The 144,179-nt window shown below is 34.0% G+C and overlaps 7 protein-coding genes across 17 annotated transcripts in view; 6 read left to right on the plus strand and 1 right to left on the minus strand.

Annotated features, from left to right (window-relative positions):
• The window catches only part of LOC18442102 (O-fucosyltransferase family protein), a 17,825-nt gene extending 7,089 nt beyond the window's left edge, over window positions 1-10,736 (minus strand). The window contains exons 1-6 of the mRNA XM_006852325.4: window positions 10,439-10,736; window positions 6,141-6,191; window positions 5,903-5,993; window positions 3,582-3,658; window positions 1,965-2,053; window positions 388-507 (exon numbers count right to left, since the gene is read on the minus strand). Of these exons, the coding sequence (XP_006852387.1) occupies window positions 388-507; window positions 1,965-2,053; window positions 3,582-3,658; window positions 5,903-5,993; window positions 6,141-6,191; window positions 10,439-10,702 (692 nt within the window). The 5' untranslated portion in view covers window positions 10,703-10,736. The remainder of the gene's footprint in view (window positions 1-387; window positions 508-1,964; window positions 2,054-3,581; window positions 3,659-5,902; window positions 5,994-6,140; window positions 6,192-10,438) is intronic.
• Window positions 10,737-30,235: 19,499 nt separating this feature from the next.
• LOC18442101 (GDSL esterase/lipase At3g27950) lies at window positions 30,236-43,139 on the plus strand. 3 transcript variants are annotated; one of them, XM_020671963.2, is made up of 6 exons: window positions 30,244-30,749; window positions 31,509-31,721; window positions 33,953-34,021; window positions 39,861-40,027; window positions 41,887-42,157; window positions 42,776-43,139. In XM_020671963.2, the coding sequence occupies exons 1-6, from the start codon at window positions 30,509-30,511 to the stop codon at window positions 43,015-43,017; spliced, it is 1,203 nt and encodes a 400-aa protein (XP_020527622.1). In that variant the 5' UTR covers window positions 30,244-30,508; the 3' UTR covers window positions 43,018-43,139. The 3 variants fall into 3 exon arrangements, with proteins under 3 accessions (XP_020527623.1, XP_020527622.1, XP_088724774.1); XM_020671964.2 differs by lacking the exon at window positions 33,953-34,021 and having other exon boundaries at window positions 30,236-30,749; XM_088868648.1 differs by lacking the exons at window positions 33,953-34,021; window positions 39,861-40,027; window positions 41,887-42,157; window positions 42,776-43,139 and adding an exon at window positions 38,014-38,436.
• A 2,139-nt stretch (window positions 43,140-45,278) lies between these two features.
• LOC110007898 (GDSL esterase/lipase At5g14450) lies at window positions 45,279-58,642 on the plus strand. Of its 6 annotated transcripts, none has more exons than XR_016056820.1 (6): window positions 45,279-45,707; window positions 47,915-48,124; window positions 51,448-51,674; window positions 52,015-52,131; window positions 56,867-57,137; window positions 58,235-58,642. XR_016056820.1 is itself a non-coding variant. In XM_020671965.2 (5 exons), exons 1-5 carry the CDS (start codon window positions 45,464-45,466, stop codon window positions 58,480-58,482), a joined length of 1,200 nt encoding a protein of 399 aa, XP_020527624.1. In that variant the 5' UTR covers window positions 45,279-45,463; the 3' UTR covers window positions 58,483-58,642. The 6 variants fall into 6 exon arrangements, 4 of the variants coding, with proteins under 4 accessions (XP_020527624.1, XP_020527625.1, XP_088724775.1 ...); XR_016056821.1 differs by having other exon boundaries at window positions 51,517-51,674; XM_020671965.2 differs by lacking the exon at window positions 52,015-52,131.
• A 7,110-nt stretch (window positions 58,643-65,752) lies between these two features.
• LOC18442098 (GDSL esterase/lipase At5g14450) lies at window positions 65,753-72,031 on the plus strand. Its single transcript, XM_020672056.2, has 5 exons — window positions 65,753-66,019; window positions 67,295-67,504; window positions 68,380-68,546; window positions 70,269-70,539; window positions 71,665-72,031. Exons 1-5 carry the CDS (start codon window positions 65,779-65,781, stop codon window positions 71,913-71,915), a joined length of 1,140 nt encoding a protein of 379 aa, XP_020527715.1. The 5' UTR covers window positions 65,753-65,778; the 3' UTR covers window positions 71,916-72,031.
• A 7,548-nt stretch (window positions 72,032-79,579) lies between these two features.
• LOC18442097 (GDSL esterase/lipase At5g14450) lies at window positions 79,580-100,000 on the plus strand. The gene is made up of 5 exons (XM_011627947.3): window positions 79,580-79,888; window positions 83,521-83,730; window positions 85,453-85,619; window positions 88,516-88,786; window positions 99,416-100,000. Exons 1-5 carry the CDS (start codon window positions 79,648-79,650, stop codon window positions 99,661-99,663), a joined length of 1,137 nt encoding a protein of 378 aa, XP_011626249.3. The 5' UTR covers window positions 79,580-79,647; the 3' UTR covers window positions 99,664-100,000.
• Window positions 100,001-112,193: 12,193 nt separating this feature from the next.
• LOC18442096 (uncharacterized) lies at window positions 112,194-126,763 on the plus strand. 3 transcript variants are annotated; one of them, XM_006852319.4, is made up of 9 exons: window positions 112,194-112,669; window positions 117,804-118,363; window positions 118,525-118,715; window positions 122,070-122,150; window positions 122,691-122,777; window positions 122,930-123,062; window positions 123,175-123,246; window positions 124,484-124,651; window positions 126,300-126,763. In XM_006852319.4, the coding sequence occupies exons 1-9, from the start codon at window positions 112,215-112,217 to the stop codon at window positions 126,389-126,391; spliced, it is 1,839 nt and encodes a 612-aa protein (XP_006852381.3). In that variant the 5' UTR covers window positions 112,194-112,214; the 3' UTR covers window positions 126,392-126,763. The 3 variants fall into 3 exon arrangements, 2 of the variants coding, with proteins under 2 accessions (XP_006852381.3, XP_088724778.1); XR_016056822.1 differs by having other exon boundaries at window positions 112,198-112,669; window positions 122,949-123,062; XM_088868652.1 differs by lacking the exon at window positions 112,194-112,669 and adding an exon at window positions 117,031-117,219.
• A 12,861-nt stretch (window positions 126,764-139,624) lies between these two features.
• Window positions 139,625-144,179, plus strand: part of LOC18442095 (GDSL esterase/lipase At3g26430) — a 5,643-nt gene continuing 1,088 nt past the window's right edge. Inside the window, exons 1-4 of one of the 2 annotated variants that reach the window (XM_006852318.4) lie at window positions 139,625-140,279; window positions 142,958-143,167; window positions 143,258-143,427; window positions 143,870-144,140. In XM_006852318.4, coding sequence (XP_006852380.2) covers window positions 139,814-140,279; window positions 142,958-143,167; window positions 143,258-143,427; window positions 143,870-144,140 — 1,117 coding nt within the window. In that variant the 5' untranslated portion in view covers window positions 139,625-139,813. Of the gene's footprint in view, window positions 140,280-142,957; window positions 143,428-143,869; window positions 144,141-144,179 lie in introns of both variants that reach the window. The other variant, XM_088868653.1, reaches the window with a different exon arrangement.

Below are 144,179 nucleotides of genomic sequence, written 5' to 3' on the forward strand. Positions count from 1 at the left end.
ATGTTATATTGATCTTTTATGAGGAAACAAGTCTTCAATGCATCCATTAAATAAACAATAAAAGTAATTATGTAGCAAATTCATGTTCTATTTATTACTCAAAAAGAAAATAGATGTTTCTTTATGACGGTCTTGGACCTTTATAATTTATCATTGGATCCCAAAAAGTAGGGATCCAATTCCCAAACATGTGGGAATCGAGATCCATAAATTTCAGGGCATAGAGACAGCAATCCATAGGGAGCTCCTAGCCTATCACAATCCCAAGCTCCCAACTCCACAGCTGCTCCCAATCCCAACAACTATGGTGCAGAGGAACTCTGAAGCTATTATATTCTACAGGCATTTTTGAAGATAAACTGTAAAGAGTTGAAGATCAGAACGCACCTTATACTCGTAAATAATTCTGGTTTCTCAGGAAACCACTCAGGGATATCACGTACAATGTGCACATCATCCTTCAGATAATCAATGAAATGATTTACATCAAATACATCTTCGAATTTCCTGCTCAAGAGTAAAGCCACAATTAATAAATAGAATAAAAATAGCAAGAAAACTTTTAGTAAATACACTGAGTTGATTTTGGCAATCACACAACAGAAACAAATGAAGGAATTGATTTTGGCAATCACACAACCGAAACAAATGAAGGAACAATACCAAAAGACTATCAAATACAAGACAATGTATATTTTTTTTATTGGATAAGTTAAGATACTGTAAACCTTCTAAAAGTGCAAACGTTCTAAAGAAACCTATCATCTTTATTCCTGGACTCGTAAGAGTGGAGACTAAAGCCATTATGCTGTGGTTGAGACAAAAAGCTCCATACAGCTAACACAGCAGGTCAACAATGTCATGTTCAAGAAGATGACAAAACCATCAACTACAGAACTCACCATTTTCTTTTTGAACAAACATATTAACAAGTAACATATATCACATATGATCATGGAAGGTGATTCAAATCTCACTTTTATTTGGCATAATTTTCGGCCAGGTTTTAAAAACTCTCCAGGGAACTTGGGACTCACCCAATTTCCTCGACTCAAGTAGGTCCTGAGTTTAAACCATAGCAAACTGTTTTTGATGGACTTGGGTTTGTCCACTATAAGTTTGTGTGAGCCTAACATAGGTCTGAGGCAAGTCCCCAGTCTCAGCTGAGCCTCACTTTTTGCTGGCATAAAATCAGGGAAATTCTATGGAACTCTCTTCAGCAATTTTCATTTCACATCGCCATTTGACACCATGGCCAATTGACCCTGAAACTTCTGAATTTTCAGATATATCTTTTCAAGCTTTTCTCCAGAAAGAAAATTACAAAACCTAGATCATGGAGTTTAAATTCATTTCTCGGAGAAATTTAGGCAAGGGACTCAGCAAGCATTTGACCCTCATCTGTGCATGTTTCAAGATGAAAACACACCTGATCTACAGCTTCGTAAATCAACCACTGTTTGAAACCAGTATGCATTTTTGTCCTATTTTGAAGATACTTTCTCACAATATATAGATCAAAATCCTCAACTAAGTGCCATGATCCAAAAAATCTGATATTGAGTGTCCCCAAAAGGTAACTGGCGAAGTAAACACTCATGCCACATTCAGCCTAAGTACTCAGTCAATGGACATGCTTGAGAAGTACTTGTGAGTAATGGTGCCAGAAGGTAGACATTTTTTTAATTTCTTAATATTTACTAAGGGATCACGCTCTAGGACAAGGAACATCACCAAAATTACATGTACCTGTAACTGAGCCCAAGACTCGAATCTGCTGATCATTAGATTGCACTAAAACTTCGCATATGCAAATAAGTGCCATGTAAATTCCCATTAGAACGCATTAAATCATAATAACAAATTATATATGCTAAAAGAACAAAGATATTCATTTCAAGTTTGCAATAAATTACACTGCAAAAAGGAATATGAAAATAGAAGATTAAAAAGCCACATCTCACGTTTGATCTTTCCAAATCTGGTCTTGCTTTAGAATGGGTAGGATTAGTGTAGCATTAATTATTTTAGCAACAGCCACCGCATTAATAATCTGTAAAAGAAAACCCAAGATGTTAGCATGGGATGTATATATAGTCAGGTATCAAAGGTTGCAAGATGTTTGATTGACATTGTGCTATAAATACTTGTAATACTGAAGATATGCCCCAGAAATCCAAATGAACAATATGGTTCACGCAATGGAAATGTGCAAGCCTCTTTTTACTAATAATCACATGAAATACTATATGTACTATATATATATATATATATATATATATATATATATATATATATATATATATATATATGGGAATGGATGCTGTCAGCACATGGGCTGACCTCTACAGTATCAGCCAATGGCCCAGATTGAATATGGGCCGATCTGACGGCCATAACCTTATTTCATATTTGAATTTTCATTTTCTTTCTACAAATCCAAATCACTTGAAAATTTAGACATAGATTCTACTAATCAATGCGCACCTAATAAAAATATTAAAAAAATAATTTGAAAAATAGAAAATGATCAAAATACCCCGAGAAAGTTTTTCAGAATAAATGCTCACAATTATTTTTCGAATTATTTTCGAAGTGAAAAGATCAATTTATATTTTTTGAATTATTATTTTTATATCTTTATTAGATTATAATATTTTTTAAGAATAGACGCTCAAAATTTCAAGTGATTTGGATTTGTATAAAAAAAATGAAAATTTAAATATGAAATGAGATTGTGACCATTGGATTGGGCCTAGATTCAATCTGGGTCATTGGCTGACACTGTAGCTATCAGCCAGTGGGCTGACAGGATCTTTTCCAATATATATATATATATATATATATATATATATATATGGGAATGGATTCTGTCAGCCCACGCGCTAATAGCTACAGTGTTAACCAACAATCTAGGCCGATCTAACGGTGACGACCTCATTTTGTATTTGAATTTTTATTTCTTTTCTACAAGCACAAATCACTTGAAATTTTAAGCGTTCATTCTTCTCATCAAGGCGCACCTAATAAAAATATTTAAAAAATAATTCACAAAATATAAATTGACCAAAATACTCCTGAAATGTTTTGGGGCTATTTTGGTCAATTTATTTTTGTATATTATTTTTTTTATATTTTTATTAGATTCTCCTATTTCTAAAGAATAGACGCTCAAAATTTCAAATGATTTGGATTTTTAGAAAAAAATGAAAATTCAAATACGAATTAAGGTCGTGACTATTGGATCGGGCCCAAATTCAATCTGAGTATATATATATATATACATATATATATATATATATATATATATGACCTCACAGAACTAAAAATTTTGCATGATACAAACTAAACAAAAGGAAAGTTTCCAGTTATTATGCAGACACAGTTTTGTAAATGCAGTATGTACTAGTAGAACAACTTTTTGGATTAATAAAAACATTGGTACCATTCAAAACAAAAAGTTTGGCAGTTATAAGGATAACCAGTGTTGCATCATACAATTTTCATGCATAGGAAAAGGAAGAAGAGAACCAGGCATACAGTATCACAATCAAGTTAAGAACAAACAGTCATAATCATACAGATATGCGCTGTTGATTTAATCCGCCCTCAGCATGGATGAGTATATAACCATTTGTTTCATTCTCTGGAAGAAGATCTGCCACAGGAACCAGAAAGCTTCATTAGAATTAGAACTAAAAGGATGCAACTTATGACTTGCATAAAAATATCACCTCAAGCAAGCAATGGAGTCCCTCAGGTGGTGTAAGAGATAAAATTCAATTGAAGATCCAATAGGTGCAGAAAATACACCAGAAAAGTTCCTCTAATAAAAACAAATAGATAACCTCCCAATGAGCATGCCAACTAAAGCTAATAATCAACTACTAAGAGTCCAACATACAGAGTTAATGTCAATTTGTGATGAGCAATACGGGAAACAATACTGATACGAAGTCAAAAGCTGAAGATCTTAAGGTGAAACTGGAAAGTACGAAAGGTTTCCTATGTATCAGATATGGAGGATCACATATCGCAGAAACTTTAAAGTGTTGGTTCCGAAAGGTTTAATCTCGATGACTTGTCCACTAGTCTGCTGCATCATTTTTTTCATTTATGAAATATTTTAGATGTTTTCTGTTACAATACATGGGTGGCATAATTAGGAAATAGTTACTTGCGTCATTGCAAAAATAATGGGTAAGACATGGGCAGCAAGCTAGAAACTTTAAAGTGTTGGTTCCGAATCAAAGGTTTAATCTCGATGACTCGTCTACTAGTCTGCTGCTTTTTTTTTCCATTTATGAAATGTTTTAGATGGGTAGCATAATTAGGAAACAGTTATTTGTGTCATTGAAAACTAATAAGTAAGACATGCGCAGCAAGATAAGAAGTCGGTTATACGTCAGATAGGCATATATCCAAATGGAAGTCTAGAAGACGTAGATCACATGGTTACAAGATCAGGTAAGCAAAATAGGTAAGCAAAAATAAGCTAGGGGTCAAGTTGCCCAAAAGGGATACTTCCAAAGAACATCTCCCACGGACCATGTACAAGTGTGAATGAAAACCAAAAACTACAATGCTGTTGCCAGTTTTGCCACCAATGACATTGCACCTTCCAAAGCATCCTCACAACTCGATCTTTTCACTTCATTGTCACGAAAAATTTTCTTTTTCTTTGAGAGTTCCATCAACTAACAGTAATAGTCTTAAATTTTCAACAAATAATTAACTTTTCTTAGTTAGATATCTGTACTACCTTTTGCCTATGTTGTGTATCTATATATTCTAGAGGTTTGGATTCAAAAATTTTATAGGTCACCCATAGTTAGCATCCGCGTTAAAAAATTTGTACCATTCACAAGATAATTTTAATTTGGTGATGGTTCATTTCACCATGTAAAATTGAAGATAAACACGCATGCTTGGTCACACAGATGAAAGTAGTATAATAAATGTGTACCAGAAATTATGTTGCCCATATATATATATATATATATATATATATATATGGAAGATACTACAAAATGCCTATAGGTGAAAATAAACCGTGATTTCGCCTTCCCTTATCACCATCTAAACTTCATCGCAAGGTCACAGTTGTCCGGTAGTGTTTCAATTTTCATTTTGTTTTTACTAATCGGAATGATCTGAAATTTGGAGCATATGTACATCTTAGTGTGGCGCACCTCATAAAAATATGAAAAAAATAATTCGCAAAATATAAATTGACCAAAATATTTCGAGGGTATTTTGGTCAATTTATATTTTGCGAATTATTTTTTTCATATTTTTATTAGATGTACCTCACTAAAATGTACACACGCTCCAAATTTCAAGTAATTTGGATTTGTAGAAAAAATAAATAAAAATTGAAACATTACCAAACAACTGTAACCGTATGATAAAGTTTAGATGGTGATGAGGGTAGGCAAAATCACTGTTCATTTTCGCCTATAGGCGTTTTATATATATATATATATATATATATATATATATATATATATATATATATATATATATATATATATATATATATATATATATATATATATATATATATATATAAACTCATAAACCTTCAGATGGATACACTGTCAAAGAAAACACCAAACCGCACTATCGACAGCTCAGTTCAGATGAATTTGGTGTAAATGGGAAAGAATAATCTCAAGTTCACCAGTTACTTCATAGGCTAAATAACTCAGCCAAACATTCAGGAAGGCATTCCACTGGCACTCAGCATTTAACGTCATATTAATTTATAGGATGATAAAAAAATAATGCTGCCTCAACTTTATTTATATAGATCATAACAACAAAAAAATTGTATTATCTATAGCATGCTAAAAACCACAGTAAAGGGCTGCAAAACTTTATTTGAGAAAAAAGAGTTTACATGATATTTCATCCTTTCTCCTCTCGGCGCAGGGTTTCCACGAGGTGGTAGCAGAGTACGGGTTCTCCCACAGTGAAGGTGGCTCTTTGACCTACATAAAAACTCAAAAAGTCACACAATTACTCCCAAGACTCGTCCCACTGAATTAGCATATTAGTAAAGAACATCAGGAAAAACACTTGAGCCAGAAGATCAAAAGAAATATTGTCATAAAAATGAGAATCCAAAAGGAACATACACGTGGGCACTGAAGAGTGATACCAACTTTTCTGCATAAGTATGGAGCATTCTGTGGAAGGAGATACTTGTAAGTTAGCTTGTTAACCAAGATAAACTGATTTACCGAGAACCAGTATACACAACATTCCCATTTCATTGTTTTCAAAAAGGGTGTGCATGTTTCATATCCGATCATATAAAAGTCATTGTGAAGTAAAGGGTCAAAAGACTTAATAAAGACTCAAGTAGGAGTTTCAAGAATTGAACAGACTAATTGGAAACAATCATGAAACTCATGTTGGAAAGAATATGAAATTTATCATCATAAAAATATGATCTTCTAGATAAAACATGAATTATATCAAGAACTAGTTCTTAAGAAACCATAGCAAATAAACATAGATAATATGAACTGACAAAAAAGCTACCGACTTTACCAAAATTAGACACCAAAAGTAATCTTCTTCCACTAACGCAAAAATTAAAAAGATGAACCAATTGGTTGTAGGCTTAAAAAACTGGAAATCCATGAGAGGCACCTAAATGAGGAAAGTAGCATAACAATATTTACAAGCACATATTGATCCACTCAAAGCATGAGGAAGAACATTATTCCAGCTGTGCCAAGGACCCATGCTCGGTTCCTGGAAGTTTGAAATAGTGCTTAGCCAATAATTCTTTTTGATGCTATGTATCAAAGCATTTCCAAGGAAATACTCAGAATATGTTGGTTGACTTATAGAGGTTGGTTATCTTCCCCATCCCAAGAAATATGCCAAAGTATTTCCATAAGTAATTCTTACCACATGTGGCTTGACGCACACAAGAGACTTCCCTAGGAGCTCAGGTAGATCGTGAAACAACTCAAATAGTTCCCAATTAAAACTAAAGCAAAACCCAAGCATGCCAAACAAATAGATCGAAACAAATTCTCGTTTCTCTGCCAAGCAAGCGAAGGGTTTCACCAGGTATCCACCAGTTGTATTAATATGATAAATATGTACAAGGGGTAATTACAATGAGGAACACACAATGAGCTCCTGAGAGCTCTCTATGTACATTTATATTCACTACATACAATCAATGGACTCAATGTGTGGGCACCAACTTCCATTTCTTGTAGATAATACTTGTCACTCTCATTCTGTTGAGGTGCTATCAAGGTACTCCCATGTACTCTCCCTTATTACAGCTTGAATGAATTGATTGTGTTTCTCTTTCGCCCTTCAATTTCTTTCTAGCCAAGTCACCGAAAACAAGTTCTCAAGAGTATCATTTATGGTATTTTATATAAATAGCCAGTTTCGTTGAAGAGAACATGAAATGTACAATCATAATGCAAAGATCATGGAATGGTTTAGACACTTCGCAGCCAACAACTTTCTTCAAAAATGGCAGGCCATTTTAGAACTTCCCCGAACCACAATCTTCAATCTTCATTATGGCGCCCCCCAGAACCTAGCTCCATCAAACTCAACTTCGACGGTGACTCACATGCTTGATCAGGCAGGTTTTGGTGGCCTTTTTGGAGGTCACAGAGGCAACAGTTAACTGCCCTATTCTGGATTCATTGGTATCACAGATTCCACTACTGCTGAGGCTATAGCCCTCATAGGGGGGGAGGACTGGTTTGGTTGTTTGGTGGCAGAAGGGAGTACAAAAACGTCATATCCTGGCTAATAGAGACTCCTCATGTCCTTGATGGCAAAACTACATTTTCAACAAACTTTTCGATCTTTGCAGGCATTTGAATATCTGTTATCGACATACTTGATGTGAGGCGAACCACATCACAGAGAGTCTCACTAAAGCTGGTACATGTTCAGGGCCAGCAGTAAATACTCCCACCAGCAGTACCTCCATGGCAACATTTCGAGCTTTGGCACCATATTTTGTATCTTGACCGCTTGGTCAGCAACATCCTTTCTGTATACTGTGATTTACAGGGTTTATGACCCATTTTTTATATAGGTTTACTTAGATATACATTTTCTCGAAGCTGTAATGAACACCTATCCTGTGGGCTGCCTGATGCTTTTTGCAAGTCTTTTACTTTCAATACAACAAGTTAACCTTTTCAACACAAAAATAAAAATATAAATAAATAAAAACAAATAAGAAAAACATTGTGATGAGCTCGCATTTCGGTCATTGACTTGTGACTCATAAACACATGACAAAAGAAAACATTCCAATAAGCCCACATATCAAATATCTCCAATGATAACTAACAGTATCAAGGGAATTTGTCTTTACTTCAGTACCCACTTGATCACATTTTGGCAATTTCCTTAAAATAAAATACCCATTGGACAAACTCGTGCACATGTAATAAGTGCATTAGCTTCTCCCATGGAGGAGTCACAAAACCCAATAAGCCCCAAGAATGATAGAAACATCAAGGTCTCCACAACTCTAAGGATACTTCCCAGCCCACGGGCCCAGGGCTACAAAGCAAGCATCCATCAAAATTGAAGTTTAGATATCCATGGTGCAGAAAAGACTAGTTGGAGAATGGCCTAGCATCCATATGATGTTAGAAAACCACCTCCTCGAATTAAAGACAAAATCCCTAGTACTGTCGCCTTGAAACTCCCAAGTAATGGTTCGCCACCGATGCGATCCCAAACAACCTCCTTACTTGTCCTTGTGCCCCTAAACATCCCATTATTTCACTCCATCCATAGGCCCGCCCCAATAGAACGAAAGCATGCGGAAGTGCCCAAGTAGACTCCACTAAGCTTTTAGCTCTGAAAAATTTAGCCCATGTCTTGTAGAACAATTTCTTAATAGATTAAGCATTTAAAGTATCGTATTTTTTTGCGGTGGAGGGTATGTTTGGGGCATAATGCCGATAGACCACCCAATCCACCGCATGAAAGAACTAAACAAAATTAAATATCTAAGACATTTTTCCTATGAAGTGCTAAAAGAATGAAAACCAGAATTAATCTTAACATCTACGACAGTATCAGAGTTTAATCGAATGCATACTCTGAAATCTAAACCAACCCAGGTTGAAGGTCGAAGAAATCAAGCACAAGACCTAAACTGGCTTCTCAAAATTTCACCAATGAAATCGGAACAAGGAAAATGCCCCCTTATATCATTAGAAAAGACTGACAACTTGTAACATTATGTTTTATATAGGGCAACATGCAAGAGATGGTTCAAATAACACTTGATTAAATAACTGCATAGCCAGAGGAACTTGATGTAGGACAATAATGGATAAAATACAAGAACTAAAGTGATAACCAATAAGCACAATGTATTTGATATCTTCATTCCTAAATAACTGCATAGCCAGAGGAACTTGATGTAGGACAATAATGTATAAAATACAAGAACCAAAGTGATAACCAATAAGCACGATATATTTGATATATTCATTCTTCTTTTAGTAGCTTATAAGAGAGGAGAGAAGGGCTCCCAATATGAAACTCCAATTTACATATACCAAAAGCATCTCATGCATCCTCTCACTTCTAACAAATAGAAACGGATTGGGTTTGATCGTGTTCAAAAAAATGGCTCCTAACAAAACCAATGGAGTTGCCTTGTCAAACTGCCACCAATCAATAAGAGGTTCTTAAGATCCATGTGCATGACATTGTGCGCAATCCAATCTTTACTACGTTGTATATTAATAGCAATGTTACAAAGTACAAACATATGCTTACACAGCCAAGACTAACTCATTTTGATAATTGATGGCAACACTTTATACAATTTATGATCCCATATGTCGACCATATATTCCATAACATTTTGGTTGTGATGGAGAAACATAGTTCTAACACTTTCACCAAAACAACAAGACTGAGAATCTGAGAAATTAAACAAGAAATTACTGTAATCTAATCAGTAACAAAAAGGAATCCACATTTCAGTGTACATGTACAATTATATGTGCCATTTATGCAAATATCTCAAAATCTTTAAATAAAGAATAAAATAACAATAAGGCCATTCGATCCAATAGGAAGCCAAAAAAATGCCAAGTCGTCTTCAGCCCAAAAATCAAAGATCATTCCTCCTTATAACCCTTAAAAAGAAAAGCAAGGAAACAAATTATCAATAGACGAAAACCCTTTTCCCAATCATCCCTATTCCCTGGAAAAGAGCAAAAAAATTGCAAGGCTTAATTACTCAGTTCTTGAAATGCAACCCACTTCCCAACCCATCACTCGCCTCTTTAAATTTACCAGAACAACATCAAAAAGCTAACCAGAAAATCCAAAATTTTCTAAGATTAAAAAACACAAATCACAAATTACAATGAGTAACTCTGATGGATGGATGGCCAGAATATACCAAGCTGTTCCACACAGGAGGTAGGGACACAAAGGCAGCAACCAGAAGAAGGAAGAGAGAAATCAAGGCAATCTTGTGAGCTAAAACCTTATCTTCTCTGAAAGGCCACAGACTTCGAAAGAAGCTAACTCCCCTCTCTCTCGAATGGTGAATGATCTCCTCCTCCGCTTCCTCCTCTGCTTTCAATGGCGAAGTTACATGATCCCTTTTAACAGGAGAATTCGAAGCCCTAACACTCGAACCAGAGTGCCTTAGCTCCGCCATCGATGTAGCTGCTGCTGCTTCTTCACTGTTAAATGAACATAAAAAAAGCCGAAATTTCAGTTATAAATTCGTCTTCAATCTTAACTCCAACACTTGAGCTTATTATATATTATTTACAGAGGAGTAAAATGTTAAACCCTTAAAACGTGTATTGATTCCTTTTTTGCACCAAATCGAGGAAGGACTGGTGCATGGAGTTGTAAAATAGGGATAGTACTATGAATCGGTTCAATTTATGAATCCTCCATTATAACTTTTTGTTTGCATTTTAGGAAGGTTAATTAAGGGAGATGTCGGTTCACTTGAGGGATGGAAATTTCTGTTTTTTTTTTCTTCTTACTTTTTACTTTTTTTTGGGATATTGACCATTGAATGATATTTGCATTTTAGGAAAATATGTTATGATGAGATGTATTAAAGCCTAGTGTGATTTCACTTAAGAGAATTGAGATCTAGTTAGTCTTTTGTTCAGTGTTTTCGTCTCACATTCGTCTATTCAGTGTTTTCATTTTAAGAAGGTTAGTTTGGGTTGTTTTAAAAGCCGGAATCAGGATCCGGATTGGTCGGTCTATGGATTCAGATTAGCTGAAATAGTGAAACTTTGGTTTAGAATTAATAAAAGAGTAAAATCGGGTGGATTAGGGGTGTGGGCCCTCATATTGGTTAGGCACCGAACCCAATTTGGATAGGCAATTTCCAATCTGAATCCCCAAATTTTTATAACCCTTGATTTAGGTGATATGAGACTGAGTGAATGACTAGAGGGCAAGCTTTTTATGCTTCTCCTACAACATAGAAGTTCTATCATGTAGGCGTGAATGCTTTTAATCTCTGTATCGTTTTTGGGAGTTGTTTTGCTATACATTTCCAACTGTCATTGTAAATTTTGCCGGATTTCCTCATTGAAGATTAGTTGTGTTCAAAGTGAACCTCTTGGTTTAGGTTCACTCTTAAATGCATCCCTATCCTTGATCCAACTCATTTGTGGACAAAAGTTTTGCCGACTTAAGTTTTGATGGATTCTGGGCTTCAACATTGCTGGGCACCTTGAATTTAAACATTTGACCTTTTTGTGTGCAAAAGAGGAACTTATCACATAAATTCTCGATGCCTTAATCTTCTCAGTTTCTAAGTCATGCAAAGTGCATATAAGAATTCTCTATAGTTGAATCAAGGAAAATTGTTTGGTGCGTCCAAACCCCCACTTTTTACTATGCGGGTTTGGAGATCTACACCGTCCATCAAAATTGGGTCCCCTAAATAATAGGTTTTTAAAGAAAAATAAAATCAACAGTTCAACTATTTGCTCAAAAAAATATCATTTTTAGTTTTTAAAATTTATTTGTTTTTATAGATTAGTAATTCCCATATTAAAGATTATATATTCCCTAAAAATTAGGATTAAATTCTATTTCAAAAAAATATATATTAAGAGGACCGCATTTCTGCATGTGAGTCCCTGGACTCATAGAAACAGTGTGCAATGGCCAAGTGACACAATAATTTTTCCAAATTTGCTACATCATTTATGCAATATAATTGTTTGAATATTTGCCCTTTATGATTAATAAATTTTTGAGTTACAATCTTATTTTCCATCCACTTCTAAAGTAAAAGAATTCTACAACTAGATACTATACTAGGAACATGGAAATGGCACTCCTGGTGGACTCCTCAAAACTAAACTTGCTTGCAACCCACTCATCGAACTGTACGCAAAAGTCATTTCCTCAACCCCACATGATCCATTAAAACTTTAGGGGGGAGTTTGATAAAAAAAAAATTTTTTTTTTTTTTTTGGACAAGAATACTTTATATTATTAGATCATAACAAACTCAAAACAAAGATTGAGAAATGACTAAAGAATGAGAGGCAGCTCTTTTTTAGCTAAATCATAAGCACTGGTATTAGCCTCTCTCTCGATAGACATAGCAAAAACTCACAATGCCATCCGACGATAGCTCTAAAACTTGCAACCAAAGGGACCTAAGGTACCATGGAGTTCTTAACTCCCGCGGCAGTTGATGACATTTGTGTAGTAACCTTCTAAAATTAAAGAATTCCCCAATCTCTTGTTCTTCCAAATAATTAACCCTTGCCACTTCAACATGATTAGTAGCAGCCGCACCATAACAAAAGAAGGCAATGCTCCCATCATCACGACACATGCCCCAATCCCAGTCCTACCGGGGTTTCCTAAAGATGAACTATCAAAATTGAGTTTGAAGCACCCGCTAACTGGCGGAACCCACATACATCTTGGTCTAACTTTAAAACATTTTAAAGTAACCAAATGCCCCAAATTATGGTGAATATCCCCTATAAAAAGACTTAACCCTTCCTTTGTGATACCAAACCAACTCCAAACTCTAAAAAGAATTCTATTTTTCAAATCGTGCAATTCCATCGCCACCTCATCAAAAGTTCGTCTATTTCTTTCAAGCCAAAGCTCCCATAATATCGCAGCATGATAAATATCCCAAACAATACAACCTGCCTTCGGAGTACCAATAAGTTTTATACGAGGCACGGGATAGAAGATAGATGATGGGAGGATAAAGGAAACACCTACTTTCTGCATTGCTCAACGCCACAAAGTGTATGCATATGGGTATTACAAAAAAAGGTGATCATCATTTTCCTTATTATTCTTACAAAAAATACAAACATTTACAATGATCTTCTCCTTTTTACTGAGGGGTGATTGTCTACAGTAACACTTTCCCTTGTGCTAAGTTACAAATAAAAGCTTGAACTTTGTGAGGTATCTTCCATTTCCATATATCTTTTAAAACTAGCATATTCCACCTAACTCGATAATGAAAAAGAATATGGTAAGCAGATTGAACCAAGAAAATTTCATTAAATTCCAAATCCCATGCCACTTCATCACTTGCCCGGTTTGAGAGATAAGCGTGTTCTAACATATTTAATAACTTGATATATTGATCAGCTGCACAATGAGGTAAATACTTGCACAAACAGTTTATATGCCAAGCCGGGGACTAACCCTTTATCACTCTATCTTCACTCACCTAGATCAATGGCTGAACACTTCTTAAGAACAAATCAGGAAAAGAGAAATTTAAAAGGAGCATCAGCAAGTTACTTAGAATGCCAAAAAATAATATTATCCGATTATTTCTTAGTCCATCTAGAATGACTAAGAACAAAAGTTCTCATGGACACAATAGATTTTCACACATAAGACTGTTGAGCTCCACTCTATCCCCTAGCAGCCGTAAGGTTAATGGTGTCAAACTCATCTTTAGAAATCAATACTTTTTTCCACGGTTCGTCATCATTTTGCATTACCCTCCACCATCACTTAGCAATTAAGGCCTGGTTGACAAATTTTAGCTTGTGAATGCTTAGACCGCTTTCTCTTTTTGGCATATATACTCTATCCCAACTTATCAAGTGCTAGTTCATGACCTCCTTATCAGATCCTTATCAAAAATCCATCACAAGTCTTTCCAATTTCTTAATAATATCAGTTGGCATAGGAAGTAAAGACATTTGATAAATTAAGAGATTAGACAAAAAAGATTTAATCAAAGTGATTCTACCCTCCAAAAATAGATGTTTAGCCTTACAAATATCTTGCTTTACATTTGCCCTCTTCACCATTAGTTCTCACAAAGGTATTCTCACGTACTTGATAGGGAACTTTTTCATTTTACAATTCATAACCCCAGCTAAATATCTAACTACACTATTCTAACAATGAACTCTAATAGCTGAGGTTTTAGCAAAATTAACTTTAAGACTTAAAGTCATCTCAAAACATCTCAAAAATCGTCTAATAACCAACACTTGATCAATGTTAGCCCCACAAAATAATAAAATATCATCAACACACTGAAGATGCGAGATACAAAGTCTTGACAAATTTACAAGAAAACCATTAAAACCTTGACTTCTCGCAACATTATTAATCATTAAGTTGAAATGCTCTCCCACTAAAGCAAAAACTGGTGGCTTAGAAGCTGATAATCCTTCTTCATAGACTCTTTGGATTCTCTAATGCCGGTAATTTTTCCAAGGTTTTAAAATTCGGCGATCTAAATCAGAATCTTCTGATCTGGATCAGGAATCGTCAACGCCATTCTTGATCCAACAATATATCAGGATTCGGTTGGGTCTCCCTCGAACCAGCTCATACCGATTCTGACATCACGAAAGCGGTTTTAATGTCATCGAACCTCTTTGAAACGTCACATTTTTCTTTTAATTTTTGAAACACGTTTTTTTTTATATATTTTGAGATGTCTAAAAAGTTTTTTAATAAACATGCCCCATAAGCAAATAATTGACAACAACTGCACGCTAAGCATGCGTCTTATGGGCCTTGAGCCCTTTATAGAGCTTCACGCTCATTAAATTAGTCGATACGAGACAATTCTTCTGCTCATTACTTTGTACACATAAAGAGAGAGAGAGAGAGTTTAAGCAATTACCCATCAAAATAAATTTACGATAGTTTAAGCACTTTGAGCACTAAAAAATTGTAATCAAAGAGAGAGATATGCTAGCAATAGTTTAAGCAATTTGAGCCCTACAACAAATCATTGATTATCAAAATAAAGTCACAAACTATTAATTTTCCAGCAAATAAAATAACAAAAGAAAAAGAAAAATAAACAAAGATTGAATTTTATCCCCTTGAAAAAATAAAAAACATTCATCCAATGGTTTAAAAAACGGATCGGTGACCCCGATCGGGCTTCCAAAAAACCGATCCGGATCGGCGAATCGGCGATCCTGATCGGGAATCGGGTGAATCGGTTAGGATAAAGCTTAAAAAAAATCCGAAAAAATTATTAAAATTCATTATAAATATTGTTTTTTAGGAATTCAATAATAAATGAGGGTACTCCATTAAGAATTTTCATGTTTTTGAATGAATATGCGAATATTGATATGTTCTTTCCTTGCATGAATCGCCATTCAGCATTTAATTTACATCACACAAAAGGATAAACATATAATTATCATGGAATAAGTATATCAACATACATGGACTACAATAAAGCATAAAATTAGTAACATATGATCTAAAAATAAAATGATAGACGACATTATTGTTCTTCTTGGTCCCACTGGTGCCATTGATTGAATTTGTTTAACAATTCATTGATTCGATCTAAAAGCGAATCATCGATATTAACAGGCGTCTGACTATTCCCAAATCCTTGAGTGTTAGTGTTTTGTTTTGTTCCCAATCTAAAATCCCCGAAGATTGTCCATCCTTCATGCTCACCTGCACTGTCGTGCTCATCCCTACACTGTTGCTGTTGGGACTCGATATGTGAATTATATGGCTGGGATAGGGTGGCCTCAGAATCATCATCTCTCTCATTTTCTCTTTGAATAATATGGATGAAAAAAAAAAAAAAACAAATTTTCAAAAAAATCGATCATGGATTAAAAAAAAAATCACAAATTTTCAAAAAATTCTATCATGGATTACAAAAAAAAATTCGATCATGGATTAAAAAAAAAAAATCACAAATTTTCCAAAAATTCTATCATGGATTACAAAAAAAAATTCGATCATGGATTAAAAAAAAAAATCACAAATTTTCAAAAAATTCAATCATGGATTACAAAAAATTCGATCATGGATTACATAAAATTCGATCATGGATTACATAAAATTCGATCATGGATTACATAAAATTCGATCATGGATTACAAAAAAAAACAAAAAATTCAATCATGGATTACAAAAAAAGAAAAAAACAATTCGATCATGGATTACAAAAAATTCAATCATGAATTACAAAAAACTCTATCATGGGTTACAAAAAAAGCAAAAAACAAAAAATTCAATCATGGATTACAAAGAAAAAAACAAACATTTCGATCATGGATTACAAAAAAAAAACAAACATTTCGATCATGTATTACAAAACATTCGATCATGGATTACAATAAATTCTATCGCGGGTTACAAAAAAAAAACAAAAAACAAAAAATTCGATCATGGATTACAAGAAAAAAAAACAAACATTTCGATCATGGATTACAAAAAATTCGATCATGGATTACAAAAAATTCTATCATGGGTTACAAAAAAACAAAAAATTCGATCATGGATTACAAAAAAAACAAAAACAATTCGATCATGGATTACAAAAAAATCGATCAAGTATTACAAAAAAATCTATCATGGATTACACAAAAAAAAAAAAAAAAAAAAAAAAAAAAAAAAAAAAAAGAAGAAGAAGAAGTTCCGTTCCGGACTCGCCGATTCCGTACAGTGAATCGGCGAGTCACTTTACAGAATTGTCCGGTTCTCTTTAGAACCGGACGATTTCCGATTTTTTAGCCGATACGATCCACTTTTTACGATTTTCGAGTCGAACCGGGCGAGTCCAGTTCGACTCGGCGTTTTTTAAAACACTGCATTCATCTATAGTAGAACTACACATGACTTTAGAATAATTGAAAATTCCATTTTTATTTTCTTTAAAGTAACTTATCTCGTGATTCTAAAGGGGTCACACTATTTTAGAATGAGGAAAGTTTTCTTAGTAGGTCTTTTGGATAAGAGAGTAAGTGTACATTGTGCTCCCAAAGAAGTATGTTATACATGATCATTTGGTTTCCAAACATTTAGGAAACATCTTAAGACCATTTCGAAAGAATTTTGAAAATTGTGTGTGTGAACATGTGATCCTCTACTGTCTTTACTACTGGGTAGGGCTACTAAAGGGCCAGGCTAGTCCTGGACCCAACTTGGGCCGAAATGGTGTATGGTAGGCTCCGCCCAAAATATGTAATTTTACGCTTGGCCAGGCCCCTGTCTGAACTCATAATAAAACGGACCTAGCAAAGCATGAACCGAAAAAAATTTAGGCTGGACCCTGTAGACCTGGCTCAGAAAAGATTTCAAGTCTACCAAGCTCGAGTAGCAGGCTTTAAGATGCGGCTCGGGCCCTTAACACCCCTCGTCCTAGGATAGTAGGACTATGACCCATTTGAAATAAAGAATACTCTATAATAATTTAATAAAAAGTTTAGATATCCTATCTAGTTTAGGTAATCTGTTTAATTAATTTAATAAACATAAATTTTAAGTTTAAAACCTCTTGGACTGCTTATAGAAAAGCTTTAGTCTAAATCTTAAATTAACTTATCCAAAGAACTGCACAAAACTAATCTAAATGAGGAGATCAAGAGCATAAACACTTTGGATATGAAAAGAGGCTGGTTTGTCAATTCGGTGGGCAACTGGAGGAGCAACATTCAAACAACTTACTTCGAAGGACAAAACTAGTGTTTTAGAACTCAGATCGGTCGGATGAATGGGCCGTATGGAAATTCAACTGAAATGTTCGGATCGGCGAATTGCTTAGCCATATCGGTGAACTAGACTAATTCTCTAGATTGAGAATCAGTCCAAAATGTTACAAAAAACTTAAAAAATAAAGCACAAAATACCAAGAGAACCGGACTGATTCCTTGGCAAACTTGGGTAAGTTTGGTTTGCCTAATACCTTGGCAAACTCGTCCAATTCCTTACAGAATTGGGCGATTCCGAGAGAACCAGACTGATTCTTAGTTTTAACAAGTATCCGGATCGATCAAAACTAATTCCCAATCTCAATCGGCGATTACAGATTCATATCGCTGGTTTTTTTAGAACTAGACTAAGCCATTGTCCTCCAAGATATGGAATTGGTATGCGATTCAATGTTATGTGCAAGATATGATACCATAACTTTACTTTGGTTTCAAATGCCATCCACTTAGATATTGGAATATATATGTACATTAAAAAGAGGAAAATATGCATGATTGAGATTTTAGCAAACTAGGAAAAGAAGATGCTAGTTAGTTTGTGTGGAACTTTGAATTTTAAAGTAAAAGACTCGGAATGCATATAGCCAGCTAGGGGAGCACATTGTATATTTATTCCATCATTCCCTCGGACAAAATACATGCATAGGAGTATTTACTCCATTTGGAGTTTGAGATCCACTTTAAAATCATCAGTTCAATATTTTGGGAAAAAAAAAGAAAATAAAAATAATGAGCTCCTCATCCATTTAACTTTCAGTGCAAAAATTGGATGGTACTTTTGTCACCAAGTCAATAACGTTAACCTAAAATTACTCCTACACATATTTTCCTGTTCTCACATACTTTCCTGTTCTCTTTGATGAAAACAAAACAGGTCGTTATTCCCAACAACCACTGATGGAGGAAAGTATTAACTATTTATGGACCCGGTTTCTATGCGGCCAAGCCGTAGAAATGCAGGCCTCTTAATAAATTTTTTTTGAAATGGATATTAAGACTTCATTTTTAAGAACATGTAATCTCTAACATGGAGATCATGAATGTAAAAAATACATAAATTTTAAAAATTAACAATAATAATTTCAGTAAATAAACATTTGAACTGTTAGTTTCAATTGTTTTTAGATGGAACACATTTAAGATGGATCCTTTACACTTTCTCGACCAATGTGGTCCAGCCCGCATGAACCAATTTTCCTTTTTTTCCATATGATTATGGTTACTACAGTAACTAGAGCAATGACAAAGGGTTAAGATGGTCAAGGAGAGTGGGTCCCATGACGCAAGTCAGTCATCCAGAATTTCACGTCTGCTCTCCTCCTAACACATTAATCGGGCGGTGATGACCGCCATGACCACATTGGTACCATGAACTTGTGGATCATTGTATAAGTTCCTGCAAGACAAATTCAACGGGACCTCTTCCATCTTTTCGTCTTCTTTTCTGAAAAGTTATGCACACACACAAGAACGAGCGGGAAAGCTAAAAAGGGTCTGTATTTTTTTCAAATATTATGCGCAAGGTCGGTACCTTTTGCATTTATTTTTATTTTTATTTTCTTAGTTTGGCCCTTGGTCCGGTGTTACCAACATCAGATTAATTTTTTTAATTTTAAATTTTTTTTTTTTCTCAATCTTAAGATTGTGATTTAAAATTTAGGTCAATTCTAGACCAGTCCAATAGCACCCTCAATGTGGCCTAAAGCCATAGAACTAGCAGTTCAATATCCTTAACCCTGGACTGCTCTATCTGTAGCCTAAAGCCACATACTAGTAGTCTGAGGTCCCTAATCCTGGTTCGTGAACTCTATGGCCTAAAGCTATCCATGCCAAAAGCTAGAGTAGTAGCGGTATGAGGTCCCTAACCTCAAACTAGCCCAAAAGCAACATAAATCTTATGTTACAACCCTACATTTGAAAAAAAAAAAAAAAAAAAAAAGGGAAAAAGAATTCTGACATTTGATATAATCGAACTGTGCGCGTAATATTTGGGAAATATGGACCTTTTAGAGAAACGTTTTTATAGAGCCGAGGCTCTAAACAATCAAATTGGAGCCTATCACAAACATTTCACTAGAAGAGGTTGTTTTGATGCTCAAATATCCTCAAATTGATCATCTCGACATCAAGATGTATGGACATGAGAAAAAAAATGAATTTCAAGTTTTGGAAATAGTGTATTTTGGAATGTATTTTTGGACCGTCAATTTTCAAAATTTTCAAGTTTTTATAGATATGTTGATCTACATTATTTTTGAAGCTTGAAAATTTATAAATAATAACAAAAATATATTTTAAAGCTATTACAAAGATTTTCAATATTGAAACCACATTTCTCGATACTATTTGAAGATAGGCTCTAATTTGATTGTTTAGAGCCTAGGCTCTATACATACCATACCCTTATGTATTTTCCCATTGAGAAAAGATGGGGTTTATTTGCCCAAAATGTCTCTCTCTCTCACACACAGTAGTAAGTAATTATAGAAAAGACGGCAGGATCTTTTGTCGTTTGGTAAAATACAAGAGTAGCTGCCCAGTGTGTTCGTTGGTCACGGCCTCACGGGTTAAAAATCAGGCCTTTTATTTCAGAAACTCATTTCATTTTGGAAGTTTATATAGAGCCCAAGCTCTAAACAATCAAATTAGAGCCTACTTTAAAATTTTACTAGAAGAGATTGTTTTGATGCTCAAATATCCTCAAATTGATCATCTCAACATCAATATGTATAGACATAAAAAAAAATGGATTTCAAGTTTTGGAACTAATGTACTTTGTAATACATTTTGGGACAGTCAATTATCAATATTTTCAAATTTTCATAGATCTCTCGGTCTACACTAATTTTGAAATTTTAAACTTTATACATAACAATGAAAATATATTTTAAGGCTATCACAAAGATTTTCAGTATTGAAACATTTCTCGACACTACTGAAAAATAGGCTCTAATTTGATTGTTTAGAACCTAGGCTCTATACAAACCGCACCCTTTCATTTTATCCCAAGCGCACCTACTCATAAAACTACGTTCAGAACCTACTTTAATTGGGATTGTTTACCTTTGCCCCTTATTAAGGCACAAGGACCACAAACACCACACGTATCTAGAAAACAAGTACCAGTGGACCACATAACTAACCACTTATCTGGATGAGGTCTCTCCCTGTGGACCAGTGCACCACAAAACTAACCACTTTTCTACATTAGTGGACCACAATACCACCCATGGCACAAAACTCTCTCATGCAAATTACACGTGGAGATCCAGTATTTCTGGTTTGGTATTTCCATTTCCAAAACGAAGAAATCATTGTCTTTGAAAAACGGAATCTCCACCACATCCCATTGCCGTAGCGGCAACTTGTTTCTAAGAAAATGTATCCTCTTTTATAGAGAAAAAGTGTATAAATAAACCATTTTATGAAAAGGAATAGTGCGAAAATGCGGGCCACGAAGAAACTATAAGGGTTCCAGTATATAAAGAGAGAGGGGAAAAATAATTTTAGAGAGAGAGAGAGAGAGAATGGTTATGATATGGTGGGTATTGATTATGGGTTTGGGTTGGAATGGAGAGGAAGTGTTGCAATTGGGGTTTGCTGCATAGTGTGAATTCCCTGCAATTTTCAACTTGGGAGATTCAAATCCAGATACAGGCGCAATCTCAGCTGCTTATGAGGCGGTGGCGTTTCCTAATGGGGAGACCTTCTTTATGTTGAAATTTTATAACCATGTCTTCTTTTTTTTTTCGCATCAAGGCTAATACCACTTTTGGTGTCTTTTGGACAGATGAGTGGGTGTTTTATTTAACAAGGAAGTACACAATATTTTTTTTAGAATTATAACTATAAAGTTACAAGGTTTATCATCGATATTTTATTTCCCAGGTTACATTCACAGTTACAATTATCCCATTACATGGTGCTTAAATATAAGTGTTTACAACAGTTTTGAAACTATCTAGAAACTTACGTGATTAGAATTTTCCACAAACCTATGTGATTAGATAACTCCCAATAAAATAACTACCTACTAACACGCACCAACATAAAGAGAAATAGCCATAACTCATAACTGCATTAGACACAGACCACACGTCTTAAATTTTTGCATCATTTTCAACATTCCCTCTTCTAGTGAATGCAAAATTTAGGACGCGTGGTCCATGTGGTCCATGTCTAATGTAGCTATGAGTTATGTGTATTTCTCTTTTTACGTTAGTGTGTGTTAGTGGGTAATTGTTTTGTGGGCAGATATCTAATCACGTAGATTTGTGGATAGTTTGAGTAATGGCTAGTTTCAAAATTGTTGTAAACAAACTTTATATATAAACATCATGTAATAGGATAATTGTAACATGTGGATGTAAACTGTGAAATGAGTTTGTGATTATCTGCCAACTTTTTTGTTAAAGTAACCAAATACTGTACAAGCACCTGCACATCTTTTCAAAAGACACCAGTATCAGCCCTAAAATCCAACAAGGTACTAGAGCATATGTAAAATTTCAACACTTTGGAGCGGCAGCATGCAGGCTATGTGACGGTCGTGGATTTCATACGTTAAAATAAAGTAACTCTGACTGAGTGTGCTGGGACTCAGCCGCAGGCGACTTGGTCTCCCACAAACATAGCCCATAGGGTGAGGTGAGTTCCTGGTGAGTTACGTAAACAACACTCTAGGCCCAAATAAATATTTAAAAATGCAATTTTTTTAAATATAAAAACAAGAAAACACTGGGATAAGTTGGAAATACCTTTTTTAGAAGACTTTGTTAGTTTTTAAAGTTGTTTGGGAACGTTCATATTTTTTCTCTTTTTTTTTAATTTTTTTTTGAAATATTTAAGGTATAAATGCACTATTTTATAATTTATATTTTATTGTCTTTTTTATCTTATTTAGGCCATTATGATTTTATTAATCATTTTAACTTTTTCTCCATTTTAAAGACTCTTATGATTTTTTCATCGATTTTAACTTTTTTACCATTTTTAAGGTTTGTTTTTTTCACTTTTTTGGTGGTGTTCCTAACTTGGCTTTGTCCCGGCTCAGCGTGTCTAGGGCTGGGTATCTTGGCTAGGTCGATTTTTTATCTCGTAGTAAGCTCTTTGTAACTCTTTTGTCCCTCAACTAACTTTTAAACCATCAAATCAATATTTCTTCCATTTGTTAAACTAAGTAAGTTTTCGCTAGATTAAGAGAGAGATTAGACTCCTAATGCTTTCTATTGGCTAAATCAAAGAGTGAGAGAGAGAGAGAGGACCAATAAATTGTTAATTTTTAAAAAAGAGAAAGAAAGAGGAATGAATTGGTTGAGTACAGCGGAGAAGTTGAAGCTATCCTAGGTGAATGTATATCTGGACTGTGTTGGTAGTGCATTCAAGCATCCAATTCAAGTCCAGGTCCAATAGGCTCTACTACCATGCTAAGTAAACTCGTTTAACTCTTAAGGCTAAACCCCCCAATTTGATCATCCTCGACATGTATGGACAATATTGTAAATAGTGCATCTTGTAATCTATTATTTAGACCGTCAATTTTTCAAGATTTTTAAATGTTCATAGATCTGCTCGATCTATATTATTTTTTAATATTTAAATTTTATAAGTAGAGATGAACATAAAGTTTAATATCATCATAAAGATTTTTAATACTGAAACAATCACTTTTTGAAGGTGCGCCATACCTCGATTGGCTAGGGCCTCAGCATTATACAAACCACACCCAATTGAGAATGTCCTTTTAAAAATGAAAGTTATTTTTTTCTTTTTGATATTTTAACAGAGTGGAACCCTGTGTTGAGACATCAAGGCCTCTAGATGCCCCAATTTCGTTCCAAAAATACAAATTTACCAAGTGGACTTTGGTGATGACGCAATTTCGTTCCAAAAATACAAATTTACCAAGCGGACTTTGGCGATGACTCAATTTACCAAGTGGACTTTCGTCGCAATCTTTTTCTTTTTTTGTTTGGATCAATATCATTTCAATCGTCTCAATTTTTCACAGGAAAATGTTTGGATAGTCTGCAGCCATATTAAAATAAGAAAAAACTCAGCTTGAAATTCACCAAAAATTGTAGTTTTAGTGTTGGAAATCCTATAAATTAATCATCTCGGCCTTTACCATTGTAGTTGTAAAAAGAATTAAGATTTTAAGCCCTAAATTTATAGAGTTAACAAGGGATGCACAACGATCTAGAATGTGTTTCAAGTCTTAAATCCCTCGAAAACTAGGGTGGTGAGTCAACAAACTCAACAAAACTTTTCATTTATCCCATGCCCAGTTTAGAATCTTGATCTCGGCAATCGAGTTAATTAATATTTATAATTAAAAAACAAATATATATATATATATATTGAATCTGGACCGATCCAATGATCACAATTGTATTTCGTAATTTAATTTTAAATTTTTTATTACAAATCCAAATTACTTAAAATTTGGAGTATATATATAACCAAAACTAAGACATTTTTAGATTTTTTTAAAAAAATCGCCAACTTGACAATCCCGGTTTAACTGAGGTTTGATATTTTGATTGTGCATTATAACTCAGGGAATCCTCTCAGAATGCACTTTCCTGGACTAGATGATTTCTCTAGGGTTATATACACCTTTGAATCAGAGAATTTGAAGCCCTAATACTCGAACCAGAGTGCCTTAGCTCCGCCATTGATGAACCTGTTGCTGCTTCTTCACTGTTAAAAGGACATAAAAAAAACAGACGAAATTTCAAAGTTATAAATTGGCCTTAAATCTTAAACTCCTACACTTGATAATATTCTATATTATTTTCAGAGAAGGGCAAAATGTTAAACCCTTAAAACGTGTACTGATTCGTTTCGTGCACAAAATCAAGGGAGGAGGGGTGTATGTAGTTGTATAATAGGGATAATACTATGAATCGGATCAATTTGTGAATCCTCAATTACAACTTTTTATTTGCATTTTAGGAAGGTTAATTAAGGGAGATGTCGGTTCACGAGGGATGGAAATTTCTGTTTTTCTTTTTTTTTTGGGTACTTTTTTGGGATATTGACCATTGAATCGTACTTGTATTTTGTATTTTTTTCTCTTAGCTGCTTCTTGGGCTAATACATCAAGGGAAAATTTTATATAGAGCCGAGGCTCTAAACAATCAAATTTGAGCCTACATCAAAAATTTCGTTAGAAGAGGAGGGAAAAGTTTATATAGAGCCAAGGCTCTAAACAGTCAAATTTGAGGCCACATCAAAAATTTCACTAGAAGAGGTTGTTTTGATGCTCAAATATCTTCAAATCGATCATCTCAACATCAATATGTATGGACATGAGAAAAAATGGACTTCAAGTTTTGGAAATAATGTATTTTATAACACATTTTTAGACCGTCAATTTTCAAGATTTTCAAGTTTTCATAGATCTGTCGATCTATACTATTTTTTAAGCTTTAAACTTTATAAATAAATATGAATATATATTTTAAGACTATCACAAAGATTTCCAATATTAAAACCATATTTCTCGATACTATTTAAAGGTATGCTCTAATTTGATTGTTTCGAGCCTAGGCTCTATACAAACCGCACCCATACACCAATGGCCAAGTGATTCAACAATTTTTGCAAAGCTGCTACATCATTTATACAATATAATTGTTTGAACGTTTGCCCTTTATGATTAATAAATTTTTGAGTTACAATCTTATTTTCCATCCACTTCTAAAGTAAAAGAAATATACAACTAGATACTGTACTAGCGGCATGGAAATGGCACTCCTGGTAGACTCCTCTAAACTAAAATCGCTTATGACCCGCCCTTCGAACTCTACACAAAAGTTTTATAAATTTATTGTAGTAACCTAAAAAATTGAAAACTGACTGTTTTAAAATTGTGGGGGGGGGGGGGGGGGGGGGGGGGGGGGGGCTTTTGGGGGACTGCATTTCTACATTTGCGGTCCCCGAAGTATAAAAGCATCCATTTTTAAGATAGATTGAAATAGGCGGTCCACTTAAAAAGAATTGAGTATCACGGTACAAATGTTTTCTTAATAGAATTATTATTTTTAATCTTCAATGTTTATTTATTTAGTCATCCATGATCTCTATGTTAGACATTACATGTTCTTAAAAATTAGGTCCAAGAATCCATCTCAAAAATAGATTTTTAAAACTTGAAATGTATCTTTCTAGATAAGATATTGACTTTATAAATCATTGATGATATTACTTGCTATAGATGGCAGTAGATCGTCAAATATTGTTCCAATTCTTCTCTTTCTCTCTAAATAGTCTTTATGCTGGTTTTATTTCTCTCAATAATCGCTTTGGTGGTTTTATTCAGACGTTCTTTCTTGTAGAAATCATAATTGGAGCAAAAATGAGGATAACAAATATCGATCTTGAATAATATCATCACAAAGTGGATCTATCAAATGCACCCAAGAGTTAGATGACAAGAGAGAGAGGTGTAGGCTCTAGGGGAGAGAGAGGTAGGACGATGGGGGCTGAGAAAGAGAGATTAGCCCTGGTGTAGCTAGGTTTTTATTTTTTTATTTTATTATATTTTAAGAGATTGAAGTTAGGTTTGGGATTATTTGTGTTTTTAGTTTTTTTTAGGCCATTTGTTTCTTTTTTTTCATTGTAGAGAATTGAGGGATTGGAATTAAAATTTTAATTTTAAAAGATAAAAGGTTAGGATTTTTAAAAGATGAACAGTTAATAAATAAATTAGATTTTAGGATTTTTCATTTATGAATACGTAGCTCTTAGAAAAATAATTGATCTAAGGTCATGTGAAAAGATATCCTAGTGTAGAATCTCCCTAGAGCCCTTTCATACTTTTATATTTTTCTGTTATAGTTTTATGTTCTTTTCCCCTTCTCCATGCAATTGGTACATAGCCTTGAAATCCATGCACCAAGATGACATAAAAAAACATCTACCAATCCAGTTTTGGAGTGGAAGAATCAAATAAAGCTCCAAAAAGATTTCAAAAACGTTTTGGCAAAATAATACAAGAAGTATTATAAGATTTACCTCGTAGATTGCAATACAAGGAAATAAAATATGACAAGACAGAAATATGAAATCGACCTCCAATAAAGGCATTAGCCATACACCACGATACATTCAAGAAGTTGATTTGGTTGTATGGCATGAAAATAAGTCCAACAATAATCAAGAAAAGGATGAAAATATCTAGTTAGAACAAAGTGAAAAAAAAACAAATATTTGAAGCTTGTGGGCGAGCTTCTACCAACCCTGAGAGAATGATGTAGTTATTTTTTAGTTTTTTTATTTTGTTTTCTTTTTACGAGATTGGAAATAGCTCGAGGTTATTCGGGTTCTTCGTTTTCTTTTAAGGCATTTGTATCTTCGTTTGCTTTATAGAATAAGAATGTTAATTTTTTAAAAGACAAATGGTTAGGATTTAATTTTTTAATATGTTTCTTGCTCCGAGGAAGTTAAATTTTAGGCTTTTTTTTTTTTTTTTCCTTTTTAATATGTAAATGCTAAAATAGAATAAAGTAGAGAAAAAATTCGATTTTGGGTCTTTTGATAAATAAAAAAAAAATGCGGGGAACTGGGCATATTGGGTAAGTTTGGGTACAAACTTGTCCAATCTCTAAGTCTAAACAGAACTGGGTGATTCCAAGAGAACCGGACTGATTCCTAGTTTTATCAAGAAGATGCCAGTTATTTTATGTGGAACTTTGAATTTTAAAATAAAAGAATCGGAGTGCATAGAGCGTGTTGCTAGGGGAGCATATTGTATATTTATTCCATCATTCCCTAGGACAAAATACATGCATAGGAGTATTTACTCCATTTGAAGTTTTGAGATCCACTTTAGATTCATCATTTGGGGGAACAAAAAAAAAAACCAAAAAGCAAAAATAATGAGCTCCTCACCGATTTTACTTTCGGTGCAAAAATTGGATGGTACCTTTCCCATCTTAGGATTTTTATTTTTCTCAGGCCCAATACCATACATGAGATTTTTTTCCCTTTGGTCACTATGTAAATGAAGTTACAATTACAAAAATTCGAGGTCCATAAATTACTCCTACCCAAAGTTATGCCAATAGAGGAAGGACATGCTCCAGCGGGAGCACATATTTTCGTGTTCTCTTTCTTGAAAACAAAACCGCTCGTTATTCCCAACAACAATTGACAAGAGGCATTTTGTGCATTTCGTATAGAGCCGACATTCTAAAAATATCAAAAGTAAACCGCAATAGTGTCCAAGAAATGTGGTTTAAATACTAGAAAATCTTTATAATAGCCTTAAAATATATTTTTATATTTAATTATAAAATTTAAAGCTTAAAAAATAGTATAGAACGATCATATCTATGAAAACTTGAAAATCTTGAAAGTCGATGGTCCAAAAATACGTTATAACTTGAAATCAACATTTTTTTTTCTAATGTTTATGCATGTTGATGTCGAGATGATCAATTTGAGGATATTTGAACATCAAAACAGCCTCTTCTAGCAAACTTTTTGAGGTAGTACCTAATTTGACTGTTTAAAGCCTCAGCTCTATATAAACTTTTCCCTTTTCCCATCTGATTGTGATTTCTAGAGGACAAACAAGATGGTCAAGGAGGGTGGCTCTCGTGACGAATGTCAATCATACAGAATTTTCACGTCTACTTCATGACCACATTAGTACCATGAACCTGTGGATCATCGTATAAGTTTCTGTAAGATAAATTCAAGTGACCCCTCTTCCACCTTTTCATTTTCTTTCATGAAAGATTATGTACAGTCAAAAAAATTAATGGGGAAATAAAAAAGGTCTATATTTTGCCAAACATTAAGTGTAAGGTCGGTTCTTATTGGTTTTTTGTTTTTTTGGTTTGCCCCTTGGTCCAGTATTTACTGACATCAGACCAGTTTTAATTTTCTTTTTTATTTTCTCAATCTGAGACTTAAAATTTAGGTCACTTTTAGACCGGTTCGAGATCAAGGCCCTCGATCTCAATGTGGCCTAAAGCCACAAAACTATCACTCCGATATCCTTAACCTTGGACCCCACAAACCAGTAGTCTAAGTACACTAATAATGAATCGCTCTCTCTATGGCCTAAGCTATAATACTATCTCTCCATCTATGTCCAAAAGCCAGAGCAGTAGCGGTCTGAGGTCCCTAACCTCAAACTAGTCCAAAAGCAACTTAAATTTTATATGTCACAACCCTACATTCGAAAAAAAAAAAAAAATTGGTCTGGTATTGATAGAATTGAACTGAGGGGCAAACCATAAATAATTAAAAATAATAATAATAAATAAATAAAAACCGACATTGCGAACAATATTTGTGAAAAGGATGGGGGTTTATTTGCACTCGGATAATCCTTAACCTTGGACCCCCCAGACCAGTAGTCTAAGTACCCTAATCTTGAATCTCTCTCTATGGCATAAGCTACAATACTAGCTCTCCATCCATGTCCAAAAGCCAGAGCAGAAGCGGTCCGAGGTCCCTAACCTCAAACTAGTCCAAAAGCGACCTAAATTTTATATGTCACAACCCTACATTCGAAAAATAAAAAATGGTCTGACATCGATAGAATCGAACAGAGGGGCAAACTATGAATAATTAAAAAATAAAAAATAAAAGAAACCCACATTGCGCACAATATTTGAGACAAAGATGGGGGTTTATTTGCCCAAAATCTCTCTCTCTCTCTCTCTGTAGGCAATATAGAAAAGACAGAGGACCTCTTGTCGTTTGGTAAAATACAACAGTAGGGGCACAGCTATTGGTCACGGGGTTAAAAACTTGAAATCAGGCCTTTGATTTTGACGCATGTCAAAACCCCAAAGTCCCAAAAACCTGCTCCCAAGCCCACTTACTCATAAAAGCAGGTTCACAACGTACTATTATTCGGATTGTTTACCTTTGCCCCAGCGTTTTAAAAAACGCCGAGTCGAACCGGACTCGTTCGATTCGATTCGAAAATCGTAAAAAGGGATCGGATTGCCCAAAAAATCGGAAATCGTTCGGTTCTAGAGAGAACCGGACGATTCTGTACAGTGAATCGCCGATTCACTGTACGAAATCGGCGAGTCCGAACAGTGAATCGGCGATTCCGTACGGTTTTTTTTTTTTTTTTTTTTTTTTTTTTTTTTTTTTTTTTTTTTTTTTTTTTTTAAACCATTGCTTTGCCCCTTAAGCCACAAGGACCACAAACACCACACATATCTAAAAACGTCTCTCACATTCAAATTACACGTGAAACTCCACTATTTCTATTTGGTATTTCCAATTCGAAAACGAAGAAATCGTTTTCTTTGAAAGACGGAATCTCCACCGCATCCCATTTGCTAGCAACTTGTTTCTAAGAAAATGTATTCTCTTTTATGGAGGAAAACCATACAAAGAGACCATCTATAAAGAGGAATTAGTGCGAAAATGCTTGCCAGGAAGAAACTGTAAATGGTTCCAGTATATATTAAGAAAGAGAGAAAGGGGAAAAAGAATTTTCGAGAGAGAGAGAGAGAATGATTCTGATATGGTGGGTATTGATTATGGGTTTGGGTTGGAATGGAGAGGGAAGAATGGTGATTATGGGGTTGGCTGCAAAGTGTGAATTCCCTGCCATTTTCAACTTTGGAGATTCAAATTCAGACACAGGCGCCATCTCAGCTGCTTTTCAAGAGGTACAGTTTCCTAATGGCGAGACCTTCTTTGGAGAGGCAGCAGGCAGGCTATGTGACGGTCGTCTCATTGTCGATTTCATAGGTAAAAAATAAAGTAACTCTCACCGAGTGTGCTGGGATTCGCCGAGGCCGAGTAACTTGGCCTTAACCATAGGGCAAGATGAGTTCCTGGCGAGTTAGGTATACAACTTGTTAGGCCCAAATGAATACTTAAAAATGTAAAAAAAATATAAAAACAAGAAAACACTGGTAAGTTCTTTGTCAATTTTTAAAATTATTTAGGATTGTTGATATTTTTTCCCTTTTTTAAAATTTACTCAAATATTTAAGGTATAAATCCACTTTTTTTAATAATTTATCTTTTATAGTTTCTTTCATCTTAATTAGTGATTTAAGTAATCATTTTAACTTCTTCTCGTTTTGAAACATTTTTTTTTTTGGAGATTTTTCACCATATTTAAAAAAATTATTATTATTATTATTTAATTTATTTTTTTTGTGTTGTATCTAACTTGTCTTTGTCCACTCAAACTCCGACTTCCCCGAGTTACTCGGGGATCGCTAAGGCTGAGTATTTTGGCCGGGTCAATTTTTGGTACACTGCTCTCACTCCTAATAAAATCTTCATAACTCTCTCTGTCTCTCTACTGGCTTCTATTAACTTTTAAACCAGCAAATCACGATTTCTTTCATTTGTTAAACCAGGCAAGTTTTTGCTAGATTAAGAGAAGGATTAGACTCCTAATGCTTTATTGTGGCTAAATCAGAGAGAGAGAATGAATGAATTGTTAATTCTAGAGAGATAGATAGGAATGAATTGATTAGTGATGGGTGAATACAGCGGAGAAGTTGAAGGTAGCCTACGTGAATGCATACTTGGACAGTGTTGGGAGTAGATTCAAGCATGGAGCAAACTTTGCGACGAGTGCATCAACCATTCACACTTATAATAATACATCGTTTCCTAGGGGAGGATTTAGCCCCTTCTCATTGGGCATACAGCTCAACCAATTCACCCAATTCAAGTCCAGGTCCAATAGGCTCTACCACCATGGTAACTAAACTCACTCAACTCTTAATGCTATACCACCAATTTTATCATCTTAAAGATGTTTGGACAAGATTGGATGTAGTGCATATTATTTAGATCATCAATTTTTTAGATTTTCAAGTGTTTATAGATCTGTTCTATTTTTAAATTTTATAATTAGAGATGAAAATAAATTTTCATTTCATTACAAATATTTCTGATACTGAAACAATAAATTCAGTACTTTTTCAAAGTGCGATTTGCTTTGATTAGTTAGGGCCTAAGCCTTGTACAACCACACCTGCTAAGTCAACAACGTTGTAAAAAGTTTGCAAGGATTATGTAGTGCAGAATTTTTTTCCATAAAAATCACATTTTAAATATCAAAAATTTTATTTTATTTTCATGTTCATGATCATCTTAATCTAGATTATAAATCCCTAAAATTTTAGACTAAGAAATCGTTTCGAAGATGGTTAAAGAGGGAGCCTGACGTATGATGAGTTGGCTGACTCATATAAACCCCATCCTTATTATCATCAATTCGACCTTGTAATTGGCTTAATGTGTTCAATGGTTGTGGCATGAGACAGTTTCGGCCCTTGCTATACTTACAGTTTTTCACTGGAGAATGTTTGGATAGGCTACAACCACATCAAAATAAGAAAAACCACAGCTTAAAATTCATCGAAAATTGTATTTCTGTTGTCAAAAAACCTTCAAATGGATCATCTCGGCCTTGACCATTATATTTGAGAAAAGAATTAGAATTTTAAGCCCTTAACTTATAGAGGTCAAAATGGATGTACAACGATCTAGAATGTGTTTGGGATCTCAAATCCCTCAAAAACTAGGGCGGTGAGTCAACTAACTCCACAAAACTGTTGGGTTAGGTGATAACCGAATCACTATACCTATATTTTCTTCTAAAGATTAAGTATATTGGGAAAAAGAGAAGGGGTTTTGTAGAATTTGCAATATGCGAAATAGAGAGGAGAAGAGAGAAAATAGATCAACACAATATATACGTGGCTCGGCAATGGTGCCTACATCCATGGAGGGTAAATTAGTATTTCATTCATAGGGATTACTCTGATTTACCAGAGATTTATAGAGTTACAACTCTTGCCTTTTAGGAAACAAATTTCATTACAATAGTAATCCCCACAAAAATAACTGAATATATAAAACTCAATATTTGGCTACTGAATTGAATATAGGAAACTCAATATATGATTTCTATAATTGTCAACACTCCCCCTATAGATCAATGGAGCCAAACTTGAACAATATCTGATGGAACTTTGTCTGTGCAATAGCTTTAGTAAACATGTTTGTTAGTTGGTCTTCACTTCGAACATAAGGAGTACTAATAATTTTTTACTAAACTTTTTCTCTCACAAAGTGACAATCAACTTCTATGTGCTTGGTTCTTTCATAAAAAACTGGATTGGAGGCTATATTCATAGCTGCTTGAATATAATAGAACATCTCTACTGGCTTGACAGTTGGGAATCCCATATCTCGAAGTAGATATTTTAGCCACATCAATTCACTTGTAGTTGAAGCCATAGCTCTATATTCGTCATTTGCACTGGATCGAACAACTACATTTTGTTTCTTGCTTTTCCAAGCGACTAAGTTTCCTCTGACCAATGTACAATAGCCGATTGTGGACCTCCTGTCAATTGGACTACCTGCCTAGTCAACATCATAATAACTAATAATATTAGTATGGCCATTTGGTTTCAACCAAACACCTTTACTGGGTGACGACTTAAGATATCTGAGAATCCAATCGACAGCCTTCATATAACATGATCTAGGAGTATGCATAAATTGGCTCATCAAACTAACTGTATACATTATATCTAGTCTTGTCACAGTTAAATAAATCAATCTTCCCACAAGCATTTAAAAGCAACTCATATCTCCAAAACGTTTTTCATTTGTTGAATTAAGCTTGTAATTACTATCAACAGGAGTGTCAATGGGTTTGACTCCCAGTTTCCCAGTTTCTTTCAACATATCTAATATATATTTTCTTTGATAAATGAAGAGTCTTTTTTTTTAATGCGCTACTTCAATGTTGAGAAAATACTTTAGTTGACTAAGATCCTTGATGATATATTTTTTGTGAAGATAATTTCTAAGCTTCATGATGATTTCTTTATCATTGCTTATAATGATAATATCGTCAACATAAATGAATACAACTGTTGTACCTGAAGTTTCGCTTTTTGTGAACATCGAAGAATCAGTTGAACTTCTAAGAAACCCGATACTCGTCAAGGCTGAGTTGAGTTTGACATACCATGCGCAAGGTGATTGTTTAAATCTACAAAGCCTTCTTTAATTTGCATACAAAATCTTTCTCATTTTCTTTAGAGTGACCTGGAGGAAGACTCATATAGACATCTTCTTGAAGGTCACCATGTAAGAATGCATTTCTAACATCCATTTGATGCAGAGACAATCCACAATTAACTACGATAGACAAAAGAATACGAACATTAATCCTCTTGACAACTGGTGTAAAAGTTTCTTTATAATCGACTCAATAAGTTTAGGCAAATCCTTTACCTACCAACTTAGGCTTATATCTCTCAACAGACCCATCACTATTATATTTAATTTTGAAAACTCATCTACATCCAACTGTTTTTTTCTCTTTAGGTAGCTAGACAATGTCTCAAGTATGGTTCTTGTCAAGTGCTTGAAATTCATCTTTCACAACATTCCTCCACACAGGTTGAGAAATGACATCTTGAAAATTAGTTGGCTCTGAATTATGAGTGATAGAACTCACAAAAGCAAAAAAGCTAGGAGAGATATTTTCATAGAAAATATGATTTTGCATAGGATAAAAAACAACATGGTAAGTATAAAAATCTTGAAATCTAGATGAAGGTTGAATGATACGAGAAAACCTGCGCAAGGGGGGATCAGGTGGGGCCACAACGAAGTCTTCTTCTTCTAAACAAGCTTGGTGAGGTTTAAAGGTATCTTCAATTTCAGCTTAATCATCATGACTTTCTTCAACTTTGGATTGATCATTATGACTTTCTTCAACTTCGGATTGATCATCATGACTTGTTTCGGGTGTGTTGGACACATCACTAGTACTAATATTAGGCAAGGGCAAATGACTTCTTGAACACTCCCCCTGAGTTCTATTTTCCAAACTACTATCCAATGTGTCATGAAAATATGACTCTATTTCAACAAATGGAACATCTCTGAAAATAAGTATTTTTCTAGTGAAAGAAGTATTGGTCTTCAAAGCTAGAGTTGCAGATTGATGGTATAAATTTTAAAAAAAAAAATTTAATCAACTAGATGCAAATTTCAGTTGTCCTTCTGGAAAATCATTGTGTAAATGAAATACTGTTTATAGCAAATCATTTTGTAAAGTAAATCATTGTGTAAAGAAATCATAAACAAGCAGATTGTTGTGATTATTTGTGATACTTGTTTTTATGAAAATACTGTTAATGGCATAAATTAAAGCTCAAAGCATAATTTTTTACTGATGAATGAGAAGCAGAGAGTGTGACTACAAGACCAAGTAATCAATAATTTGTTTTGATTGTGTAAACTGTAAACTTACAAGAGCAAGTAATTGTATATATAGGATTAGTTCTCCAAACTTAATCCTTCAGTCTGTTTCCTAAAGAAAATGAAAAGCCCTCTTCAAACTATCCCAAATCAGAGAGAAAAGCACTCTTTAAACTATCCCAAATCAGCATACCATCTTCCCTTTCTCTCTCTAAAAATCAGTTAGGGCCTCTTTGATTAGGGTTCTTCCTTCTCTCGCTCTAAAAATCAGTTAGGGCCCCTTCCATTAGGGTTTGTGAAAACCATTTTCTTCTTCCTTCTCTCTCTATAAACCTTAATGGCTATGAGCCAAGCGTTATTTTCTTCTCTTCCTTCTTCCTGCTTATCTCTTCCCTCTTCTCTCTTCTTCTCTTCTTCTCTCTCTACACGGTAAACACAAATGTAAAACCCAATTTTCTACGAACTTCTTTGAAACTAAAGAAATTTATAAAACTTTAACCATAGTTATGGAGTGACCATAGTTAAATAATTGTATGAGAAAACAAAAACAGTGTAGTTATTTTTTGGTATTTGCTAAGTAGGAGTTATGTTTAAGTATTTAATGAATAAATTTATAATATATTTGTCACTATATCATATTTAAAGAATTTTAATGAATAAAATTATATAGTATATTTGTTTTTGTATGTAATAAGTAGGTGGGATGTTTCTTAAAGTATTTAATGGGTAGATTTATATGGTACTTTTTTTGGTATATACTAATTAATTATATGTTTAATATTGGATGATTGGATGAGAGTCAATAAACATCTAAATTAATTGACTTCATTATATTAGTCTAGTAAAGTTTTTATAGATGAATTAGTAATTGATGGCTTTGACATAATTTTCATTTTTTAGAATTTCAAAATTTCTAATATTATAAATTTGTCCAATTTTTTTACTCCGAATTTTTTAGCCTAATCAGATATATTAGCGATATCTTTATATGAAGTATTTTTGCCATACCATATTTTTTATCCAATATTTTAAAATAAAAATGATTTATTTCCGATTTTATGGTGAGCCGCTTTATTGATAGTTCCTGACTTGCTAACTATGCATAAGACACGTATCCAAATACATGAAAAATGGGACAAATCAAATTTTCTATTTTTCCAAATTTCAAGGGGAGATCTATCATTAATAATTTAACTTGGAAGTTTGTTAATAAATAGCAAGCAGTTAAACAACTTCAGACCAATAAATTTTTGGAATATGCATCTGAAACATCAAAGACCACGTCTCTTCCAAAAGGTGTCTATTTTTCCTTTCAGCAACTCCATTCTGCTGAGGTGTTCCAACATAAGATGTTTGGTGTATAATACCAAGATTACATAAATGCTTAGAAAAATCTTTGCTCACATACTCTGTGTCATTATCTATTCGCAGAATTCTAATCTTGTCATTATATTAAGTGGAAATCAGTTTGGAAAACTCTTTGAACAAAGGAAAAACTTTTGTTTTTTATTTCAATAAATATACCCAAGGAGCACGAGAATAATCGTCAATAAAAGTAACAAAATATTTAAAGCTAGCATAAGAATCAACTGGGGTTGGTCCCTATATATTGAAGTGTATCAAATAAAATGGTTCCTTTGAAACCAACATAGAAGATTGAAAAGGAAGTCTTGTCTATTTAGAGAATTTGCAACTTCACAAGAATGAGAGTTCAAAGATAGAGAGGGTATTAATATTTTCAAAACTTTATCCAAATCTCCAATGCCACAATTTGTTAATATCAAAATTATCTTGATTGAATAAATATAGCTCACAAGACAATCTTCCTTCACCAATATTCCTTCCCATTGCCTGATCTTGAAAAATCACAGAGTTGGGAGAAAAAATAACATTGCAATTTATACTCTAAGCAATTTTACTAACAGACATCAAGTTAGAAAAAAATGATGGGATAAAAAGAACTTCAAAGTTTTGTGATTTGGAGAAAAAATTGGTCATACCAACACTATGGACAATAATCACGAAACCATTAGCAATAGGCACAAGGTTCATATTTTCATTATTTTTTAGGTCAAATAGACATTGCAAGTTATTAGTCATAGGATTTGTGCCCCTGAGTCTATTATCCAAGAAAAATGTTACAAGAAGTCATGAGAGCATCCCTTCCCCCATCACCATAATTGTTAGGGTCTTTACTACCACCACTATTTTGAGGCTTTGTTGTCATATTTTTCACTATTAGCAACTATGGAAAATTTCTCAAGACTTTCTTTCGAAGTTTTGAAATCATGATTCATGATTTTCTTCTTAATTATGTATCCAAGTTTAGCTTTTCTAAAGAGAGAACGAGAAACAACTTTCGACCAAACATAATAATTAAGTCCATTCAAAAGAACAATAGTAAGTTTCATGCTAGAGTGGTTTTCTGAATCAGCCATTACGAACAAATAAAGGGAACCAGAAAACTAATTTGATTAGCAGCAAAAAGCAACTTGCATAGAAAACCAAGAAGCCCTGAAGACAGGCGTAGTTATCTGCAAACTTACGAATGTGGTCCACGGAGGGTAAACTAATATCTCATTCATATGGATTACCTTGGTTTGCCAGAGATTTATAGAATTACAACTCTTATCTTTTAGGAAATAAATTCCATTACAATACTAATCCCTATAAAAATAGCTGAATATAAGAAACTCAATATTTGGTTACTAAACTGAAAATAGGAAACTTAATATATGGTTTCTATAATTGTCAATAGGCTTCTTGGGGAGGAAGAAAGAAGATCAAATGATCTATATAAGAGTGGATCAAGGATTGCATAATACTCATCCTTTGAGAGTCACTCCTTTGAGGGTTATGAGAATGAATCTTTCAAGAGGAGATGATTCTCCAAGAGAGAGAGCATGACGTCTTAGCTAGAGGTGGTATTCTTATGGATTCTAGGTCGATTAAATTTTCACTTTTAGATAGAGAAATTCTCTCTGTTGCTCTCGAGGTTATCTTTCCGATAACGGTATTGCGATGGGAAAGAAGAAGTTGATCGACAGTGTTGCTCAGTCGGGAAAGCGAGTTTAGAAGGGAATATCGGTGATGATCTTTTACCAATGCTTAGAGAGAGATATATCTCTTGTAACAAAAAACTGTAATATTCATTGTGATAGTGGATTTCTATTTGCTTAAACCGTCGATGTAGCCCTACAGGGTGAATCACGTAAATCGTGTGTTGGTGTGATGTGCCTTTCATGTTTGCATTATTTCTTGCACTAAATTAATAGTTGTATTCATCTACTTCGTATTTAGCCAATCATATACACGATCTTGGGTGGGATCCCGGTATTTGGGATTCCCGGTTCCACAAGCTAGGGGTTCTTGAGAACCCTACAATTGCTATTAGCATAAGGCTTACATTAAGAAAAAAATGAATGGTGGAGTTTGATGGATAAGTAGTTTGAGGTGAAGAAATATGGAGGTAAAGTGTTTGTGAGAATTTCACAATGGAGGGAAGTGAGAAGAAATCAAGAAATCTATTAAATGAAAATTGCCAAGGCAATTATGGTGATTTTGTTATCACTGTGGAGATTGTTGGGTTTGGTGATAGCTAAATCACTATACCTATATTTTCTTCTAAAGATTAAGGGTATTATGTTTAAAGGAAAAGGGATTTTCTTAGGAAGCAAGAAAGTGAATCTATAAGAGAGTGAATGATGATATATTATGCCCATACTTTTGAGGGTCACCCCTTTGAAGCTTATGGACAAGGATCTGCAAGATGGAGATAGATCTGCTAGAGAAGGAGAGATATGGCCTCTGAGAGTGGCGGTATTCCCATGGAGCTTTGTGTTGATTTGTTACTACTTTTAAAGTGAGAAAATATTTCGGTTGCTCTCGAGGTTATCTTTTCGATAGTAGTATTGCAGTTGGAAAGAAGATAGAGATCGACAGTGTTGCTCGGTCGGGAGAGCGGGTTTAGAAGGAAAGATGGGTGATGATTTTTTACCAATGCTTAGAGATAGGTAGTGTCTCTTGTAACCCAAAAATGTAATCTTTATTGTGATCGTAAATTTTGGCTTGTCGAGGCTGTGGATGTAGGCCAATGGGGTGAACCACATAAATCATGTGTTGTGATGGTATACCTTTTATATTTACTTTATTTCTTGCACTCAATTTATAGTTGTATTCATTTACTTCGTATTAGCCAATCATGTACATGATTTTGAGTAGGATCCCAATATTTGGGATTCCCGATTTCGTAAGCTAGAGGTTCCCGATAATCCTACTTAAACTTCCCATTTATCCTATGCCATGTTTAGAATCTCGATCTCGATAATCGATTTAGTTAATGCCAAGAATGAATTCTCTGGGAGTCAAATGGCTAACGAAAATAATCTTATATGCCATATACTGAAGTACCAAATGACGTAGCTATCAATCTTAAAATGCTTGAAGAATGTAAAAAAAAAAGAAGAAAGATTGAAAGAAAGAAGGGAAGACTCTATATAACCAAAACTAGGAAATTTCTCGGATTTTTTCGATTTACAAAATTCACCAACTTGACAATCCATGTTTCAATGAGTTTTGATATTCTGGTTATGCATTGTAACTCAGAGAATCCTCTTAGAATGCACTTTCCGGGACCGGATGATTTCTCTAGGGCTCTATACACCTTTGATATTGGCCAAAATGATCTCAACGTCGCATTCGCAATTAAGTCAGATGACCAAGCAAAAGCATTCATTTCCGGCATCATCGGGGAGTTTACACAAGCCATACAAGTAAGCCTCTCGTACTTTATTATCATCAGCATCATTATCGCTATTAGTAATTATAGTTCTAAACTTCTAACTAATGTTTTTGGAAAATGTTAGATTAGCCCACTAGTTTATATGAGCATATGAGTCCAACAGCTCAAATTGAATCTAAGTCGATTTGACGATCACGACTTTATTTTGTATTTAATTTTATTTATTTTTCTACGAATTCAAATAACTTGAAATTTTAGGTATGTGTTCTTCAAAAATAGGACAATATCAAAAAAATAATTTGTAAGAAATAAATTGATCAAAATACCCTTGAAATGTTTTGGGGGTATTTTGATCAATTTATTTTTTACGAATTATGTTTTAAATATTTTTATTAGGTGTGCTTTGATGAGAAGAATGGATGTCTAAAATTTCAAGTTATTTGGATTTTTATAAAAAAACATTAAAATTCAAATACGAAATGATGTCGTGATCGTCAGATCGGCTCAGATTCAATCCTGACCGTTGGGCTCATATGTTCATATGAACTAGTGGGCTAATCTCAGTATTTTCCAATGTTTTCTAACTTGAACAAGTTTAGAAAAAGGGTTGGGTCGTGTTGGTAGCACCCCCATACCCTAGTTATTACTTTGTGATTTTCAATTCTGTTGACACCACACAATAACACCTTAAATTTTTTTCTTAAAAAATAACTCCTTAATATGAAAAAAAGTAGGGACATGCCTTCCCTATTGAAATACCCAAAAAAAAAAAAAAAAAAACTGAACAAGTCACCTCAAACTCGCTCGTATCACTCAAGCTTGGTAGGTGGTTGAGCCGGGAACACATCGAACTTAGTGGGTATTTATAATTGATCAAACATTTGATTAAATCAATTATAATTTATTAATGATTAATTTTGTATATGATATTTTGCTTACATGATTGCTAACAATATTTTTTGATTTTTTCTAATTTTCTCTTTTTTGAGAAAATGACCTACAACCAATTTTCAATTGTCTATTTTTCTTAAATTTTATATACGTTCTCATGTAGTTTGCCATGTTTTTAATTTTCTTAAATTTTTTTTAAGGATTTTTCAATTTTTGGATTCTTTTGGCTCTGTAGGCAACGGCTCATCATAGACTCCGATGAGTTGACTTGGACTCGCCTATGTCCATTGCACTGCATACGACTTCAGTTAGTTTTTTTTTTTTCGTGAGGGGGAAATTTAGTGAGGAAGACGAGCTCCTACCCATTTTTTGAAATCATTAATAGTTTTTTAATGTGTTAGATGAGAATGAAGCCTAGACCTTAGCTGGGGCACAGGTGGTGATACCACTACCGCCCAAACCTCATTGTCAGTTACGGGGCCTTAACCGCATTTTGGAACACTAGTCCTACTAATATTACTATATTCTACCGCTTATTTGGTTTGAATATCCCCAAAAACCAAAATAAAGTATCAAAATTTAATCCTAATCATTTTATACCAATTAAACATGCATGAATGAAAAACCACTCCCATGCTTTCAGCAATTAATTTTCTTGGAATTCAACCACATTTGGTCCCACTCTGACTTAGGTGTAGACTAAAATCATAGAGACGGGACTAAAATTTGGTGATCGTACACCACTCCGATTGGGTCGTGGTGGTAGCACCCCCATACCTAGTTATCACATCGTAGATTCCAATCCACTGAAACCTTCATAAAAGCTGACGTCCTAATTTATATAAAAAACAAGTAGGGTCCGTCTTTCCCATTGAATTACTAAAAATAAAAAAAAGTTAGGACTCAAATAGGAATAAAAGCTTCTATGTCTATTCTTTAATGTTTTTTTTTTTTCCCCTTTGAAGTGCATCTATCTCAATGTAATTCATGTTATTGCAGTATCTATATGAGCAAGGGGCAAGAGCATTTTGGATTCATAACACAGGGCCAGCAGGATGCCTACCATCTTCAGTTATAAATTATCCTTTGAAGCCCCACAATTTAGATAAGTATGGTTGTGTGCAACCCAAAAACGAGGTGGCTCATGAGTTCAATAGCCAACTTAAACGAGCCGTATCTCAGATAAGGAAACAACTCCCATTGGCTGCACTCACATATGTGGACGTATACTCTGCAAAATATACTCTTATCACCCAAGCAAAGGAGCTCGGTAAGGCATTTATAATTCCTTGAATTAAGACTAAATATTCAAATCTAAAAAGTTAAATAAATCACTTGCATGCTCTAAGCAAAGATTAATCATAAATAGATCATGATAAACCAATTTAGTTGTCTTACTTTGGTTTTCATTTATAATTTGATACAAGGAAAGAGTATCTCTCTCTTTGTCTCACAAGTACACACACATACACATACACAAAAACACACACATACCATTAACTGGTTTCTATTTCTATCCCTCTTATAACTAACATAAATTGACCAATATTTTTCCGAAGGACATAGTTTCTATGAGTCCACATAGAAATGAGTCACCTCTTAAAAATCTATTTTTGAGATGGATTTTTGGACTTGATTTTCAAGGACATGTAATCTCTAACATGGAGATCATGAATATGAAAAAATAAATAAATTTTAAAAATTAAAAATAAATCTTTTATTAAGAAAACAATTGGACTGTTAGCTTCAATTGTTTTTAGATAGACCACTTATTCGCATCTATCTTTAAGATGGATGTTTTATACATTAGGATGTTTTTGAACCTCGATAAGCTGCATAAAATTACAAACATATTTAGTTTTCCCAATGTGCCCTTTTGTTGTGGCAGGGTTTGTTGATCCGTTTGTGTTTTGCTGTGGGCTCGCGGGAAACATTAACATTGGATGTGGGAGAAAGGCCATTATCAATGGGACCCAGGTTATTGGTGGTTCGTGTGCGGACCCTTTGTCGCACGTGAGCTGGGATGGGGTTCACTACACTCACGCTGCCAACCGTTGGATATCAAATCACATCCTGAATGGCCACTATTCTGACCCTCCGATTCCTATCACGGAGGCCTGTTATAACTAATAAATACAATCAAGTTCCTAGGAACCCATGAAACAATAACAGAAAAGACCACGACTTGTGAATTTCCTCTTAACAAACCCCTTATATAGGAAATTATAATTTTTGTTTTTCTTTTTGAAAAACCCTCCGCCTTCTCTCTCATAAGAAAAACCGAATTCATAGCATCATTATTATCATTTTTGCCTTTTCTCAATTAATTGGGATCGGCTAATTTATAACATACCAAAATAAATCAAGAGAAGAAAAATCCCATGCATATTAAACTATAAAGCTCAATCTATGATTCTATATAAGAAAAAGGCCCAAAACCCAATTTATTGGAAAAGTATAGAACGAGACCATTTACCTTTAATACGAAGTGGTCACATTAATCATGACCATTGGATGTGCAATTGAGTGGCTATAATTATTTCATTGATCAATTTCAAACTTCAAAAGAAATTTTTTCGAACTTTGTCACACATCCAAGCTATCAAATTTCATATCAAATGATTGTAAAGAATTATAACCACCTTGTATCAAAACTAAATGGTCTCATCGTATACAATCCTCAATTCATATATATCGCACTAATACTTAATTCATAAATTGACGGTATCAAAAACCCCATGACCTTGACTCCAGGGTAATCTATACATCGGGCGTGGCTCAAAATTTATGCTTTATATTGCACATTAACTCTAACCCTTGGGACTTGGTATTTGGACGAAATAATGTTTTACATTTCCATTGTTTGGAGTTGTAAAACCTGACTTTTAATAGGATCACTTTCCAAGTTTCTAGTTTTATTTTTTTGACACTCTTTTTATATCATTTAATTGATTTTAAAGTTCTAAGGTAATTCTTATTTTCTGTTTACTCTCTTATTTATTTTTGAAAAAAATTATAAATGCCTCCAAAATGAATCCTGTTGACTTCCACCCTTCAACATACCTTAAATCTAAAAACTATTTTTTTTATATTTACTTTTAATATAAAAATAAAAAAATTAAAACTAAAATGCCTTTCTTATCTCTCACTCTCTCTATCTACCCTCTGTCTCTCTCTTTACCCAAGACGCATGTTTCTTGAGAAATAAACCTTTGGGATACCACTAAGCCATATCTGATAATATGCTCAAAGTAGCTTCATAAGAGGACAACATTAATGGGAAACGCAAAGGACAATGTTCAACTCCTTAATAGGGTATTTTAATGCGCACAAATTGAAAGCATCTAAGAGCCACAATTGCTCTGTCTTGGGCAAAGTTTTGAAAGCAAGAGCTAGGGCTGAAAACTTCGAGGTTCCCGATCCCAAGAAGGATTCTTATTGTGCTTGGCCTCCATATGAGTCAGATTTGCAGGGTCAGTCATCCATTGTTAAAAGGGGTCGAGCCCATGCCAACAAACGATAAGAAGGGACGGCATAATACTGGATATGTTGTTGAGGTTATAAATAAGAAAGGACAGCATGAGGGGCTAATACTGGATAAGTTTTTGAGGTTTTAAATGGCCATCTTTATTTTTCTGGGAATACGCGTCTTCTTTATTCCCCAAATAATGCTCACTAACATTCGTTCGCTTTCATTAGAGTGCCTCCCAAGTTTAATTCTCGCTCTCCCTCCCACTCTCGTTAATATATTTTATGACTATAATATTACTTTTTTGTCAATAATATTATTGTTGTTGTCAATATTGTAACAATATGAACATTTAATTTATGTTTAAAGGTAAATGCTTACCATCATATACTTTATGATTATGAATACGAGTCAGTTACATATCGGATCTAACTGAAACCGTGAAGACCAAAATTTGAATCCATACCCAAACCCAAAATTGGGTGTACCTCCCATGTCTTAATTCTCAACGGGTCCATTACCACCCCTATGTGCGTCCCCAAGTTTAACTCCCTTTTCAATCTGTCCCTCATGTTTGAATGCTTTCTATGTTTAATCTCCTTCTCTATGTGTAAACTTTTACCACCCGTAGTTATAACTCTAAAGTCTACACTCTTAAAAGTTGCCAGCTGTCCTTCATTTTGTTCGATTCATGAATCGATATAAATGACAAAAGCATGTCCGGATTAATAGTAAGAAACAGAGAAGTAAAGCAACCACCTGGCAGCTTTATCCTCACATATTTTTCCGCTTCACCCATATAAAAACACTACCGAATCGAATACGGCAAAACCCAAGTGTCTCACAGCTCACAATTGATGTTGTGAGCCCTCACATGCCCAACATTGATATTATATATCTCTCTCTCATTCACTCTCTCTCTCTCTCAATAAACGCAACCCATTTCCCAGAGAGAGAGAGAGAGAGAGAGAGTGGTGTAGCCGGCGCAAGTGCCCGGGTTCGAGTCCTGAGAGCGATCATTTTGTGTCTCAGCCCTCTCTGGATCGCAGGACTAGCACCGGGTAACGGCCCTTTTAGAGAGATAGTGGTCTTTGAAGTAGAGAGAGAATGGGTATGTTATGGTGGGTTTTGCTCTTGGGTTTTAGTTGGAATGGAGGAGAGAGAAGAATGGTGATGGGAAATAGTAATAACAAGTGTGAATTCCCTGCAATTTTCAACTTTGGTGATTCAAATTCAGATACCGGCGCCATCTCTGCCTCCTTTTCCCAGGTTGCTCCACCTAATGGTGAGACCTTCTTTGGCAAGCCCATGGGGAGGGTTTGTGACGGCCGTCTGATCGTTGATTTCATTGGTATGTAGCCTCTAATTTATGGTCCTGATTTTTGTTTTACTTATCTTTAGCGTGGAATTGTTATGATTTGTTTACAATCTATGTGCTCATGTATCCTCAGTGAAGGTTTGTGAACCGACCTTTCTTCTTCTTTGATGGAGAAATAGTACATCTAGGCCGTCCGATGGTCGAGATTGACGGTGGACGATGCATGAAGGCCATGCTACATTTAACATTATATAGTTTTCCTTTTTCACTGCTTTGCTCGGTCAAAGATATGGTCGAGATTCGAAGCTGGTTCGTTTCTCGTACGGTCTAATATACTCTTGTAATTTTTATTTTGAAGTCTATTTATTTTGTCCAGGAAAAAGTTTACATAAGGGTCTAATTTTATATGTAAGGTGCACTTAAAATATCTAGTAGAGTATCATGAAGTTGAAAACATTTGAAATGATCATTGCGAGTTCCACATGTATGGTATGCAGAAAAAGAACACTGTCAAGTCTTAAAAATGGTTTATCTTTTCACACGTTATATGAACCGTTTATTTTTGTGATTTTGAGTGTTTATAAATTTGTTCGATAAGCACTAGTTTTAGAATTTTAAATTTTATAAATTGGGTTAACCTTGAATTTTAAAATTATCATAAGATTTTTGATATCTGCCGTTTAGAGATGCGCCTTACTTATAAAGTATAAGGTAGAACCGTTATACAAACCTCACCAGCTTGTGTGAACCTAGGGCATTTGGTTCCGGTTAGATATAGCACACAAATTCTTTTTGGCTCGATGATGAAGCATGTAAGAAAAAGATTTATCAAATGCACATAAGGTATGAACTCGTTATTTAATTACAAATATCCCGTTGAAATCCAATGATTATGACTTGGGATAGTTCAAAAAGCATAAAATGTTTAATAGTTAGTCAGACTCAGTTCAATCTTGGTAAGTTTCCCTTTAAAAAACTCAGAAAAATTGTTTGTTTGGACTAGATAAGCTCATACCGTTCATTTCAGTGGCTCTAGATTTAGGGGTGCCAATCAGGTCGGATCGACTTGACGACCCAGGGGGCTAACCCGATCTGGGTACAACTCTAAAACCTTGGACCTGAGTTGGATCCTATTCAGATGGATCCTACCCACCCGACCATACCCTATATATATATATATATATATAAATGAAAAAGTCTTCCCAGCGATAACAGGAAAAAATGAGCGGTGATTTTACCTACTTTCATCCCCGTTCAAAGTTTATCGCATGGTCACAATTATTTGGTCGTGTTTTATTTTTCATTTATTTTTTACAAATCAGTATAACTTAAAATTTGGAGTGTGTATACATCTTAGTACGGCACACCTAATAAATAAAAAAAATCGCAAAAAGCATATTGATCAAAATACCTTTTAAATTTTTCAAAGGTATGTTGGTCAATATTTTTCATGTAAAAATATTTTTTTGATATTTTTTATAGATTCGCTTATTTTTTATGAACATGCGCTTCAGATTTTAGGTCTGATTTGTAAAAAATAAATTAAAAATGAAACACTATCTGACAATCGTGACCGTATGATGAACTTTAGAAGGGTATTCATCTTCGCCTATAGGCGTTTTGTAATATATAAATATTTTTTTTTTTAATTATAAAATTTAAAGCTTCAAAAATAGTGTAGATCAAGCAAATTTATGAAAACTTAAAAATGTTAAAAATTGACTGTCCAAAAATGCATTTCAAAATGCAATATTTTCAAAACTTGAAATCTATTTTTTTCTCATATCCAAGCATTTTCATGTTGAGATGATCAATTTGAGTATATTTGGGCATCAAAAGAATATCTTCTAGTGAAATTTTTGATGTGGGTTCTAATTTGATTATTTAGAGCCTTGGCTCTATATAAACTTCTTCCTTTTTTAAATATGTAATATTTTGGTAAATTTGCGTATATTTGAAATATATTTTTTGAATATTTTCTCATTTTTTTTTTTACTAGGTTCTACAGCTGGACTCAAATTGGGTCGGTTTTGAGCGGAAGTTTTAGACCTGATGGGTCTAGCGTGGGTCCAAAACCCTGGACCCGAATTGGATCCAGGTCAAGTCTAGGTCCAAGTCAACCCGTACCAACCCGATTCATTGCCACTCCTGTGGAGATTTGGCCGTATATTTCATGCGTAATAGCCCTAAATTATTATTTCATAGTTTTTTATTCTTTTTTATTTTTCACTGTTTTACAGCTGAGACCTTGGGTTTGCCTTACTTGACCGCATACTTGGACTCATTGGGGAATGGATTTAGTCATGGTGCGAATTTCGCAACAGCTGGATCAACAGTTCGACCTCAAAATGTGACTTTGTTCCAAGGAGGGGTGAGCCCCTTCTCCTTAAACTATCAAGTGTTGCAATTCACACAATTTAAGTCTAGATCAAGCTTCCTTTACATCAAAGGTACCATCATTTTACCATTCTTTTACTGGTTTGTATTATTCACATGGAATTGTTGGTCTTGCGGTTGTTGCTGTGGTATATTTATAATGGAAAGTTATACGTGTGAATCTAATTGCACCTAAATTCTCAGTCATAATGGAAAGCTATACGTGTGAATCTAATTGCACCTAAATTCTCAGTCATTCGATCTTAATTGACAACTAGGATTGCTCAAGTCGAAATGTTATTGTTAAAGCATTGCTTAATTTTAATTTTTTATTTGTAAAAAAGCTTTTTAGTTGAAATTTAGGGTGTCCCATCTTCTTCTTAGGGTGCACCTAGCAAAAAAATAAAAAAAATATTTCTCATAACAATAAATAACCAAAATACTTTTATACATTTCAGGGGTATTATCTTTTTTTTTCATCACAGAAAATATTATTATTATTATTATTATTATCTGTGTTTCCCTATTAGATGTGTGTATGCCCCAAATTTCACTGCAAAATGATATATATATTAAATATAAAAAATAATATTCGAGTTGTCAGATTAAGATCTAACGTGCGAGGGCCAACTTGGACGATTGTGACTCAAGTCATATCAGACATCCATTCAGATCTGACAAGTAAGATCAGATATTACATATACCATACATGTGGGTGGGGTCATATGGAAAGCTCTCCCATACTTATTTTGGGACATGTGCCCCTTTCAAAAACTATAAAAAGGAATTACATGGATCATTTTTTTTTTTTGGGAAGAATATCCTATTATCTCCTATTATTAACTTCTATATCTCGTTAGATTTAAAAATTGAAAATATTAGTTGTAAGCAAAATGACTCCATCTTTTCTATCTTCCAACCCCCTAAACTCTTTTGATAATGTATTATTGATCTCAACAACTTATGAAATGATTTTATCTCTCTCTATCTAAAACTCCATCTCTCTCTCTCATATCGTCTTTCTCTCTCTCTCAAAACTCCATCTCTCTCGAAAACCCAAACTCCATCTCTCTCACACATCGTCGTCTCTCTCTCTCTCTCCAACTCAAACTCCATCTCTCCTTAAAACTCTATCTCTATATCTCTCTAAAACTCAAACTCCTCTCTTTTTAGAATTCCATCTTTCTCTCACACATAAGAATGTGTGCTCGTACTTGAGTTCAAGTTAAATCCCTTGGCTGGTAATCTCACCGAGAAACGAAGAGAGAGAGATGGAGTTTGAATAGGGTGTCATTTTAGGGTTTGTTTGGGTCAAAAGTTTATGATCAAAGGGGTCCAAGGGGTTATATGGTAAAAAAGATAGGGACTTATAAGTAATATTTTCAATTTTTGGGTCTCATAAGATATGAAAGATAAAAATAAAGGATAAAGAGATATTTTTCCCTTTTTTTCTTTTCTACAAAAACGTCACAAACTTTTCAAAAAAAAGTTTGTGGTGGTACCATTTATTCCCATGTGACTAATAATTGCTCCATTATTTTGCTATATCCGTACAAACAAGTGCTTATATGGAAAAGACATTGACTTAGTTTTAAAGGGGGAGATGGAAAACCTAGGGTGAAATAGCAACCCAAATCTTACTGAAATAAGAAACTGTAAAACCATATTTTTCCCTCATACATAGAAAACTTTCCAAAAATTTTGTTCACATAGAATATCCCATGGACAAGATCGAACCTTAACATTTTCCTTGTGTAGCCAAAAAAAAAAAAAAAACCAAGAGAGTATCCGGTGAACGGGGAAATAATAAAGGAAAAAGTTTATATAATGCTGCAACCTTAAAATGTAGAACTATAGATTCACCTAAAAAATCTATCGGAAAAAGTTGTTTTATTGTTGAATATGAAAAAAACAAAAAATTTTAGGTCCTAAAAATAGTGCATATTGTAACACATTATCTACAATGTCTATTTTCAAGATTTTAATATGTAGATCTACTCGATTTTAACTATTTTTAGTAAAATTTTATAATTAGATATGAAAATAGATTTTCAAATAATCTTAAGAATTTTTAACAATTAAATTACATGTTATGATAAAATTTGTCTATGCACCTTAATTACATTGTTTGAGGTTGCAACATTATAGAAACCACACCCCAATAATAAAAATCCCATATAACTATGGAATATCTTTTGAATTTTGAGTTTGGTCAATAGAATAAATACAAGAGTCTAATTTCACATCCATTAGTTAAGATTACAACTGTTTGTAGTTTAATTTCACATATATTAATCAAGATTAATTGTGACCACCTTGTATCAAAAGTAAATAGTCTCATTGTATACTTTTGTTTATAATAATAAATAATAGTAGTTGTAGTGTACTTATTTAAATTAACGAGATAATGTTAATGCGTGTAGCCAGCATATTCACAAAGTCTACTAAACCTAGTATTCTCAACTCAAAATTTGTTTTTTCAAATTACTTGAAACAATGAATATATTGTATAGTTTAAGGGGTATTTTCCACAGTCTAAGAGATTCTCATAAATTCCTATCAAGAGTAGGGAGGTTTTGGAAAGTTACCTTGATTTCTATTGGTGTTGTTCTTGGCCCAATTTACTCCAGTTTACAACATATAAACACTCAAGTAAACCATGGAAGGTTGAAGTAACCTCGCATTCAATTTACAGAAACACCTTCACATGATCCTCTCTCCTAAGTATTAGGACCCTCAATGTTAAGAAAAATATTTACTCATTGAGATGGGACAGACCTCTTTTTGTTGGGATTGATGTGAAATGGTTGAGAATAGGAGTCGTGGTGGTAGCATCACTTGTGTCCTAACTAAGGTCTAGATTTTCATTCTCACCTAATGCAACTACTAACGCTTTCAAAAAAAAGTAGGGGCTTATCATCCCCATTAAATTACCCCAAAAAAAAAACAAAAAGAAAAAAAAATTGAAATGGTTATCAGAAGAAAATTCAGCAAACTTAAGATATACTTTGAGATCGATTTAACAAGAACCACTTAAGAAATTCATCGAACACATGTTATGGATTAGACGTTACACACTTGATAATATCAAAATTGCATCCAAAAGGGCTGTCCAAACTAAAACAATAAGCCCCAAAACTACACTTCCTCTTTTAATTGTTTTTTCCTAAACTTATATTATTGTCATAGGTATAATAAAGGGGAACGTCCTCACTAACATGTTAACGACCAAAAAGGAGCATGAAAATGGTGCACAGTTGACGATGAAACGCCTATCTTTAAGCTGAAAGGAAGGCCGAAATAAATTTCCAAAATAGATGGTGCAAAATTCTAATTTTTTAATTTTTGAAAATTTATTTTATTTTAGTTCATGAATCCTTAAAATTTTGGATCCAAGATATATGTCTGGAGGGGAGATGCATACGAATAGGTGAGTCAGCCAACTCTTCTTCATCTTCATCTTCAGGGAAGACAAACGTTCCAAAGCCCGAGGATTTTTCTAAGGCACTGTACACATTTGACATAGGCCAAAATGACCTTGCTGCCGGATTCCGAACAATTTCCGACGATGCGGTCCGAGCTTCAATCCCCCAAATCCTAGCCAGCATCTCTCAAGCAATCCAAGTAAGCTAATCCGAACTCTATTCTGTGATCAATTTCCTTTTCCTTTCTACATTTTGAAAATAAAGCGATCCAAATTTTTCATTAAGTATTAAACCCATGAATGGGGGCCATCAGGAATCCACCAAGCTAATCAAGGCATATTGCAGGAGATCACCTATTGAATAGTTAACAAGAAATGCTCAAAAATCGAATGCCGAAAGAAATTCAATGGAGTTCATTTTGATATGAAAATATATTTATTTATTGAAAATTCTATGGAAAATTCCACATTAACTACTTAAAAATAATTCACCTCATTTATCTTTGATACAAAGAGGTTACAATTATTTTTGTCCTTTAGATTTCATAATGGGTGGTTGTAAGAGTATCATGGATTATACACAAAGTTCCAAAACAAAATTCTCGGACTTGGTGACTCACCTCATGCCATCCAAGATCTGATCTCTTTCTACAAAAGGTAAATGGTCTACCATCCTTTCATATTTTTCATATTTTACATTAGACACTTTTTTTATCTTCTTCTTTTTTTCTTTAATATTTATATTGTACATCTTTCTTTTTTGATTTGTTTTTATTTTTGTCAAGACTAATTCCAGTTTGGAACTTGAAGTTTCGAATCCGACATACTTATATTTTAAGTGTCAACTTGATTCAAACTTCAAGTTCCAGACCGACCCATTTTTCGCTGATTGTTTCCGAACCACGCCTTTGCTCATGAAAAGGTTTCAATTTGGACATTGGATGCTCGAACAGGGGGAAGTTTAGGAAAAAAATATAAAAAAAGTGAAAAAATGGACTTCTACATGAAAATAAAAATATAAAATAGAAAAAGTTTACATAAGGTTGCAACCAGTGGTTTAAAAAATGGATCGATGCCGCAGATTGGACACCCCAAAAACCCATCCAGATTGGTAAATCAGCGATTTGAATCGGAAATCGATTGAATCCGTCCAATTAAATTTTAAAAAAATGTAAAAGAATTATTAAAATTTATTATAAATGTTGTTTTTTATGAATCCAATAAGAAATATGTGTGTTACATTATTATCTTTCATTTTTTTGGCACACTGCGAAAATTGAGATGTTCTTTCCCTATATGAAATTATGTTAACCATTAAATTTTCATCACATTAAAAAAAAAACATAGAATTATCATGGACAAAGTATATAATCATACATAGATTACAATAAATAATGGATTAAATCGATGAAAAAATGACTACTAAATTCTCGAATTGGCGGAAAACTTTAATCCGCTAAAAAAAACTCAAACGATTGCAACCTATCTATAATCCAAAATCACTAACTACAAAATTATATATTGAAAATGAAATTGTTGGTTTACCGTTTATAATTATTTTATTATATAAATAATAACAAATTCAAAATATCTTATTTGAAATGCATTATTGACCACTGTAAGAAAAATAGTACATTACATAATTTATAATGTAAATAAATTAATAAAAAATAAAATATTTGGCTATCAATGTAGAAATTATTAGAATGCGTATCAATTTTCGAAATAACACGTTAATTTTTAAAAAACTTAATTTTTTAGATTTCTAGAATAAATTTAGTGGAAGAGATTATTAGTAGAGATAGAGGGATATTTCAAATGGTCTCATGGTATGAACCCTATTTTAAAATTAATATTCTTAAATTTATATAAAGATTACCATATTATAAAAATAAAAATTATAATTAGTTCAGTTATTCTTAGTTTGTATTAAAAAATACTTGTTGTATTAAGAAATGTTTTTTATTTTTTTTATAAGGAATACTTGTTGTATTACATTTTTTTTTTTTTTTTTGACGAAAAAATATGATACTTGTTGAATTACCTTTTTTTTTATTTATTTTTTATTTGATAAGAAAAAAAAGAAGATGTTGTTTTTTGCTTGTTGTATTACTTTTTAGTTTTTTACAAGAAAATAAAAAAATGATGCTACCAAAGTACCTTTTATTTTTTATACATTTTATTTTAATTTTTTTTACAAGAAAAAAAGAAGATGCATTGTCTGTTTTTATTTTTCAGCAAGAAATGCTTGTTGTATTACCTTTTATTTTTTTTCTTTTATTTTTTCGATGACATTATTTTCTTCTTTTTATTTATTTTTTGAAGACAAAAGTAAAACATATTTGTTCCTTTTATTTTTTTGATGATATTATTTTCTTCTTTTTATTTGTCTTTTTTTTTTAAAGAGAAAAATAAAATCGCAGAATAACGTCCCCAAGCTCGATTCAAACTTGAGACGTCCCAAGAAGAAATGTAGTTGATAAACACGGCAGCCCATCGATCTGTGTTGAATACCTTTGTACAATAATTGTTTATATTGAACAACGTTTCAATGTTATATCACTCGGCTCAAATCCCACATCGAAGTATCAAACAAACTTTAAGAACTATAAGTACCTCTTCAATAGTGTCACTGTTAGTGTGATCGAGAGAAGGGGTACACCTGCAGTACTATCTTTTAATCTAAATTATCAAAATATCCTTGTTCAGTGACTTACCATCAAACTATCCTTGTTCAGTAACTCGTCGACTTATGATGTCATAAGCCGCATCATGATTTATGACATCATAAATTATCCAAATATCCTTATTCAGTGACTCGCCGACTTATGATGTCATAAGCCGCATCGTGACATCATATGAACGACTTACTATTCAAAATCGTCGTGATTTATGACATCATAAATTATCCAATTATCCTTATTAAGTGACTCGTTGACTTATGATGTCATAAGCCGCATCGTGATTTATGACATCATATGAACGACTTACTATTCAAAATCGCCGACTTATGATGTCATAAGCCGTATTGTGATTTATGATATCTTATGAATGACTTACTATTCAAAATCGCGGCGTCATAAGCTGCTTAGAGTCGTGATTTATGACATCATGAATGACTTACTATTCAAAATCGCACCGCTTAGAATCGTGATTTATGATATCATATGAATGATTTACTATTTAGAATCACCGATTCACTTCTAGAGTCGGGTGATTCTCGGTTTTACACAAGAAACGACACGGGATGTCTGATTCCCGTAACTTACTATTTAAAATCCCTGATTCACTTCCAGAATCGGGCGATTCTCAGTTTTACACAAGAATCGATGGACACGGGATGACCAATTCCCGTGTCGACTAAGGCGAGTCGTAACCGATTTTTAAAACCTTGGTTGCAACCTTAAACTGTAGAATTGAAAATGTGCCTCAAAACTCCATTGAAAAGGTTGTTTAATGTTGAAAAACCCTCTAGTTGATCATCTCGCCGTCGTAATTAATGAATGTGAAAAAATAAAGATATCAAGTTCCAAAAATAGTGCATCTTGCGACGCATTATCTACAGTTTATTTTCAAGATTAAAAAAAAAAAAACTTGATTTTAACCCTTTAGTGAGTTTAAAATTTTATAATTAGATATTAAAATAATTTTTTTTATAATCCCAATAATGTTTTACACCAAAATTATATGTTATGATAAAATATTGAGGTCGGCCTTAATTGAATCGTTTAATGTTGCAAGAATTATACGGGGCCTATTGGACTTTTATGTAAATTTCCTAGTTTCTTCAATATTGTATTTCTAAAGCGACGTACGTTTTCTGGTGACGGTTGAAAATGAAGAACATGGGCTCTCACATGCAAGGGTACCACCCAATTTGACTTGGCGAGTCCTGAGCTGATCTACTCATTTTCTAACAAAGAAAATCCAAAAAAGAGGGAGATTGGAGTAATTCCAAGTTTTTTTGCTGCTCCATGCTTGCTCAGGTTCTATTATAGTTTACTGTAGCAGTGACCTTTTCTCGTTCCTCTCTTTTTTTTTTTTTTTAATTATTATTTTTAATTATTTTTTTATTTTTGTTATTATTATTATTATTGTTATTATTGTTATTTTTGCATTTAGTAGCTCAATGATGGGATTTGAAATCGAAATATAGTGTTGCAATCATCAACACCTTGACCATTCATGCCGAAACCGTTGAATCATACTTTAAGTAGCACTTTCATTTCTATTAATAATCGAGATATGTATGTTTAATTTAGATTTATGCTTAGAGAATTTATTACATGATTGTTTGGAAAAACTTTATCTTAAAGTCTTGTTTGGCTCCCTAGAAAAGAAATTCGTGAAAACTGCAAGGAGAGTGAGTGAACTGAGAGTTCCAGGGGGCGGGGGGGGGGAAGAGAGGGCATATGGATTTAGGATGGAGAGATGGCAGGGGGGTGAGGAGGATTATTTTGGGCGAATTAAATTTTTCGAGTATGTAGTTGCAAGATCCTTTTCCAAAATGAAGAAAACGGGGATGATGGGAAGATTTCTCTCCAATTTCAGGCATCAATAACTGGATCATTGGAGATGCTTTAGGAATTGACCATGCCGATCCATGCATAATATAATGAAAAATGGATACACATTTGTGTTTGTTACTTAATATAGGCAATGGGTCTAAAAAAATATTTAAAAGGATGTTGGTGTTATATTAGTGGGTGATGGTTTAATAATACAAGAGGACAGTTCTGTAAAAGCAACATGAAGAATTGCTCATATACAGTGAGTGAGGCTTATTTAGGTAGGAAGAAAGTTAGAATATGTGTATTTTTTGTATGTCCGGGCCTTATGCCCCTATAAAAGATGTACAATATAACCCACGTTATGTGTGTACAAGAACGTCATTTTTATAGGGTTACAGAGTGTTATACAGCTTGTATAGGCTTATTTAAAAAATGTTCTTCTTATAGGGTTACATAGTGACATACAGCTTGTATAAACTTATTTACAAAGTCTATAAAGACGGTTGCATGTCAACGATGACATGTTATATAAGGTAAAATTAATACAAATGTACAAGACAATAATGGCTCTTCCAAGTGTCATTCTATTTCGCTTAAGGGACATCTTTTTCACATTATAGGCTCATGTAAGTGTTTATAGATCTGTTCGATCTACTATTTTTGTAGTTTTAAATTTTAAAATTAAATATAAAAATAAAGTTTCATACCATCGCAAATATTTCTAGTACCAAAAAATATATCCCGATAGTATTCAAAGGTACGTCTTGCTTTGATTGTTTGGGGCCTCAGTCCTATGCAAACCACACCCATATTACAATTGTTTGAAATAACCGGTAGAGGGACCCGGTGTTATTAGTTAACAATTTCTCTTCCCTATGCAGGTTTTGTATGGGGAAGGCGCAAGAACATTTTGGATACACAACACAGGTCCAATTGGGTGCTTACCATTTTCCGCTATGTATTATCCTTTCAAACCCCGTAATATAGATAAATACGGCTGCGTTTATACACAAAATGATGTGGCTCAAGAGTTCAACAGGCAACTCAAGTTAATGGTGTCCCAGTTAAGGGAACAACTTCCTCATGCTGAACTCACGTATGTGGATGTTTACTCTGCAAAATTTAATCTCATCAGCCATGCCAAGGAGGAAGGTTAGAAAATATTCACTCTTTCACTTAAGCCAAAGTGCCCAAGCAGTAGTATAGACGCAGCCCCACATGACAGAGAGTTCATGGGTTCAAAGTCCCAACCATGCACACTTTTCATTGTTTGGAGCTAAGGAAAAGCTTCCATACTTTCCCTACTATATAGAAATTATACATTTGTCCCTCTATCCAGCCATCCGATTTAGATAAAATGACTTACGGACCATTTGATCTAGATCCATCGTTTCGGAGTATTTTATTTCGATTTTTTGTTTACAAAAAATATGAATATGAAATTTAGTACGTGCAATCATCTCAATGTGGTGCACCTAAAAAACTGTATTTAAAAAATATTTCGGATAAAATGAAATAACCAAAATACTCCTCAAATGTTTAAGGATATTTTGGTTGTTTTGATATTTATGCAAAATATGTTTTAATATTATTAGCATGTGCGACTTTAAGAGAGGAGTGGAAGTTCAAATTTTGGTGTCAAAATATTTTGTAAAAAAAGAATTTAAAAATAAAACAATGTGGAAGCAGGACATTGTGTTTGGGTCCATCTCAACTGTCCATTCATATTAGATGGTTAGGTAGGGGAAGAATATAACTCTTATATAGTAAGGGAAATAGAAAAGGTTTTCCCTCGAGCTATTACGAAGTTATATTGTTCTAAAGGGTTTTAAGCCAATTCAAAACCATAACCAATAGGTACTAATCTGGGTTTAGGACCGTCAAATTTTTACTGGTTTTCACTTGCTCCTTTCCTCACTCTTATTTATTTATTTTTTTCTTTCAATAGAGGAAACCTCCTAAAACTAGTGAGCCAGTTGGGAAGTTCCAAACTGGCTTAGAATCGATGGTTGGACCCACTATTCCAGCTTTTGGGACACTGGTTGTACTTTAAATACATAGGATAAGGTGCACAAAAGTTCACAAAGTAGAGAAGACTTGAGATGGTATATATGTTGCTTGGCAGCTTACTAAGCTAATAATCAACCCAATATAAATTAAATGAAAGGTATAATTTACTCATGTATAGGTGCATAGATATTAAGAATTTGACAAGAACTATAACATGAATGACATGGTTTTTATGGTAGGATTTGTTGATCCCTTGAAGTTCTGTTGTGGATATGGGAAGGACGGCTACAATGCTTGGTGTGGAAGGTCAACAAATGTGAATGGGACTATCGTTTATGATGTATGTGATAAGGCATCAATGTATGTGAGTTGGGATGGGATTCACTACTCCGAAGCCGCAAACCGTTGGATAGCAAACCACATCTTCAATGGTCAATTATCAGAACCCCCATTGCCATTGACTCAAGCTTGCCATCGGCTTACGTGAAACCGTAACCCGTTATTGTTGGGGTTTTAATGGTTTTGAAGAGGATACGTGTGTTTGGCCTCAACGACTCTATAGTACCCACCTTAAATAATTAATTGTTGTAATATCAATTATGTTAGTTAGCAAAGATATTTTAATTTATTATTATTTATTTTTCCCCTCTTTGTCTTCAACAAGATATATCTAGTGTTTTAAAACCCAGATAAAGATAAGTAGTGTGACGATCCATCCCACTGATTTTTATCGAAGAGCGGATCATTGATCTGGATCGATTTGAATCGGCGATCTGAAAAAGCATCAAATTTATAAAAACACGGAAGTCTATGAACCCCTTAAAAGATTTAAAAATTTTTTTTTTTTTTAACCCCCTTTATACCTTTTTGTATTATCTAAATTGTAATACCAACCATCCTTATTGTCTAAAGTCATGCAAACCCTAGAAAGTTTGCCCCCTCTCTTTTTCTCCCAAGCACACTCTCTCTTAACCACCCTCTCAACCACCCTTGAACCCCCATCTCTTTCTCTCTCATAATCATTCCAGTGAACCAAAGAAGTTGCTTAAAAGTAGCATCTCGAATTCGATTTAGATCATTGGGCCATTAAGAAAAAGAAAAAATAAATAAATATGAAAAGTTAAAATGGTCGGTATGGCGTTAGCTATTATTTTATTTAACTTGCTGGGGATTTGTGGGCTTTCTATAGGCCTAACGTAGGGGGGTGGAAATGGGTCGGGTCGCGTCGCGTCGGGTTTGTATCCGATTGGACTCCGACCTGAAAAAAATGATACGAGACCTAGGCCCTACCTGAATTTATTGGACATGGATCCATACTTGAAAATATAGTGTGGGATTTGAACCCGTATTTAACCCAAAAATTAAAATATCTATGCATTTAATTAGATTTAAATATATTTTATATATTGTGACTTAAAAATATTACTGGACCTGGACCTGATCGGATCCGTACCCGAACCCGAATAATGTTCAGGTCCAAGATCCTAAAGGGATGACCCCAAAAAAGGGTGAGTACTGTGTGTTCCTTGACGCCCTTTTAAAGAGACCAATAGGTTTACTTGCTCCTCAAGAAAATAATACCCTCAACTTTTTTGATGAAACATAGGTATGGTAGTTTTTACTATTACTAAACCTAATAATCTCTACCTTGATAGGAAAATCATCATAATTGTCTTGTCAGTCTTTATGAATAAATTTTTTGATTTCGTATTTCTTGCATCCATTATGAAATTTTGACAAACAATTTGCTTTCATATTTCCCCACCTCTAACTCTACATTTTTTTTTTTTTTCTCAACATAAAATGTAAACTTTTAGAGTCATACACATCGTATTCTCTGATACCAATTGTAGGTCTTCAGAAACCATTCACTTGTAGAACAAGGAATCCAAACATGGGGATCCCACCTAAAATTGTATACATAGGTAGTTGCAAATTAGGTGAATAAAACGACAAAGGAAGTGCGAGAAATAAAGCAAACATAAAAGACACATAGTCTATATGGTTCACCCCTAAGGGCTACAGTTACGGCCTCAACAAGTAGGAATCCACTATCATAATGAAGATTATAATTTTGGGTTATAAGAGATACACCTTTCTCTAAATATTGGTAAAATCATAATTGATCGTCTCCTCGCTTTCATGACCAAGCAACATCAATATTATCATTTTCAACACTATATTGTTATTACAAAAAGAAACTTGAGAGCAACCAAGAGAGTTTTTCTATCTAGAAACAAAAATTTAACTAATCCAAAATCCCATGATAAAATTGTATCTCTCTACGAGCTCATTTTCTCTATCTTGGAGACTGATCTTCTTCTTGAGATCCCTTCCCATGACCCCGACATACGGCCTTTTAAAGAGATCAATAGGTTATCTTACTTCTAAGAATGTGAAAAAAACTATATTCTATTCATTGAACAATGAATGTTACAATGGTTTATACAAAAAGAAGGTATGTAGGTGCAGTATACAACTAGCATTTGCTATATTTGTGTGACACAAGTTTTTTAAAGTTTTAGTATACAGTTGTGCACTATGCCTATGCAATATATGGTTGCTATATTTGTTCACAATCCCCCTCAAACTCTTGATGGTTTGAAAGTAAGCATTTAGAGTTTGGAGAGAAACTGTGAGAAATGATGCGCGTAATAAGATTCCATAAAAAAGCCCGGAAGTTGCTTAGAAGAGGACACATATGTGATAGAAATAGTGCCATCCATATATTCTTGCCACACAAAATGACAATTAACTTCAATATCGTTGGTGTGTTCATGAAAATATAAATTCTTTGAAAAATAGATGGCGCTCTTATAATCACAATATAATAGTGTAAGAAATAGTAATATCCTCACCCATGACAACCAACAACCAACGAAGCCAAACAATCTTGGTGGTAGTATGTGCCATGTCCCCATATTCGGCTTCAGTTGTAGATTAGACAATACATTTTTATTTACTGTTTTCCCATAATATAAGAAAAATCTCGAACAAAAGTGAAAATCTTGAAGTGGGCTTTCTGTTAGTCAGAGGTTTCCTATAAAATCGGAGTCAATTTATGATTGAAGCTAAAGCGAGGAAGAAGAAGACAAGAATAAAACTTGATGCATAGTATCCCGGACACAACGAATTATTTGTGATACTGCAGCTAGATGAATAGATTGAGGAGCATTCAAAAATTGGTTGACCAAAGCAATTGCATAAAGAATATGGCTGGGAAACTATGAGAGATATCTGTTTCCCATCCTGTTATTAATAAAATTTTGGGTCAGGGAGAAGTTCGTCATCCCTAGCCCAAAGTTTGAACATTCAATTCAGTGGGGGTATCAACTCGTTTGGTATTATTAACTAGGCATATTTAAGCTGAGAGAGTAGATAACTATGACCAACTTTTAAACTAAAAAAGAATGTTTTACAGCTTCGGGAGATAACTCATCTCTCTCAGTTGAGGGCAGGAGTGCAAAACACATACACACAAAGAAGGGAATAGTCGTAGTGAGTGAAAAGTTTTTCAAAAGGTAACTTCCCAAATAAATTAGATGATGGCATAATATTGTTAAGATAAATTGTTGTGCAAACCACTTCTGGCCATAAAGCTTTTGGGGATAAAAGTGGATAAAGAAGTGTTATGACAAATTTTACGCGATACAAAAGAAATAGAAGGATTTGGCATATGAAATGAATCTAGGTAGTATAGATCTCCAACTTTAGGCCTACCCAAAATCATCTTCCTTGACTGCCGATCATGCATGTAAAAACCAAGAGGACAAAATATAATATTCCAATTTGAGCGAGTGATTTGACTAACAGAAAGAAGATTCATGATAATAAAAGGGGCATGATAGATATTATAAACCTTTAATCTATCAGAAGGATTAGAGGTAAGAGAAATAAAACTATTTTTTAAACCTTTCGTAGTGACCCCATTAACATTACAAGTGGTATCAGAAAAAGATTTATAATTAACCAGGATAGACTCATTAGTTGTCATATGACGAGAAGCTCTTGAGTCGATCAACCAAGAAGTGAAAATAGAGCTACCATAAAGAATGCAGAGGGTCAAGAGGCCAATCACAACTGTAAAAGCATAGCAGTTGCTCCAGTGTGAGTGTCACTGTCGATAAGCTAATACTAGCATAATAATCTAATTTTCCATTGGAATGGTTAAAAAAATTACACCAAATTCACCTTATGGGGCTAGAATAAGCTTTGACTGGGCAAGAAATAGAGAAGAGAAGAAGTACCCTAGTGAACAATAGAAACTACAAATTAGATGTAACAGAATAAAGTAGAGTAGATAATTGGGAACAAGAAAGATATTTTTAATAATAATTATTATTTTTTATTTTTTTTAATAAAATAACATAGAATGATAGAGGCGTACTAAGATAACTGATATCCCAAAAAAGTAGAGCGACGGAGAATGAGAAAATATATGACAGGAAATGGAAAGAGATGTATCCTCTAAACTCAAACAAGGGACGAGAACCAGAGGCCTTCTTTGTTGTGAGCGGAAGCTCTAAACCCGATGGGTCGATTTTATTTTTTTTGGCAAATAAAGTACGATAAATAAAGTATGAAACATACATATACAAGAACACAAAGATTTACGTAGTTCGCCCCGAAATCCACGGGAACGAAACTGAAATCTAATATACCAATGAAAATTATATAAAAAGTTTTGGAACATAAAGTTACCTCTCTAACCTCGACAAAATTAAGCCGAGCAAACCCTTTTAAACCACTCTCCCTTCCTTCTCTTTACTTTTGACAACTATTACCGACAATACTAGATAGAGATGCAAGAGCAACAAGAAATTGACTTTCTCTCTAACTAAAAGGAAAATAATAAAAAATCTCTAAAGAACAACTTCTTTACAATAAACAAGCCTCTCAATTTTCATGAGATACAATTACAATGTTCTTTCCATAAGAAGCTCTCTTCTCTTTAAGAGGAAACCTTGCATCTTATGCACAAGAGGCCTTGCCCCTCCTTCTCTCTCTAGAGGAATAACCGTTCTCATATGTTGACTCAAATAGAGTACACTAATTATCTTCGCTTTCATCCCATATATTGGAGATTCAGATTCCATATTAAATAAAAAATTTCCTATTGTTCTTACATATATCTCAAAAGATCAAAAGATATATCCAAAAGTGTTATTTTTTTTTGGATTTCTATTTCATTTAGGAAACCTATCAAATTTCAATATCAACCAAACATAATAAGAAAATAGCTCAATTCCATGTGATATAAGAATATCTCAATCCCATATAATATAAGAATATCTCAATGTCAGTGATTTTGGATAGCACTAAATCCAACATTCTTGACCTTAGCATTAGTGAATGAAAACTAAGAAGAAGCCGTGACCACATCAAGAGAGATAATGGTGATAATTGAGAGATGGAAAAAATATTAGACCTGATATTTACGCCAGATTCTAGCAAGCAGAAGCAAAAAAAGTCCCTGGCAAATCTTCAGCAGGAAATTACCTTGTCAGAAACACAACCAATCCTTATCTTGAGTACCCAGATTCGTTGCAGATTGTGGGATTACTGAAAGCCATTTAAATCAGTAGCAACAATGATGGAATTATAGAAAATCAATCTAGACAGAGTAGGCCTCTGATACCATGAAAAAAGAATTGAATTTTACTCTTTGGTCAATTGATGATGATACAATAATGCGATTTATATAAAAAAAGAGGCATGTACATTCAATTATAACTAGCAATTGCTATAAGCGTAAGATGCAATTTTTATACACATTTATTAAATAGTTGTGCCATTTGCCCATGCAATATATAGTTACTACACTTGGCGAAATTTCTTCTCTTACTTTTATCATAATACCCTCAATTGTTTTAAAGAAGACATAGACAATCAATCTAGACAGTGTAGGGCTCTGCTACCATGAAAGAAGAACTGAATTTTACTCATTGATCAATTGATGGTACAACAATGCGATTTATATAAGGGTGCAGTTGGCATACAGATGCATCCATAGCTGTAGTGGTAAGGTGCACTTTCAAATTTTATCATGGTATATAATTTTGGTGTAAATTGTTGTTAGGATTATCTCAAAATTTATTTTATATCTAATTATAAAATTTTAAAATGGTTAAAATCAAATAGATCTATAAACATAAAAATCTTGAAAATAGACGGTGTAGATAATATGTTGTATAATGCACTATTATTTTTCATGGTCATACATCTCGATGATCAATCAAAGGGTTTTTCAACATTAAAACCACCTTTTCCGATGGATTTTTGAGATACATCTGTAGTTCTGCATTATACGGTTGCATCCTTATATAAACTTTTTCCTTTATATCATGCAATGTACAACTAGCCATTGCTATATGCGTAATATGCAATTTTTATATAAATTTATTATTAGTTGTGTCATGTGCCCATACAATATACGGTTACTACACTTGAGAAATTTATTTTCTTATTTTTATCATAATACCCTCAATTGTTTTAAAGAAGACATGGTTATGGCGACTTTTTACTATCACCAAATTAAACATATATTGATTAATTTTTGTCTTTATTAGTTGATGGGAAGGACATTTGGGTCATGATGCCAACATAAAGTCGTTGTGGGGTTTTTAGTTAGGGGTTCCGTGTGAAGCATCTTTTAGCTCTAGCCATTCATGTAATTTTTTTAACAAAGTTGTAGGGTTATATGGAAAAAGGAATAAGTTTATCTAAGGTTAAGGCGCCGAGCAGTCAAATTGAGGCGTACCATAAATATTCACTAGAAGAAGTTATTTTGATATCGAAAAACCTTCCAATCGATTATCTCAACCTCGATATATATGATTTCGAGTTTGAAAAATAATGCATCTTATAATGCATCATCGAGGCAGTCAATTTTCAATATTTTAAAGTGTTCATATATCTACTCAATATACATTATTTTTGAATCTTTAAATTCTTTAATTAGATATAAAAATAAAATTTCAAACCATCAAAAACAAATTGTTCTATTAAAAAATCATCTTTCAACCCTATTTAGAGGTACGCCCCACAACCCCACAACCACATACAAACCACACCCATGGAAATATATCATTATAAGCCTCAAAGAAATTTCAATTTCATGATATACCCTACCATTTTAGGAAAAGATTTGATAGGGCTGCATCCCTATCAAAATAATCAAATCCTCACCTCATAACTCATCATAAATTGCAAGTCAAGCATTGGAAAATCTTTCATCGATTATCTTGGCTTGAACATCATGGTTGTGAAAAAAAATTACTATTTCAAACTCTAAAAATAATATCTATTATAACAAATTATCTAGACCGTTCATTTTGCCTTAAAAAAATAAGTGTGCCATTTTTTGAATTTCAAATTTTATTATCGGCGTTAGAAATTGATTTGAGAGTCATCATACAAATTTGGGTGGCTGAAAGTACTTCCTCAGGATTTGAGGGGAGACTTTATTTTGTTTTCATCGTATGCCTTATAGAAACCTCTTCCGCCAACTTCCGTTACAGTCTTTAGCACTGGCCAGCCGCTTTCCGTTCAAGAAAAGCATGATTCAGTTCGAACATGGTAAACGTAAAGCAGTGAGCTGTGAATCGGCTTTAAGCACCCATCTGTTGCACAAATCAGAAAACCATCAAACCCAAGTGTCAGCAGATCTCTCACTCAACCCCACGGGGCTCTCATGCCCCTCTCTAACCCAACTCCTCTATTTATTCCCATTACGCATTCTTGTACACAGAGAGATTAGAGATCAGAGAGAGAGGGAAAGAGAATGGCTTTTCTATGGTGGGTTTTGCTTTTGAGTGTGGCTTGGAATGGAGAGGAGAGAATGATGGTTATGGGGCTTAATGGAAAATGTGAATTCCCTGCAATTTTCAACTTTGGTGATTCAAACTCTGATACAGGAGCCATCTCCGCGTCCTTTTTCGAGGTTCCCCCTCCTAACGGTGAGACCTTCTTCCGCAAGCCTTCGGGGAGGGTGTGCGACGGTCGTTTGATGATAGATTTCATTGGTATGTCGGCTCTAATACATGGTCGAGAACTTTGGACGAGCTTTTTAGGCTGAAGTTAACATGCACTGTGATGGTGATGATGAATGATACTAGATTTGATTGGCTAAGGTGTTGATTATTGCTGTAAATATTTCCTCTAAATTAAGAATAATAATAATAATCATGACAAGTAAATGCCCTCAGTGAACTAAGTTGTATGTACAATTGGGTGTAAATAAAAAAGCTTTTAAAAAATCCTAAAAATGGTAAAAATTATGGGATTCTTGTATAAATTTATCTATATAGTTTGGATGTCCTTGGTAAAGATTGGATGGGTATTTTTGTCGTAATCCTCATTCATATTTTTCTTTTCTTTTTTATTTTTTAAAATGGTCCAAACTAGTTTTTTTAAAATTCAATTTTTTTATATAATTTTTAGAATTTATTTGAAATTTTACTACATTTATTTTATTTTTTCATTTTTCTTATTTTTTAAAATTTTCTAGGGCTTTTACCCTGCACAATAGTACTCAGGCAAGGCCCCTAGGGTTTGATGTGGTTGACTCACCTCGAGTACAGGATTGAGTGCCTGGTTTGAGAGGAGTTCCTAAACACAGTTTAGGAACCTTCACATCTCCCTGCCATTAGAAGTTGGCAATGAATTGTTGGATTATGTCCAGGTCAAACTCCAACTATGCAGGGACTCGAGTTTGAGTAGTTAGCAGTTGACATAAGCAATTTTGGATATGAAATTCAATTTCTATTCCAAAACTGCATAGAAAAAGAATACGTCCATACGGGGTGAAGTGAATGTTTCTACATAAAACTTCACTACACAAATCTCTTTGAAATGAGGATGGAGATCATTATGTGCGGATAATGCTAGGTCGTTTAAAGGAATGTCTGACATTTATGTTGCTTTTATCGTATAGATTCATGTTACATTTATTGGCAGCTTCTAAAAGAGCTGGTTAATGTAGTTTCAAAGAAAATGCAACCTTTTTAACATAGTTTTTCTTCTAAAAGAAAATATTTGGTGTGATGGATATCTTAGTATCGTGCCATAAGGTTTGTTGCAAACAGTAACCCAATTGATTTTATTTGCTTTTCTTTTCCAAATTAGAAAGCATCCAATAGTGATTTACATACGGATCCTAAATTTTTTTCTAAAATACGAAATGCTTTGTTCATAGGCAAAAATTACAAAGAAGGTCCGAAAAATTTTAGAGTCGGTATGAAGGAGTGATTTCCTAGAAATTATTATGTGTTCATGGATTCTTCTCTCTTGCCTTGTAGCTGAGAACTTGGGATTGCCATACTTGACTGCATACTTAGACTCTTTGGGGGAGGGTTTTCGGCATGGTGCGAATTTCGCAACAGGTGGGTCCACAATTCGACCACAAAATGTCACTTTGTTTGAAGGTGGGGTGAGCCCCTTCTCCTTGGACATACAAATATTACAATTCGACCAGTTCAAATCTAGATCAAACGCCCTTTATGTCAAAGGTACTTCTATTCCTATCGTTATTTTTGTTCTTCAGTAAGAAAACAGCACAAGTAGTTGTTAGTGTGCTTTTGTTAAGAGCATTCATGATTTAAGTATCTGGATAAAGTTTTTATCTTTCGACCATATAATTCCTATTGCTTAGTAAAACACACTTGAGAACTTCGAAAACATTATGTTGAAAAAAAAAAAAAAGAAAAAAATTTACTTAGTACCACAATTTTTTGAAATTTGTAATATTGTTCTTCCTTTTATTTCAAAAATGTGCTTACAATTATTATGACTGAAAATTTTAACCCACAAATAATGTGGCTCACTAAAATAACCTATTATCCGAACATTCAAAACCTATAGACATAGTAGTAAGAGTATAAAATCTTTTACTAAAAGATTTCCTCCTCTCTATTGAGTATTACTATCTATTTTATCCCTCGGGCAAAATAGGAATACTTTTTAGATCTCAAGTTTTTGGGACGTAATTTCTACATTCCATAGAATAATCTCAGCAAAAAAAAAAATCAGAAATAAACTCTGTATAATAAAAAACACTAATACCTAAAGATTGATAGAGACCGTCCATTTTGATGGGTTAGATCTGTCTCAAAAAACTCAAAATTCAAATATTTTTATTTTAAAAAGAAACGGTTAGTAATTTTTATATAAAGTTTGGACTAAAAAATCAACCTAGCAAGGTATTTCCAAGAAAGGTTGCTCCCAAGTCTCAACACTTCTGTCTTCTCTTCATTGGAAGCAATGGGCAAGCCCCCTTTTCCATTTTTATTACTATTATTATTATTATCATTTGTTTTTTTTGACAAGAATTCATATTTCCTTCAAATATGTAGCTCATATTTAAGTTGTACTGTTCTTCTATTAGAGAATGCACTAAAGGCTAACGTCCCAAAGCCTGAGGACTTCTGCAAGGCATTGTATACTTTTGACATAGGCCAAAATGACCTTGTTGCCGGATTCCGAACTATGTCAGACGATGGGGTCCGAGCTTCAATCCCCAAAATCCTTGTCGGCCTGTCACAAGTCATCCAAGTAAACTCTCAGAAACCATAGTCTCTGATTCTTTTTTTTTTTTTTTTTTTTTTTGAGGGCATAACTGTGTTATGTGATCCTTGTCCCAAACTCGTTTATGGAGGCCATTGAGCTTATACCAAACCAAATCTACTTAGAAAACAGGTAAGGGCCTGTCTTGTCCCTCTGAATTACTCAAAAATAAAAACCAAAGTAAAAGCAATATTTTAGGTAACAACCCATCTAATAACGTAAAATAATTTTGACGAGGTTATCCACAATTTAGAATTTACTTATTCACGATTTGAAGAGTTTACTTGTAATAACTCAAGTTACGGCTCAGCCCCACCAGTAAAATGATTTGTATTTTATGCTCTCTTAGATTTACATCTCTTTCTAATCCTGGGAAGGGTGTTGATTACCGTATGTTGTTGTAGTGGTGATCTCGTTTCTAAAAGTAAGGTTTTTTTTAGGTATGAACTTTGATAAAATTACCAGAATTATCGTTTAGTAAGTAACTTCACATACTTTATTATGAGGTCCTACTCTCTCAAATTTTTTGATTTCCTTTCTCATTTTGACCTAGTTTGATGTTTCTAATATCAAACTATATGTTTTAAATTTATTTATTTATTTTTAAAATTTATGTAGTCGGACATTTAAAATATCAAACTACACCATTTGTTGGCCGGTTCAAGAATGGGAACATCAGATTGCCCTATATCGTTTTGCCCACCATTGCCTATGGGGAGGTATGTGGTTATATATATATATATATATAACTTGTAAAAATGCCTATAGGCGAAATTGAACCGCCACGGATCTATGGGAGCTATAGTAGTTGCTCATATTTTTATGCATGAAAAAATTATGTCATGAACATGCTATGTCCGTGACAGCATCACTAGCAGACTTTTAATCCATGTTGTCCAAAAAAATCTGATTACACAAGCCTATGGGCGAAAATACAATATCTTTGCCCATAAGAAATCCGTATTCTAAATATGCCGATGAAAAGTAATTCCTAAGAAAGATGATTTAAGAAATTAGATTTTTTTTAAAAAAAGAAAAAATGAATTAAGAATACATTCTATGTAATAATAACGAATTAAAGCCATACATATTTTCCTTTAGGACAATCCCTCATAAGTCAAGAATTAAGATTACTCATGCTCTCAAACAAAAACCTTACTAAAATACTGGCTACTTGAAGTTGAAACTACTGTGAACCATTTCACCTATATGTAGAGAAACTATATGTAGTGAAAGACGGATTCCACAACACCGTAACAATCCGCTTCTCGCCCAAGACTCACAAGGAAATAGAAAGAAGAAGAAGAACCCATATAAAGTGGAAGAAAAACTAATCTTTCATTAAAAAACGAAAAATATTGTACGAAAAGACACTACAATCTTGACACCCAAGATTAACTTTAACGCATGTGACTTAATTTTCTCACTACACACCTCTCTTTAAGTAAAGACACTAACAATCGTATTTACTACAATAACTCCCCACTCACAATAATAACTAATAACTTACAACAATAATTACTAACTGCCTAGTAGTTCCATAACTTCATGTTACACAAAACTACGGATTAAAACCTCACTACATCACTCATAATAAAATAAAATAAAGACAAATATAATATCTAGAAAATATACTTTAAGAATTTTAACCGAGTGATTATCAAATCATGTGCTTGAACTTGGAAACCCTCATCCTTTTGTATGGTGCAGCTTCTCTATGGACAAGGGGCACGAAGTTTTTGGATTCATAACACTGGTCCAATTGGGTGCCTACCACTTTCAGTTATATATTATCCTTTGAAGCCCCGGAATATTGATAAATATGGTTGTGTATACACACAAAACGATGTGGCTCAAGAGTTCAACAGGCAACTCAAAGTAATGGTTTCTCAACTTAGGAAACAACTCCCTCTTGCTGCGCTCACATATGTGGATGTCTACTCTGCCAAATTTAACCTCATCACTCATGCCAAGGAGCAAGGTACAAAATTAATTTCTATATATACACACACAGTTTGGAAATCAATCTATAGAAAATTGTTCATATTGTTAGTTCACTACACACATTTTGGAAATCAATCAATAGAAAGTTATTGGTATAGGTAGTTCATCATGTGTGAGTTTGATGTGCCTACTGGTGGTGTCTAATTTTTTCACAATTCCCAAAAGAAGGCAAAACAACTTCTGTTCCTTAAGGGTGGGTTTGAGTCGATCCAGACCTGGTGGAGTTACTCAGACCTATCCAATGGGTCGGTTTGGTTAAGCAAAAACTGATCAAGCTCAGGATCTTAAAAAAATTAACAAAAAAAAAAAAAGGCATAGGATTGCAAAATCGATCAAGGTTTCCTCTCTTTGTATAATAAAACCCTCAGGTTGTGTCCCAAAATCTTTTTCTTGGAAGTTTGCTTGTAAGGAAGCATTTTTCACCTCGTATTGGTTCGTACTTAAGATAAAAGCAAGTGAATGAATGTCCATAACAATTTAATTCGTATGACTAGCCCTGTAGGCCCAAATGTTGTCCAAGTCTAGATTTTCCAGGGTATTAGGGGTGGTAATAGACTGGGCCTGAGCCAGGGCCTGCCCTACCCCTTATCCCTATAGGGCTCGCCTGAGGCAAGCCCTGTCGTCAAGCTAGCACAACCCTCCGAACGCACTGTCCCTGAGCCCGACCTTTTTAAAGCCGAGCCAGGCCACTAGGCCCATTGCCAGCCCCACAAAGCATCTCCAATGATGAATCAATACCATTGCACTGCTTATGTCCACTATCATATATAAGAGTCACCTCTGCTACAGAGAGAAATTAGAAGAACACTAAAAAAAAAAAAGAAAAGAAAAGAAAAAAAAAATGACATTTCAAACAATAATGTCTCAATCTACCCTAAAATTCCAAGACCATAAACTCATAAATCATCTACTGAAACTTCACCAGCTCAAGACTAATTGGATGAAAATGATAGCACATGCGGACTTTAACTATTTGGGTCTTAGAGCCATGGATTTAATGTATGCTCAGTAATCTTCTTGCAAGTAGCCCAGGGTCCAAAGTGCTCTCTCTCTCTCAAATCCTTTTCTGTATTTTATTTATTTATTTTTATTTATGTGGTAGGTTTTGGTGATCCCATGAAGTTTTGTTGTGGTCATGCTGGGGACTACACTGTTGGATGTGGAAGGAAGGCAGTTGTGAATGGGACTGAGATCTATGGCAGCTCATGTGGTAACCCATCTATGTATGTGAGTTGGGATGGGGTCCATTATTCTCATGCTGCCAACCAATGGATAGCAAATCATATACTCAATGGCCAGCTATCTGAACCCCCTCTTCCCCTTCCTCAAGCTTGTAAAAGGGTTGATCCTTGACACCAAACTGAACTTTCTCATGCGGTTTTAATGTTTTGGTAATTTGCTTCTTCCACAACTCTGATTCGGACTGGGACTAGGACTTATCAAAAAATAAAAATATCCTAATTTTGGTATTTGCCAATTTTTAATGATTTTTTTTTTTTTTTGTTGTTGCTTTTCTTACTCTTGGTTTCTTTAGTAATCATGGATTGCTGGTGAGCACGTAAAGCATATATTGCAAATGAGCTTCCTGCTGGATACAAATGAGTTTAGTTTTGCGATGCTAGTTTGCATGAAACTAACATTGTTGTGAGAGAGAGAGAGAGAGAAAGAGAGAGGAAAATAGGTGGCTAGATGATTTAGATGGTTTCATTCCGGCTTCTAAAATGGTTTTAGCCCCTTGCCATAGGCAAATGTCAATCGGCCAAACTTGGAAAAACTGAAAATTATTCGATGAAATGGATTATACGAATACCCCTAGTCCAAAATTATTCGAGGAATTTTTTTTTTTTTTTTGACAAGAGCATTGATATTGATTATCAGTAACTACAAAATAATTACAAAATTATTCGTGGAAATTGATAACAAAAAGTGGAAATTGGGATTGTATGTTTCAAGACTATTTATTTTTCTCATGGGTGATCACAATTACGGCTAGCTATTAAATGTCAAACTAGATGTCTCGGGGTGAATCATCAAGTTCGGAAAAATTTCTTTTGAACTGAATTTAGTCAATGACACTCTTACAACCACCTGATTTAAAATCTAATAGACAAGAGTGCGTGCGACCTCCTTTTACTAAATATAAGTGGCTTCTTTATATAATCCTCCATATTATAAGGGAAAATATTCACTATCAATATAAGAAGGTTATAATCACTACAAGCTCTTGTAGATGAGATGAGCGGCTGGAGTTGTGCCATTGGAAATATATGCCGCCGGTGATGGATCCAAACAAGTTCAACCTACCCAACCATTTGACTAAGCACCTAAACGTAATATCCATTGTAAATGAAGTCGATGGGATTATGAAAAAATAAAGCCATTGTGAGATCGTGATCATCATCCTTTTAAGTATTTTTCCGACTATTTGAAGTCTGTTATGAATTTTAATCAGTTATTTTACTCTATTAAGGTACATACACTCAGTGAGGTCAAAAATCGTCATATCTTTTCTCACTAGTTCCAACCATGTCTTATTAAACCTATTTTTTACCTTTTTATAACCTTCCACTTAAATCAACTCGTACCTCCTAACAAGTATTGTACTAAGACTGTACTATACATAACCAATCCACCTAAATCTACTTTTTATCTTCTTATCATCTATCTACTTTTTATCTTCTTATCATCTGTTAGAGTCGCACCAATGTCCAATGAGATTGTCTGAGTGCTTGATTGTGGCATATATGATCAACTTCACAACCAAATGACTCCATATAATCAGGGGTGATAGAAATGATTGTATCAATTGACCAAGCACCTAAAAGGCTTAATAATGACTACTGAGGGTGCACTAAGCGAGCCATTTTTTTCTTGGAGCAAGGATCTCAAAGGCAAAACGCACACATGCTCTCCACAGCCTAGACACTAGAAAGCTCTACAGCCAGAAAAATGCAATGCAGAGGTGAGACGTTTGAGCATTCAACAAAGTAACAAGTGTACACATATTTTACTCCCATGGGAGTGTATTGCCTATTTACACCTGTGGGTAAAGTCCCTTCTAGGATTAACTTTAGGACCTCAAGTCTCCGGGATACAACCTCTTCACTCCACAAATTAATTGCAATAAAAAATTGGGGAATTATAGACTCCCCTGATTGGTATTTTTTATGCACGTCTCCTATAAAATAATTTTATACCATAATATTAACCTCGATATTATTTATGCTTGCATTTGTTCCTAGTAAAAAAAGTTGATTTTTTTTTTAAAGTACCTCCATTTTAACCCACGTTTGTCATTTTCTTATCATGCTCCTACTTTCTTTCTCTATAATTCTGCTCGAGTCATTTGCTGTTGGACCAGCACAGCTTGAATAAATAAGTCCGCCCTACACATTTTGTGTCGGACCGACACAATTTCAATCTAAGCTAGTCTGGCACATTATATACGCAAAATGTTATTAATAGAAATTGGTCTAGCAAATATTTGAAAGACGGAGGTCAAACAAATTTTTGTGCCTGACTGGCACACGTGGGCTGTTATATTTTGTGAGAAAATATAGGTTAAAGTGGGGTATTTTGGTCCAAAAAAAATAAATTTTTTTATGTGGGGGTCAGATAACAAGAACCAATAATGTTGAGGTTAAGAGTGGAGTTTAAAAAATATTAGGTGGTGGGGGATTATGTCTAGAAAGTACAAATTGGGGGGATCTATAATTTTCCCCAAAAAAAAAAATCTTAGTTACACCTTCTAAGCACTTGAAAAAAAATAATTTCTCAAGATTGGATAGATACCCGCCAATTACTAAAGGGTGAGATCCAAGTGTTAGAAAATCAAAACTCAATTTCTTTTATTGAGAATTACCGTCTAATGAATCTTAGGTAGTTCCCAAAATATAAGATTAAAAATAAAATCTTAGGAGGTCTAGTGCTTGAGGGAGTAAATGTGCACTATGCTAATGTGGGAGCATTAGAGTGCACACGCACAAATCCTTAACAATCAAGCCCTTCTAACAGGCTAAAACTGAAGACTTTGTTATAGAATGTTTTTGTGGCCATAAATGTAGACCTATGTGTAAACAACATCATATTTCATTCCTTTGCCATACCACTTAAGAAGGCTCTCAAAGATATGTAGCAATGTGTGGCAGTCAATTAAGGCTCACCACAGTAGATTCAGGGATTTTGACGCTCGAAACTTTTTGGGAAGATTGACTCATAAATGCACGTGAAGAGCTCTTCAAATGCGGTTAAGCCTTTGAAAGCCTAACTTGCGGGGTCATTGACTCATAATCGTAAGTTCGACGTCGTTGTGAGTCTAACTTGTCTGGATCCTTACATCATGATCATAAGCCGGCGGTTAAGCCTCACTACAAGCCTAACCTGCCTGTGTCTAGGTCGTTGACCCATTGACAGTTAGATCTCATTGTGAGTGTAACTTATTTGGACTTCTACGACATGACCATTAGCAGGCAATTAAGCCTCATTGCGAGCCTAACCTACCCGTGTCTTGGTAGTTTGCTCATAAATCGACAGTTATACCTTATTGTGTTAACTTGTCTGGATATCTTCGTCATGACCATAGGCCGGTAGGTAAGACTTATTGCGAGCCTAACCTGCCTCGTGTCTAGGTCGTTGACTCATTAATCGACAGTTAGACCTCATTTTGAGACTAACTTGTCTGGATCTCTTTGTCATAAACATAGGCTAGCAATTACATTACAAGCCTAACTTGCCCGTGTCTGGGTCGTTGACTCATAAATCAACAGTTAGACCTCATTATGAGTCCAACTTGTAAGGATCTCTTTGTCATGCCCACAAACCTAACCTGCCCGTGTTTGCGTCGTTGAGTCATAAATCGCCAGTTAGACCTCATTGTGAGTCTAACTTTTCTGGACCTCTAAGTTATGACCATAGGTCGGTAGTTAAGCCTCATTGCAAGCCTACCAGGCCCGAGTCTGGGTCGTTGACTCATAAGCCAATGGTTAGGCCTCATTACAACCCTAACTCCTTCAGTTTAACTCTAAACACGAGGGTGACTAGTTCGAGACATTGGCCAATTTTTAAAACATTGGTATGAATAAATTATTAAACTTAGTCTTAATCATAAGTATGTTTGATGTAATCGATACTAATATAATTTTTATTTATTATCATTTTTGTTAGTTTATTCTTTAGTAAAGACTTCACTATGAATAAATATTTTTTTCATATTATGAAATAAGGAATAATTTATTTATAAAAATGGATCACTCGATAGCATCCCACTAATGCAAATTCCCACCAAGTGAATAGCTTACATAAAATATCTGGTTATCAAAATATTCTGAAGAGATCAACAATTTAATATTTTTCCTCTAATTTTGAATTAATTTCAAAATACCCATCAAATACACATGAATGTGAATTGTTGAAAAAGTGTAAATTGTTAAACTGATGAAAAGTTAGATGCATTTTAATAAATTTCTCAAATATTTATTTCATTTCTTTTGTGGATGAATGTATATACTATTTCTTAGGGATAATTAATTTGTAAGTGAAATTCACAACTAATTACTCATAAATTTATGGCAAAAAAAAGGAAAAAGTTTATATAAGGATGCTACCATATAATGTAGAACTACAGATGCCCCTAAAAAATCCATCGGAAAAGGTAGTTTTAATATTGAAAAACCTTTTGATTGATCATCTCGACGTCGAGATGTATGACTATGAAAAATAAAAATATTTAAAGTCTCATACATTTTACAACATATTATATGCACCGTCCATTTTCAAGATTTTCGTATGTTTATAAATCTACTTGATTTTAATGATTTTTTAAATTCAAAATTTTATAATTAGATATAAAAATAGATTTTTAGATAATCTTAAGAACATTTTACATCAAAATCATATACCATGATAAAATTTGAAAGTGCTCCTTACTTCTACACCTATATGAATGCATCTGTATGCAAACTGCACCCAAAAAAAAAAAAGTACATAAAAAAATATATTGAGAAAATACCTCACTAAGGATCTAGTTGATAAAATAGAATGTTAATATTTAAATCTCTAAATAAATATATGAATAAAGCGATTGCCATATATGAATTATAAATTATCCTTATATGTGTTTTTTTTTACATGTTTGACGGTCTGCGACTGGTGATAATTTTGAGACTTCCTCTATAAGAAATCCCTCTTTTTGAGTGATAATTTTTAGAGTTCCTCTTTAAGAAAACCCTTTTTTGAGTCGTTTTGAAGTCCCCTTGAAGCTTCCGATTTCTTTTTCATTGCATTTATAACAAAGAATACAACCCTCCCTCAAGAAATTGGTGGGGTCACCCAAATTTCTCATCTCTCTCTACTATCTTGATCGCTTTTACAAGTAGCTCCATCCCTGGTTCCTCTGGCTCTATCGATGGTACTTGCATTGTGTAGCATCAATTTAAGAGGTCTGATGAGACAGCCAGAATTAATCAATCCTTGCAGCTCTCGCTATCTCTCTCTCTCTCTTGAAGTTTTATAAGTTTTGGATCTCATCCGACAGTACCCACTAATCCTGAAAAAATTGAAGGCCCCCAAAATAACTCGACTTATCAACCCTTCATCACCACACCCTGTATCATTCTGTATAAGCCGCCATCACCTCTTTCACTCCGCAACACAAAGACTACTCCCCTCTCTCTACAGTAAATCACAATATCAGTCTCTCCTCTCTCTCATCATGAATAAGCCTAAAACCCCCCATAGTCACACTTCTCATCCTCGGCTTCCTCCTTGACATTGGGGAATGTAGGAAGCTCGCTGATATGGTCCTCTTTCCTGAAACCAGTGGCGGTGGAGGTAGCGCCGTGCCGGTATCTTGCCTGAGAAGAAAGGGCGAGGTGAGAGAGAGACCATCAACTGTGTGGAATTCCGCCTCATGTAAAAATTTTAGTATCCCCGTAAATTCAAGTCAGACTATAATTTTTAGATATCGAATATGTGGGGTTTATTCGAATATATCTTAGTAGGATACGCGGTTCCTAAACATATTCACTAACTTCTATAATTAAAATCATATTAAATTCTATAACACCCTGGGATATCAGGAGGATATTTGATTGCTATTTTAACATACCCCTTAGCTTTTCTTCCAAATTTAGGGAAACGAAGAATACTAAGTTTGCATAAGGAAAGCCAACTTAAATTATTCAAATCTTATCTTATTTATCTTTAGGGGCCATTTGGATACTTGGAAATGTATTATCTGTCAAATATATTATTGGCGTAATACATTACTGCATAATACATAACCTGTAAATGGATTGTTACTGTTTGGGTAGTATTTAGATGCAATATGGGAAATACATTATTATTGTTTGGCTATATCTGAAAGAACTATAAGAAATACATTACTAACATTTTACCTGCACGTGCCTGTAAACTATCATTTCTTTCTTTTTTGTTACAAAATTTACTAAAATGTAGAATTATCATTTTTTTTTTTTTTGTCACAAAATTCCACTAAAATACTGAATTAAAATCATCATCACACCATTCACAAAAGATTTCTAATAATAACATTATCACCATTCCAAAAAGATTTTCTAATAATAACTTCAACTATTTTACAATCATGACACTATTTCTTACTTATTGTAAGTTCCTTTGACACTTATATGAAATCACATGTTTTCTAACATGACATTGATTTCAACATGATAAGTAACATGATTTTATTATGATAAACATTATTTTTATTTATTTTTTATAGAAGTTTTTCAAATGTCTCTCTATATAATTTCAAATAAATAATAAATTTATGATACTAAATTCAAAATCTATGGGGTACGAGTTAAAAAATGGGAAAAAGTTTGATTAGTAAACTAAAATGTTTGGTAATTGCAATATAAAATTTTGAGGTATTGTAGGAGATTAAAAAGTATGTTATTTCAATTAAGATTTTAGTAATCTCTTATGAAGATTATGTTGTGTAAATTTTTTTATTATGATTGTGTTGTATAATTTATCATTATTATTAATTTTTATTTTTATTATTTTTGTTTTTACATGTTACTGATGCCTTCGGATGAAGAGACAACTTAAAAAGGGAGGGATTACATTATGTTGTGTGAAATTTTTTATTATAATTGTGTTGTATAATTTATCATTGATTACTGATTTTTGTTATTTTTGTTTTTATATGATAGTTGTTATTTTTATGATTTTTGTTTTTATATGACGACTGATGCCGTCAGATAAGAGGACGAGCTTAAAATAAGAGGGATCACCTAGTTATTATAAAGAAAGAGGGTTTAGAAGATTTTTTTAATCACGATAAAAAACTCACATAAAGTATTTTCCAAAATTATTTGTCCTTGTCGTAATAGATTTTTCACCTATCATTATGTGTAATGGATTTTTTTGGGGAAATCTCGCCTAATCTTTTTTCATTTTTTTACCATTACGTGTACTCAAGCGGTAAAAATATCCTATTTCCTTTTAATCTATTGTTACGTAATAGATTTTCAGGTATCTTAAATGTGAATCCTTACTCTTGCACTACAGTCATAAAGTAAATCCCTATTAGCCAGTTAAAAAATGGCAATTTGTCCCATTTCCTAGCTAAATAAAATAGGATGAGAGAGAGGTGAATGCTTTTTTCGTAGTTCATTGGATCACAGACATTAACTAAGACAGCCTTTTTCCAGCCAGCCAAATGGCCATTTTTGCAATTTCTGATCCACAAATATGAATTTGAGAGAGAGAGAGAGGTGAGTACTGTTTTCCAAATTCATTGGACCAGAGTCATTAACTAAGACAGCGTTTTTCAGCGAGCTCAATGGCTATTTCTGCCATTTCTCATCTACAAATATGAATTGAAATTAGGATAGAGGTGGAAAGAGAGATAGATGGTGAAATCTATTTACATATAATAGCAATATCTGTCATTCAACTCCCCGAGCCTCTCATTCCCAAAACAAAAATTTAATTTTTATCTACTCTATATTAATCAGTATCTCTCTCTATCTAACCAAACTCCTTTAAATATTCCCATTACACATTGTTGTAAACAGACAAATTACAGATAAGAGAGAGAGAGAGAGAGAGAGAGAAAATGGGTTTGTTATGGTGGGTTTTGCTTTTGGGTGTGGCTTGGAATGGAGAAGAGAGAATGGCGATTATGGGGGTTGCTGCAAAGTGTGAATTCCCTGCAATTTTCAACTTTGGAGATTCAAACTCTGATACAGGCGGCCTTTCTGCGTCTTTTAACGAGGTTTCCCCTCCTCACGGTGAGACCTTCTTCAGCAAGCCTATGGGGAGGATGTGCGACGGCCGTTTGTTGATAGATTTCATTGGTATGTAGGCTCCTGCTCGACATCTTTGGACGAGTTTTTTAGGCCGGAGTTATTTTGATTTTTACATACATTCATTCATTGTGATGGTAATGATAGATGATATTGGATTTCATTGACTAAGCTGATGCTTATTGCAGTAAATGTTTCCTCAAGATTTTGTAGGAAGTGTTCGGTAGGTTGTATGTATAACTCGGAGTATATATATAAAAAAAACTTATATACTTCCCCTTATCCAACCGTCCATCCTGATAGGAGGGCAAAGAGTTCTCCAATCACAATGTTACGTCTTTATATTATTTTATTTTTATTTTATTTTTTTTATAAACTATTTTGACACTAAATTTTGCATGTCCAATCCTCTAATAAATTTGCACTAGGAAAAATATAAAAACAATATTTTTAATAAAATAAAATGATAAAAATCCCCCTGAATGTTTCAAAAGATGTTTTGGTCCTATATTTTATTGAAAGTTTATTTTAAATATTTTTTATAGGTGCACCCCAATAAGAAGATGGCACGTACCAAATTTCATATTCATACCATTTGTATAAACAAGTAAAAATAAAATATGGGATCTAAGATCTAACAATGAGTGGCTCTCTTGATCAAAATTGGATGGCCAGATGGCAGGGGAAGTATAGATCTTCTATGATATATGGGAAGTATAAAAACATTTTCCTATATATATATATATATATATATATATATAGAGGAAAAGATTCTGTAAGCCCACGAGCTGACAGCTATAGTGTTAGCCAACAGCTGAGATTGAATCTGAGTCCAATCCAATGGTCACAATCTCATTTCGTATTTTAATTTTAAATTTTTTTATACAAATCCAAATCACTTGAAGCATCTATTTTTAAAAGGTATAAGAATCTAATAAAAATATTTAAAAAATAATTTGAAAAATATAAATTGATCAAAATACCCTTGAAACTTTTTAAATGTGTTTTGGTCAATTTATATTTTGTGAATTATTACTTTTTATATTTTTAATAGATGCTCTTGAGGAGTAGAATTATGCCGAAATTTTGGATTTGTACAAAAAAATGAAATTCAAATACGAAATAAAGTCGTATCCGTCAGATCTGCCTATATTCAATCTGGGCCATTTATTCCAATTACCTATTCTCTATATTTCTTTGATTTTTTTTTTTATTACCTTCCTCGCGTATGTATAAGACCGAATCCATTCGAATTCTAAAAAGGATTACTATACTAATCCTTAAGTTTTCAAGGAATCCTTCATCAGTGGTTGTGAATGACTGATATTTGTTCATTCTTTTCGACCCGGGTTCCGTAGGAGCAAGTCAGAAAGATTGAGAAATAGAACCATCTGATTAGATTCGTTCTCAATATATATATATATATATATATATATATATATATATATATTTTATACTTTTTAAAATTTTTATATTTTTATATTTTTTGTAAATGTTTTTGATATTTTTAAATTTTATATTTTATATTTTAAAATTTTATATTTTTTATATATATTTTAAAAAATTTACATTTTTAATTTTTAAAATTTTAATTTTTACATTTTAAAATTTTTAAAATTTTGAAATTTTAAATTTTTAAAATTTTAAAATTTTAAATTTTTTAATTTTCTTTGCTATTAAATTTATATTTTATATTTTTAAATTTTATATTTTTTATATATGTTTTTCAAAATTTTACATTTTACATTTTTTAATTTTTATATTTTATATTTTTAAATTTTATATTTTTAAAATTTTTTATATTTTTTAAATTGTTAAATTTTTATATTTTTATATTTCTAAATTTTTAAATTTTTTTATTTTTAAATTTTTAAATTGATAAATTTTTAAATTTTTAAATTTTAAATTTTTAAAGTTTTTAAATTTGATATTTTTAAATTTTAAATTTTTAAATTTTATATTTTAAAATTTTATTTTATTTTATATATATTTTTTTAAATTTTACATTTTACATTTTTATATTTTATATTTTTAAATTTTTTTTATATTTTTTAATTTTTAAAATTTTTAAATTTGTAAATTTTTATATTTTTATAATCTTTTATAAATATTTTTATATTTTTATATTTTTATATTTTTATATTTTTTTATGAAAATTTAAATGGTCCGAGCTATAAATCAATTTTTTTATACGTTTTAGTCCTTATTTCTAGTTTTTAAAGTTGCTTTTAATTTTATTTAACTTTTATGACTTTTATTTTATGGGATATTCTAAAAAGATACTATTTATTGAATACACACAAAGTTCCAAAAAGAAAGTTTGGACTTAGTGACTCAGGGCATTACATCCAATTTTAACAACATATGAGTGGGAATAATTGTAACCTCCTTCTAATAAAGATAGTTTGACTCTTTTTTATTTTGAGGGATTTATGTATGGACCTTAATTTTTTAGGTAAAATACAAAACACTTCGCTTATAGGCAGAAAGGTAAGTCAACTTACCTTTTTAATCATTTTTTAAATTGCCCCTCGATGAACTCATATTTGTTTTTTTAAAAAAAAAAAATTGTTAGTAGGGCAGTGCCTCAAACTTTAAGACACTACCCTAGATATGAAAAAAAAAAAAAAAAAAAAAAATTAAATTCAGGTTGACTGAGGGCCAATTTTAAAACAGATAAAAAAAGAAAAAAAGTTTTTTGACCAACCTTCTTTGTAACTTTTGCATATAAGTCGACCATTTCGTCTTTTATATAAAGTTTTAGGGTTAGTTTGCAATCACTCTTTCTTTCTTTTTTTGGATAATTCAATAGGGAAACAGATCCCTTCCTGTTGTTTCAAGTAGATTAGGAGTTAGCTTTTTGAAGGTGTTAGTGGGAATTAGGAGTAAGCTTTTTTAAAGTGTTAGTAGGATGGTGTTAGTGGTAGGCAATCCTTTATTATTTTATTTATTTATTTTTATTTTATTATTATTTTCTGGGGCTTTTGGGCCTTTACAGTAGTACTCAAGCAAGTCCACTCATCCTCACCCGGTTGACTCACTTTGAGCACATGGCCAAGTACTTGGCTTGAGGGGAATTCCTGAACACGGTTTAGGAACCTTCACATCACCTTGCCATTAAAAGATACGAATGAATTGTTGGAGTATGTCCTTCTGTAGGTTAATGTCCATCAATGCAAGGACTCGAGCTTGAGAGGTTTGCAATTCATATTGACAGTTTTATATATCAAATTCAATTTTGTGTATAATGTGAAGTGAAATTATACCTCTGAATTGCACAGAAAAAGAATCACTCAGTGCATCAAATAAGGTGACGTGAAATTTTTACACAAACTTCACTGCACAAATCCATTGAAATGAGGAAGGAGATCATTATGTGTGTATAATGCTATGTCGTTCAATAGAATATCTGACATTTTTTCTGGTGTTATCATATAGACTCGTCTTACATTGATTGGCATCTTCTAAAAACTAGGTAGTTTAGTTTCAAAGAAATTGCAACCCTTCTAGAATAGTTTCTCTTCTAAAAGAAAATCTTTGTTTTGATGGAAATAATTTTTGATGCAAACAGAAGCCCAATTGCTTTTCCAAATTATAAAGCATAAAAACTCCTAAGCCAAGAAGTGATTTCCTATATATTATTATGTGACAAGGTTCATTGATTCTTCTCTCTTGCATTGTAGCTGAGAGCTTGGGATTGCCATACTTGACTGCATACTTAGACTCTTTGGGGGACGGTTTTCAGCATGGTGCGAATTTCGCAACAGCTGGGTCCACAATTCGACCACAAAATGTCACTTTGTTTGACGGTGGGGTGAGCCCCTTCTCCTTGAACATACAAATGTCACAATTCAACCAGTTCAAATCTAGATCAGACGCCCTTTACTTCAAAGGTACTGCCACTATTCCTATCGTTGTTGTTGTACTTCAATAAGAACATAACAAAAGTTGAGGTTACTGTTGCCTTTGTTAGAGGCTGAGAGCATTCATGATTCAAGCATCTTAATAAAGCTTTTTTCTTGTTACCATATAATTCTTATTGTTTAGTAAAACACACTTGAGAACTTTGAAATCATTCTATTACAAAAAAGAAAAACGAAATTTACTTGATACCACAATTTTATGAAATTTGTAATGTAGTTTCTCCTTTTATTTCAAAAAGCTTATGTGCTTACAAATAGCATCCTTGAGAATTCTCACTACAATTTGTAACCCACATCAAATGTTCAACAGGATACCAATGAAATTAAAGAGCAAGTTCTATTGGACAAATATGAGACCAGTTTTAGTTTATGGGGCAGAATGTTGTGCGATTAAAAAACAATATACCCATAAAGTGAGCGTAGGTGAGATGAGGATGTTGAGATGGATGAGTGGAAAGACAAGAAGGGATGAATTTCAAAATGAATACATTCAAGAGAATTTCGGTGTGGTACCAATAAGTGATAAGATGAGAGAAAGTAGACTTAGTTGGGCTGGCATATGTAGAGCAAACCCAGTACAATACCTGTTAGGAGGTAGAAGTTAATTCAAGTGGAAGGCTAAAAAATGACAAAGGATAGGCCCAAAAAGATATGGTTGGAAGTAATGAGAAAAAATATAGGAACTTATAGCTTTAGTAAAGGGATAACTCTTAAAAGAGCAAAATGACAGACCGGGACTTGTGTAGTTAAACCTAATTAGTTGTAAAAAGGCTTTAACGGTGATGATGATGATGATATGTAATCCAATAATATAACCCATTATCTCAATCCCGTAACATTCAAAACCAATAGAAATGGAAAATATTTTGCTAAAAGATTTCCTCCTTAGGGAGTATACTATCCATTTCCTCCTTTAGGAAAAACACGTTTTAGGGATACTGTTTAGATCTCAAATTTCGGGGACGTGATCTTTACAACTCATAGAAAAATCTCATAAAAAATATTCTTAAAAGTAAAATTTCTATATAATAGAAAAAACTAATGCCTCAAGATTGAATAGAGACTTTTTAATTTTTGAAGGACTAGATCTAAGTGTCACAAAACGTAAAATTCAAAAATTTTCTTTTAATCATCTAGTAGTTTTTATATAGTTCCAAAAACTTAATTTTTCTTTTAATCATCTAGCGGTTTTTATATGGTATCAAAAACTTTAGACTAAAAAAAAAATCAACCCATTATATACGCAATATGCTCCTGCGGGAGCACATTATATACGCTCAAATCTTTTCAAACCCATCTTCTCCACTTATTTTTTTCTTTTGCTCTCAGGCAAACCCAAAACGGTGGATATTTTGTAGTGTCTAGTGACGAGGCTTCTTTGTTTTTTAAAGAGATTCTCAAGAGCTCCTCCAAAGAGGAGAGAGGTTCTAGACCCTTTTTATATTGTAGTCGTTGGGCAATTAACTTAAATGTTACTATTTAAGGATGATCAAATTAATACATAGCAATTTAAATAGTTGAAGTTAGGTCGGGCAAAATTTGAGAAAGTAAACTCAACATATGTGATTTTCCAAGAACAATACATAATGCCTTCTCTTCATTTGAAGCAAAGGAGCTGCCCTTTCTTCCATTCATAATCGTTTTTCCTTCAAATTTGTAGCTCATATTTATGCTGTACTGTTCTTCTATCAGAGAATGCAGTAAAGGGAAACGTCCCAGCGCCTGAGGACTTCTCCAAGGCATTTTATACTTTTGACATAGGCCAAAATGATCTTGGTGCTGGATTCCGAGCTACGTCAGACGATCAAGTTCGAGCTTCGATCCCCAATATCCTCGCCGGCCTGTCACAAGCAATCCAAGTAAGCTCTCATAAATCCTATAATTTGATTCTTTTTGTTTTGGAAGGCAAAAGTGTGTTATGTGATCCTTGCCCAAACTCATTCAATATACCAGTTCACGGAAGCCATTGAGCTTTGCACCAAAACGAAGTAAAAGCCATAGAGATTGCCTACAAAGAGACCATTTACCTTTTGTACGAGGAGGTCACAATCATTTTTATCTCTGAAATTTAAAAAATGGGCGGGTGTAAGAGTGTCACTGACTTGATAAAATTACTGGAATTAACCTTTAATATGTAAGTTCTCATATTTTACCATGAAGTCCTACTCTCTTAATTTTTCTTATTTTCTTTCCAAATTTTACCCAGTTCGATGTTTCTAATATCGAACCACATATTTTAAATTTATTTATTTATTTTCTAAATTCATGGAGTGGTATGATGTTTAGAATATCAATCTACCCCATTTCTTGGTTGGTTCAAGAATGGGAACATTAAATTGCCCTGTATCTTTTGCCCAGCATTTTTCTATGGGGCGGTTCGTTATTACAAGCATTGGATTCTTTTCATAGCTTTCGGATATTGGACCGCTATTGAACTACTTTTTTTTTTTTCTAAATATATTTAACTCGTAAATTTGTGTAGTCGATCCCAAATAATTGGGATAAGGATCAGATGATGATGATGATTTACGGTTGGATATTTTGAAAGCTATTGGTCTGATATCTGTAACTGCGGACAACACCAATGTTGCCATTGTCGGCCCACCCTACAAATGGGTTGGATCGATATAATAAACATTCGACTGCCCCATGAATGTCAAATAAATAAATTAATTGAAAAAAGTGGCTTGATAATAGCGTATCGAACCGGGGCAAAAGCAAGGGAGTAGGACCTCTTGGTAAAATATGGGAAGTTATAGACCAAAGGGTAATTTTTGGTAATGTTACTTGGTCCTTATGTCAAAAAAAGCCCTGCGAAAAAAGTAATGTGCATGGCGCAGTAGGACTTCCTAATAACGATATCACCTATGTTAATTCTTGAAAGGAGTTCTAAGGTTAATTCCTCTTATGAAATAATTTTTTAATCTACTCAACATTTTTAGAGACCTTATTTCAAAATATAGTATTTTTTTTAGATACAGGCATTTTCGTTAATTAATCCAGGGTGCATGAGAAATTTTGTTAGAAAATAGTATTTATTAACTATGGTGGGGAATGTTGTCAAACATATAATCATCTATTCGGGGTGTAATATGATCTATGTAAAGCCTTAGTTGCTTTCTCAGTTCACACAACTAATAGAATACCGTTTCTTATAAAGATATATACCAAATGATAAAAAGTGTCCTTACTCCAAATATTTTTGTGTTACAAAATAAAAAGCAGTAAGTGTCCAATTAATGTTGAGTAGGTTAAACCAATGCTCTCTAAAAGATAGTACTCTAACAAAACCGACGCGAGAGTTAAAACATCAAATGGGTGTATTGGGGTCATCCAATTCTTCTCTATATTACCTACCTACATCGCTTTTGGCTATTTTTCTCTTTTAGCGAGTAGTGCACGATTTGGTAGAGCACCTGCACCCTTATCCACTCAAGAATCCATAGCAGTATTTTATTGACCGCAATTTTGGGATCCACTTTATAATCCCTGCATGATTATTTTTAAAACAATAATATTGTGTGATGAGCGTGTAAACAAAATTAGATGGTGTTTTTGTTCAATATTATTTTTAAAACATAAAATGAGATCATGACTGTCAGATAAGCCCATATTCAATCTGGGCCATTGGCTGACACTATAGCTATCAGCCCGTTGGCTGACAGGATCTTTTCCTATACATATGGAAAAAGCTTGGGTGGGCCTATTAGCTCACAGGAAAAAATGAGCCCAACGACTCAGATTGAATCTGGGCCGATTTTACGATCACAGATGTCCGGTAGTGTTTAAATTTTAATTTTCTTTTCTACAAATCCAAATCACTTGAAATTTTAGGCGTGTGTTCTTCTCATCAAGCCGCACCTAATAAAACTATAAAAAAATAATTAGCAAAAAAAAATTGACCAAAAAATATATATATACCCTTTAGTGAGAATCGAGTTAGAGACTTCATCATAGGGCTCGTTGGTACTACCGCCAAAGCCCTAGCCCATTCTCTTTTTTTTTTTTCTTTTTTTCTCGAATATATATATATATATATATAAAAGGATGCATGTGATCTACTTTACAACAATCTTCTAAATAATCGGAATCTAAATACATTGATGAAAAATAATTCTTAAAAATGACTATTTAAGAAGTTACATTAAAAAAGGAAAGATGAATTAAGAATTCACTCTATGTAATATTAACAAATTAATGCCATAAATATTTACCTTTAGGACAATCCCTCATAAGTCAGGAATTAGATTTTTCCTTTTTGCGTGAGTCAATGGGGAGATGGCCCCTACCTTTGGTAGGAATTGAGCCTAGGATGTAGCATCGTCACTCGTCAAGTGCTAACCTATTAAGCTCGGGATCGTTTCTTGAAAGTTGTAAGTTAGTGGGGATTTGAGTCTACATCGTTTGGTGAGAATGGAGTCAAAGACCTCACTATGAGGCCAAACCCTAAGCCATTCTTTAAAAATTTGTAAGTCAATGGGGATTTAGACCCCTACTTTTTGATGATTATGTACTAAGAGACATCACCATAGAGCTCGACAATACTACGTCCAAGACCCCAAACCATTCCCAAAGTCAGGAATTAGATTACTCATGCGCTCAACCAAACCCTCACTAGAATATTGTCTATTTTGAACCCATTCACCTATAGACTGATTATCAAAATCATGCGCTTTGACTTGGAAACATCACACATTAAATGTAAATAACATTAAAGGTAAATATCTAACACCCTCATTCTCTTGTATGGTGCAGTTTCTCTATGGACAAGGGGCACGAACTTTTTGGATTCATAACACTGGTCCAATTGGGTGCCTACCAATTTCAGTTATATATTATCCTTTGAAGCCCCAGAATATTGATAAATATGGTTGTGTATACACACAAAACGACGTGGCTCAAGAGTACAATAGGCAACTCAAAGTAATGGTTTACCAGCTTAGGAATCAACTCCCTCTTGCTGCACTCACTTATGTGGATGTCTACTCCGCCAAATTTTACCTCATCACTCATGCCAACGAGCAAGGTACAAGAATAACTTCTATATTTGAAAGAGTTATATATATATATATATATATATATATATATATATATATATATATATATTTTGAAAACCAATCGATAGAAAATTGTTCATATAGTTAGTTAACTACACACGCATTATGGAAAGGAAAAAGTTTACATAAAGATGCAACCTTATAATGTAGAACTACGGATACCCCTAAAAAATTCATTGGAAAAGATAGTTTTAGTGTTGAAAAATCGTTTGATTGATCACCTCGATATCAAGATCTACTTGATTTTAACTATTTTTTAAATTTAAAACTTTATAATTAGATATAAAATAGATTTTAAGATAATCCTAAGAACATTTTATATCAAAATTATATACCATGATAAAATTTGAAGGTACACCTTACCTCTACACCTACGGATTGATGCAGAAAGAAAGAAAAAAAAATTTATTATTATTATTTATTTGAGTTTATCTTTTAACTTTAAGAGGTGTACAGGAGTTTGTGTGTGAGTTGATATCTATGGATTTGGGTTAATATATAAGGTTAAATTGAGGGAGCTAGTTTAGGAATGTAAAAAGATAAGGTTAAATAAAAAGTAGTTTTTAGGCATTGGATAAAAGGGGATGGTATATGAGGTTAAGGGAAGAGAGATAAAATAGGGAAGAAGAGATAAAATATGAAAAGTATAGACAAAATTTTTCTTGTTAATGTTTATCTTATTTTTTAGTGTATTTAAGGGGAGGTTTCCCTTCATTGTAAAAAAAGGTGGATGAGTTAATAAAATTTGGTCTCATAAAGAGATTTTTGAGGAGGATTCCCTTGCAGACCTTGAGAGGGTATATTCTCTTAACCTTTTCCTTTTATTTTTATGGTGTTATTATTTCTTTGCATCAAAGCTGCATTAATTGGTATCAGAGCTTCATCAATTTGCGTTAATTATGATGCAAATAATATTAAGGATATTTTAATTTTTAATTATTTTTTTGTTTATCTCTTCAGGAATAGGGTGCACAAGGATAATTAGGTGGGCATGAATTTATCGAATTTATCTTGTGCATATTGATCAATTAGATTGGGTTAGTTTAGGAGTATAAATAGATAAAGTTAAATTAGGGGAGCTAGTTTAGGAATGTAAAAATATAAGGTTAAATAAAAAATAGTTTATAGGCTTTGGATAAAAGGGGATAGTACGTGACGTTAAGAAAAGAAAGAGAAAATAGGGAAGAAGAGATAAAATAGGAAAAGTATAGAGAGAGTTTTTCTTGTTAATGTTTATCTTATTTTTTAGTCTATTTAAAGTGGGGTTTCCCTTCATTGTAAAAAAAGGTGGATGAGTTAATAAAATTTGATCTCGAGATTTTTGGGGTGGATTCCCTTGCAGACCTTGAGAGATGATATATTCTCTCAACCTTTTATTTTTATATTTTTTTGTTTTAGTTTTTTACATCAATTGGCGTTAGAACAAGTTAGATCAGAGCAAGTTAGGTCCAGAGTTTACAATGCCACCAAAGCAAATTAAGCTAATCCTGTTCCTACGGATGATCGTTGGGGGCAAGCTATAGAAATTTTGACTAATGCCCTAGAGTATTTTCGAACTGAAGTACGTGAGATGCATCAAGAGATGAATCAGAGGTTGCAGCGGTTGGAGAATAAGGAGATGAATCAGAATCAAAGGTTGCAGCGGTTGGAGAATCAAGAGATGAATTAGAGGTTGCAGCGGTTGGAGCATAACCTTCCTCGTGAAGAAGGTACTAGCAACCATATTAATCTTGCATCAAGAAGTCCACGATAAATCCAGGGTGTTGATTTCGAGCGTAACGAATATTACAGGCCAGATTAGTGTTGTATACAACGACACGAGAAGATTATAGGCCAGATCTCCGTCCTATAAAACGACCATGAGAAGATTGTAGGCCAGATCCATGTTTTATAGAACGACCACGAGATTTTGGTATTAAAGTCAACCTCCCAGAATTTCATGGTAAGCTCCACATCTAAGGCTTTATTGATTGGTTAAGTTCAATTGAAAATTATTTTGAATGGAGTGAATTGCCAGAGGAATGTAAGATTAAACTTGTTGTTACCAAGCTCTATGGGTATGCTGCGGCCTGGTGGAAGCAAGTTCAACGATCTCGATTTCGTAGTGGGAAAGGAAAAATTACTGACTGGCAAAAGATAAAAAAGAAATTGAAAGAAAATTTTCTTCATGTGGATCATGAACAAATTTTCTTTCAAGAAAGCCAAAATCTTTAACATAATGAAAAAAAAGTAGAAGATTATACGGGGGAGTTTTATCAATTAGTTGCTTGAAATAATCTCCAAGAGACGAAAGGACAAAAGATTGCTCGATATGTAAATGGCCTTCAACCTACTACTAGGGATAAGGTTTTTCTACATCATCTATGGACTTTAAGTGAAGCTTTTCAACTTGCTTTAGGAGTAGAAATGAAATACCAAGGGAGCACCGATAAACTCTTTTACCCCTAGAAGGAAGTTTTACGCCAACTGAAATTTAATGAAGAAAAAAAATAATAATGTAAGGTTTATGTATTATCGATGCAACGAACCAGGACATCGTTCATTTGAATGCCCCAAAAAAAAAAGATGGAGGTACACTTGACTAAGGAAGAGGAAGACGTTCTGGAAGATCAAATTTAACAACAACAATCCCGATTTCGTAGTGGGAAAGGAAAAATTACTGGCTGGCAAAAGATGAAGAAGAAATTGAAAGAAAATTTTCTTTCTGCGGATCATAAACAAATTTTCTTTCAAGAATTCCAAAATCTTCGATAGAATGAAAAAAAAAGTAGAAGATTATACATGGGAGTTTTATCAATTAGTTGCTCGAAATAACCTCCAAGAGACGGAAGGACAAAAGATTGCTCCATATGTAAATGACCTTCAACCTATTATGAGGGATGAGGTTTTTCTATATCGTCCATGGACTTTAAGTGAAGCTTTTCAACTTGCTTTACGAGTAGAAACGAAATACCAAGAGAGCATTATGAAGCGCTTTTATCCCCAAAAGGAAGTTTTACGCCAACCAAAATTTAATGAAAAAAAAAAAAGATAATGCAAAGTTTATGTGTTATCGATGCAACGAACCAGGACATTGTTCGTTTGAATGCCCAAAAAAAAAAAAGATGGAGGTACACTTGACTAAGGAAGAGGAAGACGTTCTGAAAGATCAAATTCAACAAATCGACCTCCATGGTGATGAAGAAGAAGATCCGCTTTGAATCAAGCTTGAGGTCGAGCTGCTCCCAATCCCGGGAGAATGATGCAAAAAGAAAAAAATAAATTTATTATTTATTTGAGTTTATCTTTTAACTTTAAGAGGTGTGCAGGAGTTTGTATGTGAGTTGATATTTATGGATTTGGGTTAATTAGTTATCAACTGGATTGGGTTAGTTTAGGAGTATAAATAGATAAGGTTAAATTAGGAGAGCTAATTTAGGAATGTAGAAGCATAAGGTTAAATAAAAAGTAGTTTTTAGGCTTTGGATAAAAGGGGATGGTACATGAGGTTACGGGAAGAGAGAGAAAATAGGAAAAGTGTAGAGAGTTTTTCTTGTTAATGTTTATCTTATTTTTTATTCTATTTAAAGGGAGGTTTCCCTTCATTGTAAAAAAATGTGGATGAGTTAATAAAATTTGGTCTCGTGAAGAGATTTTTGGGGTAGATTCCCTTGCGGACCTTGAGAGAGGGTATATTCTCTCAACCTTGGGATGAATTTCCTTGCAGACCTTAAGAGAGGGTATATTCTCTCAACCTTTTCCTTTTATTTTGATGGTGTTATTATTTTTTTGCATCAAAGCTGCATTGCGGATGCATCCGTATGCCAACTGCACCCTTTTGGATATAAATCAATAGAAAGTTATTGATATAGTTAGTTCATTATGTGTGAGTTTGATGTGCCTACTGGTGGTGTCTAATTTTTTTCACAATTCCCAAAAGAAGGCAAAACAGCCTCTGTTCCTTAATACCAATAATGTTTTGCGAGCTGCTTTTAACGCATGTGGAGTTCAAAAAATGGAAAGAAAGAAATGAAGATTTCATGCACTAGCATGCTATGAAAATGGTAGACATCACTGTTTTCAAAATGTGTTGATCGACTCAGACCCGGCCAAGTTACTTAGACCTGCCCGGTGGGTGGGTCCAGTTAAGCTCGATTTTGGTGATGACGCTCAGAATCCTAAATAAAAAATTCAAAAATTATATTAAAAACAAAAATAAGAATTTTTTTTGCAATATGTTTCTTTACGTTTTCTATCATTTTGGCAATGACTGCAAAGTGTATTGGCCATGAATATTCATTTCACATTTTTCTTTCTATTTTTGAATTATTTTTAAACTACCCATAGTCACAAATTGATTTTTCAAAATATTTGTTTGCTACTTTTTCAACCTTATTTAGATGTGTTCTGTTAATTTTAATTTAAACATATTTTTTATTTTTTTGGGATTTTTTGTATTTTTATACTTTTTTACACAATAAAGAAGTTTGATTCAATGCTTTCTATTATAATGAAGTTTGATTCAATATATTGTTGTCAGCTAGTTACTTATCTATAGAGTAACATAAAGCCCAATAGATTTTCACCAAGTAAACTTCCCTTTTCAAATTGACTACATCAACATGTCTACGGATTTCCATGGGTAGGAATTTTCTACAATGTATCCTTGTCATCTTCCAATACATCATGTACAATGAAGATAATGATATTGGACATTTATATGTTTTTGTTTTTGAAAAAGTTACATATCTTGCTACAAACAAGACACTTTGTCTATTACAATGACGTAAGATCTTTATTTACTGTTGGGCTCACCCACTTAGAGCCCTCTCGCACGAATGCGGATGCGCGCAGTGGATATCAGGAAATATGATAAACATAATTATGCCAAAGTCGATGTGTGTGTATATGAGTGGGAAAAATTGCAATAAAGCATATAAAGAAATAAAAATTACTGGCACCTGATTTACATAGTTCATTTTTTTAGGCTACGTCCATGCGAGAAAGAAACGAATCCACTATTAAACTCATAAATTACAATAGTCTTCCAAGAAACAACCTTTCTTGAGATCAACGATTTCATCTAGAGACTTCTCTTTATGATTTCTCTCTCTGATCTTAGAGACTTCTTTTCTTTCTAGAGGTTTTCTTTCACTAAAAGAAAAGATTCTCTTTCTCTCATTTTCTTCTCTTCTCCATCTTTTCTCTCATAACAAAGAAATGGTTAAAAAAGAGGATCACTGACTCTCTTTCATCTTATTTTTATCTCTAAAAAAAAAGGATAATTCTCTTTTCTTCTTCTCTCTACAGAAAATGACAACTCTCTTTTCTTTTTATCTCTAAGATAATGATAACTTTATCTCGCTTCTTTTTCTTCTTCTCTGTAAAAGAAGACTTATTGTATCTCTGATACTCCAAGAAGAGTCCAACCAAAGAATGGCCAAGAGAAATGCACGCCCAAAATGACCCAAGAGTATCCAAAGCCTCTCACGTGATTTCTATTTATATGGACTCAAGGGAATAACAACTAAATCTAGAAGTATATCCATAACCTCCTAAAAGGAGGTCCATCTCTATCTCCCTTTATGAAAAAAGATAAGATGAATATCTTTCCATATCAAAAGCCATCACGTGAGATCTTTTTCTTATGAAAAAAGACTTAGAAAAAAAATCACAATTTTTCATATTCCCGAACTGCCTTTCATCAAAAGAACAATTTCATTGGTGTTCTTCCCCTCATGAGATGGGATTCCCAACAATCTGCCCCTCCAATTCCAAGAGGGAGGTTCCCCTTCACAGATCAACCAGGTGCTCAAAAAAGACACTCATGCCAGCCATGCTTCTTCATGACTTTTGTTTTTCTTTAGCCAAGGTCTTCGTCATCATATTCGACATGCTCCTGTCGATATGGATTTTCTCTAGTTGCAACAGTTTCTCACCATTCTACAGCCTGGACTGTCATACAACAACTCCTATTGTAAAAGTAATCGAGTATTCAGAGATTGACTTCCTAGAGTCTATTCTTCTAAAATGTCTTCATCTATGTACCCATGTAATATAGGTTTTCTCCCCCAAAGCACAAATACATTTTGGATGCTCATCTGATATACTTGAATTAATTGTTGTCTAGTGTTCTTGCCAAGATTAGCAATACTTGAATATGCTCACGGTGTTACTGTTAATCCATTGTCACTGACGGTTAAGTGATTCATTATTGGTCAAAGTGGTGACTGACAGTCTATTGGTTAATATCTTCTTTGCACAGTGGCAATTCACTGATTGTCAAGGTGAAAACTAATGGTCCATTAGTCAATGTCTTCTTTGCACATGGTGATTCACTAATGGTCAAGGTAATGACTAATGGTATGTCGATCAAGACTTTCTTTGCACAGCGGACACTCACCAACAATCTCTAACTAAGCTCACCATGCATCTGCTACTTGTACTTCCTACGGCTGACCCATAGGGAACTTTCTGTGTTTCTTCCTTCTTCCTCTTGGTTGAAGGGATCTCCTGACACTCAACTCGTGTCATCTTGCCTTTCAACAACTTTACCAATATATAGGTGTGATATATCTCATCTTACATAGCTTTAACCCATATCCCTTTGTGTTTGTCGGCCTGACTTCCTGGGAAGATTTTCACCCTTGCGAAATAACTAGTAGAGGGTTTATGTCTCCTAGACCTCAGGTGGCACTTCTTGAATAGGCTTTTCCTTATGCTCCTCATCACCCTGAACTGATATGTCATCTCTTTGGACCCATCATCTTGTTTCACTTCTCCCCCATTTTCAATTACCACAGTGGAAGAACTATAACTGATTCTGAACCATTGAAGATTCCTGGATGTGTTGCCTTCATCACGTCTTCAATAGTAAGGTCTTTCTGAAAGACCTCCCATACCGTTGATCACCTTCCTGTACTCAGGATCCCACAGCCTATGCTGAACTTTTCATATGAGTACCTTTAGAAGATGCATAGGAGTCATTTTTTTTTCAAACTTGGATCTTTGTTTTTTGGCACGTGCACCAATGCCCCAAACACCATCAAGTGTGAATAAGAGACATCGTTTATGATCCAACCTCTCTCTTGGATCTGACCATCCAGAAAAAACAACTGGGGATCAATTTAAGTAGCATGTTGTGAGGACTGCTTCACCCCAATACACCTAAGTGGTGGATAGCATGCTCCTAACTTTGAGACACTTTAGCAGCTCGCATCTCTCTTTCTACCTTACGTGGAAATTCTGAAAGATCTCAAACATTTGATCTTTCGATTTCACCCATACCAATCATGAAGCATCATGGATGAAGGTGACGAGGTATGATGTGCCACCAAATGACTCCGATGCTCTGATATCTGCAACTCAATTCGAGTTGCATGATGCAATTTTAATGCATCCTCATACAGTTTCCAACCACAACAACATTTGTAGTCACTGCAGTGGTTTGCCTGCCATCACCCATGGCGTTATCTTCATACCCTTCATTCTTGAACTTTTGGCAATCTTTCTAGATGTGCCCTTCCTTGCCACAATGAAAACATTTGATCCCCCATTTCGTCTTCGATTGGTTTTAGTCCTCATTCTTGGACCTTCCTCGATTTGTGACAAGGGCTTTACAAGTCCGATATGTTGGAGGCTTTTCTTCTCACCTCCTCATTTAGTAGGCTACTAGTGACTTGACTCATGGTCATTATCACAGCTAGTACTGAGTTGCTCACAGAGATTACCAATGTCTCCTAACTATCTGACAATGAATCGAGCAAAAATAAAGCATGTAGCTCATTTTTTAGGAACAACTTCATCGTTGCGAGTTAATTAGCAATGCTTTGCACCTCATTCAGGTGCTCTGCAACAGATTCCCTGTCCCTAAACTTCATGTTCACTAACTTCTAGATCAAGAACGCCTTATTTCCTGCGGCAAGTCATGTAGCTTAACCCGCAATAACTTCGAGGATATCTCCATTGACACATGATGGAACACATTTTCTTCCAACAACAGTCAGGTAGTTCCGAGAACCTTTTGGTATAGTCTCCTCCACTCATCATCTGTCATACTTTCGGGCTTGTATTATACCCTTTCAATAGGTGTGTACAAGTCCCAACAGTATAGTAGATCTTTCATCTTTGGCTTTCAGATAATCCAGTTATTACCATTGAGCGATATCTTTCTGCTCTTGGTAATGGAATCCATTTATCTACACACACTGTCTATCCCCCGTGTGTTGTGGTTACTATCGCCTGATCGTTTTGATAACTGCCCACTGATTGTGAAATGCCCACCGATTGTGAAATACCCACTGATCGTGAACTCCTGCCTGATTGTCCCGATCGTGAACTCACGCCCGATCGTTGTGCCATCTAATCATTACTGCCTCCTAATCGTTGTGACGTTTGATCGTTACTGCCGCCCCAGGGATTTGTGTTCTTCCTTACTCGTCCTACGGCTATTAGGTTCGCTATATCGTAAAACGATGACACAAAGGTCCAAACAGTTAGGGAAAACACAATCTGATACCACTTGTTGCGTTCACCCACTAGAGCTCTCTCGCACAAATGCGGATGCGTGCAGTAGAAACCAAGAAATAGGAGAAACACATTTATGTCAAAGTCGATGTGTGTGTATGAGTGGGAAAATATGCAATAAAGTATATAAAGAAATAAATCTTACTGGTACCAGATTTACGTAGTTTATTTTTTTCGGCTACGTCTACGGGAGAAAGAGACGAATCAACTATTAAACTTACAAGTTACAATAGTCTTCCATGAAACAATCTTTCTTGGGATCACCAATTATTTAGAAACTTCTCTCTAGGATTTCCCTCTCTGATATCATAAACTTCTTTTCATTTTAGAGGCTTTCTCTCTCTAAAACAAATAGTTCTTTCTTTCTCTCTTTTTCTTCCACTCTCCCTCTTTTCTCTCACAACAAAGAAAAGGCTAAAGAAGATGATTACTAGCTCTTTTTCATCTTCTTCTTATCTCTAAGAAGAAGTATAATTCTCTCTTCTTCTTCTCTCTACAAATAAGGATAACTTTGTCTTCTTTTTCTCTCTAAGATAATGATAACCTTATCTCTTTTTTTTTTCTTCTTCTCTGCAAAAGAAGGCTTCATGTTCTCTGATACAACAAGAAACGTCCACCCAAAAAATGGCCCAATAGAGATGCACACCCAAAATGGCCCAAGAGAGATGGATTTGATCAAAACAACCAAAAGCACCCAAAGCCGCTACGTGATTTCTATTTATATGGACTCAAGGGGATAACAATCATATTTAGAAGTATATCTATAACCTCCAGGTCCATCTCTATCTCCTTTTATGGAAAGGGATAAGAGAAATATCTTTTTATATCAAAAGCCATCATGAAATCATTTCTTTTATGGAAAAAATACTTAGTTAACAAGTCACCATTTTCCATATTTCCCAAATGTCCTTCATCAAAAGAACAATTCGATTAGTGTCCTTCCATCATGGGTTAGGATTCTCAACATTTACAACAAAACATTTAGGAGCAAATGACGTACGGACACTTTTGGAGGAGATCAATTATCAAATGGGGTGTCATTTGCCAGAAATTACGAGCAACCCCCCCCCCCCCCCCCCCCCCCCCCCCCCCACGTGGCATTTTTTTTCCATAAGTTGCCCCTGGTCTGACAGTGCAAACACTAAACAAGATTTTTTTTCCTAAGTTGTTCCAATGTTGCCCAGCATTCTCATTGCTCTCATTTGTAATTTAAAAAAAAAATCAAATTTTCCAAACCACTGTAATGGATATGATGAACCTAATATAATCAGCTCCTGAAGAGGGTTCTTCTAACGTTTGGGATAACAAGATGCTTGAAGAGAGAGAAGATTTTGATGTCCTTCTAAGCTCCAATGATGAAGCAGATGAAGATGAAGATGAAGTGACTTCTGGTGATGAAGAAGTCGAAAATGAAGTGACTAGTAGTCATTCACTACTCAAAAATTTGGAAAAAAAAATGACTAGCGGTCATCCACTAGAGAGCAGTGGGCACCTAAAATTTGGTGTCAAAATATTTTGTGAAAATATTTTTAAAAACAAAAATTATAGAAGCAAACATTGTGTTTGGGACTATATCAACTGTCCATTCAGATTGGATGTCTAGAAAGAGGAATGAAGTATATAACTTCTATACAGTAGTGAAATATAAGTTTTTTTCTCTTGAGCGCATACAAAGTTCTAGTCAATGTTCTAAAGGGTTCTGATCGAGCTCAAAACGATTGGGTACTAATCTGGGTATAGGACCCCCAATTTCTATTGGTTTTCACTTGCTCTTTCTATCTCTTTTATTTATTTATTTAGTTATTTTTTCAATAGAGGAAACCTCCTAAAAACAAGTGAGCCGGCTCCGGAAGTTCCAAACCAGCTCATAATTGATGGGTGTCATGTTGGACCCACTATTCCAGCTTCTGGAACAGTGGTTATAGTTTAATTTCATAGGATAAGGTGCACAAAAGTTCACAAAGTTGAGAAGACTTGAGCTGGTATACATGTTGCTTGGCAGCTTACTAAGCTAATAATCAACAAAATATAAATAAAATGAAAAGTGTAATTTAATCAAGAAATATAACATGAATGACATGGTTTTTTGGTAGGATTTGTTGATCCACTGAAGTTCTGTTGTGGATTTGGGAAGGACGGCTACAATGCTTGGTGTGGAACGTCAACATATGTGAATGGGAGTACGGTTTATGATGTATGTGATAAGGCATCAATGTATGTGAGTTGGGATGGGACTCACTACTCCGAAGCCGCAAACCGTTGGATAGCAAACGACATCTTCAACGGCCAATTATCAGAACCTCCACTTCCATTGATTCAAGCTTGCCAACGGTCTCCATAAAACCCGAACTTCGCCATTGTTGGGGTTTTAAAGGTTTTGAAGGGTACATTTGTGTTTGCCCTTAACGACTCTATACCCACCTTAAATAAGAAATGTTATAATATCGGGAGGCCCATGTGTTGGCAGATTATCTTGTTAAGGGTGGTGCTTTTTTAAAGAGATTTTTGTCTCTGATTTTGTAATTTCCTTCTAAATACTTTTTAATAATATTGCTGAATTTCTATCAAAAAAATAAGAAATGTTATAATATCAAGAGCAATTGTTTCATGAGGGGTTGGACCATTTCTACAATATCAGGTCCAGAGGTATAAAGCATCGTGCAGGCTTTCTATGCTTCCCCTACTACATAAAACTTATATGCTTCCCCTTGTGCAACTGTCCATTCTGAATGGAGGGCTAAGAGTGCCCCAATCATAATGTCATCTCTCTCTCTCTCTCTCTCTCTCTCTCATTGGGGAGGATAAGTAGCAGCAGTAGCTATAGTTGTTGTAATGCTACAGCTTTGGGTTCACCAATGGTGCGCGCTTCAGCCACAATGCCAACATAGGGGAGAAACTGATTTGGGTTTGTTTTTACAAAGGAGATATGTCCGGCAATGAGAATGCCAGGCAGCATTGGAACGAGTTAGAAAAAAAAAAGAACCCATATCTAGTGTTTGCATTGCTGGATAGGGGGGCAACTTAGAAAAAAAAAAAAAAAATGCCATAAGAGGGGAGGGGGGAATGCTCGTAATTTCGGGAAATGATACCACATTTAGTAATTAACTCCCTCCAAGAGTATTCATACATAATTTGCTCAAAATTCTGCCAGTTATCTTTTAATTAAAGGGTGTGATTTGTAGAAGTTTGCAACCTTAAACAATCAAATTAAGGCGCACCTCTAAATTTTATTATAAACTATGATTTTAGTATGAAAAATTATTAGGATGGCTTGAGAATCAAATTTTCATCTTTAATTATAAAATCTTAAACTCCAAAAATGGTTCAAAATAGATCTATAAACACTTGAAAATCTTGAAAATAGATGGTCCGTATAATGTGTTGCAATATATATTATTTTAGGGTCTCAAAATCTTTTTTTCTTTTCATATTCATACATCTCAATGTCGAGATGATCTATTTTTGTTTTTATATTCATACATCTCGATGTCGAAATAATTTATTAAAAAATTTCTAACATTAAAACAACAATTTATAATGGATTTTTTAGGTACACCTTAATTCTACATTTTAAAATTGCAACTTTATATAAACTTTTTCCTTAACTAAATCTCTTAACTAAATCTCTTATTCAATGGCATGGGTAAATACTACATACTAAACCTCCCTTACAGATTAAGAGATGGACCCACCATAGATTGCAACCTTAACAACCATCAATTTTCACCATTTGCCAAAGAAAAGCAACACCTACCAGTAGAATTCTTTAATCCAAGTCGCCTAAAAAATATGTATTACCGTAACTAGAAAGTGTTAAATTAAACATAATAGGACATTACCAACATTAACAAGTTCCCCCTTCAAATTATGAAGAGGACCGTTATTATTGGGCATGAAACTATTCAACACTCCAATTCTTGTGTTATATCGAGTCTGGTGCTGATCATGGCAAACAAGAGGCTCCTTATTGTTGATCAATGGCATTTGGGACTTCTGTATCCTCTCCACTTTGGTGTTAGAATATTGTTTTGTTTATTTAATTTGGCAACAACCGTCTTATTAACTTATGATAATAACATAATAAGTATACCATGACTATAACATCGAAAGTGAGACAAACAATCCCCTTCACGTCAACTGAATTTCAAGCTCAACATAAAGGAATCAAATCATTCGTGCCAAGACCTTGTCATATACTTTAACCAGTGCAACAATCTCTTAGCCTCTAGATCAAGTTTCCATCTCCATCTATAATAAAGCCCTGAGGTTGTGTCCTAAAATGTTCTTTTAAGTCAGCATGTAAGGGAGCATTTTTCACATCGAATTGATTCATGCTTAAATAAAAGTAAGTGAATGAATGTCGTTAGCATTTTAAATCAAATGCATAGCTCTATAGGCCCAAATGTTATCCAAGTCTAGATTTTCTAAAGCATTGGTGGAGGCAACAGACTGGGCTTGAGCCAGGGCCAGCCCTACCCCTTCTCCATATAAGAGCCAAGCACATATATAGGAGTCACCTCTGGTACCAAGACAAATTAGAAGAACACTCAAATGAAAAGAAACAAAAGGACATTTCAAACAATAATGTTTCATTCTTACCTAAAATTCCTAGACCATAAACGCGTAAATCATCTATTGAACTTCACCGGCTCCAGACAAAATGGATGAAGATAATTAGCACATGCAGACTTTAACTGTTTAGGTCTTAGGGCCAGGAAATTAATGCATGCAAGAAGCCTAGGGTCGTGTACTCTCTCTTTCCCTCTCTCAAATCCTTTTCTATATTTTATTTATTTGTTTTTATTTATGAGGTAGGTTTTGGTGATCCCTTGAAATTTTTTGTGGATATGCTGGGGACTACACTGTTGGATGTGCAAGCAAGGCAATTGTGAATGGGACTGAGGTCTATGGCAGCTCATGTGTGAACCCTTCTATGTATGTGAATTGTGATGGGGTCCATTACTTTCATGCTGCAAAGTGCAAACCATTGGATAGCAAATCATATAGACAATGGCCATCTGTCTGATCCCCCCCTTCCCCTTGCCCAAGCTTGCAAAAGGGCTGTTCCTTGAAACCAAACTAAATTTGGGTGAGGAGAGCTTCATTTGCTTTTGCTTCCATAACTCTCTGACTGAGTCTAGTGTTGGGACGTGATGCCAAATCACAACTTCATGGTACTTTCATTATCATAAAGGTTATTTTAGGCATAATGAAAAGGTTCTTTCTTAATAGCTCCTTAAGTTGGGTGAGAAGAAGAGAGAGAAAAAGTGAAAAAAGTAGAGAGATGGTTGGGGAGAAAATTTGACGGTTTTTGCTACAAAATCTTAGTGCCATTATTTGAGTTCAAGATGAGCTATTTTGTCTGTATTTTTTTGTGGTATCGGTGAATCGAACAAATGAGTCGATTGTAAGTAGTTTTGTGGTAGGACATACTTTTATTTGAACTTTCTTTGAGATTGTATGAGGTAACTCTACATAACCCCAATCTTGTTAGTTTTTCGCTTGATAGTGAATACACATTCGTCATTTTGCCCGCAGACGTAACTCATCTAGGGTGAACCACATATATGTGCGTGTCCCTATCTACTTTCATTTGTGAAAGAGGATCGGTATCCATGAGTAATAATTCCACTAGCAAGGTGGTTAGAATGGGTTCGACTCGCCTACTGATATTTGATGGGACTATTCAGATAATTAAGGATGTTAAGCATATGCCGGAACAAAAAAAAAGCTTGATTTCCCTCTCTTCTCTAAATTCGAAAGGTTATAAATTCACCGTTCAAGGCGGAGTAATCAAAGTATCAAAAAGGGGGCTCTAATTGTGATGAAATGTATTCTAGTTAAGAACTTGTACAAGTTATTGGGAAGCACAATAATAAATGATGAAGTAAATTCCGTGATCAAAGATGAAAAAGTCCTATTTCGCCTATGATATAGAATATTGGGGCATATGAGTGATAAAGGTATGGAGGTCTTGCTGAAGATGAATTTTATTCCTACACTTAAAATTGATGGATTCGAATTTTGTGAACATTATGTCTATAAGAAACAACATAGACAACCTTTCAAGGCCGGAAAAATCCAGAAACTTTGATGTTTGAAACTTTTTGTGAAGATCTGGAAACGATTCTCTCATCTTGGGACACCAAGATTGTGGTCCTAGAACTATGGTGGTAACCCCCACATCTCAGAGTCCAACAAACTCAAATGGGTTCGAATCCAACTGACCCACCAGTGGAGCTCACTCAGTCCCTTCAAGTAGGAATGTGAAGCTCTATGAAAGCGGAAGAAATGCCACGTACCAGTCCGACTCTTCGGAGAGTACTGTTATTAACTATCTTAGCAACTTTCATGAATATGAAAGTTGAGCACAAGGAGGGGTTATGGAGAAGGCCAGTCAGAGGTTACGGAATAAGTTACAAGAGATAAGTGACTCTGATAATGAAGGGACAAAGCAGAGTCTTAAGTCTATGCATTAAGAGGGATAAAATACCCACATGAGAAGGAATAAGAAGAAAAAAATGGCAAGTTCAAACCATGTTCTCTTTGCTTTGCTATGTAATCTTCTTTTGCTTGTAAACTCTAGAAAATAAAAGGTTTTCTCTTCTGAAATAAAATTAGTAGAGCATGATAATCCATGAGGATGAGGATGTATCATGGAGTATCCCCACTATTAAATCCCAAGAGTAATATCTTGGTTTAAGGGTGTTCCGAAATTCCTTTTGTAGCAAATTCAAAGAATTAGAAACAACTCATAAAGATGTTTTCACTTTCTTTGAAGCATTAAACACCCCCGACACAGAATATTTCGAAATGGAATTTATCCTGATGAGTATACCCTCAGGGTACAACCAGTTTCAGCATTTCACTTTTAAGTTACTGAATTGCACTCTTAATAACTTTTCTGAAACCACAACTCAATTAATGATTTGCTTTCCAATTGGTAAAAAATAAACTATAAAATTATAATTTTCTATTGTTTCAGAAAAATAAATTCTGAAAAATTCTTCTTGTAAAACTAAGAAATAAACATGAAGTTATCTCAAATTGCTCTTCGAGAGTAGAAGTATTCTCAAGGTGATTAACCTTATGTTCTTCAATATTCTCTTCTGAGAGAGAGAATTTTTACATACCTTCTATACTCAAACTTTCTTTCATATATTCTCTATTTTTTAAGGAAGAAACCACCGGTATTTACAAGGGAAAAAATTGATAATATGTGTAAAAATTATTTTACTTACATTGTCCTACATTACAGCTATAAATGCTATGAAGCTTGCAAGATTGTATACAATGAGACCATTTATCTTTAGCAAAGAGAGATCGCAATTACTTACAACCATCTTTCGTGAAATCAGATAGCTTGGGTGTTAGATAAAATTCGAGAATTTTCTTTTAAACTTTGAGTTTAGTCAATGAAATGAACGTAGCCACCTAATTTCACATCCAATGGTCAAGATTAATTATGATTACCTTGCGTCAAAGATAAATGGTTTCATTATATACTTTCCCAATTCACTTTTTTTTTTTTAAATTAGCATGATGTCACCTGTAAAAAAACGGTTCCTAACTCATTTTTTATTTAACGTTACTAAGGTAGCAACACTTTGTTGAAATTCGTGAAGGGTTAGCAATTAATTGTTGGTAAAAAGCTAGTATCCTCCAAGACTATACTATTCATAATAGTCTAACACTATAATCTTGTCACTACATATAGTTGTAGGTCTCTTGACCACAAACTCATATAGTCCACAGTACTATAGTTTGGAAATAGTGAAAACTAACCTAACACCCCCGTAAATAAGTTTCTATATGAAAAACAGACCTATTCAATCTCAATCCTCAATGATCTATGAATAGAGTTTGGAACTTAGGATTGGGTTTATTTCAAGGATCTACCCCTAATTTATGATATTTTATATCATCATTCAGCGAGATTCGCACATTCCACTACTCCATGTTTTCTCCTCTCTCATTGTTGAGTACAATTATTCGAACATTTATCTTCTTCTTTTCTTTTTTTTTATAGAAGTTAAGAGCTTTATTAATCAACGATTAAAAGGAAATTACAAAGTCCGAGACCAAAGTCTTAGTTAAAGCAGTACTTCATTTGGCAAGGAAATCCGCCAATGCATTGGCCTCACGGAAGGCATGCATAAAGGAGAAAATGAAAGGCCTAAACAAATCCCAAATTTGTAGCAAAAATGGACCGCAATTCTCAAGGCGATATTTGCTCCCTATTATACCACTTGATGATATTCAATAAATCACCTTCCACAACACGATAAGACCTAAATTCCTTACCATGAAAAGTTTTAAACCATTGAAGAGAGCCAATAGTTCTGCACAGTTAGTAGTTTTCTCTCCCATAGGGCTTGCATAAGAAAAGACAACAGATCCATTACAATCCCTCACCACTATACTAAAACCAGCAGGACCTGAGTTTCCTAATGAACTACCATCAAAATTAAGTTTAAAAATCCTTTCCAAAGGGGATACCCATCTCCCCTTAGGCCTGCACTTAAAAGAACTTAAATGGAAAAAATTCGGTAAGTTTATCCTAACATCCACTTCCAGAATATCTTTCTCAACTTTTGTAATTGAGCATAAGAGCCAAATGGAATGTCAAATTTTCTCCAAAATTCTTTCCACAGACATACAAATTCCGTCAAATACTCTTCGATTTCTTTCCTTCCAAACTTCCTATAAAATTAGTCCTCTCATAATTTGCCAAATCACCACTCCAGTTTGTGGAAGCATAGGTAGTGCTAAGTTTGAAATAATCCCCTTGACTGCCGAAGGCATAACCATAGCGATCCCAAGTTGGTCAAAAAATCATCGTCAAATTTTAAACATAAAAGAACAATGGAGAAACAGATGAGCACCTGTTTCAACATCATTCTTACACAATAAGAAAATATTAAGCAAGCTATTACCTCTCTTAATAAGATTATCAATAGTGAGAATCTTATCTTGCACTGCCAGCCATAAAAAGGCTTGAATCTTAAGCGGCAAAGGCCACTTCCATATAATGGCAATTTCAAGCATAGACCATCTCCAACAGTCATGGAAAAGTAGATTATATATTGACTTCACCTAATATAAACCATCCAAGTCAATCTCCCAAACAACCTCATCAGATGCATTCTGCGGAAGACACACTTCTTGAAGAAGTGCTAACAATCCAATGCATTCCCAAAAAATCTGATCCGGAATTTATCTTGGTGTCACTCTCATTGCTAATCTCTTGTGCTCCATATTGGCGGGGAGCAATATTTAGGTAAACTTTGGAAATTTTTGTATATTACAATTGCTTTAAAAATATCATGATGTTAGCACAATCTATTGAACAACGACTCGGCCAAAGGACACAACCCCTGTCCGAGTCAAGCTCCTCAGAAGAGTCTGAGAAACTTGCCTCAGTCCAGCCTGAGTTAAAAAATAAAAATAAATACAAAAAAATAACTATACATTATATAACTTTATTATTTCTTACAGCAGTTTCCTGACTCAGCACAGTTCTAGTCTGACTCATTGAGTAAATCAGATTCGCCCATTGGGCGAGGCGATTTTTTCCCGAGTCTAGTGCACACAAATTTTTAGATGATATAGTTTGGAGGAGGATTCGAACCTAAGACCTCTAAGAGAAGTGCACACACGGTAGCCTACACGCCACAAAACATTTAATTGAAAAAAATGGAACACTGATAATATATCTATTGTTGCATTATCTTTTTCAACAAAAAGAGAACTTGAGATAAAAACGAGGATTGGAACCCAGTAGCCAACATGCCACAAAACATTTAACTGAAAAAATTGGAACGCTAATAAGATATCTATTGTTGTATTATCTTTTCAAACAAAAAGAAAACTTAAGATGAAAACGAGGATTGGAACCCGAGACGTATTAACTACAAAAGCCGCTTAAAAAGATGAACCTAACCAATACACCACTCAATACCTAATTCTAAAAGGGTGAAGGATATATTATATATCCATTAAATTTGGTGTTGATTTTTTCTTTTTTAAACATGAATTCTACTCGGGCAAGCTACTCGGTCCCGCCAGAGTAAATCGGCTCGGCCAAGTGCCAACTACCTTTGCAGAGTCGATTTTTTTAACCTTGTTTCTTACATAAAAATGTTAAATGGCATACTAGCTTGCTCTTGCTATACCCCTTTCCAGCAAATCCTGCTTAAGGTTTCCCAAGTGAGGAAAAGGCTTTGTTGGAAGGTTTCTATGGTGTTTTATACTATTTGGTTCTGAAGTAAGATAGTTATAAGGTTGAGGTATTTTAGGAATATTTGGTTTACGTAATTGGCTTATACAGGAAATGTATTTGTGGGGTTAATATTACAACATCAATTCTTTCTAAGAAACATTGGATGATATTTTTTATTTTATTTTTTTCCCGTTTGAGGCCACGTGTGGCTCTGCCACCTTGATCACCTAGACCAAGGGGTTGTTCCTTAACATTTAAAAAAACATTACGAAACGCTATTTTTCCTGTGCTCAATGTGCTTGACATGGGGGTTTGTGGCTTTTAAAGGCCTTAAGCACATATAAAAAACTAAAAAGTTATTGTAGATGTGTACTTCAATGGGAGTGTATAAATTATTGACTGACCTTAGGTTAAGTGGTTTAGGCCCTAGTCATCTCCGAAACCTTTACCTAGGTGTAGGCACTACCATAATGGGTTACATTGTAGGGTCATCATTCGTTGTGGTGTGTATACATGATAGGTGCATTTTTGGAAACATCCTTAAGAGGGACGTGCACATGTGAGTAAAAGAGTGTTCTTCTGCACCATAGTAATATATTTGTGTGCATCATTATTGATAGGGTGCGGTTTATGTAGAGCCTAGGCTCTAAACAATCAAATTAGAGCTTACCTTCAAATAGTATCGAGAAATATGGTTTCAATTATGGAAAGTTTTTTGATAGCCTTAAAATATATTTTCATCTTTATTTATAAAGTTTAAAGCTTAAAAAATAATGTAGATCGAGAGATTTATGAAAATCTTTAAAATTGACGGTCAAAAAATGCGTTACAAAATACACTATTTCCAAAACTTGAAATCCATTTTTTTGCTCATGTCCATGCATCTTGATGTTGAGATGATCAATTTGAGGATATTTGGGCATCAAAACAACCTCTTCTAATGGAATTTTTTGAGCTAGGCTCGAATTTGATTGTTTAGAGCCTCGGCTCTATATAAACTTTTCCCTTATTGATATGACTTGTTTTCAATGGGTACTTGTAATGGACACACTTAATTCCTAGTTCTCCTATTTATTGGCCAACTTTAACGAGTTAATCATATGACTTTGTAATTGAATGAAGGTCATAGTTATTGTTGGATTAGTTTGAGAATGCTGTTGTAGATTTAAGACGTTTAGCATAAGTGAAACGCCTTGATAAGTCACTTTTCGCAATACAGTGTATCCAACGCCCTTCTAGAATTATTTTAAAAAGTGATTTAGAATTTTTAGAAACCTAAAAAACTTTCTTTTTACCACCCTTTATGAATTTCAAATATTAAAACCCTAAAAAGGCACTTTTGATATTTTTCTTATATTTTGGATGGCCATGTTTTAGTGTGAGATCCAGCGGGCCCAGCCCCGATACTATTGGACCACATGTTGTGGGATGTAGGCCCACAAGGGAGGGACGCCCCTCTCACTATTGTTCTAAGTAGGAGTTAGTTAAAGAAAGTATTATGGATAGATTTTCTTCGTTTAAAATTGACTTTTTGTCTTTGAAATTAGATATTTTTATTTTTGGATCTCTAAAGTAAAAAATTTTGAGTGAGAGAGAATGAAAGATAGACTATGTGATAATGCACAGTATATATTTTTTTTAAAAAAAAAAAATCACCCGGCAAGATCACTCACAATGTCCAATTACAATTAAATTTCACTTGCAACAAATAAATAAAGAAATATAGGATCCCACTTGCTACCATCTAAAACAAAGTTTTTACATAATAATGAAAAACTTAGACTCTTTGCTTTATAGGGAAAGAAGAACACAGTACAAATAGAACTTTAAAGAAATAAAATTGTTAGAGACTACCTCAACAGGGTTTAATACACCCCACGTTAAGTCTCCTCTTTCCGATAGTGCTCAGGATTTTTTATCTGTCTATATATTTCTCTATCTTATGGCATAGCCCAATCAATGAACATGGATCTCGATCTAGAATCTCCCACCTAAAGTCTCAATATTTTAGTATAATTCAATCCCCTTGGCCTGACCCTTATAAGAGATAGATATCAAAGATATGAAAGAGAAAACTACTAGCTAAGGGATGATTCCTTTGCTACGCAAAATCACAAACCAACTTAGCTTGATTTAGAACCCATGAGAGAAGGACAAGTTTAACTTAACCAAGGCGTGCCACCCAATTTAGAGATAATGGGTTAGGTTGGGGCATGGCCCCCTAAGACCAGCTAGGGTTGGGGTGTGTCACCCTTTGGTGGCCACTCATGGGCCCCACCAAATGTCCCATGTGATTTGGGACATTTCTATCAAAAAAAAAAAATGTCCCATGTGATTAAATGGGCCTCCAATACTTATGGAGGGTCCCATATATTTTTAGAAAAATTATTTTTCATTTTTAGGTTTTTAAATCTCTTAGTTTATTTAAAACTTTAGCAATTGAATTTCTCATGATTTATAAATCCAAATGAAAAAATTAAAATATTAGTAGATTCACAAAAAATCAAATAAGCATTCTAAAAATCAAATAACATAAAATTCATTAAATTAAATTAATTTTGATGCAAATCAGATCCGAATAGGTCAAGGATTTAATCAATGCACAGGCACACTGCACCTGGTCCAAACCACACTAGCTTTCTTAACCCACAGTCTACTGCAAGGGCTCATGATTGGACCACCAAAGTCAATCAATAGGTTTGGGGATGCAATCCAAGTCTATGAATTTCAGGTTCTCCCCTAAAGACAAACCATGATCCACCAGATCATGATGCAACCATGACTCTATGGTACATAGGGGTAATCTTTCATACATGTATACGTTTCACCCTCAATGGTCGATTACTATTCAGTACGGCTATCTATGTACATATTATGTGATGATATAACAATGAGGTCTTAGTCATGTCTCTATAGACTATTCATCACATACAAAAGTCACATTGTCCCTCAGCTATCATCCAGGCATATTTCGACCTCATTAAAGACTAAGCCACTAATCTCTCCTCTGTTTCATCTCTATGCCCAAGTACCTTGGGTTTCCAACTCAGCTAGCCTAGCACATCAAACCTAATCCGAGTATCGACAAATTATATTAGCCTAATATGGTCCACAAGATAACCACACTGCCACTGAGTTTATGATTCATTTATTCAAATATTTATACAAACTCTCTTAAGGTCTTTAAATGCCACATAAACCCAATAGTGAAACCCTAGTTGAGTTTGTTTTATCAAGTTCTAATCTTAGTTGGAATAAAAGTGGATATCCGTCAAGGATTTGAGGGAAAATGATTCAAGAATTCTCTCTGAACCTCACAAGGTTCCTGGAATTCCTAAGGTGACAGTTGAATCCTATTAGAAGTTTGCATGCCTTAGGTCATGGGACCCTATATAGTGCGGAAGTCCTACCTTATTCACCCCAAATCAATTTCTAGTCTCTCTTTGTCTCTCTCTATCATCTCTCTCTATTTAGGGTGGCACGCCCCTATCTAAACTTGGCTATAAGAGGGCGCATACCCCACCTAGGCCATCCAAAAGAGGGCAAGCCCAGCCCAGTTTGTTTAGGAGTAGTGCCACATTGTGGCATGCTCCAAGGCTTGAAAAGGGATGAAAAGAAATCCTTGTCTTTTAGAGGGTTGAAAAGAAACCCTAAGTTTCTTACCCCAATTTAAAGCTAAAGGGTATTGCCAAGGTGCTTCCCATATAGAAGACTCAAGCAAGACCTAAATATATAGGGCACGATTGGCTAGGTATTCGGGTGTGGGTGCGCTAAGTCCCACGGAGATAATTCTAAACACAATTCATTAAGTAGCTTCTCAAAGGTTTCTTTATTGGTATGTATGTGCATTAGAAATCCTATTTCAATTAGGATTCGTGTTTGATTTAGAATTGAAATTGTAATTTGTCCTTTATCAATAAAATTTTTGTTTTTAGGCAATGAAAGTGATATCCTAAATACACGGCCCAATACACAACATTACAATCTAGGATATCACTTTCATTGCCTAAAAATTTTGAATCTACAACGTGAGAATTCTACGTATCCACACCGTTCACTTAATTGCTTTGTGTTTATAAAGAGGACGTGTTTGCCAAAATGATAAAAAAACGTAAAATAATATATCTTCAATTTCTTATTTTTAGAAATTGTTATTATTATTTTTTAACTTTTTTTTAATATCCCCAAATTGGACCCCTAACTCAGGACAACTCAGGCTCAACAAAGGGCCCGAGCCCGAGTAACTGAGTAGAAACTACTCGGCCGATTTCGCAAACACTGCAATTTTTAAATCCAAGATTGAAGCATATCAATCAACATTTCGACCAAAAAGTATTCACCAAAAAACATTTCAAACCAAAAAGTATCCCAAGCGTTCTTTTTTATCAAATTGCAACAAAATCGTAGGATCTATTGCTCTTCTCTTTAACATAGTGTAATTCTCTTTTGAATGTTCACTTTTTGAGAGAGAGAAAGAGATTTCCGAGAAGGAAACCTCTTTCTGACCTTACTCTCATGCCGACCTTCGACATGCCACCAGGGATATACCCCACGAGACAATCGATATTTCCGCAAAATGAGGATGGCATTTCTGGTATTTCCCTCGAAAACACCGTCCCATACAATCTTGTTTGGAGAAGAAACTTAGGAGCCATTTTATACTCCAATTCATGCGCTCTGCTTTCCCGTCCCCACACCCTCACCTCGCACCACCAATGGACCGTCTTACCAAACCCAGTGCGCCCACACGGCCCAGCGCCACGAGCAGGCGCACAAACCCACCGGAGCCGATATCCGTGCCCACCGCCGAGCCTTCGGTAGACCTTACTGAGCTCATGGACGATTGGTTCTTCGGCACTGGAAGCTCCGACCGAACCCACACGAACCTAGAAACAAGCTCGAAGAGACGAGAAGATTACGAAGTTGAAGAAACAAGCGGTGGAAGTAGTAGTGGCAAGTTGACTGAAGAGTGGCTCGAAGAGGCTCGGAGGATGGTGGCCTCTTCACCAAGCCGACTTGCCTCTCCGTCACGCACAGTAGGCTCTCCGAGGTTCGTTACTGCTAGGGAAGTCTGTTCGGCTTCCATTCTTGATCGAAGGGACCCACTTTCAAGGTCGGCCAGAAGGTAAGTTCTCTTATTTTTCATCTGAAGAATATTAGGATTGATAGTGTGTGATTAGAGGTCAATTTTTTTACTTTTTTGGGTGGATTAAGTGGTTAGTTTTTAATTTGTACATTTATTCTTATGTTGGTTAATCTACCATTAGATTTACCTAAACTTCTAGTATCTTTTGTGGTATAATAGCCATGTAGCTGCTTCTTCTTCAAGGTGGTAAAGGTAAATATTTCATAATAAAGTCGTAATCTTGGGCTATTTTATAAGATATGCATTATTTCCTAAACATCAATAATATATTTATGGCAAAATTATAAAAAAAATTAAAAATTTAAAAAAAAAAGTTTAAAAAAAATAATAGATTTATGGCCTCTTTTCGGTGTGCAACCTGGTTGAAACCAGTGTCACAAGACAAGAGCGATGTCATTTAGGCTTCATGTTAATTAGTTTCTGTTTAGCTTATCTTAGCAATTTTTTCACTACTGATGTTATTTAGTGTCAATATTGCTAAAGAAAAATGAAATACTTAGAAGAGAAATCTAAAGATTTGGTCAAGTTAATTACTTAAGGCTCATAGAATGTACCTATTTTAACATATTGTCATTTTTTAATAAAGGAAAAAGTTTATATAAGGATGCAACCTTATAATGTACAACTACGGATGTACCTCAAAAATCCATTGCAAAAGGTAGTTTTAATGTTGAAAAACTATTTGATTGATCATCTCGACATCGAGATATATGAACATGAAAAATAAAAAGATTTTAAGTCCCAGAAATAATGCATTTTACAACATATTATCTACACCGTCCATTTTCAAGATTTTCATATGTTTATAGATCTACTTGATTTTAACCATTTTTGAAATTTAAAATTTAATAATTAGATATAAAAATAGATTTTAAGATAATCCTAAAAACATTTTACATCAAAATTATATTCCATGATAAAATTTGACGGTGCACTTTACCTCTAGCATATGTATGCCAACTGCACCCGTTAATAAAATGATGGTGGTAATCGTAATCTAGGGTTCCTCTTCTACAGCTACAATTCTTCCTATTGATGGTCTTGCAATCCTTGCACGAGATATATTTAAAAATAAATTAAGATACAAAAATTTTAAAACGGGAAAAATATGTTCAAAATAAGATTAAACAAGATATATCTAAATTAGGTTAAAAAAGTAGTGAAAAATAGATTTTGAAATAATCAATTTGTGACAGGGTCTTTTTAGAAAAAATCTAAAAAAACAGAAAAAATATAAAAATAAGTATTCATGGTCAAAACACTTTCTAATCTTTTTTAAAATGAGAAAAAAGCAAACAAATTATTACTAATAAATTTCTAAATTTCTTGAATAAATTTCTTGAATTTTTAGATTATACTTTTCAATCTTTTCTAAAATGATAATCTATCTACATATATATATTACAAATAAATTTTTTAATTTTTTGAATTTTTTAATTTTTCAACTTTTTTTAAAATCCCCAAATGGTAATCCGAGTTGGCTCCCCCGAGTAATCAAAGACCAGTAAGTTACTTAAAACGTCTCATCAACTGCTCAAGCTTCTCTTTTGTTTGAAAGGCATATCGCAAATCACCAGGGTTTTCAAGGATGTAACTTGATTTGGCACCATCTTATGAAACCGTCAAAATAACGTGTTTACGGCTGTTACGGCTGTTCAAAATAACGTGTTTACGGCTGTTCAAAAGAATAGTTTTAAAAGTCTAGACTAGCTGGAGCCCGGCCCGAGTATTTCATGGTGCAAATTGCATGAGGTGTCAACATTAAACAATCAAAGGAACACGGGCCTGCAAAATTTCGTAAAAATATGTAATTTTGATGTTAAAAATTCTTAGGATGGCTGGAACATTTATTTCAACTTTAATTATAAAATTTTATAGATCGATCAGATATATAAACACTTTAAGTATTGAAAATGAATATTTCAGATTATATATCACAAGATGTACTATTTCTAAAACTTAAACTTCTTTCTTTTTTCATATCTATACATCTCAATATCGAGATAATCAATTTAAAGATTTTTCAGAATAAAAACAACATTTTTCAATGAGTTTTTGAGCTGCCCTTTGCTTCCGACTGTATGTGGTTGGCACCTTATATAAACTTTTTCCATACGTAATTGTATTGATCAATGTATCATGATTTAAATTGGTAAACAAAATAAAATTAACTCTTTGAAAACGTAGAGCACTTTTAACTGTCCATACGTGGAAATATATATTTAACCGATTGTTTAGTGGAACAAATGGTTGTGCAATTTTTTCATATTAACCAACTTTAAACAAGTATAATGGGGTTTATATGGAACACTTGCCTTAATTATCAAGAAATTGAGGTCTCTTGTCATGTCGATATGTAAAGGCCTCCATTTAGCCCCAGAATTGCTGATATTTTTACATTGCAACATTACATGTAGGGTGTGGTTTCTATAAGGTTGCAATTTTAAACAGCGAACCTCCCAATCTTGTCATAACATATAATTTGGCGTAAAAAATTCTTAGGATTATCTGAAAGTTTATTTTTATAAAATTTTAAACTCCAAACATAGTTGAAAACTAGTAGATCTATATACATATAAAAATGGACGGTCTAGATAATGTGTTGCAAAATGCACTATTTATAGGACTCACAATATTTCTTCTCTTTTTCTTTTTTTTTACATATTCATACATCTCTATTTCGATATGATCAATTAGATGGTTTTTCATTATTAAAACAACTTTTTCCATTAGATTTTTTAGGTGCATCTTTAATTCTACATTCTAAGGTTGCAAGTTTATATAAACTTTTTCCTCCCATATAAGTCATATAGCGATGGCGGCAGGGCGACAATCTTTATTGTTAGTTGACAGCAGTGTGCAAAAACTCAGGCGAGCCAACCACGTCTCTCCCGAGTAAATTGGAGGCGAGTCTGAGTGTCCCTGAGTTGGGCGCGTCAAATTTGAGGATGTTAAAAAAAAATTGAAAAATCATAAAAAAAAATTTAAGACAAGAAATTTATTCATAATGTGTTTTTATTTTTTCTATCATTTTGGCAATGGAAAGCGTTTTGGATATGAATACTCACTCTTACATTTTTCTTTCTTTTTGGATTATTTCTAAAAATACCCCCATTGCATATTGATATTTTTAGAATATATTTTTTACTGCTTTTTTAACCTCATGTGTTTTGTTTAATTGTACTTTGAATATATTTTCCTATTTTTGAGATTTTTTTTATTTTTTAACACTTTTTGAATGAATGAATGAGTTCAAAGTAAATGAAATCTTAGAAAGTAACATAAATACCCTTTTATTTTATAAACAGAGAAGAAAATAAGGATAATTAAGACATTAAAAATTCACACCCTTTGTTAAATGTGAGACATGGGAATTTGGAGAGTGATAATGTTAAAAAAACCCAAAATACTAAAAAATAAAATGAAAATAATATGATGGGAAGTGGTTTAGCCCAATTTGCTATCTTGGAAATGGATTGGGGACCCAAACCACACCTGATAGCAAATCCATTTTCTCCCCTGAATGTTGAATATTGGGCTCAAAAAGTAGTGATGATCCGATAGATCTAGGTAGATGCTAAATGTGGTGTAGATCTAAATAGATCAAGGGAAGAAATGATGCATGATGGATGATTTTTGTCACTCCAAGTCCATATTTCATGATCGTGGAGGTCCTTGGATTTACGGAGCTTTTAAGTCGTCAATTCATCTTCAAAATGGGTCTTAAGCTGTGGTCTCATGCAACAGCGGCCACACCAAAACCTTAACCCTTATATATATATATAATATATATATATATATATATATATATATATATATATATATATATATATATTTTTTTTTTTTTTTTTTTTTTTTATTTTTTTTTATTTTTTTTTTTTAAATTTTTTGGACGATGAGCCCCATTTTTTTTCTAAACTATTAGTGGTTTTTAATGGATTAGGTGACAATGAAAACTTAAACCTTAGCTTCAACCTGCATGATAAGTATTTCTTTTTTTTTTGGACAACATGCAAATGGATCTTGAGACATAGCGCCATTAAAACCCAGCTACTGCAGTCTTGACCTGCCCCATGCATCACATGTGGCTATCAGTCCATGGTGTGAGCAAGAACACGCGCATATACTAACATTGTTTTCAAACCAATTTGACTGCCACCACAACTTTAATATAACGGGCAGTTATGAAAAGATGCAAAAAAAGTTAAACAAATTGCCACCACAACTCAACTGCAATGAAGTACCAAATTCCACATTGTCAACAAAACATTGACCAGAACATCCCAAAATTTCTATTGGCCACTAGAATTCTCTTTAAAAGAATGTAAGAAACACCGTATTCATATATTTCATCGTGACTTTTGTTGAGAATTTTTTATGAGATACAGTATTTCTAAACAAATTCTTACTACTGTAGTGAGGAGGAGAGAAATTTCTTGAGTGCAGCAAAAAGTGGCCCGTTCTAACCAAAATCGGCTGGTTAGAGTGGAACCAGGACCCTTTCGGTTTCGATTAGCACCGGTTTTGAGGTACTAATTATGGGATAAACCCCCCCCCCCCGAAAAAATTTCTGCACCAAAACCGGTCGGAAACTATTCGAACCAACTAGTTTTTTACTTAATCGGACCGGTGTATTTAAAAACATGTTATAACGTTATATAACTGCCGTTATGAAATAGATCCCGTTATTTGCAGCACTGGCTGGTTATTTGCAGCAGAACCGGTGATTTTTTTTTTTATTCAATTCTTTCACCTTTTTCAAGCTTTTTAGTCAATTATTGACCGAAATAATTGATTTTACATTATAAAATGATGGATTTCCAACTGGAAACATGTCAGAATTCAAAATTTTGAAGCCTTTTTTTTGGTGTTCCTGACGGTTTCGAAAAAATCTGCCAAAGTAAATGGAGTTCTATATTTGTCCTTCCCTCTAAAATATTTTTATAGGAGTGAGGCTTGGGCTTCAATGGTTAATATCGAAGATGATTGACGAAAGCATTTGCATTTTTCAATGTCAAAAAATTTTCATTTGATTATTTATAGAAATTTATATTTTATGTCACAATGTGGCACATCTAATATTCACAATGGAAACATTGCTAACATTGAACAGGCATAGAGCTTTAGAAGGATTTAGCAAGGAAATTCTTTCAAAATCTGCAAAACACAATCGGAACAAGTCCGAAGGCAGAGCAAACATTGAGAAGTCACAAGCTTCTGCAGTGAAACAGTGGTTTAACAACATTATCAAACCCAATGATCTGCATAACCAATCTCCTTTCGATGAAGAACACTCGCAAAATGGGCCTAACATGGGGGTCCAAAGCAAACAACCAAGAAGAAGATCAAGGTTCCAAGATGAGTTAGCAAGCACCGCAAGAGAAATTACGTCAAAGAGATCCTTTAAGAATCTCAAAGAGGACCAAGTCTTATCACCACCGAAGAATTTAGTGGAGTCATTGAATAGGAGATCGATATCTTCTTCTACTTGCTCAATTGATAGGATTCAATGTGATGAGGAGGAGGAGAAGCAAGATGATGTGGTTTCGATTCCCTTGGAAGATGTTGCATGCCTCAATTCATTCCTTAAGAAGCAAAGGCGTAGAATTGAGAAAATTTCAAGAGGGGAGATGGCAGTTCAGGCTAAGATCCTATTGTCTGGATCTTCAAATGGTAAGTAGAAGCAAAAATAACTGGCCAACTCTCAAACTAAGTTTTAGCCATAGTTTGTTCATACTTCAAGCTCTAAATTTCATAAGAAAAAAGTTGTCATTTTAGCTGTTTCGTCAAAGTATCATGTGATAAAATTAGGACTAACAACTGTTACAATGTAGGCGCAAGTTCCATGGTAGCTGCAATATGCTACGCATGGCTTTTACAGAATGAAGAGAAGGAGAAAGAGGAGATCGGGGTCATCGTTCCTGTAATGAACATGAAAAGAGGTAGGATGTGGAAGCATAGGGAGGCTGCTCGACTCTTCCATGATACTGGAATTGATGCAATGAGCTTGCTCTTCTCTAACGAGGTAATTTCACCTTCACTTTCCATTCTTTCGATGTCATTGCCATATATGATATCAAATGTCTATTACTAATCAGTAACTAGAAGGACTCTTTGATCGGCTGTAACAACCTTTATCCTTGTAAATTACATTCCACAAAACACCATTAAGACTTAAAACACTTTCTTATAACTAAAACTCAACCCAATATTATTCATTCAGCACATAACAATCTATCACTGAGGGTAGGCACAAAAAGGGTTGCACCATTTAGTTTATGTACTAAAAACTCAATCTTTTAATGGGAGTTACACTTAACTTTCTCGTAGTTCAAGCAACATAATAAGCTTAAGGAGGCTTATTTTCTTTTTATTTTTGCTTATGTTTCGGGAGATAAACTGGGTCCAGCCTACCCCTTAAGCAGGCTTTAGATCCCTTATGTGGGGAAAATTCACCCAATATCTGACACATGGGAAAGTGATCGTCTTCAATATGAAATTGGTAATTAGCATGATGCTTAGGACAATGTCTTTTGTAATATTGTTGCATTATTCAGCTTTTTATTAACTTGTGGTAGTCGAATTGATCAGTGACTTACCTTACTGTACTCATTATACCATTTTATTTTTCAACTTGCATACTCCCATCATGACGATTTGGCCGCTGATGTTTGTCCCCGCTCAACATTTGGCTTTTGTTACTTCTTTCTTTGCCTTTTCCATGGTACAAGAATATAAGTTTAATGAAGCTTGTTCTGATGGTAATGAAGATTCGATCATCACATCTTCATATTAACATGTACCTGCAACTTTCCTTCTCCATTGCTTAGGCTTCTCATCTGGGTGCAAATTCCAACACTCATGTGATATATGACCTCTTCTGGCAATGCTCACAATACTTGCGTTCTTTTGTATTCCTGAATCAACTATCTTTTTTAGTTTCTTGCCACTTTCCTTTGAGACATTGTTATTTCATGGAATTCCATGGTTGCCTAAATTTAGGAATACACTTCTCCAATTACATAGCAATTTGGCGTATGATGTTTGCATCCCCTCAATTTGTTTTTCTTTTTTCCCTTCGCCTTGGTATGAGGATTTATGGGTAATGAAGCTTGTTCTCATGGTAATGAAGATTCAATCATCATGTTTTTTTTTTTTTTTTTGGTGAATAAGATTCAATTATCATCTTTATATTGACATGTACCTGCAACTTCCTTGATCCATTTCTTGGGCTTCTTTTCTGGGTGAGAATTCGAACTCTCATTTGATATATGACCGCTGTTCTGACATTGCTCACAATACTTATCCTTTGTATTACTGAATCAGCATTCTTGTGTAGTTCCTTACCACTTTCTTTTGAGTCTTTGTTGTTTCCAGACAGCTCACCAATATGGCAATCGTCAAATACTGCCAATCCATTTCTTTTATGGTACTCCAGACCGCCCTTGTATTTTATCTCAAGTCATTTGGTCTTGTGGATTTACCCTGAGAAACACTGCTAATGTAATTTAGTAGTATAACCTGAAACAGTGCACTGGTTTTTGGTGCAATAATTACGTCATTCAATTTTTCTTGGTACACAATTGTATAGCGATGGCTTCGTGCTATGTATGAATCAGAGGCTGGTTGTCGACATCTAGGCCAGCCACATATGCCCCCACCATTTTAGTGCTTGTCCACCAAGTTTACCTTCACTGGCATAATTTCCATTGTTCATAATATTGTTTGATATTGAATTCAAGCACCAACTAATTTGGCCACTCATCCAATTTTCGCACTCGATTTCTAGATTGTACATAGGGAATGGTTCCATCTATCTGATTTTATTGCTGGAAAAAGCAGTAGAATTTTTTTTTTTTGGCTTAAAACTGATCCTGAATCTTTCTTATTTGCAATCAACTCTTTTAACATAGTCATCATGTTTTCCATAGTCCTCTCTGTAATTGAGACCCTACATGGGAGTTCTTCCTTAATGGAAATTTCTCCCATTATGGGATCTCTCTTGCTAAGTTCTCCTTTCCAGCTTCCAATTTTAGGATTAAATGAATTCTCTATTGGAGGATATGGACTTGTATGCATAAGTCTCCCAAACATAAACTACTCTGATACTGAAACTTCATCTATAATAAGACTCAGCCAAGCACTTGGATTATAAAATCATCCCTGATTGCGCTGGTTGTGTGTTCAAGCATTTAGTTATAAAGGAGATAAGATTGTCCTATGTAGTGTCATTGAGCGCAAGTATTTAATAATAAACAAGATAAAATAACCAAAAGCATGAGGAACAGATATCCTTTTAGCATGTTAAAAACCCTAACCTAGGAAACATCCATATTTCACCATGAAATTGAAAAGGAATTAGAAAGCAAGAGGAACTCAATCATTAAAATTTGATTGTCATAGAAAAGGCGGTAATGGCCTCTTATCAGACTGTTCCTCTAGAGATCACCTTAAAAGTGAGAATCAAATAATTGTCTTAGATAATAAAAAATCCTATTATATATTTTAAAATTATGAAAAAACTGTGATAATGATATAATGAATTCAAGTTCTGTGCTTTAAATTTTAAGAGCATGAGGGACACTTAATCTAAAGTTTGAAAGGGAAAGAAAGTCTATTAATAAAATATGTTAAATAAGAGGAACGATTGCAGGTCAAAGACCGAAACCAGACATGTTCAATTGTCATCACACAAGTTTATTTTGATTCATATCACTTGATTTATTGGATATGAATTCTCTTAACCATTCTCCAGTACCTAGGTGGAGCATCATTTCTCTAGTATGCTTTGAATCTCATCCTATTGTAGTGATAGAAAATAGTAAAACTCATTTGTTTGTTCTATTAATATATTAGAGTTTGCTATAGAAATAGACTATCTAAAACATAGAATGGAGCATGTCTTAGAATGATGTAGCACTTAAACAAAGCAATAAATAAGCATTGATAGAAACAAAACAGCTGGTGTTCAAGCCCTTGACTCTATAGTTTGGGCATCAGAGCTTACAACCTCCTTAATTTTTCTTCCAAGGAGAAGACGGATTTGAGCAATGAGAGATCATTCATATCATTCCAGATTTGTATCTTGTTTCATACAAGTTTTCTTCTAAACTACTGTTTCCAATTAGGTTCACATTGTAATGATTTTGAACACAATACTCATGATTATGAATAAAATTCAATGCACTCTGTTTATTTTAACAGAGCATGGAGTACTAGTTATCTATTTGGGTAAATGGTGCACCTAGGTTAAACTGATACATGTTACCAAATTGCATGATTTTCATAACTATGGTCTTGACTTTTGTAAATTTGTTTCTAGTTCACACTTGCATTTGGATTTCTTAAGCAATGCAATCTTTTATTACTTTGGGAACAGGTGGATTTGGAGAGCCTCGTGTTGGCCAGGCGTCTAAGCATCCTTGTCATTGGACAAGATGTGCTCAAACCAAACAGTGAGGTAAATTCCTTATTCAGATGACTTCAGATATTTTCTTTTTTTGTTCTTTTTTTTCAATATCATAATTAAATGTTCCATGAAGTCACTTTGAAACTATGGCACCCAGTTGTGAATTATGTAAAAATGGTTTGGAAGACTTTATTCCTTTAGCTCTTCTTTTCATGGTTCATTCGTTTCAAAATAGCTGCTAATTTTTTCAAGACTGATGCTACAGTAGAAGGTATTAATATTGATCTGCTTGAACTCTATGTATTTATTTGCTTAGTTTTTGTCAAACTTTAATTGATTTTCTTGCTAGTAGTTTCCTTCTGTATCATGTGTATGCTGGTTATTTGCTTCTTAGGTGTTACATTATTTAATTATTGAACAAATTTTGAAATCAATTTGTAATTTTAATAATCTTTTATTTAATGGGTTTTAACAATATTTATTACATCATGAGTCTTGGTCAGAAGACAGCATTTGGACATTTCGTAAAGAAATGCAACACTTCCATCAGTCTTCCAAACTGATTCAAGTTATTGGCCTGTGGATCTCTAGGTGGTTTCGCCTTGCACGCTTCTCACTGATAACTATTGCGAACATGCATATGAACTTCTTCAAGCCCCATATCTGAAGAAATTGATGGTAACATACATGAAACTGACTTGGTATTCCTTCCAACATTTTAGTTGCTAATTTCTATTCAATTTATGATCCTTTGGGATATGCTAATATGAATAAAGACCGAAACGAGTAATGTGGCTTGTTAGGATCTTACTAGTTCATTGTGTTGACAGCTGGCTGGTATTCTTTTAGATACACAAAATCTGAATGCTTCAGCTAAACTCTCCATGAATAGAGATGCAGAAGCAGTGCAATTGCTCTTGGTGGGCATGGGCCCAAATTATAGAAACTCACTTTATGACCGATGTATGCATTCATTCTATGCATTTTGTTTTTGTACCAAGTGATATTCAGCTACTAGGTTTGGTATTTTAATCGCTGATTGACAGAGAAATTTCTTCTCTGCTTTGTTCATCAGTGACCCGTGCTAAGCTGGACAATTCGTTTCAAGAAATCCTACTCTACAATTATGGTGACCTTGTTGATGGAGGTACTTAATCATATAGAATTTTTATTTTTTTTGCAATTTTGTAAAATTCTCCTTCTGCTGAGAGCATGTACACTCCATAGGTGAATGTGGATGAATTCCCATTAGATGAAGCTACTACTAACTGTTGGGATTAAAAAAAATTGACAATTTTCAAGCTTCAACATGTATGTTTAACGAATCATCTGGTAATACATTGTTTTTTCCTTTTTTAGCTTAGAATGTCATGAAATGAAGTAAATCTTGAATTCACAATGACATTTACATCTGCACTAAAACCTGAAATGTCTTATAGGAGTTCTTTTTTGTTATACTATATGTATACCGAGCTAAACGATGAGTGAACCAAATATTGTTCAAGAGACTTGTAGAACTGGGTATAAATTGTCTAACTTTTTTGGTTTTTAAAATCTATCCTGAAGCTTCTGAAAAAGACCTTCACATTGGGGTCCTGCACCTGCATCATGTACAAAGTTATAAAGATCTTGATGATTACCTTTCACTGACTACCTTCACATCATTTGCTTGAGTATATCAAGCAGAATCGAGAATGTCACTATTCTTGATGGCTAAAAAAGTTAGTATATGTGGGAGCACGCCAATGGAAAGTGAGAATTTACATATTTTGGTTTCCTTGTGTAATGCAGCATGCTGCCTATAAGTTTACATTTCTTTTTATGGTTTTTCATTCTCAACTAGCAGGTCATGTAAAACACATTTTTGTGGAGGAAAAGCACTAGATTTCTAAAATTAAAGTCATCTACTTGTCATTGTTGAATGTCCCTGTTGTACTTCTCCCATTTATTTCCTCATTTATTTTTTTCTGATTTCATTGCTCATAGTAACAAATGAAAATAAGCCTAGTAATGATCTTCTAAGCAGTGTTTTGTAGTCTTTTCTGTTACACCACTTTTAAATTTGTCACTAGCTCAAATATGGCTTCTCTGGGCTTTCTGTGGTGGTCATAAGATGCTTATATCCATATTAAGAAATCCAAGTTTTGCAGCCAGGTGGCAACGGCAAGTTAGTAGTGATGAATGCATTACAATGTTTAATTACCATGGTTTGCATAATTATTGCCATTTTGTTTCTATCATTGTGATAGACGTTAATCATCCATATGAATGAAACTGTTGTTATATGCACTTGTTTTTTATTGTTTAGTCATACTTAAAATATGTTTGTAAGTCTAATAAGCATGACACAAATAATCAAATAAATTGTCCTGTTCTGATCATAGATGAAGAAGAAAATCGGGATATGGAGCATAGGGATTCAGTCAGAAAGTTACACTCATCTTCTCAACAGTCACATTCATCCACTCAAACAGAAAGAAAGGTGGAAATGTCACATCCAAAGGCTGTGGATGTAAAAAATGTAAAGGCTTGTGTTCTACCATCAAAAATGGGTAAGCTAAGATTAATCTTCAGGGCTATATTGCTAATGCATTATTTTATTTGTCAATTACAAGGTGATCAATGCCATGCTTGTGATTTTTATTTTCTTAGTGAAGTGTTTGAGCCATATGAATCCGATTTTTTGACAAGTTAGCATGCCAATTCTTCCTATCTATCTACACGCACTCACAGCTTCAGTTTTGACATTCATGTGTGACAAATGGGGAAACCCATATCCAAATTTGGAATAGATGTAATCCTCCAAAATCGCATACATGTTATCCAGACATTTCACAAGAAATATTAAATTACCCAGCAATTGGTTAGTTACAAAAAGGCACTACATATGTACCCAGAAAATGAAAAGGACGACATTGTGTTGTCTAGAAGTTTTCGTGATTAATTATCCAGGAAAAAAATTGTTCCCAACACTCAACCAGTGGATTTGCATTGGAGACAAGGAGATGGACTAAAAAATCTGATTTTAAGGGAATGGGATACAGTAACGGCAGGGGAAGTGTAATGCATTGATGAATTTTTTGTTGTTCGGAAAATAGTTAGAGTGAAATAAGGGACATCACTCTCCCACTGGATGCTGATGCAAGGAGCATGTGTACCACCAAATATGTCATTAATTTGATTGTAACTCCCTCTTTGTTCATGACCATGACCCCTAAAACCATATTCTTTCCAGGACCATAGGGACCATATTGTAGTTTCTCTCATTCCACTACACTAGAAGCGAGCAGGTCTCAAGACGTTTCAATGTAATTGTGAAATATGTGCCTGTTTCTGCCTGTTGCCTTTTTAGACATACTAGTGTCCGATTTATTATACAGGTGTGGGTTCTGCAATTATGTTGCTCTAATACATGTTTGGTCCTTGGGGTTTGCAGATTCTTCGTTTCTTTCATTATTCCTATCTCACATGCATCAGTATGTACTTTAATGAATTGATAAGAGTTATGTCGATTGTGCCTCAAAGTATTCGATTTGATAAATGTTATCATGGTGTATGGAAGTTTCAATCTAGAGGATTTTAATTGCATGAAAAATAAATACAAGGCAGATAAAGATGGCGTAAAACATTAAGTCCAAAAGTATGGTTTATGAAGTATGGATTTTCGCGTGATGGCTCTGCAAAACTACATCTTGCTTTAATGTATTCAAAGTTTGATAATGACTTATTCAACTGTTTCTGTAAGAATTTGTATGACAAGACTAATTGAGTTATCTGACATGACTGCAATATTATAGTTGTTCAAGCATAGCTTAACATCCTCAGCTATATATTTTTCAGGACAAATGGATCACAAATCAAATAAAGATTTGCAAGTTTTATGTGAGATAACAAATAAGATCAATACTGCATTAGCAATTTCATTAGAATTAGAAGGAAAATGAAGTTCTGGTGCATTCAAATCGGTTTCAAAGTATCCAATTTGGAGTCATAGCCTTGTATATGCAGATGTCTAGCAAAAAAAACCTACAGTTAATTGCACAATTATTTTGTGCACCAAGCTAGACGCAACTTCCACTCGATAAATTGTATCTAGCATCTTAAAAATTTGGCTTTTTATTTCTCATGGATGAGGTTATCCTTGATTAGGTATCAGGAAGTAGAAGAGGCTCTATTTAATTTATTTTGCATCGTTCACAGATTTACCGAAGCCAGCACCAACAAAGACAAATGACGCTGGTGGAAAGAACAAGTTTTTCTTGGCCAAGTGGTTTGGGTTTGGTTCGAAGTGATCAAGGGACTTCTCAATGCACAATTATTAGTCGTTTATGGGGATTTTCTTCAAATGCTCCAAGTTAGTTAAACAAGATGACATGAAGCTTTCAAAGAATTATCAATTAAGTGACAACTGAGTTAATCCACAAAACAAGCCACAAAACAAAAACTAATAAATTGCCTTTGTTGAAGCATGCAAGTGTGTGGATTTTTTCACATTAAATACACCCCATGTATGTGATTCATAACCTGAAATTATGTCCATGGTAGTGTCATATATTTTTGTTATTGCTGATCCAAATTTTACTTGCGCTATGACGAACTTTCTCATAGATTAAACCTTTTTCTTGGCCATTAGATTATATGGAGACACCAAGTATGCTTCTCTCTTTATGTTTGTGGTAATTATTGAGGCAACTACTTTTTGTGTCAACATTTGCAATTTCAAGTAAATATTCTTTTGAATCTTCCGGGGTGCCTAAGAATCTCAAGAGGTATCTTGAGAATCAAAATGTCGTTAAAACTCTAAATGCCTTGCGAAATTTGACACACGGAATGTATTTTATTTTACGTGCAACAAGAAACTCTTGTAATTTAATGTGATGGAATTGGCATCCCCTGTTTTTTCATCAATGCTCTGGATTCATAAACTATGATGCTTCCCAAAGGGAACTTCCTCGGGCTTCTCATGATTCCACCACCTTTGCTTCCAGCATGAGAAAATCTCTCTCTCTCTCCCTCACTCAGAGTCAAGTATGGCTGGCAGTGGAGCCAGATCAGCCCGGCCCCGAAAAACAATACAAAATATGGCCCTTGCGCTAGGACAGACTGAGCACCAAGGCCTGAAGGCAGGGCCAAGCTTACAATATTGCCCGGTCCGCTGTTCTCATTGATTTTTCTTAGTTTGTCAAAAAACGTATATTGGTCTGGGCCTTTGGGCACTGCCCCGAACTCCTTGGGGCATGGTCCCTTTGGCCAAGTCTGGGATCCGACCAAGCTTGGGCTGGGGAAGGCCCCACCCATACACATTTACTCAGTTCGGGTATCATACACATTTACACCATCAGGGTATCATACACATTTACTTCCTCTGGCAAAATACTTATAAGGTAGTTTTATTTGAATTTTGTAGATCAATCTAATTATAACTAGCTAATTATTTTCAAATAAAATTTTGGATTTTGAGCTCTTGAAACATCTAGATAACTCCCTCCAAAACTTTGATGGTTCCAATGCAATCTTGGGATGCCATTTTGTTTACGTATAGCATGAGATATCAAATTTTCTTTGCTCGAGGGTGGTCTCTATGTTCTAGATTTTGCCCGAGGGAATAGATAGATAGTATACTCCAGTGGGAGTAAGAAATTTTTGGCTCTCCTCCTGAATGGAAAAAAAAGAAAAGGGACTAGCCACATTACCCCAAAGCCGTTGTGTTCATTATCTTTCATAATAATACCCATTATATCCACCGTAAATCCATTATTTTGGGGAGACTTATGAGCATTTAAAAAATAAACAACAATTATATATGTTAATATCTGTCATTTTTAATAAAGTCAATATATTATTGTAAAAAATAAACAACAATTATATATGTTAATATCAGTCATTTTTGGTAATAAAGTCAATATATTATTGTTTTATAGCACTGATAACATGAACGCGGAGTAAATAGGACAATTCCTTGTTAATTGTCTTTCAACTTTATTTTCTCTCATTGAATAAAGAGGAAATTATGTACTGACACTATTGGAGTGATCAATTACCGTGCTCATTTGTCCAAAATTAGGAGCATTTTTTTCCCTAAATTACTCTCGTGTCTCGCAATACAAATACGAGACAGTAGGGTTTTTATTTTCAAACTCGTTGGGGTTTCTATTTTCGCACTCGTGAGGGCTGTTCGGCGATAGGTGTCCATTTAAATTTGGTTGAGTTTGCTGTCCGATATTCGAAATACCCGTGTTTCTTGGGGTATTCATAAGACATTCAACATTGGAGTATTGGACAATTGAACATTGAAAACTCAAACCCATTTCTATGGTTTTTCTCGAGGCATTCATGACATTCAACATTGCTCTCTACCGTCACCCTCCTCTTCCATTCTCTCACTAACCACCACCACCTTCACCCCATTTCTCATTCCCCCTTTTTCTTCTCGCCTTCCTGCGTGGCGGTAGGTCCATAAGAGTACATAAGGGCTTTGGTTGAGGAGAGAGAATTAGGCAGACAGGAGTTGTACAAGAAGGGGATGGCCATGGCCAAAGTTTGATACGATTGGGGCCAGTGAGGATTGGGTCAATGGTGGTGGTGTTGAATTCTTGAGTGGGTGAGGGGGAGACAGAGAGATAGGGTTTATTGGGCCTTGCAGAGGCGAGAGAGTTGAAGGCGATTAGTACTCATGTTTAGCACAATATTTCACCTCTTCAAAACTTTTTTTTAAAAAAAAAAACTGTCTACTCACACTTACGTGTGTTTGGGTGCACTAGTTTTATTATTTTTCCCTCTCTTGCACAAAATAAACTCTCATATAAATTTGTCACATGTCTGTGTGTAGGCTATACAACCAATCAAAAAAAGTATTATTGCATTAATCCTATAATTAATTATGTGAAAATCTCACGACATATTATTATTTTTAAAATATACATCTTTATCAAGTCCAATTGCACTCTACTGCATCTACACATGCACTTGATTTTTCAATCTTCCCTAGATTCAACATTCTTAGTTCTCAGGGGTTTGACTCTAATGAGCCAACCAAGGTTTAAAAAAACGAATCGGTGACTCGAATTGGTCACACCCATACCCGTATCGGATCGGTGGAATTGGTGGATCGGCTCGAAATAATTGCCGGAATCGCTAATATTTGTTTCATTTTTTTAAAAATAATTCAAGAAAAATGGTCATCTTTTCTTTTCGCTTGACTCGGTGAAGAATCGGTCGAAATCAGTGAAGAATCGACAGAATCCACGATTTCACAAAAAAATTGACGATTCTACTATTTGGAACTGCCCGACTCCCTTTTTTGTACTATTTCGAAGCGTCCTATGCGATTCCCTATCCGGATCGGGTCACCGATTTTTTAAACCTTGGAGTCAACTACTTAACATATATCACCTACACTCCCTCAACAACTTCACTTATCTTTTCGTAAGTGAATTCTCCGGATCATTTTAACTTGTTAGTGGGCAGCTCATCCCATACATGCTTTCCAAAAACTACTGGCTTTTTCTTTCATAAGTCTATCTTTTTAATATCGGCAATCTAGACTCCAATATTGGCATATAGCTATGAATGGGGAAATCGCAATTTTAGAGATGAACCACACTTGGGATTTAATTTTGTTGGCCCCTGACAAGCATGTCATTGATAGCAAATTAGTTTACAAGGTGATGTAAATAAAATTAGGGTTATTTAAATTTTTTATTTTATTATTCTTTTTGTTTACTTTTCTTAAGAATATGGAGTGAGGTAGGATAATTAGGTGGGCATGAGTTCATTTTGTGCTTGAATTGATAGTGATCAATTGGGTTAGTTAATTTCTAAAAAAAGAGGAATATAAATATGATAAGGTTAAATCTAAAAGGTTTATCTTTTCAATAATAACCAACATTGGGGAGGCTTTGGGTAAAACGTGAGCTAACTATTTTAGAAGCAAATCTTTAGCACGTGATGGCACATGAAGTTAAGAGAGAGAAAATAGGGACGAGAGAAAATAAGTTAAGAGATAAAATAGGAATAAGAGAAAGTAGGAAAAGTCCGTGTAGAGAGAGGTTTTTTTTTTCTTTAGTTATTGTTTATCTTCTTTTTAGTCTATTTAAAGGGAAATATCCCTTCATTGTAAATTAGTAAATGAGTCGAATAGAATTGGTCTCGTGAAGAGATTGTTTTTGGGGTGGATTTCCTTGTAGACATTTGAGAGAGAGTATATTCTCTCAACCTTTTTTTTATGATTATTGTTATTATTCTGGTTTTATTTTCTCCCCACATCAATTGGAATCAGAGCAAGTTAGATCTAAGCAAATTAGATCTACATAGACCAAGTTAGATCCAGAGAGATCTAATTTGTTTACAATGCCACCAAATGCTAATCAAGCTAATCATGCTGCTTCTAATCAAGCTAATTCTTCTCTTGCTATGGATGATTGTTGGGGACAAACTATAGAAATTTTGACTAAAGCCCTAAAGGATTTTTGAATTGAAGTACGTGAGATGAAACAGGGGATGCAATAATTGGATTAGGGGGATGAATCAAGGTATGCAATGGTTGGATCAGAGGTTGGAGCGGTTGGATCAAAGGTTGTTGCTGTTGGAGAACAATCTTCTTTGTGAAGAAGGTACTTACAGCCACATTCATCTTGCGCTAGTAATTCCACGATAAACCCAGGGTATTAATTTAAAGTGTAACGAAGAAATTTATATAGAGTGACTACCAGATTTTTATATTAAAATCGATCTCCCAAAATTTCATGGTCAATAGTGTTCATCGATTGCAAATGGTGCTTCTTTGGAGCTTGACTCATTCCTAGTTAGGAATAATCAGCCCAAGCTCGTATTCAACAATTACCCTTGAAACACAGTTGCAAGCAAAGAATCTTACATCAGTCTTGAAGTAATTGAAGAAAAAGTATTGATGCTCATGGTGGGACTTCATCACCAACTTTTGAGAGGCCCCCTAAAAGATTTGAGTTCGATAAGCTCGAGGTCGAGCTTCTCCCAACCCGGGGACAATGATACAAATAAAATTTGTGTTATTTTAATTTTTTTATTTTTTTATTCTTTTTATTTATTTTTCTTAAGAATATGGAGTAAGGTAGGATAATTAGGTGAGCATGAGTTTATCTTGTGATATTGATGAATTGGGTTGGTTAGTTTTTAAAAAGAGATTAATATAAATAGGATAAGGTTAAATCTAGAAGGTTTATCTTTTCAACAATAACCAATATTGGGGAGGATTTGGGTAATCTTTGACAGGTGATGGCACATAAAGTTAAGAGAAAGAAAATAAGGATGGTTAAGAGAGAAAATAGGGAGAAGAGATTAAGTAGGAAAAATGTGTATAGAGAAACTTTTTTGTTTATTTATTGTTATTTAAATGAAAATATCCCTCCATTGTAAATCAATTAATGAGTTAAATAGAATTTGGTCTAGTGAATAGATTATTTTTTAGGTGGGTTCACTTGCAGACCTTTGAGATATAGTATATTTTCTCAACCTTTATTTTTTTTTTTGTTATTATTCCCATGTTATTTTTTCCCAGTATCACAAGGTTAAATTACGAGCAGATGACACCCTTAACCGGCACAAAGAATGTTTAATTGCAAAAAGTTATGCCCAAGGATATGGCATTGATTATGAAGAAACTTTAGCTCATGTTGCTAAGATGACTACAATTCTTGTACTAGCATCGATCATTTCTAGCCTGTGGCAAATGGATGTTAAACATATTTTTTTTAATGGAGAGCTTCAAGAGGTAATTTATATGTGCAAACCACCTAGGTTTGTTACCCAAGATACGCATTGATTTGTCGATCTCGTAAGACACTTTATGGTCTTAAACAAGCTTCCATGTATGGTTTGAGCATTTTAGGGTTGTCATTCTTGCAACTGGCTTCATTCAAAGTGAATATGATCACTCCATGTTTATTCATACTATAAAGCAAAACATTTGCATTATTTTACTATACATTGGTGATATTCTCATCTCTAGAGATAATTTTACTTCCATCAAGGATGTGAAGCTACGATTGTACGAAGAATTTCATATGAAGTACCTTAAAGAAATATATTATTCCCTTGGCATTGAGGTCACTCACTCTAAGCGTGATATTTATATCTATCAACATAAATATGCACTTGATCTTGTTTCTAGTGCCCGATTAAATGATACAAAGGTTGTTGATACGAATGTAGGAAAAATCGAACTGGAATGGTTAACCAGAAATGGAGCTGGAAGCGGCTCAACCGGCCTAACCCCATAAACTGACTAGTTCAACCGGCCTCCCCAGACAAGTCTCAGGTAGTCAAAAAATGTTAAAAAATAAATAAAAAGTACAAAAAAATTAATAAAATTTGAAAATTACATTTAAATCATGATTTAAATAATGCACCTCCAAATGAAGTGTGCTCAGGCATATTTTTAAAATTTTCCAAAAAAAAAGGGGAAAATATAAAAATAAGTATTATTTCTTCGCAGCTAGCATGCACTATAGTTTTCTTTGAAGGTAGCACGCCCTGTAGTTTTCTTCATGTCGTTTCTTCACTTCAAAAACGAGGGCTTTGACAAAACTTGGCTTGGCCAAACATGGCCAATTTCTAATCTTTTCCATAATGATGAAAAATATTAAAAAAAATACACTACAAACAAAATCCCATATTTTTTAGGATTTTATATAATTTTTTTTGAATTTTTTTAAAATACCCGACTGGCTCACTAGAACCGACTGAAGAATCAATCAGTCGGCAGTTCCAATCTAACCAGGTCTAAACGGGTGGTTAGAATTTGAAGTACCCAATTTTTTCTACACTGGTCGATACACACCCATGGAGCTCAATGTTTAACTTCTTGCGCACATTGGGGATGTCCTTTATAAGCTTACAATGTATTGCAAACTCCTAGGCTCCCTCATCTATCTCACTTTGACACGCCCAGATATTACATATGTTATCCATGTTGTGAGTCAGTTTGTTTTAGATCTTTGACGACCACATTTATCAACGGTCCACCGAATTTTGTGTTATGTTCGAGCTACTTCCGATCATGGATTATTCTTTGCCTCTGCATCCTCTTTAGATCTCCATGCAGATCCAGATTTGGTAGGTGATTCAGACACTTGCCACTCTACTACAAAATATTTTGTATTCCTTGGATCATCATTAATATCAAGAAAGAGCAAGAAACAGGGCATTGTCTCCTAGTCAAGTACTGAAGCTAAGTATCGTGCTATATCCATAGTTTCTAGAGAGAATATTTGGGTTCGTGCTCTTTTTAGTGACTTTGGTGTCTCTATTTCAAATCCCACACCTTTCTATGCAGATAACTAAAGTGTGATTAAGATTGCATCCAATCGAGTCTTTCATGAGCGAACAAAGCATATTAATGTGGATTGTCATTACGTTCGCTGCTGTTATCTTGATGGTACATTATCTCTTCATTATGTTTCTTATATTGCACAAATGGGTGATATTTTCACCAAATCAGTTACTCAAAAATGTCATGATTTTCTAGTGGACAATCTAATACTTTATTGATATCCGCATCAAGATGAGGGGGGTAATAATGTGTTTAATAATAAAATGTATAATTTTCATTTGCCCTTTATTGTTGTTGTATATTTATATAGAGATAGCTTGGTCTAAACTAAATATGTATTGAATATAAAACCTTTTAGGTTTTCATTCCTGTGAACGAGATTCAATTGAGAATGTTTTTCTCTCTAGACCAGCTTTTTCACCCTCTCCAAAATTTGACAAATAAAAGGCTTAGAGGGCGGGACTTTTACAAATCAACATGATACCACTTGAGCCTTAGCTATCTGTCTAGGTTTCCATTCCCAGTGACACCTTTGAAAATCCCTAATTATTTTTTAAAAAAAAGGGGGTAAGGCCTGTATTCCCATTGATATACCCAAAAAAAAAAAAAAAATAGTTGCACAAAGTCTCTCTATTACAAAACTCAATTTTAAATCAACCAAAAGATTATCCCTAAATATTTAAGACATGACTAAAAAATATCCTAATATAAGAAAAGGAAAAAAAAAATTTTCTTTGGCTTTCCAATTGGTATGTGCATTGTTTCCAAGTGGTATCTTCAAAACTGGACTAGCTCAAATCATCATATGATAGAAAAATATTTTTGACACACCTAAAAAGTTTACGATACAAAAGATACATATATCGTGGCCCCACAATAGGAAATTATAAATTAGGCCAAACACCAATTTAGAGGGATTGTTACATCTTGAACTTTTGTTCTCATTATCCATCGATTTAAAGAAAAATTATTTTCAGCTCTTCAAACCATGAATCTATCCCCCATTAAATGGACTATCGGTGGTTAATCATGGAGGGTAAATTTATTTGGAGCATTATTTGAGCTCCAAATCAATTTTCTTTCGAACATTTGGTCTTAGAAATGATAAGATAAGATGATTATGGGAATTTTGGCTTCAATTAAATCTTCAGAGAAAGGTTTTGTCACTATAGTTGTATTGAATTAGGAAGTCTTTTTTCTTGAAATTTAAAATAAAAGCTTTTGAATCTGTATTATTATATATACGAAATTTCCTTAGGATCTACGTTTGTGTGTATTCATCATGCAGTAAAGCTCATGAATTTTGGTTGAATCAACAAAAGCCTTTTCATCTTCCCTCTCTCCCTATAAAAATAGGAAGTCCATGGCCGAAATTTTTACCATAAAAATAGACTAATTGGAATGAAAATATTTTTATATGAAGCAAATGTGCCCTCAAACTTTTATTTTTGAGGACCTATGTAAGTGCCACATGTGAATGGTTACTATTCCATTGAATGGCACATGTAATGTACATGATCACGAGTTGGAACAATGTCAAAAGTGTAAAATGTCAAAATAATGCATCTCTCATTGGTATAAGGATAAATCCCAAATATTCCTAAAATTGGTTCTTGTGGGCTGGATTGCATTTCTATATTATGCGGTCTAGAGGTATAAAGCATCCATCTTAAAGATGGATGCAAATAGGTGGTCCATCTAAAAACAAGTGTAACTAACGTTCCATATATTTTCTTAATATAATTATTATTTGTAGTTTTTAATTTTATTTTATTTTTCATATCCATGATCTCCATATTAAAGATTATATATTCTCTAAAATTAGGATCAAATTATATTTAAAAAATATATTTATTTTGAAGCTCGCATTTCTACAATATGCGGGCTAGCTGCATAGAAACTATAATAGGTTTTAGCATAAGCAATAAGACTCATTTACCTATTTTCTAGATTAAAGGTTTATTAAATTTTTCGATTAAAGGTTTATTAAATTTTTCATTTTTATGAATTGTTAATGATTTATTTTCTTAGATAGACTATATTGAGAAAAGAAAAAAAGGAGGGGGGAGCGGGGGCGGGGGCTGATTGATTCGTTCGAATGGGCTTTGGACCAATTGGGGACAAATCTGAGTTCATTGAAATCGCTCAATTGGAAAAATAAGAGAAATAATAAAAACCATACATTCTCAATATTTGTCCCTCATAAAATTAATATAAGTTTTTTTATCAAAGTATTGTATCAAAATTAACATAAAAAATAATATCTATAGACACTCGTACATCATACAACATCTCAATGTTCACATATTTTTACAAAATAATAGAAGTCCATAATCCTTTTTTTTTACCAAATTTTTTTTTAGAAATTCTTTTTGGGTCAGATTGGGCGGATCCAGCAATCTACCAATCCAAGCTGTTGATCCACCGATCGAGACAGCGGCTAAACTACCCCGCCGGTTTTCAAAACATTAGACACTAGCAAGAGGCAAAAGTGATGCACATTTTTATGGGAAAGTATAGAATGAGACCATTTACCTTTAGTAGGTGGTCACATTAATCTTGGCCATTAGATTTGAAATTAGGTGGCTGCAATTATTTCATTGACCAAGCTCAAACTTTAAAAAAAAAAAAAGTTTTTGGAACTTTGTGACACATCCAAGCTATCAAATTTGACATCAGATGATTGTAAGTAATTATGACCACCTTGTATTAAAGGAAAATGGTCTCATTATATTGTGCGCTAACAATTTTAGATATTTATTGTTTTTGGTATATCAGTGGAGAATACTGGGCCCTACCTGTTTTTTTGGTAGATTTATTGTTTTTGGTAGATCAGTGGAGAATACATACAGGCCCTATCAAGTAGATTTATTATTTTTGGTAGATCAGTGGAGAATACAGGGCCCTACCTGTTTTTTTGGTAGGTAGTTTGGTAGATTTATTGTTTTTGGTAGATCAATGGAGAATACATATAGGGCCTACCTGTTGTAGATTTATTATTTTTGGTAGATCAGTGGAGAATACAGGGCACTACCTGTTTTTTTGGTAGGTAGTTTGGTAGATTTATTGTTTTTGGTAGATCAATGGAGAATACAGGGCCTACCTGTTTTTTTGGTAGGGTTTTTAGAAATGATTAGCGGTTTTTTGAATGCGTCAAGAATGGAAACCTAGACCGGTAGTTGAGGCTCAAGTGGTCCTTCCACTACAACCTCAGCCCCATTCCCATTCTCAAAACATGCAAAATATTATTTCCCTAAAAAATAAAATCCCTAAAAGTTAGGGATTAGGGATTTTTCTTATTACACCAAAATATTTAACTTAAATTTAGATACTGCTTAATAACATAAAGATGTTTTTTTCCTAATTAGATATTTCTTTTCAGATTACTTATTTTAAGACTAGATAAATTCAAAAAGATACGTTTCCTTAACCTCCTACTTCGGAGATATCCTATTCCATTGAATGTTGTACTTTTGTATGACGCGGATTAGTATAATAATAATAAGATCATGCTCCAATTAATTTTGTATTAATTATGAATTAATATATCGAGAACATTTATCTAACAGAACACGTAGGAACAATTACAACAACCTTTTCTCTCAAGAGTTCATCTACTGTGCTTCTGCGAGATCATATTATGTGTCTACTCCCTCACTCAAAAAACCTAAGAAGATTTTTTTTATCTAAAATTTTGGCAACGAAATGAAAATATTGAATTTTGAGTTCTTTAACACAGATCATGCCCTTCAAAAATTGGACAATCTATATTCAATCTTGAGGCATTAGTTTTCAAGAAATTTAATTCAGAATTGTTGTTTACTGAGATGGGTTGCAGAGATGACATCCTTAAAAATTTAGAGATGATATCTTTAAAATTTTAGGTCTAAAAAGTATCTCTAGTATGTGTTTTGACCCAAGGACAAATGAATAGTATCCTCGTGCAAGAGTAGGAAATATTTTGGCCTTTTTTTGACTTTTTTGGGTAAGTATATTTGTTACCTATCGCTTATCCAGAATATCTACTCTTCATTGTATCTTTATATGTCTTATCAACTCTCCAATATCCATTAAATTTCAAAATTTGTAACCATGAGAGATAAATTACCATGATTTTCATTCCCAATATAAGATTTGCAGGAAACATGTTTTGGCTTCATAAATTTCAGTATCTTACGTATTATATTTGGGATAAAATTGGTGCTCTTCATCTCCTTCATCAAATCCTTGAAATTCAAAATTCACTGAACATATCCTTAAATTTTAGTGAACATACTAAAAATAGCCGAAAAAAACAGCCCTTCTTCACGTGTGACGATTCTCTTTCCACAAGCCGAGGCCTATGCTTTGGGGTCCACAGCCGAAATATGTCCCTTATGTGTCCTCACGAAATCCGTAAATACCTAATCCAACCTTGCTAGGTCGACAACTCAATATGTCCCTTATATGCTCAAATGACGACACGTTTTTAGCCATTCGACCTCAAATTTAACGGTCAATGATGATTTTGACTCTTTTATATCAAAAATAAGTGATTATATATTTTCGACATATTATTGTCAATGCTTAAAGCAATTTTTTTCTTTTTTTAAAAAAACTCATGTTTTCTTTCTACAATATCATGGCTAGGCCTTTTAAAGATATCAAGACATGGGTATTTAGTTTATTTGCATGAACGTAATAGAAGCCGTTTAAAGGTATGTTAAACTCGTTCAGAATAATTTCAGAGATTGTATATTATGAAGCTATTGAAGTTACAATTAGTTTTTAGCCATTGAATATAAAATTTAAGAGATCGGGTGTGCTATAACATTCGAGAAAATTTATGTTAAATACTGTGTCCAACTAATGATATATCTTCAACCGCTTGATTTTACGTCAATAATAATTGTGATCTCCTAATATCGAAATAAATCTTTTTACTTTATACATTTCTTCAACTTTTTGGGTAAGTAAGTCGTACGTTGATATTCGCCAATAGTTAGGAGCACAAGGATGCGTTCAATAACATCACGAAGGTCCACAAAAATCTTGTCTTGTTCTCCAAAAACAAATACCAACAAAAATCCCCATACTCCATCCCATCAGAAATCAGAATCCACGATTTCTTAAATCAAAAACCCAAAATGCCCTTCCTCAATTCAAGCCTAAGGCGGTTGTAATGGTCATTTGGTTGACAGATACCTCACTTTCAATTATTGAGCAAGTTCAAAAGTTTCTATTTTAATCATTTCCTATTCTTAAATTTTTTTAAAATTATTACGCCAACATAAATTTAAAAAATGTCCCCAATAAGTGGAACATTCTATAGTATACAATGTATAGTCCTCTAAACCTTATATTTAAGCACGTGTCTTGAAGATTTTAATCAAATAGGGAATGAAGAAAAAGAAAGCTTTGTAAGCCCCCCCTCAATTTCTTGCTTTTTCTTTCCTTAATACATTTTGAACATGATTGATTATTAGACAGAGAGAGAGAGAGAAATTGAGAGATTTTCAGTTTATTCACTAATTATTGTCATTTAGAGGGAGGGAGAGATTCATTTTGTGATTGTTAGAGAGAGATCGAGAGATTTTCAGTTTGTTCACTATTATTAACATTTAGAGAGAGAGAGAGATTCATTTTTCTAGAGAGAATCATTTTCTAAAGAGAGAAAGAGAAATTAATTTTGTATACCATTATGACCATTCTAAGGGTTAGGCCAATATAGACCCACAGCCCTTCTTTAGAATTTAAAAACTTTAGACATCTTTCTTAATTGTAAACTTGTTTTTTAATTGTATTCTTTCTTAATTGTAAACTTGTTTTTTAATTGTATTAACGTCGTAAAGGATTCGCCTCCAGCCGAAAGGATTCAAATTTCGAACGGCTTTTCTGATTTCGTTTCAATCTTTAAAAGCATAACAAACAATTCCTCAAAAATAAAAAAAATTGTTTGATGGGGGCTAGACCGCATTTCTACATGGGCGGGTTTGGCCACATAGAAACTGGGTCCCAAAAATAATCTCAATCATAACCTAATTTTGCTCTTTTCGATGGTTTTGCTGACCATGTGGTCGTTTCGGTAAAACCCAATCATCTTAGATGAAGTTAGTAGATGGATATGTATCATGTAAGTATAAATTACATCATTATATATATAATTAGTATTGATATACACCATTATGGATATATATATGTATAGACTATATATACATAATTAGTATTGATATACATTATTATGGATATATATGAATATGGATTATGTAAGTGTCTATACATCTCTGGATAAGATTAGATAAGTGTCTGTACATCTCTTGATTATGAGTATTAATATCTAGGCATCTAAAATATATATATATATCCATGTAACCGATGATTGTAAGAAAATCCAGAAATTTGTAATAAGAAAATTTCTTTTTGTGAAATGTTAAAAAAAAAAAAAAAATCAACATTTTGGGTAAGTACGCTTCTACGCCTCCAATCTCCATATCTAGACGTGCATTATTTTCTCTCTCCTCCGTTAAATCCTCCTCATATCTCTCTTAAATCCTCATCCCCTTTCTTTGCCTTTCGACTCTCTCCTATAAATGGCATCTCTTCTCTCTGTACAACATCTCATCTTTTAGCTTCTCAACTTCTCATGGAGCCTTCCAAAAGATTGGCTGCTTCTCTCCTTTGTTGGGTCGTTATATTTGCATCGTCAGCCCAAACTGGTGCACATTCTTCTACACAATGCCACTTTCCGGCCATCTTCAACTTCGGAGACTCGAACTCAGACACCGGCGGTCTGTCGGCTGCATTCGGGCAGGCCCCTCCTCCCAATGGAGAGTCTTTCTTTCACCACCCTGCCGGTAGATATTCTGATGGCCGTCTCGTCATCGACTTCGCCGGTAATCTCTCTCTCTCTCTCTCTGATCCGATCCTTTTCATACTACTATTATTGTTTTTCTAATGCTAGTAGTATAATATTCCAGTGATTTGAAAAACTCTCAGTCTCTCCCTCATAATCTTTGCTGTTTTCATATTACTATTATTGGTTTCTGATATTAGTAGTATAATATTCCGGTGATTTGAAAACTTTTGGTTTCTCTTCCTCACAAGCTTTGCCGTTTTTTTCCTTTGCCGTTTTTTTGCTTTTTAGAAGTGTTTTGCAGAACTTCGATGTGAAATACCTTTCCCTCTCTTCTCAAAATCCATTACAGTAATCAGTTTTAAGTCGTTCTATAGAATCATTGCTACCATTATAATTGTTATTTTTATTAGAATTAGAGAGGGAGAGAGGACATTAGGTAGACCGGAGAGAGAGAGAGAGAGAGAGAGAGACATTAGGATGGTACATCTTTCTGTAAACTTTATGTCTTGTTGAACTAGCATTGTACCCTCCTCTTCATGTGGCACTTCTCAGACCAACCATTTGATTCCTAATGGTCCGACCTTTGGGCTTAACCCCCATTCTTTGTCCCCCCATAAAATAACAGCTCTTTGTCGTTTTTTTTTGCTAATTACATATGGATTCTGGACTTTTTATTTGTTCAGTGGTGCTTATCAACTTCAATTGAGATTTTTGTGGCCTAAATCCACCTAAATCTACTTTTATGAGTACAATGCATGAAATAAGCACAAAGGTATATCTCTAAGTACTATCAGTGATGGAGGACGTCGCACCACTATGGAGATATAGAAAGAAAAGAATTAAAAAGAGCATGTATTATACGTTCCCATGGGAGCGTATACTGTACATTTACTCCCTCTGATAGATAACCTGAATTTTTTTTAGTTGACAATTTTGGGAACCGTCTCACAATCGCTACATTATTATTTTATTTTAAAACAAAAAAATTTGGATTTTGAGTTGTCTAACACGTAGATGTACCCTTCAAAAATTGGATAGTCTCTATTCAATCTTGAGGACATTATCTTTCTTATACCCCATAAAGTGAAATTTGAATTTTTTTTTTTTTTTTTTTTTGGAAAGTTACTGTATGAGGTAGATCTTGAAGTCTTAAAAATACTTAAGATTAAATTTTACCATAGGGTGTGAATAGACAGTATACTCCCCTAGGAGTATAAGATTTGTGGCTCTGAAAAAATAAATTGATTAACTTTAGTGCTCTAGTATATTGCCCATAAAGTTATGAGACTCCTTTCTTTACTTTTTGTAGTTCTTTTTGGACTTTAGAAAAGCAACTCACTAGGAAAATCTAGATTAACCATCAAACAAAACATGACTTATTGGAACCTTATCCCTTCAACATGTCTTATCACATCATCATCAAAGATTTTTCTCTTGTTAGGTGGTTCTAGAGTGCTTAAATATAAATATAAGATAGGTACCTAAGAAGATACTCATAGATATGCTATCTTCGTGAGTGTAAAAGTGCATTCTCTTGTTCACACTCGAACTTGCAATTTCAGCTTTTCAAAATGCAAAGTATCACTAATCTTTACTTTACTACGAAGTCAAAAGCCTTTCTGATAAGGCCTCTCAATCTTGATGCACAAGCATTTGAAAATGGCTTTTCCTTTCCTTTTATAGCTTTAATTGTTTTTTAAAAAAAAACACATCTATTGTCTTTCCTTTTGTTACTTTGATTGCAAAATAATATCTTTGATTTTCTTTTCATAACTTTAATTGCAAATGCCAACACATTCTGTTAATAGAACACCTATTATTATGTTAATAAAGCACCTCCATAACTAGATGATAACAGTGTTGCATAAATTGTGCGAGAAATCCTACAACTTCTATGAAAAGGAGAGATCGGGTTGGTTCGTTGCCTACACGTTAAAGTGTAGGAATGGTCGACAACCGTTGGATGTTTGGTACAGATGTCAGATACGAAGTAGTATGGAGATTACTTCCATGTCAAACACGCTTATCAAATACATTTCCAATATTTAAGTTCTTAAATAGCACAATGATTGTCAAAAAACAAACCAACTTCTGGAAATAGAAAAACATGGAACTATAAGAAATATCAATTAATTGTATTTTCAGATTATTTTTAAAGTTGCTCTACTGAAAAAAATTTATTTGGTTGATTTGATGAATTGATTAGTAGTTAAGACTTGTTTTCCTAATAAGAATTTGTTGTGAAATCATATTTGATTTGACACTGATTAAGAATAGAAAGATTATAGAGAGTTATAGGTGGAATATGATGAGAACCTTTGAAAAAATAATTGATTTAAACAAAGATCGCCAAAAAATTTAAGACTTCCTTGTATTGGAGTTCATAACAAGAAAATTTGTTACAGCATCCTAAGGCCATTTTGTGTTGAGTTTGTACTTCACCAATGGAAGAAGAATAGAGCTTTATAGCTTTATTATCGTATATGAGAAGATTAAATACCCATGAAATTTCTATGATTAATTTCATGATATGGTGGTCTCTCTCTTCTTTTTTCTTTTTTTAATTTTATTTTTTATTTTTATTTTTATTTTTTTTTATGGCTTCCTCTGGTAATTATGCACTTGTCCTCAAAATGAACATTTCCTATATTCCGTTCCAAAATAGAGAAAATTCTGTAATGTTTCTCCTAATTCCTATACTATTGTGTTCTTCAGCCCAAAGCTTTGGCTTGCCATACTTGAGTGCCTATCTAGACTCAGTGGGCACAAACTTCAGCCATGGAGCCAACTTTGCAACAGCTGGGTCTACAATCAGGCCTCAAAACACGACCTTAACTCAAACTGGATACAGCCCCATTTCCTTGGATGTACAATTATTTCAATTCGAACAATTCAAGTCTAGATCGGGCTATTTTCGCCAGCAAGGTGGGTTCATTTTTCAAATGAATTATGACATTGACGTTTTGAGATTTTCAGAGATAATGCATAATAAGGTTGAGACTATGCCCTTTGCAGGTGGGGTCTTTGAAGAGTTGTTGCCAAAGCAAAGTTACTTCTCGGAAGCATTATATACATTTGATATCGGCCAAAATGATCTTACTGCTGGACTTTTTCAAAACTTGACTGTTGAGCAAGTCAAGGCCAGTGTTCCTGATATTCTTGAAAAGTTCTCCACTGCCATCAAGGTAACAACATTGTTTTGAAATTTTTTTCTGAGTGAGACATGTCAAATAAATCCAGACCACTCTTTTTTTAACACATGTCAATCGTGGACCATTCATATTATGCACAGCTTAATATAGCATTTAAGAGCACATAACAATTTTATTTTATTTTTAAATGTTTATCTGCAATTTATAAAATTTGCATAGAAAAAAAGAAAAAGGAACTCTTGGGTGTCAATCGATCACCTTTTTTCTTTTTTGTTCACTGCATTTTTACTTTAAGAAGCAATTTTTTGGGTTTTTTGTTTTCAAAATTTCGGACCCTCATTGGGAGGAACTACTATTTTTGCCGATGAAAATATTAATGCACATTTGAATCAATGCGTAATGAAAAAATCAAAAGACATTTACAATCCTTTACATTTATGAGCATGAAGCTGATTATACATTGTCTTTCTTTCAGAATGTTTATTGGCAAGGTGGAAGATATTTTTGGATTCATAACACTGGTCCTGTTGGCTGCTTGGCATATGTAATAGATAGGCTGCCTATACTAGTACCTCAGGTGGACATGGCTGGTTGTGCGACCCCTTTCAACCATCTGGCCCAATACTTCAACCAATTGTTGAAAGAAACTGTTATTCAACTCCGCAGCGACCTCCCAGATGCCACATTTACTTATGTCGATGTTTACTCAGTCAAGTATCAACTCATTAGCGGAGCCCGTAAATATGGTGAGCTACATTTGATATGCATTCAAATATCAACCCCCT

The sequence above is a fragment of the Amborella trichopoda genome, chromosome 6 (assembly GCF_054954075.1).
Source record: "Amborella trichopoda isolate Santa Cruz 75 chromosome 6, AtrichopodaSantaCruz75HAP2 v2.0, whole genome shotgun sequence".
NCBI lineage: Eukaryota > Viridiplantae > Streptophyta > Magnoliopsida > Amborellales > Amborellaceae > Amborella > Amborella trichopoda.

What these genes read in the sequence shown, in the direction of transcription:
- LOC18442101 (XM_020671963.2), top strand. Translation starts at nt 30,509, where the DNA reads ATGATTCTGATATGGTGGGTATTGATTATGGGTTTGGGTTGGAATGGA. An exon ending in TCTCATTGTCGATTTCATAG is followed by an intron (nt 30,750 to 31,508) that starts GTAAAAAATAAA and finishes GGGTGAATACAG; the next exon opens with CGGAGAAGTTGAAGGTAGCC. An exon ending in CACCCAAGCAAAGGAGCTCG is followed by an intron (nt 42,158 to 42,775) that starts GTAAGGCATTTA and finishes TTGTTGTGGCAG; the next exon opens with GGTTTGTTGATCCGTTTGTG.
- LOC110007898 (XM_020671965.2), top strand. Translation starts at nt 45,464, where the DNA reads ATGGGTATGTTATGGTGGGTTTTGCTCTTGGGTTTTAGTTGGAATGGA. An exon ending in TCTGATCGTTGATTTCATTG is followed by an intron (nt 45,708 to 47,914) that starts GTATGTAGCCTC and finishes ACTGTTTTACAG; the next exon opens with CTGAGACCTTGGGTTTGCCT. An exon ending in CAGCCATGCCAAGGAGGAAG is followed by an intron (nt 57,138 to 58,234) that starts GTTAGAAAATAT and finishes TTTTTATGGTAG; the next exon opens with GATTTGTTGATCCCTTGAAG.
- LOC18442098 (XM_020672056.2), top strand. Translation starts at nt 65,779, where the DNA reads ATGGCTTTTCTATGGTGGGTTTTGCTTTTGAGTGTGGCTTGGAATGGA. An exon ending in TTTGATGATAGATTTCATTG is followed by an intron (nt 66,020 to 67,294) that starts GTATGTCGGCTC and finishes CTTGCCTTGTAG; the next exon opens with CTGAGAACTTGGGATTGCCA. An exon ending in AAACGCCCTTTATGTCAAAG is followed by an intron (nt 67,505 to 68,379) that starts GTACTTCTATTC and finishes TTCTTCTATTAG; the next exon opens with AGAATGCACTAAAGGCTAAC.
- LOC18442097 (XM_011627947.3), top strand. Translation starts at nt 79,648, where the DNA reads ATGGGTTTGTTATGGTGGGTTTTGCTTTTGGGTGTGGCTTGGAATGGA. An exon ending in TTTGTTGATAGATTTCATTG is followed by an intron (nt 79,889 to 83,520) that starts GTATGTAGGCTC and finishes CTTGCATTGTAG; the next exon opens with CTGAGAGCTTGGGATTGCCA. An exon ending in AGACGCCCTTTACTTCAAAG is followed by an intron (nt 83,731 to 85,452) that starts GTACTGCCACTA and finishes TTCTTCTATCAG; the next exon opens with AGAATGCAGTAAAGGGAAAC.
- LOC18442096 (XM_006852319.4), top strand. Translation starts at nt 112,215, where the DNA reads ATGCGCTCTGCTTTCCCGTCCCCACACCCTCACCTCGCACCACCAATG. An exon ending in AAACTCACTTTATGACCGAT is followed by an intron (nt 123,063 to 123,174) that starts GTATGCATTCAT and finishes TTTGTTCATCAG; the next exon opens with TGACCCGTGCTAAGCTGGAC. An exon ending in TGGTGACCTTGTTGATGGAG is followed by an intron (nt 123,247 to 124,483) that starts GTACTTAATCAT and finishes TTCTGATCATAG; the next exon opens with ATGAAGAAGAAAATCGGGAT.